This window comes from Camelus dromedarius, chromosome 21, assembly GCF_036321535.1.
Source record: "Camelus dromedarius isolate mCamDro1 chromosome 21, mCamDro1.pat, whole genome shotgun sequence".
Taxonomy (NCBI): domain Eukaryota; kingdom Metazoa; phylum Chordata; class Mammalia; order Artiodactyla; family Camelidae; genus Camelus; species Camelus dromedarius.
The window spans coordinates 8,283,538-8,427,716 of record NC_087456.1 but is presented as its reverse complement, the minus strand read 5'-3'; the positions used below and the strand labels follow the sequence as shown (position 1 = coordinate 8,427,716).

At 41.6% G+C, this 144,179-nt stretch overlaps 4 protein-coding genes, 1 non-coding gene and 1 pseudogene across 17 annotated transcripts; 1 reads left to right on the top strand and 5 right to left on the bottom strand.

Moving 5' to 3' along the window:
* Positions 1-28,581: 28,581 nt before the first annotated feature.
* On the bottom strand, positions 28,582-63,572 carry C4BPA (complement component 4 binding protein alpha). Of its 4 annotated transcripts, none has more exons than XM_064477137.1 (12): positions 63,446-63,572; positions 50,280-50,449; positions 49,168-49,353; positions 48,372-48,471; positions 44,301-44,386; positions 43,950-44,141; positions 37,402-37,584; positions 35,711-35,911; positions 33,538-33,726; positions 30,071-30,241; positions 29,415-29,590; positions 28,582-28,882 (listed from the first exon to the last, which is right to left on the bottom strand). In XM_064477137.1, the coding sequence occupies exons 2-12, from the start codon at positions 50,395-50,397 to the stop codon at positions 28,712-28,714; spliced, it is 1,773 nt and encodes a 590-aa protein (XP_064333207.1). In that variant the 5' UTR covers positions 50,398-50,449; positions 63,446-63,572; the 3' UTR covers positions 28,582-28,711. The 4 variants fall into 4 exon arrangements, with proteins under 4 accessions (XP_064333207.1, XP_064333206.1, XP_064333208.1 ...); XM_064477136.1 differs by having other exon boundaries at positions 50,280-50,446; XM_064477138.1 differs by having other exon boundaries at positions 50,280-50,458; positions 63,446-63,568.
* Positions 62,525-69,178, bottom strand: C4BPB (complement component 4 binding protein beta). 2 transcript variants are annotated; one of them, XM_010991323.3, is made up of 6 exons: positions 68,697-69,178; positions 67,978-68,148; positions 66,616-66,792; positions 64,499-64,592; positions 63,446-63,572; positions 62,525-62,743 (listed from the first exon to the last, which is right to left on the bottom strand). In XM_010991323.3, exons 1-6 carry the CDS (start codon positions 68,752-68,754, stop codon positions 62,591-62,593), a joined length of 780 nt encoding a protein of 259 aa, XP_010989625.1. In that variant the 5' UTR covers positions 68,755-69,178; the 3' UTR covers positions 62,525-62,590. The 2 variants fall into 2 exon arrangements, with proteins under 2 accessions (XP_010989625.1, XP_010989624.1); XM_010991322.3 differs by having other exon boundaries at positions 67,978-68,151; positions 68,697-69,177.
* A 5,740-nt stretch (positions 69,179-74,918) lies between these two features.
* On the bottom strand, positions 74,919-75,694 carry LOC105098658 (ubiquitin-conjugating enzyme E2 N-like; annotated as a pseudogene).
* A 22-nt stretch (positions 75,695-75,716) lies between these two features.
* Positions 75,717-102,234, bottom strand: PFKFB2 (6-phosphofructo-2-kinase/fructose-2,6-biphosphatase 2). Of its 8 annotated transcripts, XR_010377122.1 has the most exons (18): positions 101,671-102,234; positions 100,994-101,262; positions 100,512-100,646; positions 99,207-99,317; positions 93,504-93,629; positions 92,457-92,553; positions 91,963-92,029; positions 91,751-91,825; positions 91,329-91,385; positions 90,300-90,424; positions 88,346-88,553; positions 87,770-87,916; positions 86,943-87,047; positions 86,053-86,182; positions 85,137-85,199; positions 84,814-84,878; positions 83,267-84,201; positions 77,745-77,795 (listed from the first exon to the last, which is right to left on the bottom strand). XR_010377122.1 is itself a non-coding variant. In XM_064477132.1 (17 exons), exons 4-17 carry the CDS (start codon positions 99,292-99,294, stop codon positions 77,733-77,735), a joined length of 1,416 nt encoding a protein of 471 aa, XP_064333202.1. In that variant the 5' UTR covers positions 99,295-99,317; positions 100,512-100,646; positions 100,994-101,262; positions 101,671-102,233; the 3' UTR covers positions 75,717-77,732. The 8 variants fall into 8 exon arrangements, 7 of the variants coding, with proteins under 7 accessions (XP_064333202.1, XP_031294530.1, XP_064333201.1 ...); XM_064477132.1 differs by lacking the exon at positions 83,267-84,201 and having other exon boundaries at positions 75,717-77,795; positions 101,671-102,233; XM_031438670.2 differs by lacking the exon at positions 77,745-77,795 and having other exon boundaries at positions 78,924-84,201.
* Positions 102,235-102,332: 98 nt separating this feature from the next.
* Positions 102,333-138,966, top strand: C21H1orf116 (chromosome 21 C1orf116 homolog). Of its 2 annotated transcripts, none has more exons than XM_031438667.2 (4): positions 102,333-102,645; positions 132,717-132,902; positions 134,745-134,922; positions 136,166-138,966. In XM_031438667.2, exons 1-4 carry the CDS (start codon positions 102,466-102,468, stop codon positions 137,707-137,709), a joined length of 2,088 nt encoding a protein of 695 aa, XP_031294527.2. In that variant the 5' UTR covers positions 102,333-102,465; the 3' UTR covers positions 137,710-138,966. The 2 variants fall into 2 exon arrangements, with proteins under 2 accessions (XP_031294527.2, XP_031294528.1); XM_031438668.2 differs by lacking the exon at positions 102,333-102,645 and adding an exon at positions 127,258-127,434.
* Positions 119,155-119,227, bottom strand: TRNAS-AGA (transfer RNA serine (anticodon AGA)). The gene has a single exon. It is a non-coding gene; the product is annotated as a tRNA-Ser (tRNA).
* Positions 138,967-144,179: the final 5,213 nt, after the last annotated feature.

The window sequence follows — 144,179 nt, the reverse complement described above, 5'->3', positions numbered from 1 at the left end:
TCTACTGTGTTGTCCTCTTTGACATCTTTATGCTGCAATTCCTATTTCTCCAGCTCTGCTGATCTTCATCAGCTCTGCACTTCTCACTATGTCTACACTCTGACCCTAGTCATCCCAAAACTCCTGAACTCCATCTCCACACTCTCCCATTGAACCATTCCCTTGCTTTCTTCTATCTTTACCCACACATGTTCCATTTTCCTATATGCACTAAGCCAACTGTTCACTCTCACTAGAATCTCTCAATCAAAAATTTTTTCATTCAATCTATTATAATTATACAATTCCCAATTTTACCCTGAATCTAGATATTTCAATAGCTCCTGATAATCCACCCATTCATTCATTCTTCCTACAGATACATTTTAAACATTCACTATGTGATAAGTACTGAGATATGATTGAGGAAGAAAATACACATGACCTCTGCCTTCATGGAATTTGCAGTCTAACAGGAGAGTAAATGAACAAGTGCGTTAATTACAAAATAAGTTGAGATCTATGAAAGGTACTAGGAGAAAATAATGAGGGATTCACTTTAGATTGGGAGGGTCATGGAAGTACTGTCCGAGGAAATAGAAAATGAAGAGGAATAACATGAATGTAGGACCTGAGATAGGAAACTGTTGGGTGTATTTGGGGCAAGGCCAGCATGGCAGGAGCAAGCAAGAAAGTGGGTCCAAATGAAGTTGGAGGGTTAGATAGGAATCAAGTCATCCAAGATCTCGTAAACTGTGTTATGGTGTTTGAAATATGTTCTAGGTGCAGTGGAAAGTCATCAGGAGTTTTAAGCAGATTAACATAATAAGCTTTGCATTTTAAAAAGGTCTCGGGGTTTGTTCAATGCAAAATGAATTAAAGATGGCAAAAATAGAAGTAGGAAGAACAGTTAGGAGGCTATGATAGTTATTATAAATCAGAGATAATGATCCTTGGACTAGAGAAATGGCAGAAGAGATAGAAGGAAGAAATATTTAAAATAGATTTTGGAAGTCAAATCAACAGAATATGAAAACAGATTAAACTGAGAATCTGAAAGCAGGGAAGAAATCAAGGTGATCCCTAAGATTCTCACTTGGGACCTAGATGGCTAATGATACTAACGTGGTCATGAAGGAAAGAAAAGAGATTTGGTAGTGTTAAAAAACAAAATTCAACTGAGCAAATTTGAAGATCTGATAGACTTTATTGAACGATTCATGAATCAGGCAGCATCCCATCTAGAAAACAGAAAGAATCTCTAAGAAGATGGATGGGACCAGGACATAAATAAAGGATTACTTCAGGCAAGGTCACCTTCCTTTGGAGGAAGGTAGGGTTCTATGTAGCAGATTACCTCACTAGTACAGACCAGGAATTTCCAGACTAACTGGTTAAAAGTCACATTCCTGGGAGAAGCTGAAAACACATTTAGGTTAAGTATCAAGATATGATTTGCTGATGTGGGGCTTAGCACAAGTAACTCCATTTTGTGCCTACTGTTTCTTTTTAACAGTAGCTATGGGTCAGACATTGCAGACAGAGCAGGTAAAGAGCTCCTGTTGGTACACATTAAATTTGAGATGACTACAAGATTTCCAAGTAGAGATGTCAAGCAGGCGGTCCTGCCTGCCCGCATCATACCTCCCCTGCAATTTTTCAACTCGGGAATACATTTAGTATCATCTCTTACTCAGTACTTGAGCACAGGCTACAGTACTCCTGAGGAAATACCCAGACCAGGAAAATCTGACTCACTGGATGTGTGGCAGAGGTGGCTGACTGCCCACCAAAGAGCTGGAATCCCCTCCTTTCTTAGAAAACAGCTTTAGCTGTGAAGCATCTGCTCAGACAGCTTTAAAGACAAGGTGATACAAAAATAGGTGAAGGAGAGGTGGTTAATACACGGGTCCCCCTTCTTTATATTCTCTCTTTTGCCTCCTGACAGTCTGATGAAGATGAATAGGGTGACTTTGGAAGCCATCTGTTGAAGACAATGGAGACACAAGAGCAGGAGCCTGAGTCCCCAGGTCACTATCTGGAGGAAAACTGACCAGGGACAACCTTTTTGGACTTTGCAAAATGAAGAAAGAAGCTTCAGCTGCATTAAACCACTGAAATTAAAGAGCTTATGTGTCATAGCCTCTAGCATACCTTCACATATTTAGCTAACATCCATTTCCCACTGGACTTCAATTTTTGCTTAAACATCTTTTGTATCAGGAGTTACAGTGGGATCTGACTTATATATTTTTGTAGGAACTCTGGGACATTAAGACAGACCATTTAGTCCCTCAGGGTAAATGCCACAGCGATTGATGGAAACTGAGAGTAAGGTTCCTGGATGCCTAGGTTTAACACCTACATTAAAAATCATAATAATAATTCAGACTGCCCAAAAACAAGATCCTACTGTAGGGCAGAGGGAACTGTATCCAATACCTTATAATAGCCTATTATGAAAAATAATATGAAAAGGAATATATGTATGTATAACTGAATCACTATGCTCTACACCAGAAATTAACAGAGCATTACAAACAGACTACATTTCAATTAAAAAAAAAAAAAAAGCTGCCCAGAACATTGCCCACAGACAGAAAAAAAGTTCAAGTTCGGTCAGAGGCTGGATATAACACCAATATCCCTCACTCCAACTCAGTCTATAGGAGAATTTGATCATAGACAGAAGGACATAGATCTTTTTTAAAAAGCAAGGCTACCATTTAGTAATCAAAAGAAAATGATTGCTTAGAGGCTGGATTATCTGAATTAAATTAGACTAAAAGACGTGACACTTCCTGTGGACATATTCATCCACTTGGAGTGGATGGAGCAGATCTCAGTGGAGGGGTTATTGACGAGAAACTGCATGGAGCAGGTGCCCCTGGCAGGGTGGAACCCCGTATTATAGTAGAATCGACAGAGTGGTGACCACCCACGAGGGAAATCGGAACCAGCACTGGTGGGTAGTGGTCAGTGAGTAACAACAGGAAAGAAAAACAGCCAAGGAAAACAGTGACACAGGGAAAGTCACCCAGAACCCTCTGTGTGCATCCCCCGCTCTGTCCTGACGGCCATAGTACAGTTCCTGATAGGCCGTGGTTGGAAGCAACGCAAGAGGGAGAGAGAAGAGGTGGGAGGAAAGCAACTTTATGGAGCCAAAAGTTAAAAATATTTGGCCGAGTCTTTTCTAGGATCATACTTTCAATCCTCTGTCTCTTCATCTTTTTTTCCCCTGTAATTCATCTGTTTTTAGAGACAAAAGGTATGCATTTTTCTTGAATCATCTACTTGGTCTCTAAGGTACAGCCCCCAGCAGACACGCCGTGACTTCTTGCTGTAGAATGTGGATGCCACAGCTCCACGTCTCTCACTCAACCCGCCCTTGGACAGCCTCCCATCCCGCTTGACGGAGGTGGAATGCGTTCAGTGTAACCCCACTGAATTAATGCCTCCGATTATCCCTGTCTGTAACCATACTCCTGTACGTCAGTCTTAGCGCACATGAACGCATTTCTCTTATTTCCCTTCTCTGTCTTCCTTTTGGACCTTGTCCCTCCGTTATACCCTGTCATTAACTTTCTTAAGTTTAAAACACTCTATGGCCTGAAATCGATTTTTCTTCTTCCTTTTGATATAAAACTCTTCAAGTGTTGCTTTTATTTTTCTTTGTAGACCTAGAATGGAACTGCTTAATCCTAAAAATGGTGTCTATTTTCCTGATAATGATGCCATTTTCAGGTGATCTTGAAATTCTTTTTTTTTTTCTTTTCAGTCTCCCTTTCCCATTTCACTGCCTACAATTCACAATACAAAGTCACTAACCCCATACAGTGGTCACTGAGTTGGTTATTAATTCATGCTTATTTATATCTAGTTATTAGTCACATCAGTTGTCTCATGAACTGTTGAAATAACTTTGTAAGAAGTTTCCTTCCTCCCTTCTGTCTCAAGGAATCATCTTCTAGGCAGGAAGCTAAAGTAATCTTTCTATATTGCATATCCGATCATATTCTTTCTCCTTTTTAAATTAATGATTCTCTGTAACCTAGGGTAAATTCCAAACTTCACACTTATAAAAGAACTTTATTGTGGCATCTTTCCAATTTTATTTTCTGACATGTCCCGCCCGCAAGTTTCACGTTGCTCATTCTATCCTTGTCAGACCTCTTATACATCCATATGCACATCACAGCGCTCTGTGCTCGCTGCCTTCTCTTAATGGGACATCTGCTTTGCCCCACCGCCTGCCAGGGTAACTGACAAACCGCCACATATCCATGGGCACATCTGCGAAGCCTGCTTTTCACTTTTTAGAATGCATTAAGTGTTTTCTACTATATATGTCGTGTCACAATAGTTATTCAGTATAATCGTGGCAAGACCAGAGCACACCTGAGGAGGGTTCACCACCTTTCAACTGCACTAGGTACTGGATCTCACCAGGGTGGTGGCTGGACCGTTCTTAGAGCCATGAGTTTTCTGAGCATCCTGGACAGGAGTTTGACATGTTGTGCTTTAATAACTGATACCAGCTTATATTGGTTTTATTTTCATTTGAGTCCAATACTTACTTAGGAAAATGAGGTAAATAATAAGAAGAAGAAAATGCATACTTAAATTATGTTAAAATTTATAACACAGGATTCATGAATCATAATTAGCATTCTCATCATCACCATAGCTAACGTTTATTGTTTACAATATATTACACACTGTGATAAGTACCTTATATCCATTTCATTTCATCCTCAAACTATTTAATTCTACTCTCACTACCTTGTTTTAAGTTACCTCCCACCCACTCCTACCATTTCCAATCACCTTTACCCATTACACTTCCTCTTCTTTCCCAAAGTAACTTTCACCTTCTAACGTGCTGCACTGTTTTCTTGTTCACTGTGCTTACTGTTCATTCTCTGTCTTTTCTTTCCAAAATATAAATTCCACAAGGCAACAACCTTTGTCTATTTTTTATCACATAAAAGTACAGTATAGGTCTATAAATATTTGTTTGTTTAGTAGCCACAACTTTATGAGGTAAATAATAGTTTTTAAATCCTCATTTTATGAATAAGGAAATTGAGACACAAAGAGTTTAGGACACATAGAAGGTAGATGGAGGACCCACGATTTGAATCGACAGTAGATTCCAGATTCTGCATTCAGAACATCACACTGAATGTAGCATAACAATTTATTTGAAATTCCAGTATCGTTCATTTAAAAATTATCATCAGTCATGCTCACAAAGGCTAGTGGTCAATTTTGGGAACACAGTCATCAAATGGTATTTGAAATATTTTTAGGGTTTTTTTTATTTGTGGCTCTCATGTTCCGAAAGTGTTTTGTCTTTAACATTGTTCATATTCTTCCTTCAGTTTTATTTATTTATTTGCATTATTATTGTTGCTTTCCAAACCAGGGGGTTTCTTTGGAAGTATATATAGGATGCTTAAATTTATATAATAAATTAAATCACTTGTTCCAGGCAATGATAATGTTACATCATGTGTTCTATGGTTTCAATATTCTAACTGCCAAATACAAGGGATTTTCAGCCAGCTGGTTCTTTCTGATGGTTGGCGTCACTGCTTTGAGTTGCATGTATTCACATCTCACAAAAATCCCCGGAGACGTGACACAGCCAGCAAGGGCTGGGAACCTCATTTTTTCCTAGGTAATGTCAGTATATAGATGAGCAGGAATAAGATTAATTTGCATTTTCTTTACTAAAGAAAAACACATTTCTCCTATCTCGCCCCTACTCTCAATACTTCACTACAACACTCCTTCACTTCTGAAACTTCCACACGCCAAGCAATGCTGCAACACCGGCTGGATGTCCTACAATGCAACTCGATTCTGACTCTGTCCTCCTGGAGGTAGTATCAGGTCTCATAGTCCTACTAGACTCAGTCTTATTGGCTTCCCCCAACCCTTAGACACCAATCTTCAGACCAATTGGCCATAAATCTAGGGTTCCCTTGACTCCCTCCTCAGTTTCAATTAATTTGCTAGAGTGGCTCACAAAACTCAGGAAAACATTTTACTTACTAGATTACCAGTTTATTATAAAAGGACGTAACTCAGGAACAGCCAGATGGAAAAGATGCACAGGGCATGACATGGGGGAAGGGGCACAGGGCTTCCATGCCCTCTCCCTGCATCTCCATGTATTCACCAACACAGACACGCTCTGATCTCCAACATTTGGGGCTTTTTATGGTGGCTTCATTACATAGGCATGCTTGATTAAGTGACTGGCCATTGTGATGGAACTCAATCTCCAGCCTCCCCTCCCCCTTGGAAGTCAGGGAATGGAGCTAACATTTCAAACCACGTAATCACAAGTTTGGTTCCCCTGGCAACCAGGCCCCATTCTTAGAGAATTTCCAAAAGTCACCCCACTAACATAAACTCAGATGTGATTGAAAGAGGCTTTTTATAAATAACAAGACTGCCATTTCACCTTTATGGCTCTAAAACCATTTCAGGCACTGAAGGCAATTGAGCAAATATTGTAGCAAAAGATGCTCCCATTGCTCTTTCTTCGTTTTTAAGTTTTTATTTTTATTTTTATTTTTTGCAGGGGGAGGTAATTAGGTTTACTTATTAATTTTTTTCATGGAGGTTCCCTCTCTCATTGCTCTTATCATTAAGGAAATTCCAAGGGTTTGGGGAGCTGTGAGCCAAGAACTGTGGCTAAAGACCAAAATATGTATTTGTTATAAATCATAATATTGCAATGATGCCATATACTTGAGCAGGAACGAGATTGATTTGCATTTTTTTACAGAGATGTTCAACATGAGGTTTTATGCAATGATTTTTATTTTCAAAAACATTGTGCTAAAATATTATTTGATTATCAAGTTTTTGATGCCCCTTTAAATATTATGCCAAAGATGAGTGCCTCAGTGGCTTGACCGTGGTCCCAGCCTGTGGCTCTGGGTACTGCAAGATCAGAAGTAGTTGTGTCAACTATTTGGACTCACCACCGTGGCATTTTGCAAATGCACAAGGAGAAGAAATGAGTTTACTGACTTGGTTCCTCCCCTTCAGGTTCTGAGTGACTGAATGAGCATGTTTCATACTTCTCTTGGGCCTTGTGGAGAACATTCTGAAGGTCTTCCAGAAAGATCTTATCAGGTATTTATAAGAAGCTGAGGTTTTGGTGGTGTTCACTGGTTTGGTGAAGTGTCAATGATGAAAACAGTACTTTATATAAAATGGGTGCTTTCTGAGCGAGAGGATAAAGATGATGTAGAAAAAAAACACACACTGTGCTGGCAAATCGGTATCTAATTACTGCCTGCATTGTGGATAACTGTAAGGAATTATTTATTCCAGGATCAGTTAATATATTTTGTCTGATCCGGTTCAGTAAACACAAATGTGGAGAGCACTGAAAAGAGCTTTTGAAAAGTCAGTTTTGAGAGGTGAAAGGTGAAATTATGCAAATGGCAGGGTGGCCCCTGGGAGCTGGCTGAACTCTGCCTGGAAAAGCAGAAGTTTGGTTTTAAGTTAGAAGTCTACCACTTTGGAAAGTGCATCTCTAGGGGTACCTCAAAGTTGGCACAAATGCCAACGTCCAAGAATTAAAGTATAAAATGCAGACCAAAGCTTACTCTCAATATCATGGCATGCGTTTGGATGCTATAGGAAACAAAATTAGACATTATACCCCAAACAGTTTAATAGTTATTGCAAATATATTATGAATATTTAATTTTCCAAATTTTTCAAGTTTGGTATTCTCATGCAGAAACAAGAATTTGTCGGTGCTGCCAGCAGCTGCTTCCTGTGGTTACAAAATTGTTTCTTCGTGACACTTCGTAGATCCTCACCTTCAACTGTCATCAGAAGAAGCACAAGATATTTGGGAGCTGCTTCATTTTTCCTTAATTTCTCCTTTTCTGCATATATCTTATAATAAGTGATTATATTCAGCTTGATGATCATTTATCATGAATGTTACATATGATTTAGAAGGTTCCCCGTTTATCACGTTTGGAGTGGCCAGAGCTGACATTCTCCTGTCCACTCTGCTTTTCTGAGCCCCTTACAGTACTTGCTCTTAGAAATCTAGTGGCCTAAATGAAATGAAATAACTCGATACAGCTATTAAAAGTCATTTTGTTTAACACCATGAGTACCACTATATCAAGCAATTTTATAAAAATTATCACTTTGATGCAATCTAATCTATCATTCTGCCTTGTGTAATTATTAATAATATTAGATGTTTGTTGGATGAAAAATTATGTTTTCCCTAGAGTTATCTATATAATGACCTCTCAGTATTTATATCAATTGTCAAACTATTTCTCTACTTATTTGAATATTTAAAATAGTTTTTTGTATATACAATCAATAGCTTTAATAGTCATCATTAATCACAGGGCGTATTTATAATAATACATGGAATTTATATATATATATCTCCTTCAAATGGCTGACAGTCATTTGAATCAATAGAATCTTAATATAAAACACATAAGGAGACTTTTTCACCCGGAGGTACATCTAGAATACCTACCTATATTTAAATGTTCAGTAGTGACTATAAATCCAAACAACATAATTTTTACACATTACCATCACTGTTACTCTGATTAGATGTGATTAGATACGGCTTTCAGGGATGCCAGAAATTACAATAGACATTCAGCTATTTGGCCTTTCAAATGACAAAGTACTGAGGCTACTAGTTCCACCTCTGGTAGCTATACCACTAAAATGGTATGGCAGGGCTGGAGGGGGAGTTGTTCTATTATGAGATCTAGTGTGATGGTTTTCCACATGGGGGGATGCATCGGCAGGGACAGGCGCATGCATTCCTGGCCTAGGTGCGTGTGTCACAAGTGGTGGTGGACTGAAGGACGTCAATTGTACACACATCACCAGAGACCCATTTGCCCCACCCTGCCACCAACTCAGCATTTTGGAAGTGCACCCTTTTGCTTGGGTTATCCCTAGATAGGTTCTGGGTAAGCAGTCATCAAATATGGTTTACCATGATCCTCTTTACTTTGGTAGAAATTTTTTAAAAAATAGTGTTAGCTAAGACCCCCTTGATTGGAAATGCCCCCAGTATTATTCAGGACCATTCGGTGATGTTTAGGAGCAGATGTTAGGTTCCACGTGGATGACCATTAACTTCCTCCACCTTCTCCACCAGACTGAACACTGAAAACACCATCTCTTCTAATCGTCCCAAGAACCCACATTATTCATAAAAGATAGAAATTGCATCGTAAGCCTTAAAATGACTTTAGATGACTCTGTCATAGAAGTTCTGAAGTTTGGAATAAGAACAGTCCAGGGAAGGCAGGGAGGGCTGTAAAAAGCAGAGCCTGGGAGAAAGGGAAACATCTCCAGTAGAACCTCTACCAATTAGCCCTCAAGGGCTGCTGCCTCCCAGAGGGAGGAGGCCTGATCCTCTCTTGGTGCCCCATTGTGAATAGGCTGTGCCACAAACTAGACCTGGTAAATGGCATGAAAAAGGAAACGGATTCATAGCAAAACATCTGAGCCCTCTTCTTTGGAGGACCTGGAGCAGTGATCTAACAGGCCAGTGATGGAATTTCAGGTCTCAGGAGGCAAGAGCTAAGGCAGAGAACCCTGATCTCCAGAGATCAGGGATCTCATTATTAGAGACCCCGCAGGGATTTGGGTGGCAATAAATAGCATATGACCAAGGGACTCTGGAATGCCTGAATTATGCTTGCCAAATACGCCTCACCTTCCCTGTCATCACTCTATCCCCATCTCTACTCCCTTGGCCTGGCTTCCAAACTCAGAGATATAAGGTCAGGAAATGCCCACAGTGAGGACCTGGCCTCCTAGTTCCTTGAACTCTGTATCTCCTGTGATAATCTCCTCACTCTGTGACACACAGCATCCTCTCCAATGGCCACCCTAGACTTGGTCATTACTCACAACTGTTTTGCCTAAAGAATAGAAAATTCAGGTACGCCATGCTGTGATGACACTTTTGTCTTTCCAGTTTGTTCATTTTGAATAGTTTCCTGTTATTAAAATCCTCTTTTTTTCCCCCAACATCACCAGACCCTCTTCAGACCAAGAGTCAGTGGCGCACTTTCCAATCTTTTATCAGTATATTAAACTCTTTTCCCATGGTCCTTTCATCACATCCATTTAACAAAACCCAAAGCTTAAATGACTCAGACCTCAGTTCTACGCCAACAGAGCTCTGGGGGGAAGAAATATATAAAAATTAAACAGATTGGTACCACTATAAATTTATGACACCAACTTCACCTGGACCACAACTCAGATCCTCTGGAAATTGTAACTCCCTTCAGTAAGATTTCTACAACATTTTTAATCTTTCTCTAAGTTTCTTAAAATACAAACCTCCCTACTTCTTCCTGTTCTTTGAGGAGGTGCAGTTACTTTTTTTTTTTTTAGGTTTTTTTAGGGTTTTTAAAATTGTATATATAAGTTTTTATTGCTGTATAGTCAGTTTATAATGTTGCATCAATTTCTGGTGCACAGCACAATGCTTCAGCCACACATGAACAGACATGTATTCATTTTCATACTTCAGTGGGAAAACAGAAGCTGTAATAAAGGACGCTTTATATACAACCAGACAGCATCCCCACCCATTCTTTCCTTTTATCCGCAGTAAAATGGAGACGTCCATTCTCCAATCTGACGTTTCTTCATCTGAGCCCTGGCCCTCATCTTCTGTGGCTTTATCAGGAAACGCGGGCCACTTTCCCACCCCAGCCTCCTTTATGCCACCTCCATCTGTTGTAGCCAATTCATCTCTTAACCGGACGTCAGCTAACCTGCTTTAGCTACTGCCTTCTCTTTGTCTTTACTTTAGCAGCCAAATATAATTTTTGTTAGTCTTTGAAATTTTAATAACGTTTTAATTTAATAATAATAAAATATAAAATAATAAAAATAATAAATAAAAATAATAACAAAATTTAATAATAATCCGTTACTATTATTATTATAAGTATAAAAAATAGATTATTATGTTATATATAATCTACATATTATACATGCTCACATTATATGAATATAAAATGTCAAATAAATTCTTTCTCTTCCTAACCATCCCCCAAATACATACCCCAGAGATAATCACTATAAGAGTGTGTGTAAATGTATGTAATATAAATATATATATATATATATATATACACACACATCTGTATAAAAATTTCTTATGCAAATAGGAGCCTAGGATGCATGTTGTCCTACAACATGTTTTTTTCATTTTATACATTTTAGAAATCTTTCTACATGAGTGCATAAAAATACACCTATTCTTTTTAATAGATACATTTAATTTTAATGTTTTTTTAATATTCACTGCTCTATCTTTAGTGCCTAGGACATTGCCTGGCACATAGCAGGCACTCTGAATATTTGATGAATAAGTGAATGAGTAAATTACATTTTTATAAGCACAGTATATTTGAAACCAGTCCTTTATTGATAAACATTTGGATTATTTTCAGTTTATTGCTTTTACAAATAATCTTGACCTGAACAGCAGTTCATACCTTTCCTGTTGAGTTTTCTGGTCCATAAATCTTCCTGACTCCCTCTGCCTCTGCTTCTCTATCTGTTTTTGTGAAAATAGTCTCTGCTTCCTTTGTGATCAGCCAAGAAATTGCCCTTGATTGACATCCACAAAAAACCCCAAAAGAATAAGCCTATATACATTATAGAACTTGCTAGAAATTTCTATATTCCCAGTAAGGTCATTAGTGTAGTTCACCAACGTTTCTGATCTTCTCTTTCCAGATACATAGAAGGATTGTTCTTCCCTGGTGCCTTTAAAGGTCCCATAAAGTGACTTGCTTCCTCCTCCAGTAAAATGTGCATTCTTAAAGAGCCAGCATGATTGTTCCATTCCTTCCCTCTGCAGCAGATGCTTCTTTTGCATGGGCCCCCAGGCAAAGCCCACTGGGCCAACTCAAGATGGGTATGTGTGATAGCAAGAAATAAACCTTGTTTGTAAAGCCCTTGAGATTTGAGATTTATTTGTTACGTAAGCCAACCTACCTCCTCCCAACCTCCCAGTGGTCCAGAGAAGGACCACATCAAGTTCTTACAGCTTTGTTTCGTTTAAGAATGTTTAAATTAAGTAATAATTAAAATACAATATTATATTAGTTTCAGGTGTGCAACATAGTGATTTGATATTTGTATACATTATGAAATGATTAATAAAATCAGTTACATCTGTTAATACACAGATTTGTCAGAATGTTATTGATTGTATTCCCTAAGTGTACAGTTCAACCCTGTGACATATTTATCTTATAGAAGTTTGTACTTCTCAATTTTCTTTACCTATTTTGTCTAAGGCAAAGAAGGGGCAAATTTCTTTCATCAGCCAGCAAGTTAGCCTGGGCTTATTCACATGGTGGTGGATGGGGGGGATCCTAATGCACAAAGTGATTTGCAAGGCTCTGCTTGCATCATATTTGCTACTTTTTGACCCACTGGACAAAGCAAATGACAAAGCAGCCCACAAGGGATGAGTAAAGCTTCTACAATGGAAGGGATTATTAAAGATGTAGTTACAAGACCAGGAAGCATCTGTGGACATTTTTTGCCATCTGCCATAAGAGGGGAGTCTCCAACCCAGTCTCCTCTGAATAGCTTTCTGATTGGAGGTGGTGAATCCACTCAATTACTCATCCCACTCCCCCCAGGACCCTTCAGAAGCCTGAGCTCCTTCCTACACCATCTCTAGTTCCCCAAATCTGCACTGGTGTCTATAGTACAAAATGGCTGTTCTGTATGGCTTGAGATAAAAGTCTGTCACTTTTGTACACAATTGTAGAAATAGTTTCTAAATCAGAACTCAATATTTTAAGGTTTGGTAACTTACCATTACTATGTGAATCTTCAAGAGCTGGAGGAATTAGAGAATTGAGTTATTTTAATCTCGATTACTCCTTAACTTCCAGTACTAGCATTCCTGTAATATTTCATATCCTACCCATAGATTAAGATCCTCCTGTCTTGTATTTGGCATTGCATTCTCTGCATGTTTCTTCTTTACAGCTTCCCAATTCTCAGGTATACTTTAAAAGGTCAAATACATCCCCAGGATTATGAAAACATAAATATATATATTTTATTTTAATATTTGTTAACATCTGTATCGTGGAAAATCTAGAATTACATTATATAATATGGTAGCCATTAGCCATGTGTTGTTTTGAGCACTTCAAATAGGGCTAGTTCAAATTTAGATGTACTGTAAATAAAAATATGCATAACACACTTTGAAGATACGGTATGATGAAAAGAATGTTATCTATTACACTAATAACTTTTATATTGATTACATGTTGAAGTGAGAACATTTTGCAAATTTGGGTTTAATAAATGTATTATTAAAATTAATTTCATGTGTTTATTTTTAACTTTTTAAAATTTAACTATTGAAAAATGACAGATTAGCCACCAATTTTACCTAACTGACTTTTATAGGAAGTGTGACTCGGCAGCTAAGTACACAGTCTTTACCAGAACACATGGAACATTTAGCAAGTGCCACATTCTAAGCCATAAAGCATGTAACAATAAAATTGATAAATCTATGGCAGATTGGCCAGGAAGAAAAAAGAGAGAAGACACAAACTAACAATAGCCAGAGTGAGCATCACTACAGATTCTACAGCTATTCAAAGGAGAATAGGAAGTCACAACTGTAGAAATTAGTAAGGTAAAAAAATGCTGTATTTTGTGTCAGTGTGGCAGGAAAAGAACTCTCCCACACAGTGAAGTATATTGATACTGCAGCTTCTTTCTTGAGCATATATCCAAGTGAAAGCCTCAAGCAATTTTCTCCTTGTTTCTTTCCCGCTCCAGTTTTACAGTCTCCAGAAACAATTTACGTAACTCCCAGGGCGGCCACTTTTGAGTCCTGGGAGCTTGGGACACCCTATAAGAGATTTTGCCTTTCAAGACTATCTTGTAATCCTCAGTGTCTATCTGGAAGAGAAAATCAAAAGGGTGATTTCAGAAAGTGTCCCCATCCTGGTAAATGGTGTGCTCCTTTAGGAAGTCTTGTGGAAGAAGGAAGATTGGAAAATGAAGTATAACCAGGAATGACTGATGGGCAGGAAATCCCAGAAAAGTACTTACGATCTTAGCAAGATGTTTCCCTGAGATCTGAATCCATATCTGTTCTTAAGTAATAATCAGCGTCAGTTTAAGCAGAGAGGGGGTATAAGCAGCAAGGGTATCTCCCCAAATATCTGGAAGAGCAACTAGCATGTTAATTCTGCTGACCAACCAGAAATGGAGCAAAAGCGCATCGTGTATTGGAGAAAGTACCGAAGCCTCGAGTTCTGGTCAGTAAGATTCTCCTGTTCACATACCTGGGACGGCCTGTTCGAAAATAGATGCATTAAAGAAAACAGCACACAGCGAAGTGATCTATTGGAGAAAATGGGCTATTTGGGGTCAATGAAGGACCTTCAGTAATAACGCTTAGAGTCAGCAGGGAAGGAGTCTTTTTTTAAACTGAAGTTACTAAAGAAACATTTGTGATAAGGAGACATTGTTCTGTGAAAACTGGTAAGGATTGTGCAAATCCAAAATCCCCAAGCACCTCCTTACACACCAACCCCAAGAGTACTCTGCGTTTTTGAATCTTTTATAGGAAAGAATCTTAGAAAATGTTTTTTAATTACTTAGATAACAAAATAAGATTTAGTCTATATTAAAGTCATTGTATCAAATTTCATAAAACCTTATTGGAGAATTTAACTTAAAAATTTAATACATTGTTAACTACAGATAATTTTTAAAAAGAGATTTTAGGGAAGACATCTTACTGGGACAAGAAAAGTCTTCAGAATTTTGTGTCTTTTGTAAATAAAAGCTTAAAACTGTATAGCAACCCTAGGGTTTTCTCATTGAAACTTTCTTCTGGCTTTTCTCATTGAAAACTGCTGCTCAGAGAGCATTCTCCCATCTTGCCTTGTGTTCCCACATCTCTACTTATGCAGTTTTTCCCTACCATTCCCTTGATCCTCCTTCCCATCTAACGCAATTCCCAGCTTCCCTGTTCTTTTTGATGTTCTTGAACCCAATTTAAGTGGAGAAAGGGGATCCTCACACCTCCAACAAGCGATTCTTCAGACACAAGCTGGGTGTCCTACAATTCAATTCCATTCTGACACTGTCTAGCCAGAAATAGTGTCTGATCCCACAAGTTAAGCCTTACCAGACTGCTGCCCCGGATACCCACTTCAGATGTCAGTCACAAGCCCAGGTTATCACCTCTGCTTCTGACTGATCGACTATAGACTGGAAGTTCCAACAACCTCCTCCTTGAACTTCACGAAGCCACAAGTTCTAACCAACTGGCTTCAAAATAAAGATACTTTCGGATCCTTCGTAGAAATTAATGCAGATTAAAAATCATACAAGAAAAAGGGAGCTTTCTATAAATTAAAAGACACTTAAGAAACATATCAGCCAATTGCAGCATGTAGACCTTATTTGGATTCTATTCGGAACAAATAAACCCTTACAAAAAAAAAATTATAAGGCAATGAGGAAAATTGGAAGACTAACTAAAATATTTGATATTATAGAATTATTATTGAATTTTAGATATGATAAGGGTTTGTGGTTATGTTTTTTTAAAGGCTTATCTTTTAAAAGTAATACTGAAATATTTAGCAATGAAATAATGTGTCTAAGGTTGCCTTCTAAATAACTTTGAGTGGGCAATATGGGTGTGGATATGGATAAAACAAGAATGGCCAGGAGTTGATAATTGCTGAAGCTGGGTAATAATAAGTATATGGAGCTTTGTATATGTTTTAAATTATCTAAAGGGAAAAAGAAGAAGTCATACTGTCTAATAAAAATTCACCTTTAATGCATAGATATTCATTTATATAAAGCATAATAAAATGCTCAGGTCACATTTCCCATGGAGTCCTACAGGTACTGTCAAATCTTTTCATTCTTATTTCATTTATGAAAATTACCAACTGCAAAAAATAAAACTTTACATTTATGAAATACCTTACTGTTTACAGATAACTTTTGTACACATAACTTATGACTTTAGACTCTAGTTAATTTTCTCAGAATTAGTGATAACAATTACAGTGTCACTCCTGCTTAATAGATGGTAAATGTATGACAATCAGCCAAAAACAAAAATATCACTGAGGATAATAAACTAATGTAAAAATAAAGAAATCATAAGCACATGTGAGTTCCTATTCATATATAGGAAAGTTACTTGCAATTCATTCTTTTTTTTTCATTGAGGCATAATTGACCTACATTATGTTAGTTCCAGAGGTACAACATATTTGATGTTTTTTTACATTTCAAAATGATCACCATGATAAATCTAGCTACCATCTGTCACCGTGCAAAGTTATTACAGTATTATTGGCTATATTTTCCCTGTGTGTTTCATCCCCACAATTCATTATCCATTTACTAGAGCAAAGCCCCAGAAATTTATACCAGATAGCAGTTTTTTTTCTAGTAATGGTAATAGTATAAACCTTAAAGTATTAAAACCTTTGGAAAATATTTTAGAATTCAACTTTTCCATTTCTATAATGGAAATGAATAAATAATTTATTAAACCGTTGATGAAGCAATTTGTTCACTGTCCATAAAAATTAGTATTAATAAAACAAGTATGATACCTCCCACAACGTAGAGTAAATTATTTCAATCTGATCATACGTTTAAAATTTCTCATACAGAATGAATACATTTGCAATTGATTGGTCTAAACTACCTTCTGTGTTAATTGACACTTCTCTACTGCTTTCCCGGGGCCCTGAGAACCAGCAACTACTGTTCTCACCCCATAGGCTGGAGGGGCACAGGAGCAAGGCTGGAACCCCAAAGAGGTGAACTTCAAGGAGGAGGCACAGAACTTGGGACTTGCTCCCTGGCTTAAGGCTTATGGCAAATGTTGACAACCTTGCACGAACAAAAGCTCCAAGTTCTCAGATTTCACCAGAAAAATGTCTAGAAGAGAGTGCACCAGCAGAAACACTCCAAACTAGGGTTCAGCTGCACAACAGTCAGCAAAACCTTAGGGTAACATATAGATCAGTACTGAGCTTTGAGTCACGAAGAAGCTGAGCAGAAGAGGGCAGAATTAGGGCTTCCGGAATCAACTGAATCAAAGGCAACAAGAAACCTCAATTTTATCAAGATCGGATGCCAGGAGCAAGCAGCCTTGTGGAACTCTGAGAGTACCTAGCAGTGTAACCCTAATCTTTTTGTGGTGGGAGTGGGGAAATTGCCATCTAGGAATGTAAATAATTTCTGAGTAACATGATAAACAGGGTTTGTTTGTTTGTTTGTATTTTTGGTTTTTTTAAGCACTTTGGTTCGGAGTGGGAGGTTTCGACAAACCATCCTCAACGTAAAACCTGAGTTAGATCAGGATGAACATTAAGTCCAGGGGAGTTTGGAAATTAATGAGAGAGGAAGCCATTCCTGAGAAGCACTCCCTGTTGGAAGAGTTGCGACTTTCATTATGAGTTTGAACTGCCCACAGTTGGATGAAATTTTAAAACAAACAAAACAAAAACTGATGGAGGGGAGAGGGCATAGCTGATGGTAGAGTGCTTGCTTAGCATGCCCAAGGTCCTGGCTTCAATCTCCAGTCCCTTCGTTATAAATAAATAAATAAATAAATAAATAAATAAATAAATAAATAAATAAATAAATAACCTAATTACTACTCCCTCCCCCCAAAAAATATTAAAGAAAAAAAAAGCTGATGGAGAAAGTTAAATTTTCTTCCCAAAGTTCTAAAGCCTAGTGGGGAAAGTGAAGTTTGAAAAGATTCAGAAATACAAACAGGCCTGGAAAAAATGACTCAGACAATATCTGAAGGGGAGATTCCTTCTTGTTATTCCTGATTGAGGTAAGACACCTAATAGGTCACCCTCTGGTGCCGTTCTATCCGTCAGAAGAGGGGAAAGTGGTGCCTGGAGCGCTGAGACAGCATGCACCATGCACTGACATGGTCGGGAGTGGTGAAATATACAGAGGGGGAGGTTCTGGAAGACTTGAAGAATATTTGGAATATATTCTATACCAAGAGATACATCCAGTCCTGTGTCACATCTCTGACAAAAGCGGCAAAAGACAATTGTGTACAGGCATAATTTTTACCTTTCATGGGAAGTAATACTTGAAGTTACGTTGATGTTTATTAACAGAAGACAGTGAATTTGGGGGGATATCTGAAGTTGACCTTCCCGCCAAGTTCAGCTGCAGACTGTTATAAGAGTTCAAAATCTGAAGTGATGGCTCTCACTAACTGGGTAAATGATGGTGAAATACTGAGTATAGCACACTCAAATTGCAGCCTCCCAGAGAGGAAGGAAAGCAACTAAATGCACAGTAAATTTGCTTTAATTTAGAAGGAGAATCCAAGATAATACTGAATATTAGTTAGAAAAAAATTCACTAGAAGACAATTTTGAATTATCTATCCTATTAATCACCTACAATGTTCTAAGCACTTTACATAAATATTCTACTTAATCTTACGACAATCTTAAGATCTTTTTATCCTCTTCTCAAAAAATATTAAGTAACACTTGCCAAAAAATTTATAAACAGTAAGTGGCTGGGCCAGGATCTGAACCAGGTATGTGCTATGCACTATAACCTAGTACTTTTTAAATGATGTAAAATAGATAACTAGGTAGGCACAGTGAAGGTATGAAAATGGGGTTAAAGTCTAGAAAGCACTCTCTCCCTCCTCCAATCATGAAAGGGCGTAATCATGAGCTAATAAATAAATGAGTATGGACATTGATACAACCCACAGCCCTTATTCAAATGTTTATATTCATGAGTGAGTGAATTTCAATTCTATATAATTTTATCACATATGTAGGCTTGTGTATCCACCACCACAGTCAAGATACAGAACAGAACTGTAAGAATACAGAATAAGAATGCCCTCAGCTCCCAAGGAGCTGATCTAGTGGAATAATCTGGAGAACAATAAACATAAAATCTAATACCCTGGCTATTGTTTCCCGCCCTGGTGAAAATCAGTGAGCCGATAGAGGGAGCCAAAACAGCACAGATGAAACATCTGATCACTGAGACTTAGACGCTGTGTCCCGCAAAACTGGTGGCTTAGTAACCTTAGGGACATCAGGTGTAGCTGTAGGAAGGCCAAAAGTGGCAGGCAATAAAAGCATTGAAAAGATGAATTCTACACTGAGGAAAATTGCAGTTTCTCCAGTATCTGAATGCCTTATTGGAAAAATGTTCTAAGAAAATGGGAAAACCTGCCATTACCGCCCCAGATCACTAGGGTATGAAAGATCACCTCCTTTGCAATTTTTTATTTGATTTATATTAAAATATGTGATACATGAAAAGTACAATTAAGTACAGAGCTAGCTGACTTTTTATATATTGACTCACACGCATGTCACACCATCCAGATGAAGTAACCAAACGTTACCAGAGCCTTCATAGCCCTGCTCATGCCCCGTTCCCAAGAGGGATTGCTCTTCTGACTTTGAACACTGTGGATTACTTTTGCTTGTTTCTGTATATTGCATAAATGAAATAAAGCTGTATGTACTATTCTGTGCCTGGCATCTTTCATTAAATGTTTTATGTTTTGAAATTCATCCATATAATCATACATTCCATTGTTGTGGCATAGTTCATCATGTGATATATTGCAATTAATTTATTCCCTCTCCTGCACATAGCACTTTGGTAGTTTCCAGTTTGGGGCTATTGCAGACAGCACTGCTACCAACATTCTAATATGTGTCCATTGTTGGACAGATGTGTGCGTTTCTGAGGGTTAAAACCTAGGAGTGGGATTGCTAGATCACAGAGTATGCATGTGTTCAGCTTTGGGAGTTACTGCCAAAGAATTTTCCAAGGCAGTTGGACAAATTTACACTTTCACCAGCAATTTTTCAAAGTTATGGCTGCAACACATCCTTGTTAACACTTGGTATTTTGTCATTTTAGCAATTCTGGGTATGGGGCAAAATGACACTGTGGTTTTCACTTTAATTTCCCTGATGACTAAATTAAGTTGATCATCTTTTCATATGTCATCGGCCAGCTGAATATCCCTTTTCGTGAAGGCTCATAGGGTCCATTCTTGTAATGGGTTCATTATACTTTTCTGATTGATTTGTAAGAGTTTCTTACACATTTTGGGTATAAGTTCTTAACTGGACGTACATATGACAAATGTCACTTCCCAGCCTGTGTCCTGCCCTCTCACTCCCTTAACCGCGTCTGTGTTGCTGTGCGAGGGCCGCCGTAACGCAGCACCACAGACTGGGTGGCTTAAACAACAGAGAGTCATTTTCTCGCAGTTCTGGAGACTGAAAATCTGAGATCAAAATGATAGTAGGTTTGGTTTCTTACAAGACCTGGAAAGGAGAATCCGTCCCGGGTCTCCCCGTGGCCTGCAGATGGCCTCCTTCTGGCTGTGTCTCCCCCGGTCACCGCCCTACACTCACGTGTCTGATACCTCTCCGTGTGTCCAGATCGCCTCTTCTGATAAGGATACCAGTCATGTTGAATTAGGTGCTGCCCTAAAGGTCTCATTTTTTAAAACTGAAGTATATTTTATTTACAATATTGTGCTAGTTTCAGTTGAACAGCAAAGTAATTCAGTTATATATATTTTTTCAGAGTATTTTCTATGATATGTTATTACAAGATATTGAACACTGTTCCCTGTGTTATGCAATAAATCCCTTTCACTTATCTATTTTATGGAAAGTAGTTTGTATCTGTTAATTCCATACCCCTAATTTATCTCTCCCCCACTCACTTCCCCCTTTGGTAACTATAAGTTTGTTTTCTATGTCTGTGAGTCTGTTTCTGTTTTGTATAGAGATTAATTTGTACTTTTTTAAGATTCCATATATAAGTGATATAATATGATATTTGTATCTCTCTGTCTGACTTACTTTACTCGTATGAGAATCTCTGGGTCCATCCATGTTGCTGTAAAGGACAGTATTTCATTCTTTTTATGGCTGAGTAATATTCCATGATATACATGTGTGTATATATATATATATATATATATCACATCTTCTTAAACCAACTATCTGTTGATGGACATTTGGGTTATTTCCATGTCTTGGCTATTGTAAATAGTGCTGCTATGAACATTGGGGTTCGTGTATCTTTTTGAACTAGAATTTCATCTTAAAGACCTCACTTTAACTTAATCACCTTTTAAAAGACCTTATCTCCAAACACAGTTAAATTCTGAGGTACTAGAGTAATTCACACTTGAACATATGAATTTGGGGGGACACAATTCAGCTCAATTCAGTAGATTTTTTTGAGACATAATTGACATCTCACAAAATTCATCATTTTAAAGTCTACAGTTCATAAAGTTGTGCAACCATCATCATTGTGTAATTCCAGAATATTTTCATCACCCCGAAAAGAAACCCCATACCCTTTAGCCATCACTATTCACTCCCTGTCTCCCCTACTCCCTGACAACTACTAGCCTACTTTTTGTCTCTGTAGAGTTGCCTGTTCTGGACATTTCACATAAATTAAATCATGCAGTATGTAGTCTTTTGTGTCTGGCTTCTTTCCTTTAGTGTAATATTGCCAAGGTTCGTCCACGTTGGAGCATATGTCAGAGCTTCATTCCTTTTTATGGCTGAATAGTATGCCATGTATGGATAGACCACATTTTGTTTATCCATTCATCAGTTGCGTTGTTTCCACTTTGGGGCTCTTATGAATAACGCTGCTATGAATATTCACGTACACATGTTTTTGAAGATATGCTCTTGGGCACATAGCCGGAAGTGAACGTCCGCACCCTATAAGAGCTCTTACTTTTTGAGGAATTGCCAAACTTTACATTCCTACCAGCGGTGTATGAGTGTTCCAATTTCTCCACATCCTCCCCAACACTTGTAATTTTCCACTAAAAAAATTATAGTCATTCCAGTGGGTGGGAAGTGATTTGTGGGAAGACTAGTAACACTGAGAATCTTTTTATGTGCTGATTACCATTTCTACCTCATCTTTGGGGAAACTTAATGATGTCTTTAAATAAACAGAAATATTTGTTTTGATATTGGACAACATAACTTTTTTATAAAACTTTTTACTTTGCTGTGTATCAGAAGTTTGCCTACTTTAGGATCATAAAGATGTTCTTCCACACACATTACTTATTTATTTTTACCTTTCACATGCAGATCTGTAATCCACTTTGGATTTATTTTGGGTAAATGTAAGGTAGAAGCCAAGATACAATTTTTCCACATAGCCCTACAATTAACCTAGGCAATATGCATTGAAAAAAACATCTTTTCCCACCACACTGAAGAGTTAAATTTTTCCAGTTAAGGTAAATATAAATTATATATAGATTTCTGAATTGTCTATTCAGCTACATAGTTAGCTTGATTCTATTTCTACCAGTGCCACTGTCTTAATTTATATAGCTTTATAATCCCTCTTAAAATCTAGTAGTATTTGTCTTCCAGCTTTGTTCTGTTTCAAGATTATCTTGGCTATTCTTGACTTTTTTATGACTCTGGTGCTCTCCTAATAAACCCAGAAAATAAAGAGATTACAATTAATATTTTCAGAGACAGAAAAAATGATATTGAATCCATGATAAAAGAACAGGGTAATACTTAAAAGGAACATATAGGAAACAAGAACAAGTTATTGGAAATTAAAATTTTTTTTACTGAACTTTTGATCCACTGCTTTAGTATCAAAGAGCATCTCATTTAATTCTTTATTTGTGTTATAATATTCACCATGCACTGAGAACCCCTAAGGAAAATACAAATACGAACTTATAGTAGAGGAAGGAAAAACATTCCACATAAAACAGGGAGATGAATGCAATTGCTCTACTTTCTAGGGATAGGAGGATTATTTCAAAAAAGAAAGTAAATACTCAATGTTGACGCTGTAATCCCATTTTACATGGTAAAAATTCAAGTTAATAAAGAAGCAGACAGGAGACTGGAGGATCCTTCTTAGAAGAAATTGGACAGCAGCAGAGAAGACACCAGTAAACCCAGATATTTTGGGATTCCTCTGAATTTGTTAGCATAACATTAGCTGCTGAAACAAAGGCAGGAGTTTATATCTTTTCATGGAACAGTCCAGAGGCAGAGCATATTCAGGATGGTCAGGAGCTCTGTCCAAAGAGGTCATCCAGGGATCAGGTCCCTTCCTCTTTGTTGCTACAACATCTCCAAGGGTATTGTCCTCATCAGCATGGTGAAAGCCAGCTCACCAGCATCCTGTCAGCATTTCAGCCCTCATAGAGTGAAAGAGGAAATGGGAAAAGTGACTGGGAAGCTGCACCCATGAGGAGGTTGGTCAAGGGAGGCTCTTGCTGGGGAGCCATTCACCCTGTGAATACTTAAATGGGTGTAAAGTAGTTCTATTACTTAAAGTGGGTATGGGAAATACATACTAGGAAACAATTAATGGCCTCTTCTATGGCCCAGAACAAGAAAAAAAAAAATAGCTCACCTCCTAATCTCCTCCTGCACATAGAACTTAAATCAGCTTCTCTGGGCTTACCTTTGAAAATTAACATAAGACCTAGAATCATCATCAACAGAAATCTGCAGTGAATAGAATTTCCAAAGAAACTATTATTAATATCCTCTGGGGTATTTGAGTAGCCTGCACATCCATAAAGAACAGAATATTTTTTTTAATGATGGGAACATTTTATAAAATTAATAAAATCATTAAAGTACAAATATAAGGAAATATCCTCAGAGAACAGAGGGGAAGAGCAAGTCAGAGTTGATGGTATAAGAAATAGGAGGAAAATTTAGAAAATTATAGAATTGACAAAAAGTTCCTAAATCTGACCAGTAGGATATCCATAAATTAAAAAGGAAATAATAAAGAAGAGAAAATCACTGAAGAAACTACACCAACAAAATGTCTCTGGATAAAAGAATATGTGTTTCCTTGTGGAAGAATAGAGATAAGGAAAAATCCTGTACAATCAATAGTACAAGTGGCTTCTGACTTCTCCATTACCATATTGGAAACTATCATACAAAGAAGATATGCTTTACAAGTTTGAAAAGAAAATTATTTTTAACCCAGTTTTTAAAATTCAGCAGAAATACCAATCAAGTGTTCAGATAGACAGTTTCAAACTTGCAGGAGCTCAATATTTTACTTTCTATATATCATCTCCTAGGTAGCTCCAGTAAAATGAGAAAATAAATCAAGAAATAGGAGGATCTGAATCCAAGAAGCAAAGACAGGGCAGGAAAACTAGGATACAGATTTAAGAGCATCCACTTCTGTTGAAGTCTGTAACAGTCACTGTCAAATTCCAGTCAATATCACTAGGGCCCTACTATTTCAGCACACTCTGCGCAATTTCCAAAAACCAGTATCTACTCTGTTTTCCCCAAGCTTTCCCTGAGCCATTGAAGACTACTCTGACAGCTTGCACAGCAGGTCAAAAGTACCAAGTAATTTACACCTCCCAGAAGCAGACTTAATATCCATGAGTGGTGGAAGATGGTGTATCAGTACCCCAGCTCCCTTGCCCTCTGAAAGGGAAAACTCTCAGGTGTATGACATTCCCTCATAGTTTCCCTCATAATTTCCCTCATGGGTTTAGATTCCAGTCACCCATAGAGACAAGTGACCTGACAAAGCACCTCTTATTGGCTGCCTTCCCTTCTCTGTCTCACTCAATTTCTTAAATACCCATAAAAATATGTTGAGCTCATATATAACAATCCACCTACTATTTTGGAATATATAACACTCTTAAAACACCAGTTATCTAATTATCCAACACGGATATGACCTCACAAATGCAGAATGCAAAGGTATAAAACACAAAATATGACAGGTTTTCATTCTGCTCTCAAAAAAAATTTATTCTAATGTAAATGAACAGTGCTTAAGAAATAAAATTGATTCAAATAGCACTTAACAAAGTAAATAAGCAAGAAAGTAATGTTTAAAATTATTATTTAATTATTGAAGACTCTTCTTTTTTCTCTTTTTATTGAAATATAGTTTATTTACAATGTTGTATTAGTTTCTGCTGTACAGCATAGTGATTCATTTATATTCAGATTTTCATATTCTTTTTCATTATAGGTTATTACAAGATATTGAATACAGTTCCCTGTGCTATGAAGTAGGACAATGGTGTTTCTCTATTTTATATATAGTAGTTTGTATATGCTAATCTCAAACTCCTAATTTATCCCTCCCCCTACATTTTGCCATTGGTAACCATAAATTTGCTTTCTATGTCTGTGAGTCTGCTTCTATTTTGTAAATAAGTTCATTTGTATCATTCTTTAGATTCCACATATAAGTGATATCATGTGATACTTGGCTTTCTCTGTCTGAATTACTTTACTCAATATCATAATCTCTAGGTCCATCTGTATTGCTGCAAATGACATTATTTCATTCTTTTTTATAGTTAAGTAATATTCCATTGTATATATGCACCACATCTACTTTTTCAATCATCTGTCAGTGGACATTTAGGTTGCTTCCATGTTTTAGCTGTTGTAAATAGTGCTGCTATGAACATTGGGGTAAATAGTGCTGCTATGAATATTGGAGTGTATCTTTTCAAGTCAGAGATTTTCCAGATATATGCCCAAGGGTGGGATTACTGGGTCATATGGTAACTTTATTTTCAGTTTTTTAAGGAATATCCATACTGTTTTCCATAGTGGCGGCACCAAATTACATTCCCACTAACAGTGTAGGAGTGTTCCCTTTTCTCCCCACCCTCTCCAGCATTTATTGTTTGTGGACTTTTTAATGATGGCCATTCTGGCCAGTGTGAGTTGATACCTTGTTGTAATTTTGATTTTCATTTCTCCAATAACTAGCGATGTTGAGCATCTTTTCACATGCCTGTTGGCAATCTGTAGAACTTATTTGGAGAAATGCCTATTTAGGACTTTTGTCTATTTTTTTATTGGATTGTTTGGTTTTTTTTTTTTACATCAACTATATGAACTGTATGATCTATATATTCTGGAAACTAAGTCTTTGTCAGTTGCATCATTTGCAAATATTTCCTCCCAGTCCAATCTGTAGGTTACCTTTTTGTTTTGTTTATGGTTTCCTTTGCTGTGCAAAAGCTTGTAAGTTTGGTTGGGTCCCGTTTGTTTATTTCTGATTTTATTTCTATTGCCTTGGGAGACTGACCTAGGAAAACATTTCTATGATTTACATCAGAGAATGTTTGATTGAAGACTTTTCTGAGTGAGGGTTGGTAGCAAGTGGTGACAGTTGGTGGTGGGGGAGGCACAGTCACTCTTGCTGGTGGGAGAAGGTGAGTGAGAATTAGTGAGGGCCAGTGAGTGAAACAGTTAGTGCCTGATAGCTGTCCATACCTAACTCTAAGGAACTGGTCCACATCCTCTCCTCCGGGCAATGCAGACCTTGGAAGTGAATATAAGGAACCACTGCAGGAAGCCACAGACGTAAAATGGACATCTGTTGGGTTTCTTTTGCTTACAGTTATAGAGCTCCTGCTAACCTGACTATGTTGATAATTCATTTTCTGTTTCTGTTTTGTTTTTTCATGTGATAAATTTGCCCACCTCCTGATAAGGCAATGCCAATTATTTTTCTATATGTTCTAAAAGTTATTTTTAATATTTATCATAAAGTTACCCATGTTCATTTTCTTCCTCTTCCACCAACAGTCAATGAGCTTCAGGTAGAACCAGTTCCCCTCTTGTAAGTTCTTCTGATGAGGCTTCTCTAGGCTCCTTAGTCTCACCTACATTCTTGACGGTCTCTTCCACTTTCATTCCTTATGTTTTCATTGAATAAAATGGAGACGTGACACTGAAAGTGCACAAGACACTTAAACAATGAGAGCAGAAAGGTGATCCTATTGAGAAATGTCTGAAGCACCACAGGAGTTCATGCTACAGCCTCATGCCCTAAGCCAAAAAGGGAAACTCAAGATTTCCTATAATGGATTTTTTACGTATTTGTAAATTTCACATAAGTCATTTTGTAGGCAGGATTAGCAAATACTCAATTTGTGAAAATTCAGATAACAAGAGCTACCATCTTAGGTACAATGTCCAATGGGAGTGGAAAAGCTGAATAATTAACTCTAAGAAAGGAAAGGGAATCGTGCTAGAGCCAACTAAAAGCAAGTGATACAGGGATCTGATAAAGAGAAATGAGACACTTAAACAGAGATAGAAAGTAATAGACAAGAAAAGCATGTCCACGGAGCCATACAGGAAAGGCAACTGTAGAAGAAGACATCTGTGCTCCACCCATACTCCTACCCTGGAGGGTACTGGAGACAATCCCATGGTCCCACAGGCCCCCACCATCTCCGTCCTCAGGAATGTACTCTGCTGGCCCACAGTGTGGGTCAGAAGTCCTGGGAGACAATGCTGCTAGAAGCCTGCCCCAATGAGGGGAGGGGTTGGTGGATAAATATCTCAGGTGCTAATCCTCAAGAGTACATTCTGAGTTGTGTTCCACACACCTTCAGAGGGCAGTCAGCAGAGCTGATCTCCTGTTGGCAGCAATAATAGTCCCTTCAATCATGTTCCCTCTTGAGGCTGTCCTCTCGTCCCCATCTTATTACCCACTAGCTCCCAGTGAATTCCTGGGGTCACCTCCCAAGGAAACTATATCCTCATAAATCTTTGACTCAGGGACACTAAAATAAACATCAGCCAAAAGGAATTCCTAGTAGCAGGAGTGGATTATGGTTTTGAAGACCATGGATAGATACTTTCCATGTTAAGTAGGTTTCTCTAGCAGTTCAAGCCTCTCTTGTATCTAAGGTTTAGTGGAAGCCTGATACACACCATTGCCTCATGGGAGTCCTTTGGGGACATTAAACAAAAGAGGCCAATGTTCCCCATAGAGTTCTGTGTACAAAAGAGAGACAATGAAAGGATCTGAGATATGAGTGTGAGAGAGATTTCAGAGGATGCCAGAGCTGGAAAATGTGGTGAGTGGAAGGAATAGAAGCCTCCAGAATACCCCCAAGACAAACGTGATCAATATGGGGTTTCTCCTCCCTTGGGGGTAGCTGCTTGAGCCATTCTACTTTACTATTAAGGAAAATGACAACCAATCAGATCAAAGACTTGGGAGCTCACAGGGGGCTGCCGGCTGGGTTTCCACTCATCGGGCTTTCAGAGTTTGTTCCTAAAGATGGAAGGAGATCAGATGAGACATAGACCCACTTCCTGGGAGGCAAAAGTCAGGAGGTGAGGATTAGTGAGGCCAAGTGCATGCAGGTTAGAAAAGGGCACGACTGCTACAAATGGGGGCCAGTGGACAAGGTTATTTTAGTATGTTGATATTTAATCTAAATCCTGACCACTGAGTGATTTGTGTGTGTAGAACTGTGGAGTAAAGGCAATCCAGGGAAACGTACTGGTGTGAACCCAAGTCCGTATGCCCAAGGTCCCTACACTAAAAAAAAAAAATTCTGTCAACTTTATGTAATAAGTTTGACTAGGACCCTCACTTAATGAGGTTCTAAATGACCATGAAGACAAATTGCTGTGATATATGAAGATTTATTACAATGAATTTTAGTGCCAAAGAGATGGTAAAGTTGATACACTGAAGTGATTCATATTGGATTAAAGGCAGCAAGGCACATTTTTCCTCCCTCTTTTGGGAAGAATTATACTGATGACTCCTGAGTCTTCTTCTCCTTGTCTCTCTGAAGCTTCAGTATTTCAATCTCCAGGGAGAGTTTATACACCTCCAGGGCCAATTTCACCTCCTCTGGATTTGGGAGGCACTGCATGAGTTCCCTGGCTACAAGTACCTGCTCACAGCCTTCAGGGTACACCTATGGGAGAAACAGATGGTGAGGTGCTTGAAAGGCTTCTCTCCTAATCGTGAAGGGGGCAGAGGATTCATGCTGACAAAGGCAGGACTACAGGGTCAGGACCAAGACCCACCGCATGACTGGTGGGTGAGCAGTAAAACCTGAAAACACCGTGGGCCCCACCATCATCTTCCTCAGAGAGACACAGCTCTGCTCTGACACAGCGTCCCAGAAAGCCTCTGCGGGGACAGAGGCAATTTCTGCTGACCATCCAGAAATGGAACAACAGTGTATCATATAGTCTAGGAAAGTAAAGTTAGGAGTCAGTACCCCAGGTCTCTGAGACCCTCCACTCCCAGGGGGCTCTGTTTTCCCTGTTGTCAAGTGAGAGCAGAAGACTTGCCACTCTTATCTGACCAGAGGGCTTCAAGGCAAAAATGAGAGTTCCTTTGAAAGACTCAGAAATGAATCCTGGCAAGCAGGACATGCTTTGGGGGAGGCACCCTTTTTAGGGTTTGATAGCTCAGAAACTTCCTTGAATTGTACTGCTTACCCACTCACACTTGGGCACCTCCGGGTACCAGGTTCTGTTCTCTGAGCAAGTGATGCTTTCGGAACCAACCAAACCATAGCGGGGGTCACACTGGACCTTGACACTTTCAGGCTCAGTATATCGATCCTTATCCACAGATAACATTCCATGTTCTATCTCTGGTTTCCAACACAGAGCTAGAAAGGAAACATAATTTTAAGCAATCTGCAAATCTAAGAAAAAAGGATATGAGAGACTAAGGTATTAAGAATAAACTAGACTTAAGTGCTGCTGATTGCTTTGCCTTTTCTTTTGAGAATAAAAATAATATTCATTATTCCACATTTCCATGAAAATTTTGCTACAGATCAGTTACACTCAGATAAAATGGACCACTTCTAGAATATTTCTGGAAATATATAGGAAACTAGGAATAGGGGCTGCCTCAAAGAGGCTGAATTTTGCACCTGGGAGAAAAAAAGTAGGGAAGATTAATGTTTCTGTGTGCCCTCTGAACTTTTTGTTTCAGGTACCATCCGAATATAGTAAGTATTTTAAATAAATCAAGTCAAGTCAAATGTTTCTTTTCCCATCTCTGGCAGATAGAAACTGTGCTCTGAACCCTTTCATGAAGTTCCCCCTACTTAGCTGTGCGCTGCGGAGGGAGCTGGAGTTACCTTTACATTGAGGGACTGCAGGGGACCAGACTGCAGCACTGCAGGTGAGTTTGCTCGCTCCAACCAGAGTGTACCCTTCATCACATTCATATACAACATCATCTTTGAAACTGAAGTATGCACTGACTAATTTATAGCGTCCGTGGGCAATGACAGGAGGAGAATCACAACCTTGAGGTGAGACATAAAAGTGAGAGAGCGTGAGGGTGTAGAATGCATGTAATAACACTCCCCAGAATCTGTGTGGTTCACACGAGGCTCCCTTCTGTCCCCCTGTCTTCTCTGCCCACAGGATCCCTGAGCCAAACCCAAGACCTGTGCTGCCCTCCTGTAGCCCTGAAGCTGGGGAACCGTAGAAACGCCAACGAATGACAAGCACTTAGGATTTGCTTCATTTTATCTACAAGTTCAGTAAACTGCACTGTTCAGGAGCCATTTGGGCTGAAGTCCCAGGGTACTAGTGGTCCACTGCACTGATTTCAGGCTAAATGCAGACAGGTACATCTGGGAGAAATTGCAAGGATGCAAAATAAATCCAGTCTCTGACTCATTGCTCTCAATCAAATCTGTCCATCCATCCCCCCAAAAATATACTTACTGCATTTTAAAATATTTTTTAAAAGAGCTGATAGAATGATTAAAAATGATGACTTGCATGTTGAAATAATAGACTTGACACAGTGCTGAGCATCTCTCTGAAAGGGAACACTGACAGGATCCACAAACGGTGCATGAGAAATTTAAATAAATTAATTTAATTTAATTCGCAGGAATGTCAGGGAAAATATTATGCTGATGGGCCATAGTACCTCTAAGGACAATCCTAAGATGCCTCCTAGAGGCAGGGCAAACAGATGCCCACAGTAAGTGAGATTCAAACGCTGGAGTTGCCATGCCAAGTGGTAGAAGAAGGGGTTAAATGACTCAGAAAAGTGAGCATCTGGAGTGGATAGCCATACACATGTTAGAAACCCCACCAGATGATTCTGTTACCTGGGACAGCCTGAGGATACATTAACAAGGTCATAAGGAATTTCCCAATGAAAGGAGCACATATATCAAAGGCCAGGGCTGATGACAGGAAGGCCATTAAAGAACAACTTTCACACTTAGCAGTAGTAGTCTGAGAGGTGCTAATACTCTTTAAAGGTAAGTACTATAATCATCATGATGAGTGGCAAGTTAGAGAGACAGTTAGAGGTGCCTGAGAGTTTTGGAGGTGGTTCATGGAACGGGACACTCATCAGGGTAAAGAGACACCACCCCATCTGTACCATCAAAAGAAACTGAGGGTGGATGATCAGGAGACTGATGGCATTTGGTCCAATAAGAAGTTACAATCCCTTGCTCAGTGCCTGGACCTGTGCCAGTCGTCAGGTCTGGAGATCACTGACTGAAGAAAAAGACAGTTTCCAGGAGTAGATGCTACAACACCTTGGGAAGTACGCTCAGTACCGAGTGCCACAGTCCCAGAGGACCTATGTCTATTTTTGGAGGTAACTGTGCAGCAGTGAAAGCCACACAGTAATGCAAGTACTGTTGGACAGAGAGCTTGACTTGACACAGCTACCTGGAACCAGCATGGCCTCCCTATTACACCATCTGGTGGCCATGTCCATTACCTTTGAAAGTATAAACAGAGTAGACAAAATTGGTAGTTGGCACAACCCCCATTTTTGGTCCTTGGCCTGTGGGGTAAGAGCTGTCATATCCATGAAGGCCAAGAAGAAGCCATTGATATTACCTATACCCCTCCCCCTTGAGGCATAGGGGGTAAATTCCTTAAAATATCATGTACCAGGAGGTAGGAGAAAGGGAGAAATGAGTGCCACTCTTAAAGAACTAAAGGTGCAGGAGTGATCATCATACCCCCATGTGCTTACCAGTGTGTCTACGACAAAAATTGGGATTCTGGAGAATTACAGTGGACTGCTGAAAATCCAGCAGGTTTAGCTCCTATTGTAACCACTGTGCTAGATGTGATATCTTTGCTAGAGCAGATTAGTAAGTCTTCAGATAAATGAGGTTGTTGATTCAACAGAGGCCTTCTTTTCCATCCTTATCAGAAAAGATGGTCACAAATAGTTTGCACACTCATGAAAGGGTCAAAATCTTATATGTGCATGTGTAATGCACATTAATGTAATAACTTGGCTGTAATAACTTACCTGTCCCTGTCATAATAGAGTCTGAAGACATCATGACCATGTGGACATCCACAGAATATCACATTGATCCAGCATATCTATGGCATCATGTTAATTCCACTGAACAAGCAAAAAGTCACTAGCTTAATGATGTTTCAGAATATAAAAGGTAGAGAAGGATGAAAAGAAGCACGTTCAGAAAGGCAGGTTCAAACAGATTTGGACAGATCTGATACTGCAGTTTAAGGCATATGGACCAGAAGGAAGGGAAGAAAAGAGAATAAATGCCAAGAAACAAAAGGAAATAATTGGAAACTCTAGCTTCTCTATTAGATGTGGCCTGTTTTCACTGATTGAGAAAAAGAAAGGACACCAGGAGGGTCAAAAGAATGGGAACGAGCGTTTTTTCATTTTTCCAACTGAATGATGCTGCAGTAAAGGACTTTCACTGCAAATTGATTTGCTACATTCAAATTACACACACAATGTTAGGGGTAAAAAAGTAGAACACATAAAAAACACCAACATCAAACAAAGCATCAGCTTTACACATTTCCTAAACTCTAAATTCTAAAAGCAAATTATGAAAAAAGCATGGTAGAGAACAAACCATGGTATTTTTCTCTTTCTCAACAGAAGGCACGACAGTTAACAATACTTACCTCCCTGAGATGTTCATTGTTCTAACCCACCAGCCCAAGTCTCTTTGACCTAATTTGAAACTTTCCCTTAATAATGTCCATCATTTTGAATGTTCATAGTAGCATTATTTACAATAGCCAAGATATGGAAGGAACCATAAGTGTCAATCAACAGATGAATGCATAAAGAAGTTGTGATATATATGAAGTTTTGCCATTTGCAACAACCTGGATGGATCTGGAGAGTATTATGGTTAGTGAAAAAGTCAAACAGAAAGACAAATACTCTATGTTCTCTCTTATACGTAGGATCTAAAAAAATAAAACAAATTAATGAGTATAACAAAGCAGAAAAAGACTCACAGATACAGAGAACGAACTAGTGGTTACCAGTTGGGAAGCTGGGAGGAGCAAGATAAGAGTAGGGGATTAAGAGATACAACCGAGTATGTATAAAGGAAATAAGCTACAGGAATGTACAGTACAACACACAGAATATAGCCGATTGTATAACTGTGAATGGAGTATCACCTTATGGCCTCTAAAAATTATGAATCTCTAGCTTGTACATCTGAAACTGATATAATATTGCACATCAACTATACTTCAATTGAAAAATAATAATCATCATTTTGATGTGAAGAAACATCTAAAATAGCATGATTCCATAAGCTCTTACTTGGCTCACATGCTGGTGTCTTGGGATTCCATGTGCCCTCCCCTGTGCATCTAGCACTAAATGTACGTTTCCCATGACATGTATATGAAACCGAATCTCCAAAGAAATAGACACAGCCATTGTTGAAGCCACTTGGTCTGCGATGAGTGATTGTGATATCCTTCAGGTCTGGTATTGGGCAACATACCTCTAAAAAATATGAAAGAAGGCTAATGATTAGTAAAATCACCATGAGAAGGCTCCTATGGCTAAAAACCTAAATTCTACTTTTAGAAGATCTCACGAGACACTGAAGAGAGGCTGGGAAAACAGACACATTGAGTCTGCTCTCCCTGGCCCGGATTTGCTGCAAGTACTCCAACTCGGTCATTTCCTCCAACTAAATATTTTCATTAGGATCCTTCCAAAATAAGAAGTTGGATTAGCCTGAATGAGAATGTAAATCTTTCAAAATTGTTTTAGAGCAATGAGAAATAACATCCATCTGCTTATGGCTTCACTAGGGTTACCTCATTATTAAGCTCTCCAATAACTTACACTTCTTCAGTCACAGGAGGAAGAAGATGCACAAAAGTCTGTAGCTGCCTGACACCTAACGCATAAAAATAGATTTAAATTATTGCTTAAGGCCAGGATTTTTCTTTTTTGATGCCCAATTTAAGAGAACTAGCTATTCAAATTCTTTCATTTTTAATACAATAAGAGCTAATACAGGGATATAATTTTTATTCATTAGTAGAAATATTTTCAGATAGAACTTGATAGCATTGGATATAAGTGGAAACATCAGAACAGAATAAAATACTCTTCTCCATACCTGTATCTTGACCAGCATGACAACGGGGTCTTTCAGGCACACTCAAATATTCTCAGCACTCATTTGCTTATGAATTATAATAAAAATACCCAACATTCATGTGGTTTCCAAACAGTAACAATAATTTTTATGTAATGCTTTACATTATAGGAAATACTTTTAAATAGTTAAGTCATGATTCTAAATTCCTATTTAGTCAGATTTTATGATAACTTGGATAAATACTATTTTACTTCTGCCTTTGAAGTGGTTGAAAAGTTCCTTACTAAATAATTAAATCAATAAGACCATAGTGGGTAAAAATAAATATAATTTAAAAGTAGGTGTTTAAACATGTATAAACATTCATTTATATAGAAAAAAATTAAGGTATTAATTGCATGTCATTGTTTTTAGTCATTAAAGAGGATTCTCAAAGGTTTATACTAATCAATACTTTGTCATTTAAGTGGTGGCAATAATTTTTGTTAAACATATTTTTAATTCAGTCATATTGTTAAAACCTTTTATTCTATTTCCCCAAAATGAGTCTGAACAACTGCAATTAAACCTTAAGTCCTAATGTGAAATGAATATTCTCTCATTAGGTAGATCTAAACCACCATTTTTAATTATTTGTGCATTTCACATGTTTTTCAAATTCTAATCTAGGGGATAAAGTTCCCTGTATTCTGGGCCTCCGTGTCTTCACCTCTAAAATGGCAAGGTTCTGATAGATGCGTAGAAAAATGCATGTTGTCAATTCCACTGAGGCCCATAAAATGGCAACCACATGTCTCTCAACCCTTCACTTATTCTCTCAAGTGAGACTGGAGGAAAGGTCTCCTTTCCATCCTACTGGGGCAAGAATACCGGGGCAGGGGTGAGTCTGCCGTCCGGAGGCAGGTCAACAAGACCCAGCTCTTTCAGAGCAACAGTCCCACAGCTCAAGAGACATGAGACACAAGTCACCCTGCGGCTGGTTGAGTTCACGACTGTTTCATAGACTTTCCTGCTACCAAGCACCCCAAAGTCTACACTGGGAGGGAAAGGGCTGTGACGAAGGTCTGACTCTAGCAATAAGTGAGCTGCATTCGCCATTCTACCTTTATCAGTAATGAAGCTCATACTTAATCTGCATAATCTTTGACTTCCGTGCCTGTGTCTCATTTGATTCTGAACTGGAATAAGATCATAATTTCTCAGCACCTCAAACTCCCAAGACCTTTCTGGTCCATTCTGGAAAGTTCACTATTGTGTTCAATTAATATAATTTAAAATTTATCTTGAGGAAAAAACTATATTCATTTAAGGTGGAAAATCCTAACACATAGTGGAGATTTAATATACAAAAAGATTTTGAAAACAGAAACTCACCCTCACATCCTTTGCTCGGGGTCCACATCAAATCTTCCTGACAAGTCACCGTTGTAGGCTCATTTGCTGCGGGTTTATAACCAGGTTGGCAGGAATACCTCAACGTCGTCCCAACCTCATACACCTTCTCTTCTGCTCGCATATAGGAGATATATCCTTCCCAGGTGGAATGAGGGATGTCTGGTAAGCCAATGCAACTATCTGGTCATAACAGAAGAACAAGGGAAAAGGACACTTTTACTAGGGATGCACCAGTGATCAGTGAACCTTTCCTATCAAAGGGTGTCATGTGTTCAATCAGCCAGGAGCCAGCCTGCCGTGGCTGACGAGTCAGCCACACCAGGAAACACATGGACATGTGTACACACGTGCACTGCACCAGAGAGGTTCTCACTGACGGCACTAACAAGTGGCTCCTCTGCTGTGCCAACTGTTCAAGTGTTCATTCTTCTTCCTCTTCATTGATTTTAGAACGTTTAGTCTCTAAATCGAAGCATTGGGCTTGCAAGGTAGATATGGCTGGAGAACTGTTGCAGGCAAACAAATCTAACTGCCTTGTTTCTTGATTGATGGGAGAAAATAAACAAGTCACTCCCCTTATTCAGATAAAGTTCAGATTCAGGAACTGAATTTAAGGATTTGGCAAGAATAAACCAAAGACCAAGTGACTTTTGAGCTTAAATCTTGCGTCTTGTCCTCTTTACTCTTTCCTGATGCTACTGGTTCACACGATATGGAAATATAAAACATCTGCCAAGTGGGATGTTTACTACGTTTTCTCTTCAAACATTTAAGATGGCATATAGGGTAAGGTTCTTTTTTAACAGTTTTACTGAGATACAAGTCACATAACATACAATTCACCCATTTAAAATACATAATCCACTGGTTTTTAGTATATTCGCAGAGTTGTACAACCATCACCATTCTCCAATTTTAGGATATTTTTGTATCAACCTGAGAAGAAACTCTGTACTCATTAGCAGTCACTCCCTAGTCTCACCTTCTCCCAGGCCCTGGAAAGCACTAAAATACTTTCTCTCTATATAGATATGCCTATTCTGGGACATTTTAAATAACCTCTGTGAATAGATTTCTTATCGATAAAATGAGGGAAACAATAGGGCCCACAATTCTGGGGAGAATTCATTAAATTGATTCTTATTATGTACCTAGACTAGCACCAAGTTATCATTATTACTACTAAGATAATTTTTAATGATCCACATGAGTTTATAATGTTAGAATGTCAGAATCATAGTCTATACAATACTTCTGTGCAAGTTAGAAAAAAAGGCATTTTTCCCTCAGGACACTTTGCTATTTAGCTTTCAAAGCAATTATTGTAATATAATGATTTTGTTAGAACAAAACAATTTTCTGTCAACTGCAAGAAAAATGTTGAAATAAACATACGAATCCACAATGTCTACAATGCTAATTTCTCTCTTTAGGTTGGAGTATGCACAACCTTCACAACTGCACATGGCAGCCGTTTGCGGTGTCATATAACCTTGCACAGTGTAATGAAATCACTCTTCTTTCTAGCAAGAAAAAAATAAAGGGATTGATGTCAACTTAAATTTCTACTGTGATTTCAAGTGGCCTCGGGCACAGGAGCATGCTGCCACCAGCGTTTCTGGATATCGTTAAATGCCAAACATTGAAATTCCTTCATGGTCCACACTTACTGAGTTCACAGATGGGAGGAGGAGGATTCCAGTTGTTATCTTCTTCACAATAGATTAAACTGCTGCCTTTGAGGATGAAACCTTTATTGCAGCCAAATACAATAGACTGTTTATAAGTATAGGTGGGTCCAAATCCGGTGATTATTTTCCCATTTGTAACTGCTGGCCGAGAACAAGTGACTTCTAAAGACTCATAAGAAAAGACAAATGGAAATGTTAGCTATCTTGGTTGTGGTGGTGGTTTCACAGGTGTAGACATCTACCAAAACTCATCAAAGTGCACATCTGAAATAGGTGTCGTTTACTGTACAGGAACCAGACCACAATAAAGGTGTGAAAAAAACACAAATGGATTATATACATATGTATTTTTTTTAATTTCAACGTTCATTCTTTCTCTTTTTTTTTTTATTTCAACCTTTAAAAGTAAAATGAGATCCCATCATGTTGGTTCAATTGTGAGATGCTTATGAGTGGCTCTAACTTCCTTTCTCAAGAAAAATTCACTGTATATAATCCAGGGGAAAAAAATATCTCAAAGTCCTCAAATCCTCCCCTTATAATGACTGACTCTCCTGGATGATTTTGGTGGTGAGTCAGTGGCCAGTGGTCATGATGAAGAAGCAGCCAGGGCAAGAGATATCTGCACCATCACAAGCAAAAAACAAACTTCCTCTGCCTCCCATCCCCACATCAGTCAGTCATCAAACTCTGACAGTCCTGCCATGTTAGTTCTTCTTTGATTCCTCAACTACTCCCTGGGCCAACTGCCGTGGCTACAGTTGAAGCTACCTTCACTACTTGGCTGGATAGTTGCAACAGGTGACTACAAGTTAAGTTTTATCCCACTTTAAATTGTTGTCCATTCTGCAGCCAGAGTTATCTTTCTAAGATGCAGCACATTTGCTCCCCTAGTTAAACCCTTTCAAGGTCCCCACTTCACCTTCACTCTGAACTCCTGAGAGTTCTTCAGGCATTTGGAACTGTTTGCAGTATCATGCTCGTCTATCCCCTGGTTTGACTGTACCCTGTGAGGACTCAGAATAGTAAGTGATACTCTATAGGTGCTTAGTAGCAAAGGAAGATGCCTTAGATTAGCAAGCTAGCAAAGCCACAATATTTCTTCTGGCTCAATTATTTTTGCTTTGTCCTGTTGAACTTCTGGTGTCTAGTAGGTTTCACTTGCCCTGTAGGCATATGTGATTGACGTGAAAAGTGCTAATCAGTATTCCCAGTTCTGCTTCCTGCACAGACAAAAGATGATATTCCTCAGTTCCCTTAGGGTAGGGAGGGTCTACATGTTACTAGTTTTGGACAAAAGGCTGCAATGCAAAGTGGTATGTCATCACTTTCAGGCCAAAGCTCTTAAAGAAGGGAGATAATTTGCTTTTTCTCTCTTCCTCTTCTAAAGAGATTGTGAAAGCACATTTTGATATCAAGACACCACAAGATCAAGGCAACCTGGATTGCTGAGATGGTTGCTAAATTAACACTTAGACTATAGCTGCCCTAGAGAGTTTCCTGGGCATGCAGCAAACTCAATATAAAAGAGAATCAACTTTAAATTTGCCTGTGGGTTACCCCTCCACCCCAGCCCATGCCCACTCCAACTCCAGCCATCCCACCAGGGTGGCCCTGGTGCAGAGCACCCTCCCACCCACACCCACTCCAGCTTCAGCTGTACCACAAAGGCAGCCCCAATGCAGTGTGTGATAGGACCACCCTCTGCAGCCCGTGCTCATTCTGTTTTGCCTAATTCATAGACACAAACATGGTAAGTCAGACAAAATTAAGAGACAGAGGAATATGTTCCAAGCAAAGGAACAAGAAAAAGCCCTATTTTAAACAACCCTAATGACATGCAGATAAGTAATTTACCTGATAAAAAGTTAAAAATAATTATCATAAAGATGCTTACTAAACTCAGGAGAAGAATGAAGGAACACAGTGAAAACTTCAACAAAGAGTCAGAAAATACATGAAAGAACCAATTAGAGCTGAAGAATACAATAAATAAAATAAAATTAATAATACCCTAGAAGAAATCAATAGCAGATTAGGTGATACACAAGAATGGATAAGTAATCTGGAAGACAGAATAGTAAAAATCACCCAATCAGAATAGCAAAAAGAGGAAAAAATTAATTTTTAATGAGGCTTGTTTAAAAGCAACATCAAGCAAACTAATATTTTCATTCATGGAGCCCCAGAAGGAGAATAGAGAAAGAAAGGGGCAGAAAAATCATTTGAAGAAATAATGGCTGAAAATTTCTCTAACCTGGGAAAGGAAACAGATAGTCAGGTCCAGGGAGTATAGAGAACCCCAAACAAGATGAACCACACCAAGATATATCATAATTAAAATGGCAAAAGTTAAAGATAGAGAGTTTTAAAGGCAGCAAGAGAAAAACAACCAGTCACATACTGGTTGGGAACCCCCCAGTAAAGCTACCAGAAAATTTTTCAGCAGAAATTTTGCAGGCCAAAAGGGAGCAGCATGATAAATTTAAAATGCTGAAGGAGGAGGGAGGAACTTACAAGCAATAATACTCCTCAGAGTTGGAGAGAAAAAGAGTTTTACAGACAAGGAAAATCTAAAGGAGTTCATTACTAGTAAACCTGCCTTACAAGAAATGTTCAAGGGTCTTTTGTAAACAGAAAAGAAAAGGCCATACTAGAAATAAGAAAATATATGAAAGAAAAAATTTCACCGTTAAAGGCAAATATATAGCAAAGGCAGCGGATCAACCACTTAAAAAACTAGTATAGAAGCTAAAAGACAAAGGTAACAAAAATCAACCATAGCTATAATAAGTAGTTTAAGGGATACAAAAAATAAAAATATGTAAACTCTGATTCAAAAACATAGAATGGGGGGCATTAAAAATGTAATGCTTTTAGAATTCATTTGAACTTAAGTGGCTATCAGTTTAAAATAAACCGATACATATAACAAATGTTGATATATATAAAAATCATGGTAACTATAAATCAAAAACCTATAGTAAGTATGCAAACATTAAAGAGAAAGGAACCCAAACACATAACACTAGAGAAAATCATCAAATCACAAAGGAAAAGACTAAGAGAAGAAGAAAGGAATAAAAAAAGAACTAGAAAACAATGAACAAAATAGCAGTAAGTACATTCTTATCCATAACTACTTGAAATGTAAATGGACTAAATGTTCCAATAGGGAAGTTGAAAGGATTAAAAAAAAATTTTTTTTGTATACTGCCTAAAAGAGACTCACTTTACAGCTAAACACACACACAGACTGAAGGTGAAGAGATGGGAAAAGATATTCCAGGCAAATGAAAACAAAAGGAAAGCTGGGCTAGCAATACTCATATCAGACCAAACAGACTTTAAAACAAAGACTGTAACAAAATGCTCTAAAGAAGTGTATTACCTAATAATAAAGGGGTCAATCCAAGAAGAGAATATAACACTTATAAATATCTATGCACCCAACATAGAAGCACCTAAATATGTAAAACAAATGTTCACAAACACAAACGGAGAAATTGATACAACAGTGTAAACTCACTATACTTCAATAAAAATTTGTATATTAAAAAAGTACAAAGGGAGAAATTGACAGTAACACAATAATAGTAGGGGACTTTAACATCTCACTTACAGCAATGGATAGACCATCCAAATGGAACTTTAATCAGGAAATACTGATTTTAAATTACACATTAGATCAGATAGTTTTAATAGATATACACAAAACATTCTATCTAAAAACTGCAGAATGCATGTTCTTCTCAAGTGCACATGGAATATTCTCCAGAATACATCACATGTTAGACCACAAAACAGGTTTCAATAAATTTAACAAAACTGAAGTATTTTTCAACCACAACAATATGAAATTAGAAATTAATTATAACAAGAAAAAAATGGAAAAATATATAAACACATGGAGACTAAACAACATGCTAAACATGCTACATTGGATCAATGAAGAAATCAAAAAATACCTTGAGAGAAATAAAAATGGAAACACAACTTTTCAAAATCTACGGGTTGCAACAAAAGCAATTCTAAGAGGGCAGTTCACAGCAATATAGACCTACCTCAAGAAACAAGTAAAATCTCAAACAAATAATCAAACTTTACACCTAAAGAACCAAAAGAACTAGAACAAACAAATTATAAAGTTAGTAGGAGGAAGGAAATAATAAAAATCAGAGTGAAAATAAATAAAATAGAGACTATAAAAAACAATAGGAAAAAAATTAATGAAGCTAAGAGCTTGTTGTTTGAAATGATAAACAAAATTGATAAATGTTTAACCAAGTTCCTCAGGAAAAAAAGAGAGAGGGCCCAAATAAATAAAATCAGAAATGAAAGAGAAGTTACAGCTAGTATCACAGAAACACAACAATTTTAAGAGACTAATATGAATAATTATATACCAACAAATTGGACAACCTAGAAGAAATGAGTAAGTTCCTAAAAACACATAATCTTCCAAGACTGACTCAAGAAGAAATAGATAATATGAACAATCTAATTACTAGTAATGAAACTGAATCAGTAATAAAAAAAAAAATAAAAGTCCAAGACCAGATGTGAATTCTATCCTTCTCAAACTATTCCAAAAAGTTGAAAAGGAGGAAATGCTTCCAAATTCATTCTACGTGGCCAGCATTACCATGATACCAAAACCAGGCAAAGACACTTCCAAAAAAATACAGGTCAATATTCCTAATGAACATAGAGGCAAAAATCCTTAACAAAATATTAGCAAGTCAAATTCAACAATACAGTGAAAGAATCACACACCATGATCAAGTGGGACTTATTCCAGGGATGAAAGAATGGTTCAATATCCAAAAAATCAATCAACATGGTACACCACATTAAAAAATAAAGTATAAAAATCATATGATCATCTCAGTAGACCCAGAAAAAGTATTTGACAAAATTCAACATCTATTTATGATAAAAACTCTCAACAAAGTGGGCATAGGGGAAACATGCCTCAACATAATAAAGGCCATATATGACAAACCCACAGCTAATATTATATTCAATAATGAAAAGCTGAAACCTGTTCCTCTAAGACGCCCACTCTCATCATTTTTAATCTCCATGATGTTGGAAGTCCTAGCCCACAGCATTCATAGAACAAAAAGAAATAAAAGGCACCCCAGTTGGAAGAGAAGAAGTAAAACTGTCCTTATTTACAGACAGCATGATACTGTACATAGAAAACCCTAAAGACGCCACAAAGAAAACTATTAGAATTAACAAACGAATTCAGTCAAGTTGCAGAATACAAAATTAACATACAGAGACCTATTGCATTTCTATACACTAATTGTAGACTAACAGAAAGAGAAATTAAGAAAACGATCCCATTTATAACTGCACCAAAAAAGAATAAAATATATTGGAATAAATTTAGCCAAGGAGGTGAACAACCTGTACTCTGAAAACTACAAGACACTGATAAAAGAAATCAAAGATGATGCCAAAAAATGGAAACATATAATGTATTCATGGGTTGGAAAAATTATCATTGTTAAAATGTCCATACTACCCAAAGCAACCTACAGATTTAATGCAATCCCAATCAAAATACTTGTGGCACTTTTCACAAAACTAGAACAAATAATCCTAAAGTTTATATGGAACCACAAAAGACCTCAAATAGCCAAAGCAATCTTGAGAATAAAAGAACAAGGCAAAAGTCATCACAGTCCCTGATTTCAAACTATACTGCAAAACTTTAGTAATCAAAACAATATGGCACTGGCACAAAAACAGACACACAGATAATCGGAACAGAATTGAGAATCCAGAAATAAACCCTTATATGGTCAATTATTCTAGGATAAAAGAGGCAAGTGTATACAACGGGGAAAAGACATATAACGGAATATTACTCAGCCATAAAAAAGAACAAAATCTTGCCATTTGTGATAACATGGATGGACCTAGAGGGTATTATGCTAAGTGAAGTGTCAGCAGAGACAGTATCATATGATTTTAATTATGTGTGAAATCTAAAAAACAAAACAAGCAGAAAGACTCATAGATACAGAGAACAAATTGATAGTTGCCAAAAGGAAGGGAAGCAGGGGGTGGGCAAAACAGGTAAAGGAAATTAAGAGGTACAAACTTGCAGTTATAAAATAAATACATTTCGAGGATGTAATGTACAGCATAGAGAATATAGTCACATTGTAATAACTTTGTATGGTGACAGATGGTAACCAAACTTATGATGATCATTTTATACTGTATAAAGATATCAAATCACTATGTATAATACCTGAAACTAATATAATACTGTGAGTCAATTATATTTTAATTTAAAAAAAAGTTTTACTTCGCAAAGCCAGAGAGATGTCAGTGCTGTTTTTTACTAAATACTGGTAGAGCATTCATAAGTATCAGTTTGTCAAATAAATGACTGTGTCATTGCAATAGATATTTTGTCTTTGAATCATTTCATTTCCCCCAGTACATTTACCTTCCTTTGTCTTCCAAACAAAGATTTCAAACCAAAATTCCTCATCATGACTTACTTTTACAGGTAGGAGGGCTTGGACTCCAGACACCTATTGTTTCATTTTCCACTGAGCAAGAAATGGAGGCTTGGCCCAACACTGAGAAGTCGGGGTCACAGTGGTAGGTGACAGAAGAGCCGTATGCGTAATTTTCCTCTCCACCATTGTGCTTCCCATGGCTGATGTCTGGAGGAGGCTCACACTTGATAACTGAGAGGAGTGAGCAAAGAAGAAGAAATAATCAGGGAAGGCATCCTCACAAATCTAACATTCACGATGCAAATTCTAACGGCAGCCAAGACACATAGGAGTTTTATTACCTAACATGGTTTTGACTGATAGTCAAGTCAGAAAAAAATCTTTACTTACTTTCACATTTGGGGAGAGGATCACTCCAACCAACTCCTTTATCTTGGATCTCACAGTAACTAGTAGCTGAGCCAAGTAAGACATATCTGAATAAAATATGATCAAAGACTTTAATGGAATTCATGTACTATAAATTAAATTGAATAAAGGGGTCTGAACAAACGGACTTGTTATTCAGTATTAAAAATGAAGAAATAATGTTTTCTCAGATGACACTTCCCATTGAAAACTCCATTTGGTAAAATTCCATCACTGCAATGAGATGTGTATATTTGTTCGTTTGTTCTTTTATTCTGTAATCTATTATTGGACATCTACTAGATGTCAGGCATGAAGTTCATCCAGAGCTCAAGCAGGACAGTGTAGGGTAAAAGACTCATTTGAATGTGTTCTGTAGATTTTTGGGAGATGACAGTACCAGCTAGATTACTGGCCCCAAACTCTCTTGCCCTCTGGTTGGCCGCCCCCTTCTGATTTGTAGATGCTTGCTCTTTCCCATACACAATTAACTTCCTCTTCATGACCCCCATTTCTATAGCTCTTGACAAGTCCTAAGCTTTCTTCAATTTGTCTTACTGCTCCATATGAATTATGGTAACAGAAAAAAAGAAAGCATTGTTAGTATAATTTCAAATTGTGCTATTATCAAGCAATAAACCTACAAAGTGATTGAATACTAATGTAAATGTTACCTTCAGCAATCTAAGAGGCCCTGAAATTTATTGAATAATAACATAAAGAAAAATAAAATTTTAACAAGAAGAATTAAGCATCTCTTTATTTTGAAATTTCTTGAAAATGTAATTTTCTAACCTAGCCAGGAAACCAAGTGAAAAGTGTTGTTTCTGGTTATTCCAATAGGAACATTTTGGTGTTCCAACAGCATGTTAGTTCTGAATCTTCTCACTTTCCCTCTTGGGAGCCATACACAATAAGGGAAACAAGATAAACATGAGAAAATCAAACAAAATGAAACAATAATAAAAAAAATTTAGAGAAAAAAATGTTAGCTATAGATGAAAAGCCAAAGAGAATCCATATATACTTAGCTGGACAATCTGGAGAAGGAACAAAAAACACAACAAAATAAAACTGTTTTTAAATGTATTTCAGGTGAATGTTAGAAATAAAATAATACCTTAATTTGCATTTTAAAATTGCACATCACACAGCAACAAAAAATTGAACCAAATGGTCCATATCAAAACAACTAAGAGTAGGATTACTTGATTTCAAAGATTAAAGAATAGTGTCTTGGGACAGTCAAAGATTAAATCCCATAAAAGAGTCAGAAATCCTTATTGGCATCAGGTTTACTTTCCTGACTAGGGTGATTAATCCTGATTATCTGTAAGAAATTGGATCGCTCAAAAGCAACAATGGTGATAATATGCATGTCTGGGAGGCGAGAGGTTCCCTGGGGCATCTCTTTTTACTACTTTCATGCCCTCTAATTAAAGTCGACACAGTCTATACAGGCAGGACTGCAAACAGCCCAGACTCTGCAAGAATATCGGTTCAAGTGATCCCATTAGGCAAAGAACCACAATCAGATGAAGTGGTTGCTGAGGGCAAAGGGAACAGGCAATGAATGACTAATAGAAGCAGGTTGTTATAAATACCAACCACGACCATGTGACCAGTTGTAGAACTAAGGACCAGAATCGTTATAAATACTTCTACTTATTTTCATATGAATAGATTTGCTTTGAATTACATTATTTTCTCTTTACCTTTTTCATCCCTCTATCATCGAAATAAGATGTGTTAATAGTAGTTTACTTTATATCTCAGTGTTTAAATTGCAGGATATTAAAGGGGAAGTATGACTTAGCGCAAAGAGCATCGTCTTTTGGGGAGAGTTAGCATGCTTTCACATGTTGTGAGTTGTATGCTGCATTAGGTAAGCTGGAAGCATAATTTTGCTACTGGCTTTATCTGGAAGTTAAGCTAAGTATGGTTAAAACAACTGCATATAAATTGGGAGTTTGAGATTTACAGATAGTAACTACTACATATAAAATAGATAAACAACAATTTTTTTATGTATAGCATAGGAAATTATTTATATTCAATATCTTGTGGTAAATCTAATGAAAATGAATATGAAACAAATACATGTATGTACACATGTGACAGAAACATTATGCTGTACACCAGAAATTGACACTGTAAACAGACTATACTTTAATTTTTAAAAAGTGCATATGAACACCAAATTTGACAAGGGATGGACTATGATAGATTTGTGTTGTGTCAGCGTCACTAAGCTGAAAATGCTTTTCCTGGAATTTTCTCTTCCATTAATGCCAAGTTAGAATGGCCCAGAAGAGATGGCGGATGTGAATTAGTAGCCGAATTCTTTCTATGCTTGAAAGGTCAGAACAGAGCACAAGATGTGACCTTAGTTTACACATATTGCTGCCTCTCTGTTCTGTCACCTTGTTGGCAGAGGGCACAGCTGGAACTACAGCGAACGCAGCTCCTAGAGGACATGCCCTTCACATACTCCAGCTTCTGATCCAAGTTCATGAGCACTGTGGTCAAGGGCAACAACTTCTCCTACAACAAGTTCCCAACTTTTAGGTTGAAGGCTACGAGGCAGTGAAAGAACAATGTGAATTCCGGTCCAGACCTGTGGGTATACCCTAGTCTGTACTGTGACTTCCAATCTATGCTCCCCTCACCCATGCAGGTCTCATTTTGATTTTACATCACCCACCTCACACCCAACCTCCTTTTTTCACTGTCTGCCCTGCTGACCTCAGGCCAAGTAGGAAACAGAGAAGAAACAGCCTCCTATATATACTGTTTAACCAGCGGCCACCATTGTATCAAGTTAGGTCCTTGTAAATAAATCCCTGATTAAATAATTATATTTCTCTGGGTGAGTCCTGGAGTAATATAATGGACATAAGTAGACAGGAAAGATAATGGAAAGTAAGAGGTAAAACAATCACTATCTGCAATGCTATGATTGCAAACTGGGGAATCCCAAGAGAATTCACCTGAAAGATTATTATAAATAATAAAAGAATTCAGAAAGTTAGCTTAAATATAAATTTAACATGCAGAAATCAATAGTGTACACATATACATAATGTTAGAATATATAATGAAAAGATGATCCATTTAAAATAGCAAAAATAATATACCCAGGTTTAAATACTTCAAGAAATGCAAAAATCTGTGTGAGGAAAACTTTGAAACACTCCTGAAGAAACAATAGAAAACACTACAATGAATGGGGCAGAATATACCATCCCCAAAATATGCCACTTCCAGCATCAGGATTATTTTGAGCTAAAGGCACTTGAAAGGCAGCAGATGCAACTTTAAGGGCACTCTGACACACCCCTCCTCTTTCCTTCCTGAAAGCAGAGGAGCAAAATCCCATGCGAAAGATGCCTTTTCTACACCAGGAGGAAAGAATGTTTTTGTCACCAGAGATGAGGTGTTGAGGCCAAGAGAAATCTGTACCAAAAGGCCTTGTTAAAAATAATGCTTATCTTCCTTTAGCATCAAATTTTCAAGTACATGTACTCTTTGACCCAGGAATGTCACTCTGGGAATTTACCCTACAGATATAACTATGTGTACAAGATAAAGCATTAGAGCACGGTTCAGAACAGCGAAAGATTCATGGTTCCATCAAAGAGATTCTTAATCCATGATACATCACACCATAAAATCCTATGCAGTTGTAAAAGGGAATTAATGAGAGAGAACCTCTCTAAGCACAAACATAGAAATATCTCCTGGATATATTAGTAAGTAAAAAAATAAAGCAAGATTCAAAACTCCTTTTGTAATTGGAAAGGTACAAAATAAAAATATGTATTAATTTCTTAGCTTGTATTTGTATAAAAGGTACATGAATAGCCAGTAAAAGTGGATCCCTGCTTAAGGACAAAAAGGAACGGGGTAGATGGCAATAGAACGGAAATGAGAATTCTCAGTGTATACATTTTTTTTTTACATCATTTTTACTTTTGAACATATGAACACATAAGCTAGTTTTAAAAATTAATTTAAAAGGAAAGTGTTCCTTCTAGATTGGCTCACACTCACCCTTTTAAACAGCTGAATTCTATTTCTGATCCGTAAGAGTAATCTGTCTTAACTGTCACTAGCCCGTTAAGTAATTCTCCTGGGTTTCCGCATCGTCTCTCTGAGAGAAATATTAAAATGATGGTTAGTGATTTCACATATTCTTAGATATTCTTAGAAAAGAGGGCCGACTGATCACTGTAGTCATGGAATCTACGACCCAGGATTCAACACCAGGCAGCTAAACGCCATTCTACGTCTCCAGCATGTACTTTGAACTTAAGCCACTCAAAACTGCACGTGTCCTTGGTCACAAAAGGAACAACAACAAAAAGGTATAGATTGTACGTGTATACCTTTACTTCTAGAAAAATATCACAGAATTTATTCTCAACAAGAGTGAACCATAGCATCTTCTTTGAAACACAGCAGATATTTTGGGTGAGGTTTCTTTGAAAACCACATTGCTATTTTCTAGCAACATAATTTTTTATAATTTTGTAAAGAGTGAATCTAGTTTTCAATGCATTAAAATTCAATTTGTAGTTCACATCTGGAAAAAAGTACTTATCGAATAGATGTAAAGGATAGACTTATTACTCAATGCAACTAGGTAGCTCCCATTTTTTGTTTTATTCATTTTTTTGTTTATGTTTTTCAAAAAGTGGCACACATGTACACTGAAACCAGTAACTGACAAACTGGATTGTTTCTTAGTGATGAAAAACACCCATTTGCATTCATAAAGCTTAGTGCCTGAGATAACTTTGCAAAGAAGGAAAAAGCACAAATAAGAAAAATAAACGTTCATACTTACTGACACAGAAGACCTTGTAGTTCCAGTCACCTGATGAGGTACAGGTAAGACCATAAGATCTTGAAGAGGTCCTAGTGTAGCCAGGGCGGCAGTTGTATTTCAGAAAAGTTCCAGTTTCAAACTCTGTCTCATTCAACTGATTTATCAGAGAAGCAAACTGTAAATTGGGTGGAGTACCACACTTGCCTGGACACCAAAATGACAAAAGCGCCAAAAGTTATAGCCTGGGACACAGCATCTTAAAGTTTGAGTAGCATTATGTTAGGACAGGAACCATTCTTTTCTTCTCTAATCTAGAAAAATAGTAACTCCTATGATCCCCATTGTTCAATGAATCCAGTGAGTGATTAATAATACATGTTTGTTGATTACTGACAATGACAATAATAATGATAAATGATATGATAAAAGGCAGAAATTTTTTCTTAAAAGGATGGTAGATTTCATCAACCTATCAGATTCCCCATATCTGCTGACTCAGATGTATCTGTGCAAATCCAGAAGTGCTACAATTTTCCTGAACAGTAACGTATTATTTCATTTGAAGTAACATTATGTAACGTTGGTTGCCTCAGGGAACGGAAACTGGGTGGCTGAAAGATGGATAAGAATAACATTTCTAATTGGTACTGTTTTGTACCGTTTGGATGTTGGGTGATAGGAAGGAAGAGACATGGACCCCTAGAAGCATAAAAATATTAATCCTGCCTTGCTTGCAAGAATGAAATATCGGGCCGATCTCCTTTCAGGAGCCACAGTAGAAGTATATACGTCCCCTTTCATTCTGGATCAACCCACAGACAGTGAAGTTTGTTCAATCAAGCTGATAGATAATTTAGATTCGTTTCAAGTCATGGTTGGAGACAGGTTGTTTTGGAACTTCCTGGAGAATAAATTTTAGAGGGAAGAATCTACAGAGCTGCCACTTCTATAGGTAAAAAGCAATTTCCCCCTACATTCCAAATAATTCCAAATCCCAAATAAATTCCGATTTCCTGGTCAAAAAAAACCTCTTTGTTGCTGAAGCAGGGGTTTCTGTTAGTCTTGAAAGTGAACAAGAGGATGATTTTGAATATTTGCTGACAATCTGAACCTGTCTCCCCATTACTCACCGAGAACAGTGGCCAACAGAGCAGCAATCAACATCACCTGGAACAGAGCTGGGTCAGAGACCCCCCACAGCCTAGAGAAGCGCCAGGATGCCATGGCCCCCTTTCTGTGAAGGATCATAATCGGAGCTCTTCAGGGGTGTATGGCCTGATGCTTCTCCGACACGTTTCTGCTGAGAAAACTCAATTTAATAAACAATCATTGACTTCCTACTTGTCATAAAGCACTGGAATGAATGCTAGGAGCTCCATGTCTTCAAGAAATTATAGCCTAGAGTGGAAGAAAAGACATGCGCACAGGTCTCACCACACAAAGCAGTGAGTGTTAGCCTCTGCGGAAGCGCTCTGCTCTCAAGAGAAATCAATTCCATGGAGAGATGGGAGGTGGCAGAACCTGAGTTAGGTATGCTGTGAAAGTTAAGAAGCGGACACAGGGCCAACTGAGGGGGTGGTAGATAATACTCATACAGTTGGAAGGCAAGGTAATGGAGATGAGGAGATGGTTGTTAAGTAGCAGGGCAGCTCACAGATGTGTCTGAATGGGATGTAAGGGCCAAGTTGAGGAATTTATGGACATTACTGGTTGGGGAATAAAGAGCCATTGTGTTTTGTTTTGGATTCTAGTTTTGGCTGGTTTGTTTTTAACATGTCCTTAGGGTGACACATTATTGTGCTTTAAGGTCACCATAGCAGATGTATATCTGACAGATTGAAGTGAACAGAGAGAAGAAACAGGGAGACTGATTAAGAAGACTGTTGATGGGCAAGGTGAGCCACAGAAGTGATCTGACCAAGGAAACGGCAGATGAGTTAGGCAAGAGGCAACAAATGTAAAACAAAACAAAACAAAAAAGCAGGGAAATGATGAGACAGAGAAAGGGAGTTGGATCACTATGTACAACACTGGGGGTTCTTCATGACAACTATCCACAGAGGAAATAAACCATCAAGCAATTTAAAGCTCTGAGGGAAAAAAAAAAAACATGGTTTTATATAGAGATACAGATATATGTAGGTATATAGAGATATGTAAAGAAAAAGAAGGATTTATGTGACAAATGTCCTTTCATTATTTAATCAGACTATCTGAAGACTTGTTTAAAGCAAAATCATGAAGGACATTTATCTCTTCACCACACTCCTGTTCCCGTTGCAAAAAAAAAAAAAAAAAAAAAAAAAAAACCACACAAAAAACAATATATCTTAAATTTACATTAGAAACAGTCTTCGTCCTCAAAAGAATATATGAAATTAACTCCCAATAAAATTTTGAATTTCACCTTTTATTCCGATATTTCTGTTAGAGCCAGAGGATGCCACACTCCCCATGTGTCTGTAATTCATACTAATTGCATAGCCATTTAGATAAAGGCAGCCCCCTCAATATTTCCCTCTAAGATGTTCCTGTCGCACATTTAGGGGGAAGAAAGTTCATAACGGCCCTTCACACTACGTGGAGGGGCCTAACCTCTTCACTGAGTAATGACTATCTAATCTTCTCCTTCCGAACTCAGTTCTAATGTTCAGTCCTCCCCCTGCTGTCAGTTGTGGACAACTCCACCCCACACAGTCCTATCTTGTGAGCTCTCTACATGGCCACTAGGACAATTCTGCCAGAAAATAAATTCAACTTGTTGAACAATTTATCAAACGTCTTGGTTACTAAAACAATACGTTTGCGGAATTTGTACTGAATGAATTGAGGTGGCCTAAAGAGGGTGAGAGGAGCCAGGACCATCATTCTGAGCCCCTTTCTTTCTTGCTTCCTCCTCTCTGCCCCGCACCTCCCTCCTGATCCCTAGTCTCTACTCCTTCTGCCCTAGCAACTGGAAGAAACTGGAGACAGCTGGGGGTAGGGCAAGTTCCATATGATGAAAACAGCCCACTAAGTCTTCTGTGAAATTTATAAAATATGATAAATTTCTCCCATCCAGTAAAACCTGTTATAGACTATAAAAACCATAGGAGTCAGTTTCTTTCACTTTTGATATCAGTAGATGTTTTGTTTATTGAATTTCAGTGAAATTAAAGAAAGAGATTTAAAAAATACCACCATGTTGGCAAAATAGAATTCGACTATAAAAAAATCAAGAGGGTAATAGTACACGGGGAAGGTATAGCTCTGTGGCAGAGTGCATCCTTAGCATGCATGAGGTCATGGGTTCAGTCCCAGTACCTCCAGTTATAGTAAAAAAAATTATAATAGTAAATCAATAAATAAACCTAATTCCCTCCCTCCCAACAAGAGGGTAATAGTACAAAGTGAAAATTTCCCCTGTGAATTGTTGCAGTTGTCATGATATTCACAAGAAAAATACATACATTGAACAGGATCAGAAAAATATTCATGAGCATATTCATAAAAGCATAGCCTTAGATTAAATCCTTAGCTTCAGGAAATTGAGCAAAAATACTTAAAATGCTGCTACAAAGAACATGCTCCTTAGTTATGTTCAAAAAGAACTTTTATAACCATTGAATACATTCAAATTGAATTATTTCTTAGAACGATGTTAAGTAAATTGATAATTTGATAAATTCAGCAAATTGACTTCAGTGAACTGATCCTTCAGGAGCTGGCATTTACTAAACTGGCTTCGGATGACTAACTTTTTAGTATTTTGGTCTGATCCCTCATAATCCAGCCAGTCCAGATAACCTGGATCCCTGACAGCTCCAAACACTTTCTGACCCCCTGTACTTGCCCACATCATCTTCCCTCTCACCCTTTCCCCTTTAATTCCTGCTCATTCTAGCAGCCCCTTCTCCAATGCTCCCTCTTATCCTCCAGGACAGTCTCCAAGTTCCAGTTACACTTGAGTGTTTATAACGCTGATTCTCACTTGGTTTCACTGACATCTGAAGTCTGTCTTCGCCACTGGGCCACAAGGTCCTTGAAGTCAGAAGGCGGGTTTGTGTTCATCCCTGCCCTACGTAGTACCCAGCACTGTGCCTCACACAAAGTGCTCAGTTAAATATTTGTTGAATTCACATTCAAAAGCACCTAATGCTCTACTATGTTTTAAAGAAAAAATATGACTGTTCCATGTCCATATCTACTCTTACAGTGTTTTGTCAAGGCCAGATCTGGGCTGATTTTAAAAGCAAGGCACACCTGCTATCTTAACGAGACCAGACCCATGAGCTTTTACTCTAGGCTGTTCCTCTAGAACCTGAAGTCATCATAACCTCAACCATACAACATAGCACAATAAAGAGAGAAGGAATAAACGAAAATCACAGATTATCACAGGAGCTAATAGGCAGTTGCACATACAGACCCTACACTATTTTGAGAGATTTACATCACACAGGCTTGCACCAGGGCTGCAGACACAGTGTGGGGGACACAGCAGGACAGTATGCGGCCAGGCCCTGGGGTCAGACTCAACCCATGTGGGTCCATTCCTGGTTCCACCACATGGGAACTGTGTGTCCATGGGCAAGACGCTCAGCCCTCTAAGCGCCACTAAGCTTCAATTTCCTTTTTTACAAAATAAAAATAACTATTCACGTCTCCCAGAAGAGCTGAGAAGGGTTTTGGTCTGGTGCACGGTCAGCAAGTAGTAAATATTTATAAGAAATGTCAGCGAAGAGAGTGGCAGAATTGGTGTTGGAATGCGATTCTGACAGAACCAGAACTCCTAGAGCAAAAGCATCACCACAATAATGCTATAAAATTATAATGACTGTAACAACGGATGGCTGCGATACCAGGGGACTTTAAGCCCAGGTGCAGAGGAAAGCACGCTGGACTTGGGCCAGAAGCCAACGGTCTGGTCTTCACTGTGGCCCATGGTCATAGTGAGACCCAGTGCCACACACAGAGCAGTGACACTCTCTGTGACAAGCCACGGGGGGCCGGTCCTGGGCTTCTTCCTCCCTTACCTTCACTGTCTTCCTGGGGGAAACTCATCTACCCCAAGACTTTGACCATCACCCACAGACCTCTGGGCCCAACTGCCTCCTGTAGGTGCAAAAACTTACATGCTCTATAAAGTCAACTGTTAATAAGAAATCTAACTCTGCCCTATTACTTCCCATATGTCAGTTTTGAGCCGTTTAGGCTTGCCTTCTTTACTCTTCTTGCGAACTCGTAAAATCCCAGTGCTGAGCCTTAGGACTGCGGACCTTTCTGAAAGTCCATGAAAGCAATCCCAGCAAAATAAGGAGGAAATGCTTTCTCTTCCCCGACAGCTACAGAAAAGCAGGCAGATCCCTGCATCACGACATTGACTTGCAAACGTTCTGTCTAACAAAGGAGATTGTTTCTTTGCCACGTGAACAGAGCCTTTAACCTTGAAAAAGTCTGTAATTCTGGCTGGTTATCTCAGGGAATTACTTTTTGTTTTGGATACTATCTAAATTAACATTTCTGGTTTTGAAAGTTATAAGTACTTGTGAATTTTCTTTGCAAATCCAAAAAGAAAGTATTACACTTTTCCCTTGCAATCCTGGACTTAAACTGAAACTTTTGACTCTTGGATTTGTCTTTTTTTAATTTTAGCTTTATTGAGGTACAAGTGTGTATATGGTAAGACACTTAAAGTGTATATCATGGTGATTTGACAAACACACTCTAAGAAACGACTTCCATCCCCCATCTAAATAATTAACACATCTATCACCTCACATGTTTATCTTTTTTCCCCAGCTTCATTGAAAAATAATTGATATACATCATTGTATAAGTGTAAGGCATACAGCAGGGTGGCTTGATTTATATATATTGTGAAATGATTACCATAATGGGTCCAGTTAGCAACCATCTTCTCATGCAGATACAATAAAAAGAAAGAAAAAAAAAATTTCTTTGTAATGAGGACTCTCAGGATTAACTCTCAACAACTTTCCTGTATATCATGCAGCAGTGTCAGCAGTAGTCATTGTGTTGTAAATTAGAGCCCCAGCACTTACTTATCTCATAACTGGAAGTTTGTGCCTTTTGACCACCTTTCTCCAATTCCTCCTCCCTCCCCCTCCTCTGTAATCACAAATCTAATCTCTTTTTCTATGAGTTTCATTTTTTTGTTTTATTTTTAAGATTCCACATGTAAGTGTACGTTTTTTTCTGGAAATAACATTGAAGTTCTACTCTCTTAGCAAATCACAATTATCCAGTACAGTGTTATCAATTATAGTCACCATGTTTTACATTAAATCCTCAAATTTTCTTCATCTTACAGCTGAAAGCTTATACCCTTTTTATCAAACTCTCCTTATTTCTCCCGTGTTCCCAGGCCCTGGCAACCACTTCTTAGATTTCTGATTTAAACACACAAAAAATTTTTTTTAATTTTTTATAATAAATCCCAGGGTTCAGATCAGTATTTCCCACTGCTTCATTTGCATCTCCCAGGTACCTTGAATCCAACGTATCCCAAACTAGATGCACTGTCTTCCTTCCAAGGCTGCTTGACCTTTGCTTTCTGTCTCAGCCAAGGGAATAATCTCCACCCAGTCTCCTAGACTAGAAACCTGACTCATCCTAGCCTCCGCTTTCTCGCCACCTTCCATATGCAGAGTCACCAAGCCTTGTCACATTGTCCGCAGCAACACTAGACTCTGTCATTCTCTCCTACGCCCACTTCCATAGCCCAGGCTTAGGTTCTCATGGTTCCCTTCACTCCCACCCTACACCACTGCAAAAGCCGCCAAACAGCTGTAAGCCAGCTTCTACACGGATGCTGTTACAATTCCCAAAAAGCGATTTCCTTAAAAACTCCCCTGGTCCCCAGTTCTCTAAGTCCCAACACTCCCTCTACTTCTGCTCACTTAAAACACTGTGCTTCAACCTCGTGCAAGTGCTTACCTTTCCCAAAACACATCCTGGAACTTTCTAAACACCTGCAAGCATTTGTAGAAGATGACTTTTGGGCAAGAAAGCTGTTACCTCTAATTCCTCCCTGATCAAATCCAGATCAAAGGCCACCTCCTTGGTGAAGAATTGCCCAACCCCACCAAGAAATGTCAGTCCCTTCCATGGTCCCCGAGTACTTCACTGACATTTTCACTGTAACACCACATTGTATTGTAACTATTCACCTCTGCCTCCTGAAATAGATTGCCAGGCCCTTAAAGACAGAGACAAAGTTGTTTATTCAACTTTCCAGTTTCTAACATAATATTAACTGGTATATAATAGTTATCCAGTAAATGGGAAGTAAATGAAACTGAACTTAGTTTTATCTTCAGGATGAGAATGACTACATACCTACTGTGGACCAAATGAAATAATCTGAAGTGTTTCGTAAATTTTGAAGAGATGATTCAGTGATTTGACTTCCCTTACTGGTTCTTGGGACGTGTGGTGACTCAGTGGGCCATGTGTAGTATTTGCAGTTCATCCTCACGACTCACTGCGGTCCCTCAGCAGAACCTGCCTGGGACTCAGCTGACCACAGAATATGGAGGTGGAGGCTAGGACTTGTGAGCCGAGGAGCCCTGGATTTGAGCCCCAACAATCCTAGTCTATTTCTGTGATCTTGAAGCAGCTCCTTGGACCTCAGTTTCTCATCCCGAAAATGATGACATTAAACTTAAATCATCTTTCTAGTTCCTACAAAGTCTAGAATTCTGTAACTGCCCACTGAAAAGCTAAGACTTCCCTAGGGAATGCCTTCATATTTCAATAACATCAATTCCTGTAGAACTGAAACCAACTCAAGTCAACTATAGTCAACATGGAGAGTCTTTTGTGGAAAACAGCATCAGCATGTGCCAAGGCTGTACAGTTTGAGAGGCTCTGGGAAAATCCTCAGCCTCCCAATTTCTCCTCCTATTAGAGATTACTTTTTAAGTTAGCGTATTTATGTTGTCTAAACTCCCTTTTTAAAACTTCAGATACCTCTGGAAAGGATAATATTTTCCTCCAGCCTCAGGTGGAGTGTCTCCTGGCTTACACCTGCATTCTCAAGCACATCATTTTCAGACTCCAGAAAGAACTTGCTTCCAAGTTGTTCCCTTCCTTCCTAAAATCTCTTTGTCTCTGTATCAGCTGCTTCCTTCTGTGCCCATATTATATTCAACATAATATAACTTAATACAAACCTTCTTTGGTGCCTCTTCCTCTTCCAGGCACTCTACTTTGTATTTATCTTTACTACTACGTTTAGGGAGTCAGCAAACAGAAGAGTGGTTGAAAAACTGAAATGCAAACCAGAGTAGCAGTACTACATTCTGCCCAACCAAGGGAGAAGGGGATTTCAACAAATAAGGCTAATCAGTATTGCCAGATTCAAAAAGGGAGGGAGGGAAAAGAGGTGAGGATGAGTAAGGCTTCTTCTAGCGTCAGAGACTAACTGCAGGCTCATCCATGTTCTCCTTACTATCAGATTTAAAGGTCTTTGCTGTTGATGGTGGAGGAGATGTGGAGGGGATGTGGAGGGGTTAACAGCATCTCCAAAGAGAACTGCACCAATTTTCAGAATGTAGACTGTGAGAACCAGGTCCCTTGTCACTCCCTTTGGGATGTCTGGCTTACCTCCTGCCTCAACTCCCCTATGTAGAAAGATGGTGAAAAAAAATCAACAAACCAACACACCTGACTTTTAAATGCAATAACAAGAGTAACTTCTTCTTTTCTGCTTCAGTTTATTTTATTAGTATGCATTATTATTTCCCCATTTACATTTCCCCATTATATATAGAAAACTGAGGCTCAATAGGGGTTAAAAGTACTTTTCAAGGTACACTGCCCCCCCCCCCCAGTGCAGTACTCCGGCATAGATTTCTGCTGAAAACACTCCCAAGTTTTTGTCTCTGACTTATCCTTCTAATCTTGCACCCCTTAAAAGGCCAAACCACCAGCCTTTCCCCCAAGGTACCCCAAATAATCCACTGACCTGCAGGTAGCTGAGGAAGAAGACGACGACTCTATCACGGTGCCTTGGGTAGTTTCTTAAGGAAGAAATCTGCTTTGATCTGTCTTAGTTCCTCAGATAAGAGTTTACCAGAATACCCTGAAGGTGGCGAGTGATTGCTTCACCAAAAAGTCCTTGAGTTTCAGCCATGTGGTTGGTTGTTCAGGGATAGCCAAAGAGGAATGGATGGGCAGAGACTCTGCTGGCCCAGTGAATGATTAACAGCATAAATAAAACAGAATTGTTTATCTAATCTCCTTCGTGGTCACTAGCCCTCTTTCTTGATAACATGTCGCAATCTTTTTTCTCCTCTGCCAACCATTTCCCCTAAGTGGAAAGATAATATAAATTTGATGCCAGAATTCTTTTTTTTTTTTTCCCTTTTTACAAACAAAAGAGGGTTATACAAGATGCAATCCAGCTAACCCGGAAAACTTGGGTACTTCAGGGTTCAGACTAGGTCCACAAAACTGATGCTAGGTCCAGCAGGATTTCCTGGGGCTCAGGGACTGGTGACCTGGCCCCGTCCTGGTCTCCATCCCACCCCAAGAAAGCTCAGAAGGTGAGGAGTTTAACATATTTACTGTGTTCCAGATATGTGCTGAGTTGCTTGGAACATGATCAGTACTCAGTAAATGTTAACTACGACCACCACCACTACTACACACTAGACACCAAATGACCTCCAGAAGCTGGTCTACCATTGAGTGCTGCTCAGAAGGATGCAATGAAGGCGCAGACTGGTTATCACAAGAAGGACCACAAACCCTGACGTTATCCAGTTAAGCCGTTAGTCCTCAGGATTCAGGTTTGTGTGTTCATGGGATTGCTATTAAAGAGCAATTCTTCCTGATAACGTCACTTTTTTTCTGTAATAAACACCAGAAGTCTGATAAAATTTTCAGGAGAGAGGGAGTTGAACCACAGAAGAAGTTTTAACAGAATATATGAGATTTGACTGGGGCTTTGAATTATGAGCGGAAATTATTAGATGAAAATAAGTAAGATGTTAGAGGTAAAGAGAACATAGAGCAAGTCACAAAGGTGAGAGTGATTTGCTGATTTGACAAGAATGACCATAAAAGAGAATCCCAAATTACACAGTCTCGAGGACCAACTTGGAACAAATACAATATTTAAAGTTGCGTCTTCAAAATACCATTTCCTAATGTGTTGGAGTCCTTTTCTTTACTTTCCACAGTGAATGTTCCAAATTTTTCTCCCCAGGTCACCAAATTGTCTTACTCTCAGCAGATAATCTTGCCTCCTACTTTACTAAGAAATCATTCTGCATTAGCTTCTATTCGCCTCAAATTTTCTTCCCTATCCACTCCTGTTTCAGAAGAGTTTTGTTCATTTTTTTCCTTTATTTTCAATGTGACTTTCATCCTGAAATGTTCCCTCAATCTTGCCGAAACCTCAAATTCAACTTTCGTTCTGTCGTAAGATGCTGAACGGTTCAAAAGAATCTCCTCTGTCTCCTGCCTGCCCGTCCTCTATGGCCACTCCCCACCGCTCTGATTGTGGTCCTCGGTTTGGCTCCTTCCCACCCTTACTGACACACCTTGTTGAAGCATGCTGTCTCCTAAAAGTTCTTTAACTCATGTCTTGTGGTTTCTCAGCAGCCTCTAGTGCTGCTAATCATGTCCTTCCTGAAACTCTCTTCCCCTTTGACTTCCGTTACCCTAAACTTTCCTGATTTCTCTGTTCTGTAATTGCTTTCTTAGTGGTTGTTACCACAGCTTCCCCTTTTCACCCCTAAATATAGATACATCCTAGGTTCTTCCTTTTAAAAATGTTTATCTTCACATCTTTATGTTATCTGATCTCATGGCTTTAACTATTTCTTATAAGAAGACTACCCCATAACTACATCTTTGTCTCTCATTACTCTCCTAAACTCAGACTTGACATTTTTTATTGCCCATTGGACATCTTTTTTTTCTTTTCTTTTCTTTTTTTTTCCCATTGGACATCTTATAACACCTTTATACTTAGCAAAGGAGAACTTGTCATTTCTTCCCAGAAGCTTTACCTTCTGAGCCCAGAATTTATCCAGACTCCCAGAAATGGAATTTCAGACTCACTTTTAAACCCTTCCTCCCCCTCATCCTCCAACATTCAATCAGTTGACACGTTCTTTTGATTTTGCAATGTCTCTCATGTCTGCTGTTTCTTTTCTGTCTCTAATGTCATCATGGCCTCTCAGGGAGGCTATGGCTGTTGCCCTTCTGTTGGTTTCTCTGACTCATTTCTTTTCCTACTGCATCTATCACTACATACCTCTGTGAGAGAGATCTATGTTCTGTCCTCGTCACTTCCTTGTGTGAAAGTCTTCCGTCTCTACTCACTGCCTACCAAATAAAGTTTAAATTCTCTAATGTGCCTTTTTAAATCCTCCATAAACTGGCTCTAACATATCTTTCCAGCCTTCTCTCTCATCACTTCCCATGCGTTATCCAGGTAATCCAGGCTATGTGCTATTCCCTCAACATGCTCTCGATCCTTCCTGCCTCTTTGCAGCACCTTTTAAAAAAATTAATATTAAAATTTTAATTTGAAACGTTAAGGAAGTTGAAGAAAATAAACATCTGTAATTTCACCATCCTAAGACAGCTGCTTCCATCTGTGCCTACTATTGCCTGGTTCTTTTCTCTAAGAGGAAAGGTTTTACACAAATTCAATCGTAAGTACTTGTTCTGTATTCTATTTGTACTTAAGATAATATTTTTAAAACTTTCTGTTCGTAATTATCACTGTAAAAGACTGCATTATGTTTGATGTATCACAATTAATTAAAATTTTCATAAGCTTGAACATTTCAAATGCTCACAAGGTCTTGTTAGTATAGAAATATAGGCAATAATATAATGAACAGCTTAAAATTAAAAATCATTTTGGTCAAGTTAGATTAATCCCAGGAGTGGATTCAGTTGGTTAAATAGCCTGTGGCTCTCATTTGCAACAATGTGGATGGACCTAGAGGTATTATGCTTAGTGAAATAAGTCAGACAGAGAAAGACAAATACTCTGTTATCACTTATATGTGGAATCTAAAAAAAAAAATAAAACAAATGAATGTATATCACAAACTAGACCCACAGGTCTAGAGAACAAACTAGTGGTTTATCAGTGGGGTGAGGGGAGGAGCGAGAGGCAAGATAGGGGTCGGGGATTAAGAAACACAACTATTATGTATAAAATAAATAAGCAACAAGGATATATTGTACAGCATGGAGAAATATAGTCATTGTTTTGTTACAACTTTAAATGGTGTATAATTTGTTAAAAAATTGAATCACTATGTTGCACACCTGAAACTAATATAATATTGTAAGTCAATTATACTTCAATTTAAAAAAAACCTCATGACTTTCTACTACATTTCTCAAATCGTCTTTCCACTTAGAATGTCCTTCTCCTTCATCTTTGTCTCTACATCCTACTAACTTTCAAAGGCCCCAGTAACTGTGTCATCTTCCTTGACCATTGCCCTGCCTCCTCCTCCCAAGACAGAAGTCAGCCTCCTCCCACATGGGGTCTCGTAGCACACTTTTCCTGAAAGCTGTTTACTTCATTGCTGAGTTAATGATATCAGTATATGTGTCTTGGGTCTATTCATGGGCTACTTGAGAGGCCATTTCTTGCTCCCCCTTGTAACTCCACCTGGAGATATTCCACTATCTCAAGCTCTCTTGTGTGTTTTGTTTGCATTTTACCCAGAGTTCCTATGTGTTCTGAGTAAAGGTCAGCATGCAAGATGGGAGAAGCTCAGCATAAAATTTTGACAGGGAAACCTTACGATGGTTATTTCTTTCACCCTCTAAAAAAGAATAAGAAAATTTATTCACATGTGTTGCAGGGTCTCAAATTGACTATGCAGCGCTGAGTTTCATCCGAAAGGCGGTAAAGCAGTATTACTTGCAGAAGATTTGGAAACCTGGCTTTATAAACAGGATTGTGGGGGATACCCAGGAGACAGTTTGGGTTCTAATTATACTTTTGTCTCGATTGGTCATTTTAAGGATATAACTGTTCTGAGACTATTTTTCCAAAATGAGAGGTTAATTTTTGCCTCATAAGTTTTGGGTAATTTGGGGTTAATTTTTGCATCATTCACGTCTCATATCAAAATGTGAGGCACATACTTTAGCTGTGATCTGAGCTTCCCATCCTCCTTACAGACAGGAAATTAAACCTTCCTCTTCCCATTAATGTGTTGCTAATGCTGGTCTTAGACAACCCCCACACTTAGTCATTCCACATTCTGAGTGCAACACACACACACACACACACACACACACACACACACATCCCATGCATCGTACAATTGCAGTTGGTTACCATGAAGTTACATTTCAGCCCAAAGAGCGAAAAATCTAAAACTTCCAAACCAAGAGGAAATTTTATTTACAGGTGTCTTTCTATTACCCAGTCTGCTTAGCTATGATGTTAGGGCAACATTTTTGCCTTCAACATTTTTGCCTTAGCTTTCATTATTTCCAGAGAATATTTTATTTCCTCCATGGTTAAGTTATGTTTCTTAAACTTTTGCATAATGTTCTCTATAGTTTGGCGAAGATCCTCCGTCTCCTGAAAGGCAAGCTGAAGAAAGAACATTTTCTTAAGTTATAATTTAAGAACTGAGACCAAGCTCTACACTCTAAAGCTAATGAGTAGTGTTTAGGTCCCCAAGTAGGGGCTCAGAACCAGGCCGTCTTAAGTAGGGATCTGAGTCTTCAGCGTGATGAATCATTCAAATCTGCATGATGGCTTGGGGCTGCCTGGGGCGCCCTCCAGGATGCTGCCAAGTGTCCCTCTCCTCCCTCTGGGCACAGAGATACATTATATATATATTAAGCCTTGAAATTTGGTGTGTCTTTGAAGAGGACACTGTCCCTGGGGTCCTTTTTTATTTTCTGAAAACAAAATTTAGTGGCTTAAATTTACTTATTATCCTAGTAATAAATATAGACCAAAAGGTGAGTGTCAGTGAAAATGGACCTGTTCAGTAGTTTTGTTTCTTTTTTTTTTTTTTTTTTTGTCTCAAACATTTTGAGACTTTTTGCACCAAGTCTAAGACATGAGTTTGTGTGCCTTGTTCTCTAAATGGTGATGGTGGAGAATGGGAACTTGCATATATAAGAAACATGAGCGCATAATTTATGAGCCCCATTCCACAGTCAGGTCAAGACCAAACCATTCAAAACCATCCCAAATTGAGCAGCTATTTCCTGAGCATGTAGGAGCGACACCAGGCCATGGAGGTACAGCTGTGAGGCAGACAGACAAGCGCCCACTACTTACAAACTCCTTCTCAAACTGCTCCTGTGCAGTTAGCTTGGTGGCTTCTTGGATCACCTCACAGACCGGAAGTGCGCTGCTCCAGTCCCCGTCAATGCACTGTTGGCTCTGTGTGCCCACCAGGCAGTACCTGAACAGAAATTAGAATGGCAACATTTACCCTTTCCACCTCTGAATTGGGCAACTAAACCTGGTTTTGTGTAACTGTATTTCAGTATTTCCTGCTGTAATAGCATCTACTTCCCCACCCCAGAGCCTTAATGCATGCTTAAGTTATCTCAATATTACAAAGCAGTCACAAAATAAAACCACTCTTCTGGGAGTGGGGAGGACCCGAGTGATGAGTCAGCCCATAAGACTCGGAGGAGAAAACAATTCTAAACGTGTGTTTTCACACACACAGTTTAAGGGAGAATTGGGGGAGAGAGGAGTCTCTTCACCAATCAGTAACTAAAAAAGCATCTGTCATCCATGCTCTAAAAAGGAGGAGAAAGCTAGAGACAGCCTTCAAATAAATCTGGGTGAATTGGCTAAAAAAAAGAGCCTCAGCTTTTAATCAAAAAAAAGAACAGAGTAGAGAGCAAAACCCATTGGAGGTAAATAATGAGATTGAAATGCCAGTGAGGCCACAGGACTCCGAGTTAATAAGATTAGGCAAAGGAAGGAAGAGGCTAGGAGTTCTGTAAGGGGGTCACCAGGCAGTCTAAATTAAGGTTAGACTTTAATTAGGATGTCTTAAAGATCTTTACTCTAAATAATTCTATTTCTGCACTTCCAATATTCTGGGTGGGTTTCCTTTTTTTCCTGAGAAAAACATACATTTTAAATATTTTATCTTGTCTTAGCTAAGAGAAAAAAAGTAATACTTCAATTAGGATAAGTAAGAGGATCAGTCTGCCTTCTAGGGACTGAGGAGAGCTGGCAGTGGACTAAAGCAGGCCTCAAAATCAGAATGCACTAGGTAATTACGGGACTAGGTTAAGACAAACTTGGGTCATTCTCAAAACAATGCTATCAGTCAATGGGCGAGGTCTTGGATTTGAAAGGCTTACTTACCCTTCTTCACAGTAATAAGTAATAGTAGATCCTGAGGTGAAATCCACTCCTTCAAAATAGCCATGAGTTATATTCTCAGGAGAGTTACAGTTTCCTGAGAGACGGGAGTACAGAAATGACAGTTGTCAAGTCCAGTAATGTGCAATTAACAACCCAGCCCGCTAAGTGCAACTATTTATTCCAGCACTGCCAGAATCTGGGACATGTTCTCCATCCATTTCCTTATGATCAAAATCACATTTGTCGATGGGAAAGACTGTCTCCCCTGGCTCTTTCTCTGAGTCACTGGCAATTTGAGAGTACTTTCCGATTGGCAGGAGCTTGAGGAAAGAAACTTTAAGTTGTAGAGATGCTAATTGTCAGTGCACAAGAAAAGAAAAATTAGACTACAGGTGGAGGTGGAAGAAGTAACTCCCTGAGACAGTAGATAAATAGTGTGGACTCTAATGGAGGTTGACTACCCCTGCGGGAAAGTTGTACGATAGGAGAGCTTCTGGGGGAAAAAAAAAAACAAAGAAAGAAGAAGAACAGCACTTGGGGGAAAGATAATGAGTCTGTAAAATTGTGGAAAGAAACTTGGACAAAGTACTAGATGCGTGAGTTTGGGTTTCAGCCCTTCCACTAACCACACAGCACTAAGGAAGCCATTTCATCCTTCCCTGCTTCCTTCTTAATCTATAAAATGAGCAGGCTAAATAGTATTATCTCTAATGTCCCTCTCAGCCCTGAGATTGTATGTGTCTAAACGTACCGATGAAGATTAAAGGCTAAATTAAGAATAATTATGTAGGTGTATATACATTGAAACATTAAGGTGTTCAAAGCAAATAGGTCACTAAAAACAGCAAAACATAAAAGAGCATGTATAGCATAATAATACTTTTGTAAAACACAGTCATACAGTGACATAAATGCACAGGAAAAAAAAGTCTGAAAATTACAAATCAAAGTAGTATTATCCCTGGGTAGTAGGTTTGTAGGTAATAAAATGTTCTCTTCTTTTATTGTCTGTATTTTTCTACAACAAAGATGTGTTACTTGAGCTGTTAATAAACAAGTTTTAGAAGATCAAAACCTGAGTTCAAAAGTCATGGGGAAGAAAGGAAAAAGACTTTCAGTGAGTTGATTAAGAAATTTCAGTTGAGACAGGGTTCTCCTGGTGACTTTCAGGAGCACAGTTTTGAACTAAAGGAGATGATAATGGATCTTGGATTTAAACAGAAAAGAATCTGCTTTATTCAGGGACCTAGGAAGCTTCCCCTAGAACTGAGCAAATTTCTTCTGTATGTCACAGGGAACCATATTCAATACCTTGTAATAACCTTTAATGAAAAAGAATATGAAAATGAATATATGTATATACATACACATGACTGGGACATCATGCTGTACACCAGAAATGGACACATTGTAACTGACTATTCATCAATTTAAAAAATAAATTAAAATTAAAATAAATAAATAAATATAAATAAGTAAATAAATAAAGAGCAGGGGGAAGAGCCATACATACTGACCAGGAAAAGATCCCTATGTATGTTGTTATATGGGAAAAAAAGCTATTTTAAAAAATATAGCCAAGTCCCATTTTTGTAGGATATATGTGTGTTGGTATCTATGTATGTGCATTGATTTAAAATATCTGTGTAAACATAAGAAAACGTCATTAAATAAGCACATCCAGGTAACTACCTCTGAGAGGTATGAATTATAGTGATGAAAGGAGATAATTTCAACTCTTATTTCATATAATTTTGCAACGATGAGTTATGGTCTTTTTTCCTGTTTTTGTGTAACTTCCCCCTCCAAAAAAAAACTTTGTCATTTAATATTGAAATTTTTTTTTTTTTTTTTTAATTGTAGAATGTTCCAAACTACCCCAGGCTGGACCTAGCAGTCAGGAATTCTACTTGAGGAGACAGTAAAGGATTTGTTTATTGTTTGGATGCTGTTCATGTCATGAATTGAGGCTTGGCTCTTTCTTGGCTGCTTGCAAGATCCCAAACCCTTCCCAGATATAAAAAAAAGAGGACGGCATTGCAGGAATGTGGCAAATACCTAGGCTTTCCCTGAGGATCAGTACCTTAGCGGTTTACACCTTTTTCTTTTATACTTACTGCTTTTGCAGATAGGAAAGGGAGGCACCCAGGTGTGGTTCTCCAGGCACCGGCTCCAACTGCTGCCCTTGAGGATGTAATCCTCATTGCACTTAAATGTGACTGTGTCATTCACATCCACAGGCTGCAAGACACTGAACTTGCCATTCTCCAGGAAAGGGTCAGGACAGTGGCCCCCTGAAGAAGAAAGCAGGCAGAGATTTGAAAGAGCTAAGCTGAAGCTCACCACGACAAAGGCTAGACCTCTTCCAGCTTCACTGAGAAAACTAAAAATTAGAACTAAAACGGCATCTTTTACTATATACTGGTATGTGGTACCAAATCCTAGAAAAGAAGGATGAGAAAAAACTGGGTTGCCCTGAGTGTGGTAGAAAAAGTCTGTCACAAGAGTGACAACTGGCATTTGAATTTACTAAAATCAAGCACCTGTAACTGGAAATTACCAATAGCTTGTTCATCATTCTGTTATGTTAAGCACTGCTCAAAATTCTTGAACCTACATTTGAGACAAGTGTTTCCTTCCCTTTCATCCAGTCAAATATGTACATTACTCATCATTTTTTGCTTTGTTTTCTTTTGTTTTCCCCAGGGGGAAAAACAGGAGAATATAGAGGGATGTAAATTTGGTCATATGAAGAAAGGATACACATATAGGTGTTTACTCCAGGTATAAGAACTTCACACTCTAGGAAATAAAGGAGAACTAATCCAGCTATTCCAAAAAACAGTTATTAATAGAGAGATGGTGAACTAATTAGTCTCTGTTTCTACAGACACCACAAATAAGTGTTGTGAACTTGAACAAATCATTTAGACCTCAGTTACCACCTTTGTAAATTGAGAACATAAATTTTCTCCCAGTTCAAAAGTTACACAATGGATGAAATAAAATGATGTGATATATTTACTTCAAGATAATAATAATGTAAAGGAGAATTGTACATGAGAAGAGTCATATGTTAGTCATTATTGAAGCTGGGTGATGAGTATATATGCATTCATTTTACCCTCCTGTCTTTTGTATATGTTTAAAATTTTCCATAACATAAAAATTTTAAATCAGTATAATTTTAAACAAATTATAGCCCCCCCCCCCAAAAAAAGTAGTTTTAATATGTAGAAGAAATTCTTTCCTTCTTGCAGGGGTGATTGAGTCTATTAATTCAACTAAATAAATACTGACCCGGAGCTGATTATATACCTTCTGAGAAAAGTTCCACCACTACAGTGCTTTAAAAAGGATTCCTAGAAGTTGAAACTTTTTTTTCTTATTAAGTCTTAACATGGCCCACTTGGAGGTATGATGTGAGTGAATACAGGAGGGTGACAAGATGGACAAAGAAGCAGGAAGATCAAACTTACACTGGCACTGGGGAGAAGTGGCATTCCACCCTTTAGAGGCATTACAAAAAATGGTTTTCTCTCCTACCAGGTGATAACCCCTGATACACAAGTAAGTCCGCAGAATTTGTTCTCCGTCCTCCTTTGAAACAGATATGCTATTGTCCACTGCAGGAATTTCTGAACAGCTCTCTGCTGGAAGGAAAAAGAAAACAGATTCACTTGACATATGTGCTGTGAGGAAGCAATTATTGGATTTCCCCCATCCAAGTGTCCTGTTGCTGGATTACTAATTCTGACTCCTTGTGCTCTTCCATGTCTGGGTACATCCACATCTCTCCCGTCTCAAGGAGACCCAAAGTTTTGTTTTCAAAAGGATAACAGGAATTTTACTCAAATTCAGCCATAAATTATCCACTCCTAAAAAAAATCCTCTTTCCAAATAGTATTCCTGGATTTTATCATAGATAAGATGGCTCAAGATTTTGAAATTGGTACTTGTTTTGCACCCAGAACAGAAAGGGAAGGTAAACAGGTAAAAACCATAGAGCAAAATCATCATTAAATATTTACAAGCCCCTACTGAGTACAGAATGTTAAGTCAAGTAATTTGAGATTTTTAAAGAAAGTAAATATATTTCTTAAATTTAAATTTCACTAAAACCATAGGCAGAATGCCTCATAAACCACAAGCTGACATCAAGTGTCTTACAAACTGAGCTTAAGAAAAGCATACGTACCATCTGAGGCAGAAATCGTCCACACAGCCATGAGACAGCACATAAACCAAAAAAGCATTATGTGATCAGTTGTTTGACCCAGGTTGGAAATAATCCAGCCCAGGCACCTGGTTTGGATCAAAATAGGTCTTCTAACACCACTTTGTATCAGATCAACCAGTCCGTTCCTAGAGAAGGAGTTTGACTTCCCTTCCCTGAAAGGAAAAAAGAAAAAATTCTGCAACAAGAAGTTGGTATAAGGCCTGGATTTTGCAAAAACACAAAGGGGTAGTAAAAGTGTTGCCAGTTTTAAATCTCAGTTTCAGAAACTGCCCAGGCTCTGTTTATGCAAATCCAGTTGACCAGTGTCTCTGAACTGCAGGCTGGTCCTTAATCAACAGACGTGGGCCGAATGGTCTTGCCATGACCTTCACTTCTGTCAACATTTTCCCATGTTTACAGTCCACCTTCTGCAACCCTCTCCAGCATTGTGGGTGGAGGTGGTGGGGCAACTGGGGAAGGGGTGTATCCCTGGTGCTTTCCCAAGTGAAACCAACTCTGGGTGCTACCTCTTCCCCCTTTCTCAAATGCCAGATGCCTTAAGGCTGTAAGCAGCACTGAAGACTGAAACCTCAAGGAAGTCAACTTAGCTTCTCTGACCTTCCAGAGTAGATAGCTTCTCAGAAAGGAGCTGGTCCTGGTTGATTCCTAACCTGAGAAGGACTCCAAAGTCCTGCAGCAAAACAATGTCTTCATTTGCCAGGTCTGCACCAGGCTTCCCGTTCTGTGGGTCTTCTGGGCAGGATTTGACCGGAGTCGAGTCAACCAAATGAACTAAGAGAGAGAGATAAGGGGAATGCTTTGGTCTCGGGAACTGTAGCATGTAAAATTGCTCTTGGGTTCTCATAGCTTCTTGTTCATGATGATTACAGCAATTAGCCGGTTGTCTGTGCTCCAGTTATGAAATTGGGGTAAAATTCCTACAAAATGTTAGTTTTTAATAAAATAATAAAAACGAAGCATCATAATAAATATAAAGCGTAGGACGCAGCAAGATCTCAAACGTTATTCTCAACCCCATCCATCATCATTATTTTGCAACAGTTTGTTCACATCTGTCTCCCACATTAGACTGTGTTTAAAAACAGAATTCAAATTCATGACTTAGGCAGCATCCAGCTGGTAAATGGAAGGGCGCTCTGAGCAGCTGTACAAAATGGAGAATTTTCATAGGAGAGTGGGGCAAGGAAGTTATTAGCAAAAGGAAAAAGGAAGAATTGTTTCAGGGTAGTCACCTTCTTTGGGGGGAAGGAGGAGAGTTTAATCATACAGATTACCACATTAGTGCTGACCGGAAAATTCCAGACTAGCTGATTAAGATTATATATATGTATATTCCTGATTGAAGGTCGAAATTGTAATTAGGTCAAGTATTAAACTTCAATTGGTATCAGGGACTTTGGCACAAATGACATCATTTGGGACTTGTGGTTCTCTTTTTAAAAAATTTTTTTTTTGTTTTGCTTTTTTTGGGGGGGGGAGTAATTAGGTTTGTTTATCTATCTATTCATTTATTTATTTGATGGAAGCACTGGGGGATTGAACCCAGGACCTCATGCATGCCAAGTGTGCACTCTGCCACTGAGCTATATCCTACTCCTCGCTTATGGTTCTCTCTTTAACAATTGTTAACAAGTCTAGAACAGGAATTGTGCCTCTTCTGTGTTTTGCATCCCCTTCCTCTGCATTCCATAATGCAGAGCAGCAGCATCTGCTAAATGAACAGAAGCAATGCAGGGGGAATGAAAAGAACACAGTTACCCAGAAACTCTACCACAGCCCCTCACATCCATACTGATAATTTATCACTTATTACATACCGCCTTCATGGTTTTTCCATATCTTTGGTCAACTAATAGGTGAGCCCACTATAAGTGCAAGCATCTTTTAAAAGATAATTTTCTAAAAGTTAACAAAGTGACTTTCATATAAATATAAAATACATACATGTCAAAGTTTACTCAACTCATTAATTAAGGAGGGAACCATTAAGATGCTACAATGAATTTAAAGAAGAATTGAGGAACAGATTTATGTAGTCAGTCAGTCAAAGGCATTCTAAAATGACTTTTCTAATAGATGCGAAACTGGTTATTTACAGGGCAACAAACTAATATTTGGAATCAGCTTTTCCAATTGATGGAAATTAATGCAATCTCTACTGAACAAAATTCATTTGCTTTGCTATGATCAGGAATCATTTGCAATGTTCTCATAAAAGCATCGTTTGCATTCCTATCTATTTTCTACAAATTAACCTCTACCCTTATAGAGATGTAAAAAAGCCTAGTTAATAGAAAGTCAATCAAAATTACACACCCTTATGGAATCAATAATCCCTGGAGAATGTCTGTTAGACAATATTCATTAATCCATTAAGAAATTTCTCCAGTGATCTCTTTTTAGCTAGTTCCAAGTTTTGAGTAATTTTTCTTAACATACCACATATTCTATTTCTTCAGGAATAAGATGTTCCCCAGTATCCAATGTGTATAATGTTTATACAATAAATGATAAAGAAGTGAAAGAAAATTTTGTTTATTCTTATCTAAACATGGGCATAAAATAGAGCATTATTACAGGAAATAATTGTAAATAAGGCTTCATCTCAATGGCTTATTTCAGATTCAGAATTATTAGGACTTTAGAAAGGTACTATATTGCTTATAATATTGTCTTACTAATATTTCTCCATGAAATGTAAAAATATTTACACTAAGTAGGATGTATAAATACTATAAATGTCCTCACAAAGTTCAGGTCAGGTTTTGTGGTCAAATATTAAAAGAAAAATTTGTTTCCAAAGCGTATTGAATTTTGTACTTCCATATAAGGGATTACTTTTTATTACGAGAGTCCAAGTTTGAATAAATTAATAAATGAGAATTAACAGACTCTACTTGACCTTTGAACAATTTGATGTAATCCAGACCTTTTTCTGGAGAACTGGGGTAATAAAGCATGTGCAGACATCATACTCAGACAGGTTTGATTGCTTCTCAAAGGAATGGCAGCTAATAATTAGTGGAAGAGATCAGGAGGTGAGGGTGGAGTAGAAACACAAAAAGTCAGCAATGCTGAGGATGGGGGGAAGAGTTTGGGGGAGTTAGACAAGGGGAGTACACCCTGTATTGTGAGTGTGAGATTTTAAGACAATTGTGTAAAGGTGATTTTAAGAAGTTCCACAGTATGTTATGAATGGAGTCCCTTTGGTCTTTGTCAAGATAGTTCAGAAAAGATGAAAATTGCTTCTCCAATTAATTTTTCATCTCAAGTTGATGTTTCTTGAATGCCTCACGAAGAAAAACCTGGGCCAAAAAAGTAACCTTTATGCAGACTACCTGAGCATAGAACTAATATAAAATTTTTAAAGGTCAATCATGAAAGATTGTAGAATAAGCTTTGCTTGCGAGTCAAGACAGACGTGCATGACAGCAAGATCAGACTTGATGAATGACAAATAGTGTGTCATTAGGTGATGACAGCGTGACTCTACACTAACTGCTGCTCACCTTGTTATAGCCCCTCAGACTTGTTACAAAGACTCACCTACTGAAACAGATTGCTATTCACTCCCCAAATCCGTGTCATCCCTCTGCTTTAGTAATTAAACCCCAATTTTAGCTGAAACAAAGTTACTTTGAATTTTTTTTTTTTATTCATTTTCAGCCTGTCTTGCAACTACATATAGCCATTGGACTAAGGCTTGGCCAATGAACTAGAAGTATTGTGTGCAGCATCTGGAACATATCCTCAAAGGAAGTCGGTGTTCTGCTCCCTTTTGCTGACTGTGGAATGTGGGCATGACTCCAGTAGCTTGAGTAGCTCTATTGTACTATGAGGTAGAACCCAACACGTTTTGAGGATGCTGAATTAACATGACAGAAGGGGAGGGAGCATATAGCTCCAGTGGTAGAGCACATGCTTCGTGGGCATGAGGTCCTGGATTCAATCCCCAGCACCTCCACTAAAAATAAATAAACCTAATTACCTCCCCCTGCCCCCCAAAATAATAATAGCCCAATAATAAGTAAACTAAGTAAAAAAATTTTTAAAAAACATGACAGAAGGACTTGCGTCCTTGATGACTGAGGAAGCCCCATGCCAGTCCTTAACTGCTTATCCCCACACTTCATTGTATGTGAGAGTAACCTTCTGTCATATGTAAGATGCTGTTAGTTTGGGTTTGCTGACACCTTCAACTGAAACCAACTCTAATCTGAAACACTGGTGGATGAAAAAAAATAAGGGTCAACTGGTGCTTGAGTGAAATGACCCAGGAATTCAAATTTGGAAAAGAATGTTTTATAGGCCTTATTAAATTGGGCCCAGAGACTGTTTTCCATTCCATGCACAAATTCTGAAAAGGCAGTGGATGAGAGAGAAAACCTAGGAAGTGAAAACTGAATGTAAACAGAAAGGTAAGTGGATGACTGATGAAGAAAACCCAAAATGGATAAACAAGCTATTCTCTGAAAGTAGGCTGCACATTTGGTGATGGGACTTAATACTGTTTGAAGCAAGGCCACATTACATCTGGAATGCTCTTCCTCAAAGTTCCTATGCTTCTGAAATTATTTCATTTAATTGCAAGGAGAAACTCACCTCTAGAATCTGACCTAGTTTTCAAATTAAAGCATCAGATATACAATCAAAAAGGGTATTTAAGTGTTTGGGGGGAATTCAGAAGGGAGTTATTCTGCCTGCAATGACTGAAATAATGGACCTGGCACCGGCTTACTGATGATAGCAGAAGAAAGACTTTGTGCCTTGAAGTTTTTAAGAAAAAGAACATATTTCTCTCCATGATTAGTGATGTTATTTTATTACAATCCATTCAAATTCTTAAGTATTCCACAAGGACCAGTTAAAAAAAAAAGTGAACATTTCAGAATCTCATATAGTCCCCTCCTCTGCTTAAAAAAGTTAATATCAAATAGATATCTCTTGATCTGTTTCATGTTGAAGGAAAGAAAGGGAGAAGGGGTGGGTGAGTACATGTGGAGATTATCATCCACCTCCTGGTTTCCTATCCTGAGGGTCCAGGAATGGATTTCAGGAGGTCATGACCCCCTAAACTGTATGCACAACTTGTGTGTGTGTACCTTTTTCTGGGGATAGACTCCTTAGCTTTTGTTAAATTCTCAGATGAGTTCAAGACAATGCATGTGGGTTGGATGATACAGAATACTCTGAGACCATACAAAATGGGAACAGGTTACTGCCAAACTGCCACAGGAAGTGCCGGGGGGTGTCACCAATGAGGACAAGCTAGTGAATCCAAAGGCTGGCCCTCCCCGTGGTGAGTCCCCAGTAAAGACGCTGGAGAGGTTCAAGACATGATGTAACAATTACGGCTACAGAAATTAAGCAAACCATGACCATTACCCAACAGTCATTTTCTAATCCTGACCATCTTGAAGTTTCCAGCTACATGTAAAAGTAGTACGTTAGGTGTTTGTTGGGTCCTCACCATCACAGGTCTTATGCCTTGACAGAAACTCCATCAGTACTGAGGTGAGTTACTCAATAAGGGTGTTCATTCACCTATTTATTTGTAAAATAGGGAGAATGATCCCAGACACTCCCAGTCTTCTACAAGTGGCGGCCTGATTGCTGAATAAGATAACATTTTAAAAAGCGCTTGGAGATCTTTCCCAGGAAATTACACCCTTGACACCCTCGTCGTTGTAACTCGTCCAGATATATTGCTAAAGCTCAGTGTGTTTAGCACCACTTCTCACTTCAAAGCGGGAGAATTCACAAATCATTGCCATGCCATCAGAGCCCTTGGACTTACAGAACTGATAACTGCTTTACTGTTATGAACATTTCGTTTTATGTCTGTTGCTAATTACCCTAGAGAGTGTTCCAAGTTCCTTTACCATAAACACCTACATAACTATTATCTAATAGTGGTTTTGGTCAAGGTCATTCACAGGGGGAAGGCATTCCCAGCAGGGAAGGATGGGTTACAGGTGTGCTGTTAACTGTCTCCTTTCCAATAATAAATTCTAGAAAGAGGACAGAGTCTTTGTTTCAGTCATTACATGGCAACCAATAAGTCATCATTAAGTATTCATTAAATAAATTAATACAGCTCTAGAAGGTTGACAATGTACGGCAGTAATGATCCCACTGGTACCATTTGGAAATGCTGAGGGAACTTGATAAACGCAGGACTCACCAGTTTAAAACCACCAGTTGGAAATATACACACAATCTAATAATTTGAGAATAATTTTTCAGGGGTCTGGGTTTTTTTTTATTCTGTAATGTTTCCAAGACTGTGCCCATTAAATGCAAACAAAAAAGGAAGAAGTCTTGGCAGAACAGGAGAAGTGATGCACACTTGGTGATCGGATCGATTGAAATATTATCCATGGCATAGAGCCGCCCATGCTCTAGCTGTTTCTGTGGCTTGGGCTTCATTGGCCTTCCACTGCTCTGCTACGTCATCACTAATGGGTCATCTGGATTGGCAGCACTTAACGAAGCCTGGATCGACAGCAGAACCAACCGTGCGGATCTGCAGCGCTGGGGACGACTTACCTTTCGAAATATCTAAACATATTCTTCCCAACTTGTCTACGTTAGGATGAAACAATTTGGTCATGAAACATGCTTTAGGGGCTGCCATTGGTATTCTTCTGGAAGGAATAATTCAGGTTTAAAAGTCCCTCCCTAAAAGGGGAAATCCTGGAGGCCAGCAGTGACCACATGAAAATAACAGGCGTTGCTCTCATCTGGTTCTGCGTCAGCTTCGGGAACTGGTTCTGCCAGCAAATGCTGGGTCTCCTTGATAATCCTGCGGGGCAGCCCGGCCATCTTGTCAGATCCCGAGTTCGGCCTCTGGTCTTGTCTCCTGAGAATCATTTTAAAGAAGCTGGTTTCAAACACATTTTGCACGATGTTACTGTTTTGTGTATGTATAAAGTACCCCATATTATTTTGTGTGTGTGATTTTAAAAATTAGCCTCATTTCTTAATTAAAAATAACCTTTATTGTATTTATTACAAAAGCAATACATATTACTCACAAATTTTAGCATGACTTTATTTACCCAGGAGATAAACTTTTCTCTGGAGAATTGTATCTCTTGGTTTATACTTATAATAAAAATCAATGAAAAAAAAGGCCTTCAAAAGAAAGCCACTGTGCCCTAACATAGTTATTATCCTTTTACAGAAGATGGATGCCTACATTCTGGCAATTTAATTTAAGGTAATACTATGGGTGTTAAACTTAAATACTCAAACTACCTAAATTTCTACCAAAAAAAAAAAAACAAAAACAAAAAAAAACCTGACAACACAAATTACCTTACATTCTGATTAAATACATGCAGACACCAAAACGGGGACTTAAAAATACCTTACGTGGATGAATAAATAACTAAATAAAAACATTATTGGATCAACAAAAGACAGTGCATTCAGATGCAAAAAGAAATCCACGTCACAAGAACAAGATCCGTACAGTACAGCATGCTGTGAGCAGCCAGATGACAGCTACCTGCTACAGAGCAAAGTCAGGAGCCTTTCGAAGGCAGCTTTGTGCTGCGCGTTTGAAACAAGCTCCCGCGTGCCGGGCGCTGAACTGCCTGCAGCCCAGCGCATCACATCTCAGGTAACAGAGCCCTGTACTGGCCACAGTATAAGAGAACCATTTGGGAAGAGCTGCATTTCATTTACATTTCTGGCTGTTCATCCTCTTGCCCAGCAAGTGGGAGTCTGAATGAAAAGGGAAAAAACATATACAAAGCTAAAAAACTTATTCTTAAAAAAAAAAAAAAGGATTTTGCTTTGGGGCTTCCATGCCCTCCTTCTGGAGCAGTGACATGGGAAAATCACATCTCTTGCCTTTGACAATCATTGATCTAGGAAATAACTACCTGGCTTATCTTTAAGGGAAATCACATGACCAGTGCATTGAGGCCTTGGTTCCCCCACCTCCCCGCTCCCCTAAGGCTTTACATGAGAGCTCAGCAGACCTAGCTAAGTAAGAGGCAGGCATCAGACCGGCTGCTCTTGACATCACAGCCAGTTTTCTTAGAGACCGTAACACGGTAGCAGACCCCACAGAAGAGTATGTCTCCCTGCACCTGTTTGGAAGCCAAAAGAACTCCGATAGAGCTGATTCCCAAGGAACCTTCTTTAGTTCTTCATGGGACCCAAAGGGCACCCTACTTTCCTCTCCGGCCCTCATTCCCAACCACCAGAGAGGAAGACCTTAGCCCTCTTTAGCTATGAGAGGCACACAGAGTCAGACAGAAAATATAGCAGCTGCAAAAGAGAACTCAGAAGATGGGCACCCCTTTGGGGGAGCCCTGCAGTCAGATCCTGCCCTCAAGGGGCCTGAACAAGGAAAACTTCTCTAAATGAAAAGGTTGCTACTGACACTCCTCTTCCATCACTGCAGAAGAGACGTTCTGGGGACTGAATTCCTCAGATATCCTCCATTCACCTGGTGAATCTGTCTCTTGTTTCCAATGTGACAAGCCAGTGACTGCTAACATATGTACTCTGGACTCCAGCTGCTCACCTGGAGTGGAAGCAGAGCCCAGCTCTTACAGCACAGAAAAGGCTGGCTGGGGTTTAGCCCCCTCACTTTGAAACAATGAAACCTGAAGAGGTGCCTCTGCACGTGAGGCAAATGCTGGCCAGCGGGGACACAGTCACAGGCGGGATGTTAAATGCCGAAACGGAACAAGGCTGACCAACTTGGGCCGAGCCCAGCAAAGTGATTATAAAACCGAATCGGTTCAGGCTGCTAAACGTTTTGAGGCACAGGGAAGCTAAGTCTTTCAGGGTCACTGATATTCCCATTGGGCATGAGGGGGAGAACCATGGTGAAGCTTTTCCAGGCCTCCTTTCAGTAGCCCCGAATGTCCAGTCCCCACTTCACGTCCTGTTCAGGCCCCTGGAGGGCTGACGGGCCAGGTTCTGCAGCATTGCCCCGTCCCCCGGAGAGGTCTGGCCTCAGCCTCCATGTCATCAGGAGAGCAGCGTGAGGGATGCCGGGCGGGAGGGCCTGTGCACGGCCAGCGAGGTCTCTGCCTAGGAGCCAGGGAGGAAGAGAAACAGAGCCGTTACACCACCACCGAGTGACAGGTGAAGAAGTTGAGCAGGAACCACCCCCCCCCCCGCCCTTCCGCGGCACCCCCACGCCTCACGTCCCCAAATCCACACACATCCCTTTACTCTCGGGGGTCAGACAAACGCATGGCCGAGTCCTGGGCTTCTCTCCCTGAGAAACCGACCTTGTGGCCACGGGGGACCAGGCACTCCCTTCACACCTGGCGCGTAAGCTACACACCCAGGACAGCAGGCAGGGGCGGAAGGGAGCCCTGCGGCGAATAAAAGGAGAGTATGTGGGCTACACTGGCCAGAAGACTAGGCCAAAAAGAAGTGAGACTGCAGGCAGGGCTGTGTGGCTTCTGAGGAGGGTCCCCACCACCGTAGTTATCCCAGTCCAGCCTGCAGTCAGCGCTCAGAGCAGAAATCAACTCCTTCCCGTGAACTGGGATCCAACATTTAACCATGTGAGAAATTATTCCCCTTAGAACAGTGTTTTTCAGATGGTAAATGTGCAGATGATCGCCCGGTCATCCAGGGAAAGTGAAGACTCTGCTTCAGGAGGCCGGGGACGGGGCCCGAGGGTCTGCATGTCTAACGCCCGCCTGGTCCTTGTGGCGGGAACAAGGAATAAGGCGTGAAAGCGGTGGTGTGACCCCTCCGGCACTTCCTCTCCCAGAAGAAGTGAAACGCCATTTTACCCCATTGGCTGCAACCTCTTTAAAAACAGGCAGGTCATGTTTTTAGAAGGAAGAGCCCCCTAAATTCTAAGAGATCTCCAAAGGTCTTCTTTGCAATAAATAATGAATTCCACGTTGCGAGTGGGAGTCATAGCACAGTGTGGGCAAAGGTAATTTTTTCTCAGTTCTTGTCGAGGCGCCCAAAGTCACGCAACTAAGTTCCAGTGCCCTCCATGATGTCCTTCCCATCTTCCCCAGAAGGTGGTGGAAGAGAGCCATGCCCCGACCAAGGACTCCAGTCACTCTGCAGACTGGCTTTTGCCTGTCTGAGGCCCAGTCACCAAGCAGCCTGAGGCCAAGTTTTAGGGGTAGGGGAGAGGGTGGAGAACACAACCCAAAATACAAAACAAAAAACCCAGAAGCCTTCTGATAGGTTCAAGTTACTCAACAATTTTATTTACCCATTCTACACACACACACACAAAAACACAATTCAAATACAGTTATACACACCTTATGTGGATCTGAGTGGCATATTTTGATATTGATGTCACCAGATTAAATTAGGATGCTGCTGAGGACTTACATTCCTTCTGTCAACAGAGCTGTCTGTGCCTCAGAAACCTACAGGCTAGCTCTATTGCCTGGGTTCCCAATTCAGTTCATGCCATTTAACTCAGTGGTGCTCAGCCTACCCCCAGCCCCCTCAAAGGGCACAGCTGGTGACCAGCCATTTGCTTTTGCCACAGCAAAACTATCACCGTTATCAGAATGAGCGGACCCTGTTACTTCAACACAAGGACAAACTGTACACAAGCAATTCAGATACAAAAAAAAAAAAAATCAAGTAGGTAAATATTGGTCACAGATCCCCAGTGGAAGGCTTACTGAAAAGAATACGTTTGCTGACTCTTAAAATCAATTTTTGAATGCAAAATCTCCTTTGCATTTTTATTAGATTCTGAGTAGGAGCCAAATAGATGGCAGGCTAAGAGCAGCTGCGCGGCCCAACGGCATGCTGCAGGCCAGGAGGGGAAGCTGGGGCACAGAGGGCTCAGAAAGTGAGGTCCTGCCCAGAAGTGGGGCAGCGGATGGGATGCCTTCAAGCAGAGGGAACAATTTCAGGCTCCGAGCAGGCACTTCCTCAGCTGAGTTTACAAACGATCTCACAAGTGATGTTCAACCTTCATTTAACGATCAGAATTTGGCTGCTACTCTTAAAAAAATGTCTATTAAAAAGCATCGTATATAGTACTTCCCCCTAAAGAAAACAGGTGGAGTGGTTACCTCCTTTCTCTGTAGGACATGGGCAGTGGACAGAGAATTGTAACAACACGCACATACTATGAACTGGTAGAATGAGAGAACGGTCAGACTGTCCGCTGACAGGTCTTGGTAGAGTCTGGCAGTTAGTCAGCACAGGGACCTGCCAGAATCTGTCAGGCAGTGTGTGTCCCTGCTGGAGTCTGTTGGGCGGTCGGCATATAGGTATTTCTAGATACAGTCTTCCGGACACGATGAGTCTGCGCTACGTCCCTGGGCATACCTCTGGTCTCTGCATCACCTCTATGGGACGTCAGAGATCAAGCCTTCCAATGCTGCAACCCGATTTCGTTGTGACATAATTTTTAAATTAAAATATTTTAAAACACAAATAGAAATATGCAATGGAAAACCTGCATAAAATTATCACATTTCTGGAAAACACACAGCATGGCTTCCGGGCTTAGCACAGTCGATGGACTGTGCCTAAGACTGTCTAACCCAGGTACAGTTCTCTCAATTATGGACACTTTCCCCCTCGTCCTTTGGCTGCCCCAAGCATCAGTGAGCTTCTCTGGGTCTCAGATCTCCTACTCACAGAGACACCATAAGATGAATTTATTTCCAAACAGCTGCATCATGTTTCTTCAAAATGCCAGTGCCTCTGAAGATCAACTGCGGATTGCAACGAGGAACACCTAGGTCCTCATAGGAAACATTCAGCTGTTCAGTCTACGAATACACGTATCTTGTGCTTCCAACCCTGATTTCTGGAGGGGAGAAAACCCAAAACAACAGCAACAAAAAACACAACCAGAGGCAATAATACAGGGCAGACCCCTAGTACAATACATGTTTTTAAAAGATTTTCTCATCCTACTTTTCAATTGAATGCAAAACAATCCCCTTGCCAAAGCAAAGCCAAAGACAATACAGACAAGTAAGTAAGAGCTAAATTGCAACTTAAGGATTAAGAAACAGGAAGAGAAGCTAGTTCTCAAATCTGCTTTAGACTCTTCTTTCAAGTCTGTCGCAAAACTCCTCTTTCAACTTTAAGGCAAGAGAAAGATCATCAAATATACCATGACCTTCCTTTCCCTGTTTTAAGTCAATAGATTAAATGCTAGTCTTCACCGATTTCCCCTACAACAAAGCGGAAAGCATCAGGCAGAAAGTACTCTGGAATCCATCCCTTCTTGGTGGCGTCTGTGCTGTACACACAGACTTCTCTAAAATTTGGAGCAAGAGCTCTATTCCCTTCTATACTCTCCTGGCTTCTTCCTGCTGAACCCTCTCTGGAGGGATATCGTTCTAAAAACAAAAGGATGCTAAAGTCCTTGGTGCGGTCAAACTCCAACGTCCTGCGTCCTGTCTGAGAGCAACACTCCTTCAGGCTCCTCTTCTGGGGGACGCACATTAGCACGTGGGGAGAGCGAAGCCACACCAGCAGGCTGAGAGCCCGACCACACATCCCAGTGACTGTGCCTAACACTGGGGTTTCTGACAAGGTAACACAACACAGGTTTGTTGGAGATTTCTCCTCTAAGAGTACATGGAGCCCAAATCCAAAGTCGTGGATCAAATTGCTCGTTCTCATGTGTTAGCTCTGAACTGCACGGCAAGAGAAAAGACTGAACGCCCATTTGGGCTAAAGATGCCACCAGCCAAGCAAAGCCAGACAAGGCAACCTTGCAAAAGTGCCACACATACCTCCTCAACCACATCATCCTGGGGGGACATTCCCACCTCCCAACCCTTTTAGTCTCATAGGCAAAGGACAAGAGAAAAGTCTGAACTAATCCGTACTCCACCACGACATCCCCATTTATAGACTCAGTATGTTGCTCTTTTGCAAATGTTCATCTATTAAAAATTATATGCCCTTCCTCTAAAATAACCTTCTTGAGGGCAAGGACTTTTCTTCCGCTTTTGTGTCTCCCTCCTCCACCACACTCCACACCAGCCTGAAGCCCCACAGACAAGGGCACTAAGTACATATCATGTGAAGGCTAAACAGGAATAGGAAGTTACTTTACATCTTGGAGGCAATTTGGAGCAGAACCCAGGCAAGTTTGAAAGCTGGCTGTGATGTCCTGCTCAGGATGCAAAAATGGACTCAAGGTCACAAGCCACTCGCCCGTGATGATAACCTTCATCTTCCTGTAAGTTTTCTCTCAGTACCTCTCTCCAGGGTGCTTAAAATTCCCAGCTATTATCCAAGGACATTTATTTAACATAGTGATTGATTCCACATCACCTTGCAATGTTAAGCATTAAAGCTGGAACTAGAACCCAGAATAACCCTCTAAAACATAGCTGCTGCCTGAAGTAACTTTGCAGGGGTTACTTCATTCAATATTGAGATCTGCTCACATAGCTAACTCTGGGGAACTGTCCTTTCAGAACCATGAGGAATTCAGAATTCTGCGGTTGATGCTTTGTCCAAGGAACTACTATCCCAGTGTTTCTCCACCCAACTTCACAATATGAAGTTCTGGAGAATGGTTCAGAATCATCAGAGAAGCTATTTAAACACATGCATGTCCAGAGTCCAGTCCCACAGACTGAGTTAGAATTAATCCTAAAGTGGACCCAGGCATGCATATGTTTCAAACATTCTGTAAGGGATTCTACTGAGTACTTCCAGGTGAGAACCACAACCAAAGATCTCCTGTTAGCAAACAAAAACACCCCTGGCAAATAGTTAAATTGCTCTCACTGCTCACCTCCAAATGACAGGTTGGTAACTTTAAGGTGGGGAGTCCTCTCTTTTAAAAAATCTCATGAGAACTCTAGACCTGCCTCTCAGAAAAATGCTCATACACATACTCACACATTTTGCATACAAAATTAGGGGGCGGGTGGGAGGAGGATGCACCATGGGCCACCACGGGGCTAAGAACCCCTGCTCTACACATTTCCTGCTTAACCTGCAGGAAAAATGGAACGACACAAGTAAATGGATAAATGGTCTAGAGCTAGACCCTACGGGATCCCAAGACTCCCCTGGACGTCAAGGTGAGATAAAACAGTACCCCAGTGAGGGAGGTTAAATTTATCACCACGCTTTTCCACATTTGGGGGAAAAAAAGATGCTCATGCAAAAGACAGTTTTAACTTAAAGAGGAAAGTGGGCTGGAATCATTGGAAAATAAAACGCAGCTCTAGTGAGCTCTTCTCTGCCATTTCCCGTGAGCAACCCAGACATCAACAGCGACTCCTGAATCCAACTCTGTCCTTCTAAACCGTCCCAGAGCTCACTGGCTTTGGCAGGAGTTCCCATGGTCGGCAAAGAAGCTGGGACCCACCGGAGAAAAGACATGACTGCCCCCCAAGAGCCCTGCAAGACTCAGAGACCATTGTCCTCTCCTGAACCTCACTCCGTTGAGGCCCAAAGACTTATATCTGAAAAACACAAATCAAGGTACTTCCCACCTATTGAGACCCAGCCTCCCCCAGGGCACCGAAGACTCAGGATTGTTTCTCATGAAAGGAGGCGAGAACGCTCACCCTACGTCCACTTCCAGGCTCTAGAGCATCTGTGGATGTTCTGTAGCCCGGGCTGACCCTTGCAGGACCTGACTCCAGAGGAGGGGAGAAGGGAAAAGAAAGGCTCTCCTAAGTCCAGACCCATTTAGACCCACTGCAGAGAGCATCCACTGAGGCCAGATTTCTCTCTCGCCCACCGCCCCTTCCCTCCTAGACGGACACACAACGACAGTGCCATGCATCACATTGGGCAAGCCAAAGGGGACAGGGGAGAAGGGGAAGAAGCAGGCAGGGAAGGTCTGTGAGTAAAGCACACCTTGAAGAGGCAAGGTGGAGGTGGAGGGAGAATGGGCTGCCCTGTCCCCTCCACCCCACACCCCGCCACACCCTTTTACCAACACAAGGACATTAGTAAGTTTAGACGCAGTGGACGGACAAGAACCACAGCATGCTCAGCCTCAGCCCAGCTCTGCCAATCACCCCAGGAGAGCATGTCCCTTTTCATCCACCTCCAGACCTCCCCAACCGAGGACGTGTCTGTCCTAACACACCCAACTCGCCAGCCTGTCCCTGAGCGGGGAGATGTTTCACGCCGTGGACTAGCTAAGGTGGGTCTGCAAACACATGACCTCACGTTCTCTGTTAAGATTCGTGGTGGGGGGGCCAGGGGAGGGAAGGGTGGGGGTTGGAAGTTAAATGACTCCTTGGTGATTAGTGACAAGGGCAGGAGGCCAGGGCTGGAGGGAAACACACGGTTACACCACCGGAATGCTGACTTGGGTCTTCGGCTGGTCGGCCCCTTCTTGCGTGTCCAGGGCACGGAGAGGGCTGAGGGGCTTGAGGGGCCGGCTCCCAACACTGTAATTTCTTGGACGCCTTATTGTATTCGAACTGGACAGAGGCGTAAAGCTGTTCCTTCTCATCCTTACAGGGGTTTGGTTCTTGGGGAGGTTGTTCTGATTGGAAACGAGGGACACCACACAAATGAAAGGCAAGCCAAAAGCTCACTCGTAAAGGTTAAATAATGCTTGTAACCACAACAGCCTCCTCCACTCCTGCTCCTCTGCAGACAGGGTCTCTCAAAAGACAAGGGCTGTGGCCCGGTCCCCTAGCCCCAGGAAGCTAAGGGGTTGGAGAGCGAGACACTCCGTGAGCATCACACTTCAGAGCAGGCCAAGAGGCCCAAAGAAAGGAAGGGGCTGATTTACGATCACACAGATGACCAGGACAGACCTGGAACAAACTACACCTCCTGACCCCACATACAGGCACCTCTGGATCCTGCTTTTTCTAAAGGGAGCACTTTCTGGGAGAAAAAAATCTGCATTTCACTCCAGCCAAACACTTTCCATATTTCACTGGATTTCCAAGAGCCAATGGTTAAGATTCACAAAAGAGGTATTAATTTTAAAAAATAGCTGTTTCTAAATCTCTTCCTTTTGGAAGTAAAGACTACACAGGACAAAAATGTTTTTGTACATAAAAGAAACCCCAGTCTCCTGATGCCAATGGTTCAAAGACTCGAGGTGGCAGGGAGCCTGCGTGTTCATCTGTGGGAAGACACTTACAGTTGGCTTGTCACGGTGGGTGTTCACAGCCTCCACGTTGAGGTTAATTGTTTCGACTTTGCATCCTGAGAAAACAGAGTTAAGTGAAGAGGCTTTCAGGAAAAAAGCTCAGAGAAAAACTCCTTAGTTGCAATAGGGTAATAAAGGAACACATGTATCCCCAAATATATACATACATCCCTTTAAAAATGGAAGGCGCTGACGGAACTTCCCTGGTACACAGGGGTGAGGAAGTTGAACTTCTAGGCAAACTTCAGAGAAAACTCAAAGATCCTGACCTTCTGCCATCCCCACCGCCTGCCCGGTCCTAAGCGCATAGTTACCATAGGCCACAGGTGTCAGTTTGAAGATGGTATGGAGAGGACACCTCAGGTACGGGAGCTCATCTGAAAGTGGAAAGACCCAGGGAAGGAAGTCTCAGAATTACGGAGCAAGGTCAAGTTAGTGGAAGGGAGAGCCTAAGGAGCTTGTGAGACTCCTTTACCCCAACCTGGGGTCGTTCGACTCCTCTAAACCCCAGACAACGATCAACACAGCCTCCAAGGAAGCCACCCAAGCTACTGAGTGGCTAAGGAAGGAAGGAGGTCTCCTTTAGGTCCTTCCTTGCAGGCAAAACAGGAGTAAGTGTCGTGGCCAGGGCCCCACAGAAGGGAAGACTGAGGCACACCTGGGTACACGTAAGGTCAGTCTGCAGGTATCCCAGCAGCTCAGGGAGATGGTGGGGAGGGGAGGCGAGGGGGAGGGAGAGAGGAGGGGGAGGGGGGAAGGGGGAGGGGGAGGGGGAGGAGGAGGGGAGGAGGGGGAGGGGGAGGAGAGGAAAGGAAAGATCAGAAAAGGCAGCAACATTTCCTTACTTCTCTACCCAGATGCTGTCTACCCTGAATCCCAAGGGTGAAGAGGCTTCTGAGATACCTCCCTCCTTGTAGCCAGAGTAACAAGCAGGGAATGTTCAAGCACTTTTCCAATGCTGCCAGGAGTGTCAGCTTGATGCTGGCCCTTTAGCCAAGCAGGATCAAGGGCTCCAGCAGCAGCCGCTCTCCACTGGGGGCTTTTGTACCAGGAGAGTAAATTCAGCAAGATGTTGGCCCAGTGGCTGCTGGGAACCCCACACCGCTGCCTGAAGAATGTACTCCAATTTGAGTGGAAGAGGCAGAGGTCTGGTTGCCAGGGATCCTGGTGCCTCCCCAAGTCCAGCTCCCTCCCCGAGGATGTGTCCCAGGCCCTTCCCTAGCACGGCACCTGCACCCTTATCCAAGAAGTAGGCCAGGAGGCAGCGCATGACAGCCTGGTGGGAGATGACGAGGACGTTGCCCTGACGCTCCAGCTCCATGATGACAGGCTCCAGCCGCTGCACCAGGTCCTGGTACGACTGTGGGGGAAGTAGGGCAGGCTGGTAGGAGGCCAGGCGCAAGCTGGCAGCCAAGTCGGGGGCTGCGTCCAGAGTTTAACAGGCCACTTCTCCTTTCTCCCCAGCCGGCTTTCCTCCTGGAGGCTCAGCGACTTCGTGTTGTTCGCTAACTGCCCCCAGCCCTGGTATCTCTTGAGAATATTCAGACCTTTCAAGAGCAACATTCAGACTGAGAAAATTGCAGGCCAAGAAGAGAAAATCTGAATACAGCCTGTGTTTATGTCTTCTTCCCACAGAATAGGCATAGGGTATGACCACAAGGCTCCCGGGGATTCCCTAGACCCCTGCCATCCTGTTTAATTTACCTTTGCCTCACACATCCCTAGACCACTTAGACCAGGAAGCAACCTCAAACTCCGAAGATGATAGGAAAAGCATTCAACTCCCATACATTTACCTGGTACCTAGACCTGCTTGGGTCAGGGTGGGACTGAGGAAGTGGAATGGAAAAAAGAAGCAAGAAAGATCACGTTGATTCTACAACATAGCCAACAACAGAAGTATCCTGTCACCCTCTTCCCGGGAGATCTTGACAAATCAACGAGGCATTCGACTGCATGAGCTGAACTGAACACAGCAGGACCCAAAGGTAGGAGGAGAAACTAAAAGATGCCTTCAGTGCCCTTTCTAGGTCCCCAAAATCACTCAATCTTTACCCCAAATTAAAGCAAAACCCCCAGCAAAGGATAGGGCTGTCCCCGACCACGTAGGGGAATCTCACCTCCCCTCCAGGATATCGATACAGGTACTTCTCTTGATCTCGAAGCGCAAACTCATCTGGGTACTGTTTCTCAATCTCCGCGTACGTCATCTCCTCGCACACGCCCTGCAGGAGCCACACGGCCCGAAGAGGTGAACTGACCCACATGGCCCCCCAAGTGCTGAAGGCAACCCTGAGGAATACTAGCTCTCTACTAAGCGCCAGGCACTGGGCTGGCTCCTTTCATGGACTGTATCTTACTGGCGGGCAGGGCGAGGGCCACTGCGGGAGGCAGGGCATCTCTGCTGTGGGGAGCTTTCAGGTCAGGGAAAGTCAGCAGAGTAAAAGAAACAGGAAGCAGGGAAGGAGGGGAAACTGAAGGGCCTGGAGAATTCTTGCAGAAGGCATAAAAGGGTACGGAGGAAGGAAAGGGAAAGAAATGCCTGCTTCTGTGCTCAAGGACAGAGAAAGTTAAGAACAAATTTGGAAAGGACTTTTCCAGACCAAGTGACCTAAGCAGGAATTAACAAAGTGAGTTGCTGCTAGCTACTTCTTGTTCCCAGGAGTACAGATGGAGAAACCAAATGGAGCTCCCCTCTCCCCGGGCGCCAGAAGCTAGGTAGAAACTGGTTTGGGTCCCATCATTGGCACAGGGGTGTCAAGCATTTAGGAGGCCCTGCTTGGGGGCACAATTCCTCCCCAAACTGGCCATAGGTTCAGCTTCCTCAAAGTTTCTACTTGGTGGTTCCAGTTTTCCAGATAAAATGGCCCACATCGTGACTTCGGAGCATCCCTGTCTGAACAGGACACTCTTACTGGCTTTCTGGCCACTGGAGCCTCCTACTCACAGCATCAATCTCATTCAGAATCTTCCACTGCTCGTAGGTCACCCCCAGGGATTCAGCGGTCTGGATCGTCCTCTTCAACTGGCTCGTCCACACTTTGAGGTCTGCGATCTCCTGTTCCTCCAGAAACTTCCTTAGAGCCTGCGCAAACTGGGATGTGAAGTAAAACTTTTAAAAGAGGAGAAAACACACGCACACAGGACTACTAACTCAGCCTGTAAAGGGCAACGTGCCTGACGCTGATCAAACTCTGAAAGGTGATACATGGTTACAATAAACCCAAGAGGAAATGAACTTCACCCGGAGCACCCTGTACTGTGCTAGGCATACAAGCTGTGCCCAATAAACATCTGACGGCTGAATGATCACAGCAGAAACGGTTCCAAGTTATGTACACTTCACTGCAGGGCTGGAGTCGCCGAACAGGAAAACGTCTTTTCACTTGTTGGATGAGTCTCTGAAACCACAGCCTAAGCCCCAGAAGGATTCAGGAAGAAGTAAGGGGATAAAAGAGATGACCCCCACCATGCCCTTCTAACTCTAAGCCTAGGAAATCCAGCCTGCTGGCCAGCTACGCACCTGTTTTCCCCGCACCGAGAGGCCCGAGTCACCCCCAATCTTCCCCAAGAGATTGAACTCGCTCTCTCCGTGCCGGCAAAGGTAGATGGTGCGAGGCTGGACGTGGATGTTCATGAGGTAGTAGACGATCTTGCTCTGGATGTAGTCCTGGACTTTGTTCACTAGGAATCGCTGGCCCACATTTATCACCTTGATGAAAGAAAGATCCCTGGGACAGAGCAGGGGAAAAAAAAAAATCCTGCGGGTGTGAAAGTCTGAGGGTCACAGGAGGAAGGGAAAGGCTCTGCGTGTTACCTGCAGGCTCCCAGCAGCAGGTGTGCCTCCCCCGCCACACCCCACCCTCACTTAGGGAACCGGATGGTCAGAGATGGATGACTCCTCAGAACCAAGAGGAAGCAAAATTTCCAGACTTTCCCATCAGTCAGCACCACTTCCTCAGTGCCTACGCTGTGCCATGCGATGTGGATGGGTATGGTCAACAGAATCCAGGCTTCCCCCTGGGGGCTCAGCTGAATGACCCGAAGGCTTTGCTAACCCTGATGCTTGGCGAGAAGCACAGCACCATGTGCCGTGGTCAGAGTCAGACAGAGTCTGGCAGAGTCAGGGTACCGTGTCCACCAGCACGGAGGGGAGGGGAGGGAGGGGGTGCTAAACCTCAGACAGAGATCTCTGAGCATTCCCTGCGTCTACCTAAATGCAGCCTCTCCCAAGGGCACTGACATAGACTGCTTGCTTTCGGCCATCGGGGAAAATGTCCTAATTATAAAAACAGTAAGTGCTTATTCCAAAAAAAAAAAAAAATCTTTTTTACAAAAAGGTAGAATGATGCAAATAAATATCACCCACAATCCTACCAACCAGAGGTAACACCTATAAACACACACACGTTCTTCTAGAACGTTTTTCTATGTAGGACTTCGGGCTAACTGAGGAATATACTATTATGCCATATCTAAGGCAGTGGTTTTCAACTTCTGTGTTAAGAACACCTCCAAACACTAATATTCTGGGCACCACACTTGAAGGAACTGAAAGACTCAGAACATTAAGCAGACCACTGAAGCAATTTACCAGTGGGCTCGGCACACTATCTCGCCACTTGCTTGGCTGCAGCGCAGTACTCTTATCTGGACGGAGCTGTTAACAGCTCTGACAGCAGGCTTTTTCAAAGAACCCCCTCCCCCACAGGTATCCTTGCGCCCACGTTGTTCTTCAACATGGACTTGACACACACCAAGTTAACCTGTATTCTCTACCACGATGCCGACAGGCACTGCCATAGTAAATAATAGACACAAAAAATACACATATATATATATATTACATGCATAAGCACATATGCAAGATATTATGTTTTATAAAATATATAGTTACATATTACATGTTACTTAACATATGAAATATGTGTATAAATATATGTACTACTATATATCTTACTATATATACGTATATATACACACACAATAAACTTTAAAAATTGATCAAAAACTGATGGCACATCTCTAAGGGGTGTCCTACAACACCCTACTTCAAAACTACTGATCTAGAGCAGTGGTTCTCAGCCGGGGGCGATTTTGCCCTCCAGGGAAACAGCTTCAATTGTCACAGCTTGGCAGTGCTGCTGGGATCCAGTGGGCAGAGGCCAGGGAAGCTGCTGAACACCCTGTGGTGCACAAGACAGCCCCCACCACACAGAATTATCCAGCCAAAATGTCAACCATGCACAGGTTGAGAAGTTGTGCTCTAGAGGACAGACAGAAGAACTTATGGTAAGAAGCACTCCAGTGTTCAAGTATAAAATTCAATCCACGTAGAAGCCACAGATCGGTATCTGGTTTCCCTGTGAACAGAGGCCTGGATTGTCAGAAGGAAGTCTAGGGACAGAGGGAGAAAGACTCTTCCCTCGAACGAGAGCCCTGCCTCAGGCCCTTCAAACCTCGGCCTTCAACCTTACTTGTCATAGTTGTCTGGGTCAAGGGGTTGATAGGTGACTTTGTAGCACTCAATTCTCTTTAGGAAGTCCTCCATCACATTCTCCCTGTTCCTTTCAGGGTAGTCAGGGCTCGACACCTTTACCTCCTGGAATCAGAGGAAGAGCAGGGCCTAGTCAGAGGTCTGCCCTTACCAGCCCTCCTGCAAACAGCCACTGCTAAATAAAGACAAGGAAGGCCACAGAAGTGGCCTTTCTCTGGAGTGTTGGCAATCCCCGTTCATTGAGCACCTCCTCCCTATCCTGTGACCCTGGCAACCAAGAAGGGAAAGACAACTGGGGAGTCATGTGCCTGCCCTTGGCTGAAGGACAGAGGCAGTCACGCAGCCAAGGCTGCTCCCGGGCCCCAATCCCTTTATGGACCATCCTGGGAAAACAGAAAGGATATTCAATTTCTCTCCATGACCACTCAGAATAGGATGCTTGATCTGACACATGGCTGCCTTGGACCAGACACGTCTTCAGCAAGTTCCCACCAGGCTACAACGTGCGGGTGTCTACTCAGCACAGCACAACATGGGTGCTGGCTTCAGCTGTGACCACTCAGGGCCCGGGGCACTGGGCACATCGGAGGCTGACCTGAGTGTTAGACAACTGGTGGGCAGATGACCTTCCTATAAGGTGGCCCTGACGGATCTTGAAGAGTCTGATCTATTCTGAGAATACACCTAGGTCTCAGCACCCAGCTAGTACCTAGAGCACAGGGCCAGGACTCCTACAGTTTAAGTCTGGCCACTATTCAACAGCCAATTCTTCCTTCATTCCTCAAAGCCTGTTTCTTCTCCCAAGGGAAGAGTGTGGACGTACAAAACAGTGTTCTGGCAGATCAAAAAGATCACCCTGTATCGTTAAACGCATCTACTTCTTTCTTTCATTTCCCAGTTGGCGGACTCTCCCCCTCCCCCACCAACACACACACACACACACACACACACACACACACACACAGAGCACAAAGGATAATGAGGTGGTGGTGTGCAGGGGTGCACCTACCAGGATGTTGGCAGCAATGACATCGGGATCATCACAGACAGATTCCACAAAGAAGACCTGGCAGGGAGAGAAGGCAGTGAGCAACGACTCAGTCACGGCCAGGCTGCTCACTAAGAGCATGTGCTCATACCTGCCCCTCCCCGGCCACCACATCCCCTGGGATTTTCTTTCATGAAAGTGGCCTTCAAGGCCTTGTCATTTAAAAATAGCTCTTACCACATCCCCAGGGTCTCATACATACAGGCTAAGGGTCTGAGAAAGGACCTGAAAGAAAACACTCAAGGACTGGGAGTAACGCACCCAGAGGAGAGAATCATATATCCAGTCCTGCCCTCACCCACTGGAGTCACACAGGCCTGCCTGTCCCCCCTAACTGCCCACTCCGCTCACCCCGTACCCTCCCGCTTGGAGTCAGATCCTACCTTGAAGGAATTCTCCTCGGCAAAGTTCAAAATCATGTCCCTCCTCTCTCGAGTGGTATTGGTGGCATCGAACACCTGGGAAGAAAGCCCGCGAGGTTGATGAGCAGGGACCGAGACATGGAATCCCACCGAGGTGGACCCAGGGTGGGGCTGTGCAGCCAAGCTGCTGAAAGGGTGGAGACCAAGGCAGGGAAGAGGCAGGTAAGGCTCACCGCGATCTGCCCACTGTCCTCAGTGAGATACGCCTTAACGTCCTCCAGCGCCACCAGAGCACACTGTCTGCCAGGAGAGCAAGGACGTCAGCAAGGGGCCTGGGGCAAGGCCAGGCTCAGGCACAGCCAGAGACATCAACAGCTGGGTTGCCACAGGAGCCACATCACTTCCTGTTTGGTTTCCCCACTGGTCAAAAATTGTCCCCAACTAGACCCTTCACCTTCCCCACTGAGACCTCACCTTCCTGTATCTCTCCCCTTCCCCGGCCCCAGGTATGTATCTTATCCCCCTGGAGATGTAGCCTCCAAGCATATGTGCAACTTCCTAGCCCGGCTCTTCCACCCACCCGAGCCCAAGGTGACCTGCCCAGCAGATAACTTCCACTTAAAATCCCCACAGCATAGTTACTGCAAGGAAAACCAAGCCCCATCACATCTGGTCCCACGCCAGCCAAGAAAGAGCTGGCCTGGAGGCCAGGCCTAGGACCACTCACCGGCGGATCTTCATGGCCTCCTCGTTGTCATGTCGGAAGAAGTCGTAGGACTTATAGGACTTGACTGCTTGACGCCGATACACCCCCAGGTTAAACACTGCAGGAGACAGCCACAGCATTCGGCAGTGCAACAATACGATGTCCCAAAGGGGACTTCTTGGTCTAATGTCAGAGTGGCCAAGGGGGCAGAAAGCACTGGGGCACGTTGGGAACAACAGCAGACTAAGAACCAAGTTTAAGTTCGAGTTCTGACTTACTAGACTTTGGACAAGCCTTAAATTACCCGAGTTTTTGTTTGGTTGGCTTTTTTAAATCTTATAACAGCTTAATTATTTTTAAACACTTTTACCATGTTACGTATTTTTGAATACTGGGGTCTTAGGTTGACGAATGTCTTCCATTCTAGTGTGCATACAAAGCAGAATGCAGTCCACTCAGAATTTCATCATCTTTGAAAATTCTTATTCTGGGCACAGTATGTTACAGGACCTGTGACTTCCTCTCTAAATATTCTGAAGTGCTATTATTTATTTTCCAAATGTCTTCCACATTTGTATTACTGATTGTTTATTGTGAAAGTTTTGATATTCAGATGTTCGAGTGGTTACTAGTCAAAATGTGTGCCTGCACAGCCTCCTGGTTGGTCTACAAAGAAGGCTCATGGGCAACTCTTTCTTTCTTCTTGTTTCTATTCTGCCCACATCTCCATCCTTGCACGAGCTGTTAAGTGGCCTGAGTTTTCATTTCCTCAGCCACTTTGGCTATTCCACAGGGGTACTGCTAGGATTAGAAGAGATGCTGTAGATAAAGGGCTTTGGAAATGCAAAGCCCTATATTCATTTAATTCCTAATACGCTTATCAAAGGCCTTCCCTCAAAACTAGGCCAATCCAGCCAGGCCAAGAGGAACAAGTGTCCGGACAGGGAATAAATCCAGGAAATCAGGAAGCAACCACTATTGCTGCCAGGAGTACCCCGTAACCCTGATGCCAGGGAGAATAAAGGAGCGGACCACTTCCTTTCCCGGGGAACGAACGGCTGTACCTACCTTTGGTGGGCACCCCAATCCAGTTGAGGTAGCGTGTGAGTTTCTTGGACACGTAGGTTTTGCCCCGGGCTGGTAAACCAATCATAACGATGAGGGTCGGGGAGTTGGTCATGTAGGACGCCCATGCTAGAGAGAAAAGAAATGGAACAGAACTAAAGGACGAGGGGCCGGGTAAGGTTTGTGCACTGGGCTAGGAACCTCATGGTCTGAATCTGGTTTGACCCGCATGAACCTCAGTGAGGCCAGTGTCCAGGAAGGCAAACTGAGGAGATACTGGGTGAACCCTCCTCAAGGAGACTTAAAGAGTCATGTAGACTCCCAGAGAGTAACCAAACCAAGACACATCTCTCCTACTTTTCCAAAGTCTTCACAGAGGTACCCAAGATGGAAAGAGAAAAAAAAAGTGGCAAAGATTAGAAAGACAGTAACCATGAGACAAACAGTAACACAAAAGTGTGTAGCCTTGAAGAAGGGTCTTGTGCCTGGAGACCCCACCAGTGTGGACCTGAGCGGGCTCCTGTAACAGGTCCAACAGAGTTTCTACCCTGAGGATCCCATCTTTTCCTTCAGAGCCACACGCAAGAAGTATTTTCATTAAAAAGAGTCTGGCCTCAATCTGTTTTGACCGTTGCACTCAGACTACGAGTTTCAACCAGAATTCTGAAACCATTTGACTGTGGCAAAGCCTACCTGACACGAGCTGACTAGACCTCAGGGAGCTTCGTGGTAGCTGGCGCATGTGGGCATCATGGCCAGCCTGCCTCAAAGGCCCAAGTAAAAGCAAGTTTAGAAGCAGGAACAGCCGCTGGCCTGCCCTTCCTTAGGAAACTGACTTCAGGAATGCTCGTTTACAGAGACAGGGCTCACTAGACAGATGGGGTTGACTGGATGCTCAGGACAGGTGACCTCCCTAAGGATACACAATGAGTCATCGGTAGAGCTGGCTCTAGAATCCAGATCTTGTGCTTCCTAGGCAGCTTTTCTCCATAAAAAGGGCCTCTAGTTCCTCATCAGCTTGCTCCCAGGGGCTGGCTCCTCCCTGCCCAACCTGCCCCAGACAAGGGGTGGGACAATGAATGCCCTGCACTGCTGCCAGCCACGTTCCTGAGACCCAAATTGAGCTCATCTGGGAGGGTTCCCACTCTGCTGGCTGCTGTGTGGGAGGCCCTGCATGCCGATGGGATGGGAAAGAACTGCTTTCACCTATGTCTTCCCAGCACTGCCTTCCAGAAGACGCCCCATGAGTAGTCACTGCTTCTCTGCCCTGGCACAAGGTGACCCTGGAAGGCTAAGAAATAGTTCAGCCAAACTGGGGTCCCTGGATGGGAAAGTCATCTTTCATCTTTTGAGAAGGGAATGTGAAATGATCTCAAGGAGGAAGTGAGCAGAGGGATGTGGGTAGAGAACAGACCTCAGAAGGAAGAGAGTTTCCGAGGGGTTTTGGCAAGAAGTACCCAGAAGCCAAAGAGGGGCCCTGGCAGTGACAGAGGGGCGCATGCTCAGACTCGGGACAGAGGGCTTGGGTTTCAGTCCTCTCCCCACTGTGCACGTGGAAAATTCCCAGGCCTGAGCAGGAGCCTCTCCAAGGTAGGTAATGAGCAACAGAAGTGATTTACATCTCTGTCCAAACAGGGAGCACAAAGGCAGGCAAACGCCAGGCTGCAGGCTCAGCTGATGTTACTCCCCAGTCTCTGACCCCTAATATGCAGATCTGCTCTGCCCAGGATCAGCTGCCTCAGGTTTCAGGAGTGAAATCCTCCTGAGTCTTCACTTTCTCCAGCCCAGCACCCCTCTCTTCTCAATCCCCATGGCTTGGCTCATTACCTTCATGTCTAGTCCTGCTCTGTCCACACCTTCCAGCCCATTAGGCACTTCCCCTAGAGGTCCTGTTACCCTCCCTGGAGCTGAAAATGAGCCATCCTTGGGAGATGCTCTGAAGCCAAGCAGGGAACTAGCTGCCCCATGTTTACCAAACTAGACAGAGAGCGCTAAGAACAAAAGAGAACTCGGGGCACGAAGGACGCCCCAGGGTACCCCCCAGCAACACACCTCCCACCTCTGCCCAGAACACATCTGCACCACACCTGCTGCCACCAGGGCTTCTCCTTTTCTTGAGGACAAAACTAAACCATCTTCCTATCTCAAATTGCCACATCAGCAAAACCAGGAACATTCTGTTCTGCCTGTTATAAAACACCGTCACCACCTTAATCTGAACAGTAGGCACTTCACACTGATTAATTTCAGAGACAATGTAACATACCCCTCGACTTACAATGGAAAGCTGTTTCAATCCTGAAACTCTCTCCTACCTTCTTTAAACAAGGTGGAACTCGCTTTCTCAATCTTATTTTCCCTTCATGAACACACTTAGAGGTAATGAGAGTTTGGAAACTTCCCTCCTGCTAGACAGCAAACCTCAAGTCCAGAGAGAAGGGAAGAGCTTGGCCGACAGTTCCCTCAATAGAAAGTCAAGGTCAGGGCTTTGATCAGACTCCTGGTTTCGTGATTGCCCAATCAGTCCCAGTCACCAGCTCTTGTCAGCACCTAAGGAAGGGAGCCATGTGGCCAGCACGACTCTGCTCTCTAATCTAATCCTGAAGGTGGTCTAGAAGACCAGTGGTTCCCGGCTGTCTCCTGACCAAGGTCTTCTTCCACTTTTTGGTCTAAATAGCCCCAACATTTTGAAATGTGCTGCCCTTAAAAGTGTGCTTCAGTGGCAATATCTTCTTTTTATTCCTCAGAAGTCATAAAACTGCTGATTATCCCCTGCTATCTGACTGGTAGTCATAAAACAGCCACATTCTACAGCCAGACACTTCGAATGTTAACGTTTTATGTAACCCGCGCAGCAATAGCTGATAATGCACAATTTCTATCAAGCACTTTGAAATATGAAAACCAGTTAACAATACAGAACTTTTGAGGAATGCTGATCAACAATTCAAACGTGTCTATCTTTTCTCCTATTATTTCTGTAGGAAAACTTGCTAGCACAAACGTGCAAAGATGTATACGCAAGGATGCTCACTACAGCACTGTTTGTGATGGTGGAAAATTGTAAACAACATAAATGTCCATCAGGGAGAGGCTGGCACAGCCATATGACGCAATTCTATGCAGAATGAGGTAAATCTAAATTTACTGATGTGAAAAAAAATGTCCACAATATAGTATGTTAAAAAAAAAAAAAAAAAGGAAATGGCAGCAGAACAAAATATATACAGTGTGAACCTATTTTCATTAACAGGACACACCAGAATAATATTTGGAAGGAATCAAACTTAACAGGGACAAGAAAAATTGTAAGAGCTTTCTTGCTTTTTCCTTTCTTTCTGTATTATCTGAATTTTTCATGAACCTGTATTGCTTTTGTAATTAGAGAAAGATTCATACGGAAACTTGTCTGTTCCAGACCTATTCAAAATATCAAAGAATGAAAGAAACAAAGGAAGAAAAGCATGTAGACCTCTGCCCCACTCCCAATTCCTGAAACCGGTCATCTGAGCACCTTAAAGGCACCTCAGCCAGTACCACCCCCCTTCTTCCCATCCCTGGAGCAGCTGAAATTCCGGTAATGCTCCTTTGGAAGTTTTGGCTCCCTCAAGACATTCTTCAGCTGTCCAGCTCAGGCACTTCTCAGCCTTGAAGTCAGCCAACAACAGGTGTTAATTAGCAGCAATAGGATAACGAGTGAGCTATTAATAAAGCAACTGCTGGGTGTGAACACTACGCAGCCAGGAGAGCCTGTTTCAAGATACAGGCAGTAACAGAGACAAAGGAAATAAACTAAAACCTACTCTCATAACGCTGTTTCCCCTGTGACGATGGCCACCAGTCTCACAGTCCAACCATGAGGGGAGGAGAGAGTGGGGTAAATGAATGACAGCAGCTTCAGGACCACCCAGTGCCTCCAGGGAGTAGGGGAGAGGGTGGAACTTGGGAAGGAGAGATCAGAGCCTGTAGGAGGAATTAAGAGCCTAGAGGAAGCCAAGAGTCCTAGGATTACTGCTTCCTCGGTTAATCAAAAACCCTCATAGCAGAAAAACTTCAGAAGAGTTAGGAAGGCAGGTAGGAGATTCCCATGGAGGAGAAAGCTGAACTCAAAGGACTGACACTGGGCATTGCGCAGAGTCAGAGAGCCCCACAGTGATCAACCCCCCCACACCACCACCACCAGCTCTCTGTTCTCTTTTTGGCTCAAGTGTCCTAGTAATACGAGGGCACATCTCTTTAAGATGTGCATCCCATATCACCAAATCTGGGTGACAATGCTGCCAAACAAGAGGAGAAAACATTCTTTACTAAAAACACCATCTTTCACAGGGCTCTTTTAAATAGTGAGCTCCCAGATAAGCATTTAGAGTATAACTCAACGTATATATACTGTTTCAGGAATAAACACAACATGCAAACAGAGTCACCAATGAAACGTGACACATCAACACTCTTCCCAGTGCTGCCCTATAGATTTACTCACTCAATTCTCACATCACTCCAGGGGTGGGGCGGGGGTGGAGGTACTACTAGTATTCCCATTTTATGAACAAGTAAACTGAGGCGTGGAGAGGATAAGCAACTTGTTTAAAAGCATGTGGCTAGGAAGTAGTAAAACCAAGATTCAAACCCAGGCAGTCTGACTCCGGAGGCTGCACTCAATCGTCGGGCTATACTAGTTACCTTCCCCCGGGGTATTTGTGCTCAGTACCTGGCTTCCTGCCCTGGCAGAGAAAGAAGACCCTGATCATAAAGGTGCACCAACCCCAGTCCCCAGTATCACATCCAAACAAGCTGCCTCTGTTGCAGCCCAAACCCCAGCGAGCCTCATCAGTGCTAGGTGAAAAGAGACGATCATCGTTAATCATGAGACTGACAAGGGCATGACATCAAGGTTGAGACTCTAGGGTAAACTTTGAACATGAGATGATTCCAGGTCTCATGCTAGTTGGCTGTTTCCACCTGCTGATATATATAACCACTGAAGTGAGAAGAACTGACTGACAAGGTTCCAAAGGAACCTGGAAGCAGGGGAAAGAGTTAGCTTGCCTTGAGGTTCCCCCAAACATCTGAGGACCAGTTGCCCAGGACCTTTTGGACCAGGCTATGCAGTCTTGCAGTCCATAGGATGCTTAGGCATGCAGATGCATGGGGACAGGAAAGGGCACTTCATCTATCTGCAAACCCACCTGCTGCCTCTGTCTAAAAGATTGTCATGGAAATGTTCCCATGAAACCTGTGCCCAGAGAAATGAACCTCCAGGGAAAATAGTTTGCAAAGTGTAAAGGCTAAACCCATGAGCAGCATCCTCAAAAAACTTAACCCAAGAGATAAAGGGAAACTGTTAACAGTATCAGTCCTGAGTAATTTCTGCACCCTACCACTCTGCCTTTCCCACTGCGTGTACAATAATGCTTCCTCTAACTTTCTGCATCAATCCAGTGTGCAGATACCCCCAGGAGAGAGAGAGATTTGGTTAAAGAAAGCAGTAAGAAAATGCTGGGCTACACCATCTAGCCCCAAGGACAGACATTTCACTGAATCTACATGTTTCAGACAGGAAATTCTCCTGGTAGACTTTGTTTTAAATTCCCTTGTCAAAGAATTACTTCTCACTCCCACCAAGCTGCAAAGTCAAGTATTACAATTATATTCCTGAGATAAAATCCCAGCAGAGAGCAGCCCCTCCTCTTTCTCAGAACTCACAACATTTCTTCTCAGACATTCGGAGATTTGACTTGGTTTCATAGCTGTTGTTGTTCTGTTCTGAGGATAATGCAGAATTCCCAGACATGGCAGCTCTTGTTCAGGGGATGTCTGAAAAAGACAAAAGGGGTGTAAGGAAGGGAAGGAAGGAGACATCCCTCAAAACCCTAAAAAGAGGATCGGCAAGGTATAAGTGAAAGAACCCTAGGCCAAGAGTCAAGTCCAGACCTCTTTCTCCCAGCTAACAGCTACATGCCCTAGGATAAAGTTATGAGTGTCCCTGGCCCTCTGTTTCCCCATCTATAAAGACCTACACCAGAACCTTGCATGTATAATGCTGACATAGGAGTTTACATTCGCATAAATCATCTCCTTCAGTCCTTCCAATAATCCTGTAATAAAACACATTTGGCTACCATTATTACTTCTCCCCATTTCACAGACTGAAAAACTGAGGTTAATCAAATTAAGTTAGTTCCTGACCTCAGATTCCAATTTAAGAATCTGGGGAGAGTGGTGGCAGCAATTAGAGGCAGAGTGGCCTGTGAACAGATCAAGTCCATTATCATCAAGCAACTGCAGTCCAATGGTAGGATTCAGTCCTGACAAAAATGAGAAGTGGGAAAATCTCAAACATGTCTCCTGAAGGAAAAACTGTAACTGAACCGGGAGACAGCCCTATCACGTCATTATTTCTCCACTGGTGCTCTCATTCTCAAGCCCTTGTCCGCACCTTCTCCCCATCTATGCCCTAGGAAGCAGTCTATGGAAGAAACACTGGGGAGGAAAGAGGCGGTAAATAGCTTCCCCAAGGTCACCTGCAGAGTAAGGGATAAGTCCTGACCTGAACTGGGGCAGGAGAGCCCAGAGTCCACTCAGCAAATCCTGACAAGGGACTCGTGAGGAAGGAAGGTCCTACTGTTTCAAGGACCTTGCACGGTTCTTCCACAGACCACACAAATCCTCTAACCGAGACTTCAGCTGCGGCTCCGGGTCTCTAAACGTCCGCACTCTGGGCGATGCCCGGGGGCCCGCACTTCCCCTAAACAACGAGGCTTCATCATCCCCCACCTCATTAGGGTGCACGCAGCCTCCCTCCTCTCTCCCGCCTAGATCCTACAAGGCGCTGTACAGCTGTCGCTCGCCCCAGGATCCCTCCTAAGAGCCCTCCCGGCTGTGGCCCCAGCACCTACTCGATAAAGCGGCAGACGGGAGGCAACCGACTGCGGCCGGGGTCCAGCACACCAGTCCCCGGAGAATCACGTGCCCCTGCCTGGCTCCGCCCACTCCCGCGCTTGTCCTCACCTGGGGAGAATCGTCCACCAATCGAGCGCCCGCGGGCTCCAGGGGGCGGGGCTGAAATCGGAATCGCTGACGCTAGCGCCTAAAGGAGGATGGAGCTGTGGAGGTTGGTTGCGTCGTTGCTTGGCAACTAAAGGGCTGGGGGCGGGGTTTATAGAAAGCGTCACTTTCTCATACTCTCGCGAGAGAGAACAAGTAGCCGTCTTGAGAGGGTGTGACTTTTTGGTAACCGGAAAAAAACGTTGCGGAGATTAACGCTTTCCTCCCTGAATTCCAGCGGGACGTCGTTAGAGCCATAAATTGGAACGTTAAGCGTTAGAAGGTGCTTTGCTAGAGTAAACTATAACAGTACTTAAGCTGGTTACATCTTAGGGTGTTTGCATATTCTTCCCTTAGGTTAGGCACTGTAAACTAAGAAAAACAACTGCTCTCACCACTGAACCAGGAGCTTCCCTAGACCCACGCACATACTGCAGTGGACTTACCACCTTACTTATTCTCCCTCCTACCACCCGCGCTGTCCCGTCTGTTCTGGTCATCTTGAAGAACCAAAGAGGAAAACTGCGCCGGGAGAAAACTGGGTCATGAAAGGTGTGAAAAGACGCAGTTTCCATAGAACTTATTCAGAGGTAGAGGCTTTTACAGTGTAGACGAGTTTGGACGTTTCAAATGAACTGTTCACAGTTGCCCCCAGGCCCGTTTGATGCTTGATTCTGTTGAGGAACCTCCTCTACGCAGGGTAGGCCTTGCTGCTCTAGATACAGGATAGAAAAAGAACAATGAGTATGGATTTCTTGGAAGAAAGAGAAATTTAGAGATATTTTTACTCCTCTTTCACCAGGGGATTAAATTCATCCTTTATAACAACGCAAATAGTATTTCCTCTTTGAAGCTTTTTACAACTCCCAGTATGTTATGGTTGCCCTCTCTGTGCCTGTACAACTGCTTTATCCATTCAACAAGTATTTACTGAGAATTTATTCGCGAAGCACAGTCCTTCATTCTAGGGATACAGGGCTGAAATCAGTCACATAATCCAGCATTATTACGTTGCTGTGAACTTCAATGGTTATGTGTCCTTTCCACCCCACCCTCTCTCCCGACTACATAAGTACTTTGCCATACTAAAGGCAGGAATGTAGTCGTCTTGGTATTTGTATACCTAGAGCCTGAACTGGAATCTGGATGACATACGTTAGTCCTCTTCATTCCTCTTCAGTATACTGCCACCACCTCCTGAATGTAGCAGTTGCCCTTGGCCCAGATGCTGACATCATACTGCGCTTTCTGATGTGGCAAATGGAAGTTTTCAAGTTACAGTCTTATGGAGGTGGAAAGGCCAGTCGCCCGGCCCCCTTAACCTCAATGACTCAATGTTTGCTGCAGCGGTGAGTCTAGTCACGAGTATCTGCTTGTTTCTGACAGGTCCTTTGACTCACTGACCATTCTTGGCATTCGTTTGCGTTCCGAACTATGATTCTGTTTCTCCCGGTGTAATTTAGAAGCTTCAATTTAATAATTTCCGACCTAAATGCAAGGTTACATTCCAATGTACTCGATTCAGCAACTCCTTCCCCCGCCTTCTTCCCTTGAGCATATATGCTGCCGACGCAGAGGGCACCTCACTCGCTCTACAGGTAGCAAGACCAGTCGCACTACAGGAATACGAGTAAATCTTCATCCTTTGCCTCCGGAAGCCGAGCGGCTGGGAATTGGTTGTCACTTTAAGACCGTGTTAAGATAGAAACTGCACCAGACTATCGCGAGAACTGTGACAACCAGTGACTTCTCGCGATGTTTGGCCCGGCAAAGGGTGGCCATTTTGGAGTCCGTCCGGCGGCTGGTATCCCCGGCGGCGTATGCCAGCCTGCTGCCGGGACCAAAACTGGCTCCGCGGGTGTCTGGCCTGTGGGCGGCTGGACCGACACGATGTGGCGGCTCCGCTGCAAGGCCAAGGATGGCACCCATGTCTTGCAGGGGTTGTCCAGCCGGACCCGGGTGCGGGAACTCCAGGGCCAAATTGCCGCCATCACCGGGATTGCTCCCGGCTGTCAGCGAATCCTCGTCGGATACCCGCCTGAGTGCCTGGATCTCAACAACGAGGATACGGTTCTGGGGGATTTGCCCATCCAGTCAGGTAAGGGAGCCGAGGCTGGGGCCAGGCAGAGTCCTGGGAGGACGCAGAAGGGCGTGGGGAAGAACAGAGATAGTCGGCGCAAGGTGGCTGTGGGTCGGCTGGGGGCTTTGAGGACAAGGCAGGATAGGTTACAGAACAGAGAACTCTGACGGAGGCCGGGGCGAGTGTCTAGCAACTATTACTTGACTTTATCTATGGTTAGAAGAGACCGGGAGGGCCCAAGTTGTGTGAGAAGCCGAAGGCTTGGAGTCTCCTTTCCTCGGTCCGCTTTTTGGTCTGTTTGGAAAACATCTCATTCATTTTGTTTTCCCTCTGCGTCCACAAAACTATTTTAAAGGAGGGAGGGTCGCTTGTTTTTTCTGTCCTGATGGCTCTTTTCTCCTGTATCAGTGAAAAGAAAACAGCAGTTCTGAAGGATATAGGATACTTTTTTTTTTTTTTTTTTGCTTTCCTGGTTCATTTTTGCGATCACCCCCATTTATATTTTGACAGATGTTCTTGTTTTAGAGTTTGCTTTAAGACACCCACTAAGGCCCTTTGAAGTTCTAAACAACCGCAGTTATTTCTGTCCAGTATTAAAACTTGAACAGCAATACTGGTAATTAAAAGCTTTCTACTGTTGCATCATGGATCTTGTAGACACTAAATAGGGTAGATATGTTAAGTTTCCCAAGGACGAGAACCCCCTAGTGGCCTAGTCTATGATAAACACCTTTTGGAAGATGTGTGCTTTTAAACTGCAGAGAGCAAGCATAAGAAAATTTTGTTCTTGAAATGTATCTTTTTAAGTGTATAACCCAGGCCCCTTTACTGAATTAGGTGCAACCCGAAGCATTTTTCTCTTTGTTCTGTTTCCATCTTTATGAAAATTCAGATGAAAAGCTGTATTTTCCCTAGTAACTCCAGCTTATACTTTAACTCCTTTGGTTTGTATTTTACAGACTTGGTTAGTGAACACTCAGTTTCAACTATAATTTTTCTGCAGTTCTGGATTTGTTTTATTTTTGACAGGCGACATGCTGATCGTTGAAGAAGACCAAACCAGGCCCAAAACGTCACCTACATTTACAAAACTTGGTGCTCCTAGCTACATCAGGGAAACTTTGCCTGTGCTTACCAGAACGGCGGTCCCAGCAGACAACTCTTGCCTTTTTACCAGTGTGTACTATGTTGTTGAAGGAGGAGTTTTGAATCCAGCTTGTGCCCCTGAGATGAGACGCCTCATAGCACAGATTGTAGCAAGTGATCCAGTCTTGTACAGCGAGGCGATACTGGGAAAAACAAATCAAGAGTACTGTGACTGGATCAAAAGGGATGATACTTGGGGTGGAGCTATTGAGATATCAATTTTGTCTAAATTTTATCAATGCGAAATATGTGTGGTAGATACACAGACAGTAAGAATTGATCGTTTTGGGGAAGATGCAGGATATACCAAAAGGGTCCTGCTTATTTATGATGGAATCCACTATGATCCCCTTCAGCGTGTCTTCCCTGACCCAAACACCCCTCCTCTGACCATTTTCTCCTCTAATGATGATATTGTTCTTGTACAAGCACTGGAATTAGCAGATGAAGCTAGAAGCAGGAGACAGTTTACTGATGTCAACCGCTTCACCCTGAGATGCATGGTATGTCAGAGAGGATTAATTGGACAAGCAGAAGCAAGGGACCATGCCAAGGAGACAGGCCATACCAACTTTGGAGAAGTGTGATCCATGCATGATGAGGATTGAAGCCTACTACCTCACAGATCCAGAAGGCTCTGGGTTTTCCAATAAGCTATTTGTAACCCTAAAGAACAAAAGAACACGATGCTTGAACCATCCTTTTAACCTAAAACCACTAAGAAACTGAATTCCTTGTTAAGATTAAAATTAGTGTGCAAGTTTACAGATGTGTGTCTACAGTGGTGATACATGCCCTCTTTTTGCTGGGGTGACAGAATAGGTGGTCCTTGCTACCTACCTACTGACGCGAACCTGAAGATTGAGTTGTAGTATTATAAACTAGCACCCGGCAGCATTCACTTGGAGAAGAAGGCAGCTTCATATTTTGGGTAATGCAGAAGGCCTTGGGTGAGGCCACTGGACGTAAACCACGGTGTCTCCAGTAATTGAGTCCTTTTAAAAACTCTGAGTTAATAGTCTTTAAATTATGAATGGATTCCTCAAATGAAGATACTCAGAATTGTCAAAGCTGGTTTCATACTGCAGTTTGGTAGACTTTGTGAACGTGTACTTCACCAGCTACAAGTACAGAACAAGCAGTTTTCACAGGGGTGAGTCTAGCCCTTGAGAATGTTACCTAAAAGCAGGAGCTGGCAGCGCCCACATTAGGGCTTCTAGTGTATAAAAGTAGAATGTAAGAGGGGAAAGGTGCCTGAGCAGCTTACTGAAGCTTTAAAAGACCGTTGGCCTCTTGTTTTAATGCAGCTCATGTATTCATCTTTGTCACATTGTATAAAACTTTAAAATTAAGCAGGATATGTTTTTTTCGTTGAAGTTCTTCAAAATTTTAGTGCTCGATTTTTGCCTTTTTACCTAAAGATTCATCTGGAGGTATTTAATTTCCTCAAATTTGTTAAGAGCACTTCCTCCAACTCCCCAAAATTTTCATGTCAAGTGATAACACTATGCTTTGGTTTGGTTTTTGTGAGCTCCTTTGCTTCCCTAAACAGTGTGTGTTTTCATGAGAGCCTTATCCCACACTAATGCTCTTTTAAAAAATTTCATGTTTCTGCAAACTAGCACTTTGCTTATCCACAATCTTTTACTTTGACTTTTGCAGAGTTTTAAAGTAATGGGGATAATAATACTGAATGAATTTGTTTCACTTCCAAAAGATGATAATTTTTAAATCTTGCCTTATTCCGCTTTCTCAGAATTCTGCTTCTTCCTAATATTAGATTCATAGCCATTTGCTTGGTGGGCTAATCCACAAGGCACACCCTCTAAAACTTAGCTTCACTCTGAGATCTTCCAGATAAAAGTTTTCTACCTCTTTTCTTAATTCTTCTGAAGATCAGGGATGCTAAATTATAATGCGTTATGTATCATTTCACATAATGTGAAAAGGCTTAATGTTGTGAGGTTTTGTTATCTTGGTCTCATTTTTTAATTAAGTGTCCTCACTTAGAAAACCAGTGGTGTACTTTAAAGCTCTTAACGTCTCTCTTAGCGTACTTTCTTGGCAGGTGTTTTAAAGTTGAAATTCGCTTCTAGCGCTTTCACTTGGTGGAGGCGGCCATGTAAAACTAAGGAACGTGGAACAATTTAGGGGGAAGTATCTTTAAGGAGCAATTCACGAATTATGCTTGAAATCATTAGATAACATTTCCTGAGTACCTTTTGTATGGACAGCTCTTTGCGTTAAGGTGTTATGGTCAGTATAACTCAAAAGTGTTTAATTTTCTATTTTACTGAGCCTTAAAAATAGCATTTGTGAGCTTGTGATACTTAATGTTTGGCAATCATAATATGTACAGAGGAATATGATTGAAAATCTCGTTGTAGCTGTCATCTGGTCTAAAGGATTTTGTATCTCTTATTTCCCCCAGAAAATATTAAATTTAAAGCTGTAAGTTAAGAGTATACTACTGGGTAACACTCATCAATTTGAGCTTTATGCATCATTATTCATAAACCTTGCCTTCCTTTTTTAAGTATTTCAGGGGCCAAACTTGATATTTGCTTACTGGAATTTTAGTGATGTCTATTCATGCAACAAATATTTATTGAGTAATTTATAATGTACCAGGCATATATTGATGTGTTTCCCAACATAAATTTCTGTCACTTTAAAATTGAGAATACTTTATCTACATTTGATTTTAATTTAACAAATGGAAGGAAGTACAATCTGATATTTTATAAAATTAAAACTGTCATTTTAAGTGTTTTTGTTTGCATATTTAAGCTTATGCTGTGATAACAAGTGTCAGACATTTATTCAGGGGATCTTGTTTTATTTCTAATTTACCTATTAACTGGGTTGTGCATTCCTCAGTTAATCACTGATAGATCACTCTCAATAATGACTTTTTAACTTAATCATCTGCTGAAATTCAGCACTAGGATTTTAATGTTTTGATCATGGGAAATTCAAGATGAAGCACTATTCGCAGACCATTTAATTTAATTATTGGGGATTAAAAACCTAAACTTGTACTTACTGTGAACTCAAGCTTCTAAGCCTCAGAAGAACTTAAAGATTTTTTTAATTGCACTTATTATACTCTGGAAATTAATTCATTAGTGTGTGTAAATTCTAATCTTGAGAATTTTGAAAACCTTGCAGCAGGATTAAAATGAATTTTTTCTTAAATTTGCACTTGAGCAGAGTGAAACCCTTCTTCCTATTCATTCAGTTTTTGACTGCCATACAAGAGTTTGTTTTCTTTTTTTAATTAAAATAAGGATTATTTACATTAGTAGCAGAATGACTGAAGATTGTGCTTTCCGATCCCCTACACTTCCCTTCCCTTACTCTTCTTTCCCTTAGCCGTCTTTGGATTTGTAGATTAGATACAGGGCTATCAAGATACACTTCTGGATAGAGTGATTTCAGAAGTTCAAATGTATCTCTCTGGGAATTTTGTGATATGATAGCCCTGTGAAGACATCAGTGTGGTACATCTTCTGTGAATGGTTCATGGTTGATTTCTTAATTGATTCCCATGGATGGATAATGAGCACAGTCACGTGGTATCTTGGAAAGTTTGGGGGCTGGTCAACTTGACCCTGTTGACAAATCTAATATAGTCACGCCACTTAATTATTCCATGAAGTTCAATTCCCAGCAAAGTCATAATCAGGAATGAATTAACGCTATATTACTTACCTATACATGCCTCTAAATACCCAGACCTAACTTGCATATCTAGCTTATTCTTTCCATCTTGTGTAGGCATTAAAACATGAATGTTGCAAGTTATCCTAACTGAACAGTTTTCTATGTCCTTTTTGAAAAAGTTGAATGGGGAGTATACAGAATTAGCAGAGTGATGTTTTTTTCTTTATGAATCAGGTGGCCTTCCTAAATTTTCATATATTAAGATTTTTATGTTCTTTCGTGTGTTGAGAACATGCGTTTGTTATTGTTTGCAGCACTTTAAAAATATGAAATAAAAGTTTACATGTCAGCCCTCTCCAGGGATCTTATCCAAGATATTAAAATGTAACTCTTGAGTTGCTAACAGTCAGCTCTTCTAAATCAACAGTTACCATCAGTGTATAGTGTATCCAGTGATACAACATGCTGGTGTTTGGTAACAGTAGAACTCGATTTCAGTAACTTAGAAGCACGCTTTGTCCCTAGCTTTCAAAATGTTACTTATTTCTGTAATGTGATTGTTTATTATTCATTGTACAGTGCGGTATTCAGATTTGTCCTTGTAGCACAAAGATGACCACTACAATTTTGAAAAGATTAGATCCTTAAAACTCTTCATTGTTTCTAAGCAAACTTATTTTAATGGAGCTGATTTTTGAGTCAGAGGTTTTAAAAGTATCACATATACGCAACATCATTTTTAAGTGTAAAGTGAAACACTTGATTTGAATAAGCTAGTTTATTAACTAAAGATGTTTTCTTCTAAGAGTTGAGATATTTCAGCCAACTTAAAAATATTATTAAGACTTCCCTGACTGAAAGGGTGTTTTTTTTTTCCATCTTCTCCAAAACTTAGCTGACATTTTGTTTACAGTGCTATGAATATTTGACTTTGAAGAAATTATTACATTGACACAGAATTGTGGGGTGCTGATTTGGGTCTTGGTTGATAGAGTTTAGAGATTGATAACCCTCCTGTTTTAGAGTAAAGGGAGATAGGGGCCAGAAAATGAAGTACCACATAAACAAAAGAGATCCTCAAATGAGTGCATTCCTAATCCTGAATTATGCTTTTCAGAAAATTTTTTAAGCAATGCCTTTGTGTCACCTTAACCCCCCTCGCCCATTTCTTGGCATAGAATGTAGCAAGGCCACAACTGAAAAGCTTGTCAGTAAAATATAAAACCACAAATATAAGCATTTTGCTATGATGCCTTTTTATACTTGTTTTTAAAATTACAAACCTACATCTAGGAGTTTAGGGATAGTGAAGATATGATTTAGTTAAGCTATAAGTAAATAAATTAACTTAAGAAAGGTTTACAATTTCTACTAAGATTACATGAGCCTGACTTCGTAACTAGTATAGGATACGTGGTTAGCTGTAGCCTATAATTTGCTTAAAAGGACCAGGGCACCTGCTTCTTGTCAGTTTCCCAGTTCACCTTGGTGCCATCATGACATAAGCTGTTTACAGGAAATATAATTTCCTTAGCGAAGAGTAATTTTTTTTCCTTTAAAAGGGTGTTGAATTAAGCTTAAAATATAGCTTGTCAAAAGGAATAGGGGGTAACAATAGTCCTCTATTTCCTGTGTTAATGCAATAGAGGTTGAAATTCCTGGAGCAAAAAGAAACCCACCAAACCATCAAATTTAGAGCTTTAAAATATGACTTGAACAGTAGTAAGGAAGGACAAAACAGAACCAAGTTCTGTTTCTCTTGGCGTAAGAATCTATTTTTTCCTTAATGAAAATGGACAGTGCTTTCTTGTTTTAAAAATATTCCTTTGTTTATTTGCCATCATTTTTTCAAAGTTAGTGCACTGCTGCTACCTGAGAGATGTCTAATTTCATTTTGTACAACTCTTATGTGATTTTGCCTTTGTCATTAAGATGCATTGATTTTATTTATGAGGTGTATAATTTTAAATACCTAAATGCTATTGTATGAAGTGACTTGTTTTGAAGGAATAAATGAAGTGAAAATATTGTTGTCTGAGCATATTTGGGGAAGGGCAGAGGGCCAGTGAACAGCTGCTACACTTCAAGTTACATATTTATTATCAAAAGCTGATAGACAACCACTTTGACTTGTGTGCCAATTTCTGCCAAGTCTCACGCTGTAGGTGGAAACTTAGTGACTTAGAAAGAAGAAACATTTTAGTTTCTCATGTCAAACACCAGAGGGTATCTGAAATTTCCCTTCTTTGACTCTTAATTTTCTGGTATGCAATCCGCTCCTGAAAGTTGTAATTCAGCGTCTGTTGCTGACAAATTGTCAAAGTGGAAAGGCTGCAAGTTCCCTTTCATTTATAATAGGCTGAGATCTCTGTGAACTTAGATCTGTTTGGAAGCTGCAACATCTCTCTGGGAGAATTTACTTGATAATTAATTGTTGACAATGTCAGCATTTAAACATTTGTTTGAAACGACACTGGGATTGTTGGAATTGGCCAGGTTTCTGCTAACTAAATTGAACTACTTTTATTTCCTTCTCATTGAAAGCTTTAAAAGTATGGAAATGGAACCATAATGCAATCTAATCAATTTGTGCACCAGGACAAAATATGTGTTTGGGAATTGGCATAAATCCACTCAAGCCAAACCTCATATGAAAAGGTTTGTAAGGAGTCTCATGTGGTTGTAGCTTGTTCAACAATTAACTGCACCCATAAAGCAATGCTTCGCAAACTGTTCATCACATTACCTGGCCACTTTTAGAAATGCAGATCGAGAAAGAAATCAGAAATAAATGAGGCCAAAAATCTGTTACAACAAGCCCTCAAGGTAATGCTGATGCATGGTGGAAGTCAGAACCACAACTATGACCACAGTTACTTAAACGCATCAGTATCAACTTCCAGAGACCTCTGATGGCTTCTGTCAGCCCTACAGCCTTAGCCTCATGCAGTCTATCTTAACCCACTACTTAAGATAGTTATTAAAATTTACAGATAGTATAAATCCAGAGAGGGCTGATAGTACAATAAATGACAATTCAAAAACCTCAACAGGCTGAAAAACCCTAAAATCAAATACTCATAAATGTGAAGTCCTGCCCTCAAGTTCTAAACCCACTGTGTGAGTCCAGCAAGAATAAAACCTGGTTTCATAGTTGAGTTGACAAAGAAATAGCAATAGTACTTAACTATAATTCTGATCCCAACAGGGTGATGTGACTGGGGCTGAAGAAATAGTTGCATTTTAATTGTTAAATGAGCTTTAAAAAGAAGCAGCAGCAGCAGCAGCAATAGTGTTAATGCATCCTGCTTTAATCACATTGCATAGGAAATATGGATGAGGATTTTGCCTGTAAAACGATGGGAAAACGAAGGTTTGATAGCTGTCATGTTCAGCTGAAGGAACTGTAGAAAGTACCCAGAGAAAAGGGATAACAGATTGATGGTGATGGCCAACTTCACATTTGGAAAAGTGTTATTTGAAAGATGAATTAGATTTATTCTCTGAGGCTCTATAGGAAAGAACTCTGACCAATAAGGGGTGAATATTACAAAGTAAAATTTACCTTAAAAACCTAACATAAATAGAAAAGAGGGTGCTTTTGAGTATTGCAGTGTAACTTCTGCCTTATGAAAAATAGAGCTACAAGTTATTATGCCCCTGACATCTTGAAAATTTTGTTTCAAATGCTAGTTGTGAAATGAATAATTACAAAAAGAACTTCTTCCCCAGGAAAAAAAAAAAAGTGAGTTTTTTTATTTTTCTTTTTCTCTTCCATCCATTAGTGTTTGGAAAGAAGTGGCTTGCACTCTTATTTAGTAATATGGTGGAGGCTGCAAAGTAGGGCTTCTATATTTGGGAGTAGTATATACTATGCTTATTTTATTGTATTTCTAAAACTAAAATGAGAGGTTCAAGAATAGAAAAGCCAGCATCTCAAATACTTCCTGTACTTTAAAAGTTTGTTCTGACTTGTCTTTTTGTCTCTATTGTGTTCATAGATTTTTGAGGGCATTTATCAGATAAAATTAAGTGCCAGGGTATCATGAACATATCTTCCCAAACTCATAAAAACTTTAGTAAGTTCTACATGTGTGATTTAAAAAATAATCAAGAATTCATGAGGAAACAGCTCTGAGAATAAATAGTCCTTTCTCTTTGCTTTAGTACCTGCCTCCCTCTTAACTGTTTCACTGCCTGTCATAAAATTCTTTCCTTACACCAAAAAGAGTTTTCTGAACTTACTATTTCTGTGTATTCAGTTGAAGGCCTTTATTAGTTAAGCTATTAGAGTAGGTGCCACAGTGACTTGGCCTTGCTCTAAAACCCTAATGATGGCCCTCTTAAATAATTGCAGTAGGCTGAAAGCTGTTAATTTGAAGTTGAAGCTTACTCAAGTCAAGTTCAAAATCAATGCTGAGTTTAAATACAAAATATAGAAAAAAATATTCCTGATAAGATCTTAAGTAGCTAATAAAGTAGAATATATAGACATAACTATAACTTAGTAAGTCCGACACAGCTCGTCCCCTCCCCAGTGTCGAGAGGGTTCGTGCTCACTCCTGGGGTGCAGCTCCTTGAGATCCCAACCCACAGTGAGTGTGGTTCACTAGCTCCCAACCATTAGGGATCCTGGACTCCAGTCTCTGATCCCTTGCTTCTGTGGAGCTACCAGAAGCATCCCGTAGCATCTCAGGCAACCATTCTGGAAGAGAGTAATGTCTCCAGAGGAAAAGTGGCCCCAAATGTTGTTTACATCACACCCGACCTCTATCCTCATCCTGATACAGGCCTGGCAATTCTTCAAATTCTTCACCACATTTTCGGCTCCCCACTACTTCTGCAAGGAGGGTTTATCTGAATTACCTAGTCCAGCATTACTGGAAATGGGGGTCCTCAGCAACACCTTTTTTATGATAATCAAGAAACAACTACCAAAAAATTGTTTTTAAAAAAAAAGATATAATCTTGGAAGTGGAAATATGAAGCAAATGATTTAATAACAATTTTATCATCAGCAATGGAGAAGGGGGAATAGTAAGAATTTGTTAGTATTTATTTAAAACTGTCCAGAAGTAAGAAGTACTTTATCAAGTAACCATGAATGTCTAGCACAGTTCACTTCTATCCTGTTGGATATTTATATTGAATTAAATAGAAACTATGTCCTTTATCATTGAATGAGAATCATTTTTTAGAGTTTATTATGTGAGGTATTTCACAAAATTATCCATCCTAATTGTGTACAGAACTTTACAACTATAGAATTCCAAACTTCCATGATTTAACTACTTTGCATTGGGATTGATAATTAATTCTCTTATTAATTTTATTGGATTAAATTACTTCTCCCAGAGCTTGAATATTATGGAGTAAACCAACCTTTTTTTAAACCTACAAAACTAAGGAACAGACTTCGAATTATGTTGACTTTCTGCCAAAGTGACTCTTCCCATTAGACCCATCCTTTCACATCAAGCCTTATTTTTTTCACTCTTAATCTATAACAATGAAGACTGAGAAAATTATCTTGAATTTGGCTAGAACAGCTTAAGTCAGTTTATCTCAGATAAATTGTTAAGCAGTTTTTAAAAATTCTTGTACGATATGATATCAAATACCTCAGAATTACAAGGATAGTCATTCATTCAATACGCATTTGTGATTGTTAACGTTATTCTAGAAACTACCATGGATGCTGAGAATACATGGGATGGGTGAGGGGAAACAATGCTATAAAGGAACAGAAATAGAGATGCTATGAAGAGAATACTAGGGTTTGGAGAATCTAATCAAAAGTGATTAATCTGGGAAAGCCTTTTTGAGAAGGTGACATTTAAGCTGAAACCTGAAGCATTAATAGGAGTTAGTCCTAACTGATGAGTAAGAAGAACATTCCAAGTATAGGGTGTAACATTTGCAAACACTATGTTGCAGGAGGAAATGAAATATTTTCCAGGCGTTAGTGTGGAAATAGTGTGGTAAACAGGGAAAGAGGAACATGAAATGAAGTTTTTGAAGCAAGTATTCAGATTTACAACATCCATAAGCTATATTAAGCACTTACCCTAATTCATATGTACCACATTTTATTGGCTTTTTTATTTTGTATTTGTGTCCCCAAGTAGTTTGTCCATGAGGGCAGGGACTGGTTCTTTCTTATTACCATTGTATTCTCAGCACCTAATAAAGAATTGGACACATAGTAGGCATTCAATATTTATTTGAATGAATGAACATATAAATGAATGATGTTAATGTGTAATTTAGGAATATCCTAAGAGCATTGGGAGGACATTAAAGCATTTTAAAGAAGACATCAAATTTATGTTTCTCCACGTCATTTCAACTGCCCTGTAGGGAACGGGTTAAGGGGTCAAGAATGGAAATGGAGGACCAGTTAGGAGGAGGCTACTGCCTCATATATATATGACATATATAAATGATGATGTAATAATTATGATAGCATCTTTGAGTGCTTACACTGTACATAGCATTTTCATTATGTCATGTAACCCTCACAATAACTCTATGGGATATATATTATTATTATCTTATGTATTTTGTAGATATGGTTACTTGGGATTAGAGAGATTTGATAACTTCTTTAAGGATGAAAAGCTAATAAATGGATGATAGCTTGGACTAGATAAACATTAACAGAAGAGGATAGTTTTAAGATATACTTTGGAGATAGGCTCTCCAGGACTTGGTGACATGAGGAGTAAGAGAGAGGGAAGCATCTAGAATATTTCTCAGGGTTTTTACTCAAGCCCCTGGTGAATGAAAGTGACATTTACTGACCCATGGACAAGGGAGAGGGAGAATATTTGGAAAGAATACAGAAAACAAGACTTTAGACGTGTTAGGTTTAAGATGTTTCTGAATCATCTGAAAAGATATCATATAGACAACTATAGACTGGAAGTTCAAAAAATATGTCTAAATATTAAGATCTAAATTTTGGATTTCTTGAGCTATAAATAGTTAAAAGATAGAAGAGTGGAAGGGATCAACTAGAGAGAGTTTGTGAAGAGCAGAAGGCTCAGCACCAAACCACAGAGATAAAGGAAAAAGGACCAGCATTTAGAAGTCAGTTAAAGAAGAGCCACCAGAGATAACTGAGAATTATCAGAGGTGTGTGAGAATTTCATGTCATGAAATCCAAGAGAAAATAGTTATTTGAGAAACAGAACATGGTCAAACAATGTTGGATATTAGTCAGATGATATATGAAGATCAAGTTAGAGGAGGCTTAGAAGAGTCTGTAGAATTTGGCAACCTAGAGCTCACTGATGAACAAGAGCCATTTCAGGGAAATAGTGGAAAAGGAAGCCAGATGGATGTGGGTTGGGTTAAATGGGATGGCTCGTTAAAGATAACAAGTTCAACATACTCATATTCATATTATCATTCATATTCATTATTCATATTCATATTATCATTCCACTAAATGATAATAGAATTTTAAAAGGCATAAACTCCCAAAGATAGAGAGAAGCAAGATGGCGGAGTAGAAGGATGCTCGTAGCTCACCCTCTCCCACAAATACACCAACACTCACATCTACGGACCTACGCAGCCAACCAGAGCACCTGCTGAACTCTGACAGAACATCGCCCTTTTCTAAAGACAAAGATGCCAAAAATCTGGTAGGAAAAAAGGAAAAAAGAAAGAAGAAAAAGCAAAACAGTGTGGGACCGGTCCCACAGGGAGGGAGCAGCAAAGGAGGACTGGCACTCGTTCACTGGGCACCCTCCCCTCCAATGGAGAGGCCAGCAGGACGGAGGGGGAGCCTCGGAGGCTCAGATCTGTCCCAAGCACACCTTGACTGACAGAACTGAGGTAAACGGGCACAAAGGGTCCCCGCGACACCCAGCCTGAGACGCAAGCCCGCAGCTGGGGCCGAGACGGGCCACCCGAGCCGGGCGGAGAATGGGGGCGGCTGCACTGAGGCAGCCTCGGGGGACTGCAGGGGGCTGCGTGCCATGGCTGGGAGGGGATACAGAGCGGAACAACCTCGGTCCCCCATAAATTGCGAAAATAGCAAAGCAACATGGCTGGTGTGCCCTGAGGGGCGGGGCGCTGTACCCTTTGTCTCCTCAGACCTTCGCTGCCATTACTGGCGCTTCTCGCGAGAAGAGAGGCGGGGCGCAACCGCAGCCGCCACCTCCTCCTGTGCGAGCGCCCGGGCGGGGGCAGGACCGAGCCCTGAATCCACACCTGGGGCTCCGCAACCTCCTAGGCAGGACTGAGACTTGTCTACAGCCCAAGGAAGATAGGATCTTTCTGCCCTGGCACCTCAGAGAACTTGTGCCGCCAAGACAAACAAGGAGCTGAGATTTGGCAAGAAGCAGGAGCCAGGCCCTTCTGCGGTCTCCCCAAGCCCACCTTCAGAGCGCCAACCCTAGGCGGAGTGGGCAGCTGCACAGAGCAGCTGAGCAACCAGCACCGGGAAAGGGCGGGCGGCAACCCATCTTCCTGGCAGGAATGCAGCACCTGACCACGGTGCTGGGAGGGAGCACAATCCGCCCACCTGTCTCCCCCTGAGCACAGCATCCGACCGCAGCATTGGGAGGGGGAGAGACCCGCCCACCCACTGGGTAAGAGCTCAGCTCCTGACCCAGTGTTAGGAGGGGGCGCGATCTGCTAGCCGACAGCCACTGGGAGCAGCACAGATGAGGGCACCAACAGAGGGCCTCTGGAAACAGCAAGCTGAGTAGGTGAAACAGGATGAAGACACAAAGACCTCTCAATAAAATCATTAAGAGCACATCATCTCCAGGAGAACTAGATAACTGATACTCCTTAAGCCACAGTGCCAGAGAGATAAGAGCAATATGAAGAAGCAATTAAAAGATCAAGAGAAATCCCCTGAAAGCACGATCAAGGAAATACATATTGATGGCCTACTAGATCAAGATTTCAAAAAAGGAGTGATCAAAGTACTGAAGGAACTAAAAGAAATAGTGTTTAGAGATATAAAATATGTCAAAAATGAAATAGAAGCTGTAAAGAAGAACCAAGTAGAATTAGTAAACTCATTTGCTGAGATGAGAGCTGACCTAAAGGCTGTGCAAAGCAGACTAGATAATGCAGAGGAACGAATAAGTGACCAAGAAGACAGGACAACAGAAAGCACCCAATCAGAACAGCTGAGAGAAAAACAAATAAAAAACAATGAAAACAATATTAGGAACCTATGAGATAATATAAAGTGTGCCAATCTACACATAATAGGGATTCCATATGGGGAAGAAAGAACAAAGGGGATTGAAAAGGTTTTGAAGAAATCATGACTGAAAACTTCCCAAACCTAAAGGAATCAGATATCCAAGTAAAGGAAGCTCAGAGGGTTCCAAACAGGAAGAATCCAAACAGACCCACACCAAGACATATCATAATCAAGATGGCCAGAGTCAAGGATAAAGAAATGATCCTAAAGACAGCAAGAGAAAAACAAAGAGTGAGTTACAAGGGAACCCCCATAAGGCTCTCAGCTGATTTCTCTACACAAACACTACAGGCCAGAAGGGAGTGGCAAGATATATTCAAAGTCCTGAAAGGAAAAAAGATGCAGCCTAGGATACTCTATCCAGCAAGGCTATCCTTTAGAGTAGAAGGAGAGATAAAGAACTTCACAGACAAGCAAAAATTAAAAGAGTTTAGCAACACTAAACCCATGCTAAAAGAAATATTGACAGGTTTACTCTAAATAGAAAAGAAGCAGCATGCTACAAAAATGAGAAACTCATAACTGGAAAGGGGATAACTGCCATGAATTGCAAAAGAATAAACACAAAATTGTAAAATAAGACATCTAAATCAGTAAGAGTGGGAGAGGGAAGCAAGGAAAGCCACTGTGGAAAACAGTATGGAGATTCCTCAAAAGACTAGGAATAGACTTACCATGTGACCCAGTAATCCCACTCCTAGGCATATATCCAGAAGGAACCCTACTTCAAAATGGCACTGGCACCCCAATATTCATAGCAGCAATATTTACAATAGCCAAGATATGGAAGCAGCCTAGATGTCCATCAACAGATGACTGAATAAATAAGAAGTGGTATATTTATACGATGGAATACTATTCAGCCACAAAAACCGACAACAAAATGCCATTTGCAGCAACATGGATGTTCCTGGAGAATGTCATTCTAAGTGAAGTAAGCAAGAAAGAGAAAGAAAAATACCATATGAGATTGCTCATATGAGGAATCTAAAAAAAAAAAAAAAAAAAGGCATAAATACAAAACAGAAACATACTCATAGACATAGAATACAAACTTATGGTTGCCAAGGGGGTGGGAAGGGACAGACTAGGATTTTAAAATGCAGAATAGATAAACAAGATTATACTGTATAGCACAGGGAAATATAAACAAGATCTTGTGGTAGCTCACAGAGAAAAAAATGTGACAGTGAATATATGCATGTTCATGTATAACTGAAAAATTGTGCTCTACACTGGAATTTGACACAACATTGTGAAATTATTACAAATTAATAAAAAATGTTAAAATAAATAAATAAATAAATAAATAAATAAATAAATAAATAACTCCCTCCCAAGGATAATGAGATGGTAAGGGTAATAATAGCAACAAAATTTTGGAAGCTAGCCAGGAGTTGGATAAGTGATAACCGACCTAGCAGATTTGAAAAAGCTGAATCCTAAGCCAGCAACCCCTTTTCTGTGGAGCTCCCCCAAAATTCAAAAACTGGTGGTGTTAATACCTCTGGAAACAGGGATGGAAAAAAACATGAAAATGGAAAATCTGTAGATAAACAACAAATTTATACTGCAAAGCACATGGAACTATATTCAGTATCTTGTAGTAACTTATGGTGAAAAAGAATACGAAAACGAATATATGTATGTTCCTATATGACTGGAGCATTGTGTTGTACACCAGAAATTGACATAACTTGTAAACTGACCATACTTAAATAAAAAAAATTTTTAATGGAAAATCTGGTTAAGAAACAGACCTCTCAGATCTCCCCTCCCTCACTGAGCAACTTAGAGCTTGTTACAACCTCTTTCAGGTGAGGATAGAACAAAGGGTGTCTGTACTGAAACTAAGAGGATAAAGTGATGTTTCATTATTTTTTATGGCTGAGTAGTATTCGTGTGTGTGTGTGTGTGTGTGTGTGTGTGTGTGTGATATATATATATATATCACATCTTCTTTATCCATTTGTCTGTTGATGGACACTTGGGTTGCTTTCACATCTTGGATATTGTAAATGATTGGGGTTCATGTATATTTTCAAATTAGTGTTTTTATTTTTTACTGATATATACCCAGGAGTGGAATTGCTGAATCATATGCTCGTGCTATTTTTAGTTCTTTGAGGAACCTCCATACTGTTTTCCATAGTAGCTATACCAATTTGCATTCTCATCAACAGTGTGCAAGGGTTCCATTTTCTCCAAATCCTTGCCAACATTTGTTGTTTGTGGTCCTTTTGATGATAGCCATTCTGACAGGTATGAGATGACATCTCAGCTGTTTGGATTTGCATTCCTCTAATAAGTAGCAACGCTGAGCATCTTTTCACATGCCTATTAGCCATCTACCTGCATGTCTTCTTTGGAAAAAATGTCTATTCAGGTCTTCCACTCATTTTGTTTCTTTTTAAATTTATTTATTGTTTAACTCTCTTTGTGGAGGAGGTAATGAGGTTTAGTTATTTATTATTTTTCAGTGGAGGTGCTGGGAATTGAACCCAGGACCTCGTGCATTCTAGGCATGCACTCTGCCACTGAGCTATACCCTCCCCCCTTCTGGCCATTTTGTGATTGAGTTGTTTGTATTTATGATATCGAGCTGTATGGGCTGTTTATATGTTTTGGATATTAACTCCTTGCCTGTCATATCATTTGTGAATATTTTCTCCCATTCCCTAGGTTGTCTTTTTGTTTTGTTGATGGTTTCCTGTGCTGTGCAAAAGCTTTTAAGTTTAAAGGAAACAGACAGATACAGAAAACAAACTAGTGGTTATGAGTGGGGAAAGGGAACAGAAGATAGGCAAGATAGGGGTAGGGGATAAAGAGGTACAAACTATTACGTGAAAAATAAATAAACTATGAGGATATATTGTGCAACACAGGGAATATAGCCAGTATTTTATAATAATTATAAGTGGAATTTAACCTTAAAAATATCACAAATCACTATGTTGTACACCTGTAACTTATATAATATTGTACACCAACTATATTTCAATTTTCTAAAAAGCTTTTAAGTTTGAGTACTATTTGTTTATTTTTGCTTTTATTTCGTTTCCCTTAGGAGACAAATCCAAAAAAAAAAAAAATATTGCTACGTTTTATGCCAAGGAGTGTTCTGCCTATGTTCTCTTCTAGGAGTTTTATGGTTTCAGGTCTTACATTTAGGTCTTTAATCCATTTTGAGTTTACTTCTGTATATAGTGTGAGGTAATGTTCTAATCTCATTCTTTTATATGTAGCTGTCCAGTTTTCCCTGCACTACTTATTGGAGAGATCTTTTCTCCATTGTATATTCTGCCTACTTTGTCATAGATTACCTGACTATAGTTGTGTGGGTTTATTTCTGGACTCTCTATCCTGTTTCATTGATCTATGTGTCTCTTATTGTGCCAGTGCCCTGCTGTTTTTATTACTGTAGCTTAGTTGTATAGTCTGAAGTCAGGGAGGGTGATATCTCCAGCTTTGTTCTCTTTTTTCTCAAGATTGCTTTGGCAACTTGGCATCTTTCATGGTTCTATACGGATTTTAGGATTATTTATTCTAGTTCTGGGAAAATGTCATGGATATTTTGATAGGGATTGCATTAAATCTCTAGTTTAATGGGTACTGTGGACGTTTTAAGAATATCAATTCTTCCAACCCACAGAACACAGACTATCTTTCTATTTCTTTATATTCTCTTCAATTTCCTTCATCAGCGTTTTAGAGTTTTCAAAGTATGAGTCTTTTATCTTCTTGGTTAAGTTATTCCTGGGTATTTTATTCTTTTTGATGTAATTTTAAATGGGATTGGGTTTTTATTTTCTCTTTCTGATATTTCATTATTAGTGTATAGAATCAACAGATTTCTGTATATTAATATTAAATCCTGCAACATTACTGAATTCATTTGTTAGTTCTAATAGCTTTTTGGTGGAGACTTTAGGGTTTTTTATATCTTGTATCATTTCACCTGCAAATATTGACAGTTATACTTCTCTCAATTTGGATGCTTTTTTTTTTTTTTTTTTCTTGTTTGATTGCTGTGGCTAGGACTTCCATTGCTATGTTAAATAGAAGTGGTGTGAATGGGCATCCTTGTATTTTTCCTGAAATTAGAGGAAAGGCTTTCAGCTTTTCACTGTTGAGTATGATGTTAGCTGTGCTTTTGTCCTAAATGGCATTTATAATGTTGAAATATGTTCCCTCTATCTCAACTTTTGATGACAGTTTTTATCATAAATGGATGTTGCATTTTGTCAAATGATTTTCTGCATCTGTTGAGATGATCATGTGATTTTTATTCTTCCTTTTATTAATGTGGTGCATCTCATTGATTGATTTGTGAATACTGAACTATCCTTGTGACCCTGGAATAAATCCCACTTGATCATGGTGTATGACCATTTTTATATATTGTCAGATTTGGTTTGCTAATATTTTGTTGAGGATTTTTGCATCTGTATTCATCAGAGATATTGGTCTGTAATTTTCTTTTCTTGTAGTATCTTTGTCTGGTTTTGGTATCAGGCTAATGGTGGCCTTGTAGAATGACTTTGGGAATGTTCCATCCTCTTCAATTTTTTGGAATAGTTTGGAATAGAAGAATAGGTATTAGCTCTTCCTTATATGTTTGGTAGAATTTCCCATGAAGCCATCTGGTCCTGGACATTTGTTTGCTGGGAGTTTTTTTAAATTACAAATTCAGTTTCAGTACTAGTGCTTAGTCTGTTCAAATTGTCTGTTTCTCCTTGATTCAGTCTTGGCATATTGTATGTTTCTAGAAATTTGTCCATTTCTTCTAGGTTGTCCAATTTGTTGGCATATTTGTAGTATTCTCTTATGGTTTTTTATATCTCTGTAGTTGCTATTTTTCCACTTTCCTTTATTATTTAGGTCCTCTCTCTTTTCTTCTTGGTGAGCCTGGCTAGAGGGTTATCAACTTTATCTTTTTAAAAATTCAGCTTTTGGTTTTATTGATTTTTTTTTTTGGTCTCTATTTTATTTCCTCTCTGATTTTTATTATTTCCTACCTTCTCTTGAATTTAGGCTCTGCTTGTTCTTCTTGTTCTTCTATTTCTAATTCCTTTAGATAGTAAACTAGGTTGTTTATTTGAGATTTTTCTTGTTTCTTGAGGAAGGTCTGTACTGCTATGAACTTCCTTTTTAGAACAGATTTTGCTGCATCCCAGAGATTTTGGAAAGTTGTTCTTCCATTTTCATTTGTCTCAAGGTATTTTCTGACTCCTCTTTGATATCTCCATTGACCCACTGTTTTTTAGTAGCATGTTGTTTAGTTTCCACGCAATTATTTTTTTTCTCATTTCTCTTCCTGTAATTGATTTTTAGTTTCATACCAAAGTATGTTTATACTTTGTTTTAAAGTCTGTTTTGTCTGATATGAATATTGTCTGTCCCTGCTTTTTTGTCATTTCTGTTTGCATGAAATATTTTTTTCAATCCTCTTTCAGTTGGTGTTTGTCTTTATCTCTGAAATGAGTCTCTAGTAGGCAGCATACAGATGGGTCTTTTTTTTTTAAATCCAATCCACCACCCTATGTCTTTTGATTGAAGCATTTAGCCCACTAATATTTTATTAATAGCTATGTATCTCAACAAGAGATGTTAGTGGTCTGAAGGAATCCAATGATAACAAATCAAAAACAAGAGCAGGAAATGCTGACATGTGGAGCAGAAGGTAAAGTTGACATTTCTGGGAACTGAGACACTAGCAGACAGGAGGGAAATGGTTACAGTCTAATCCATTTGTCTTGCTTATAATTGTTGTCATAGTGTAAGTGTGTATTCCATGGACCTGCGTACTGCCACTAATGAATAAAATAAATATTAATATATTATACTCGTAATATCCTTAATGCAAATTCTATGAAGAGTGTTCCAAGAAATAACAAGTTTGAGAAGCAAAATAAATTCTTATATTAGCAATTTCACCAAAGGATTCTGTGTAGAGCTATTAGCTTGCTGGGAGATCCAAATATTATCCATTAATGTTACCTAGCATTTTCTAGTATTGAATATTTGCTATAAGTTACAGTTTTTTATGAGTACTATTAAGCCTGATATTTCTTATTTATTATATAATTTTGACATTGAAATCTATAATGATAAATAAAGAACACAAATGATGTTAGAAGCAGTTTAAGAAAGACAAGGAAATAAGTCAGCCCATTGCCAGATATGTTTTAAATTATTGCAATGTTAGTTTGGGGCCTTCACAGCATCTCAGATATAGATATATATTATATAGATATATATAAATATATTCACAACATCAAAAGGTCAAAAACTTCTGCAAAAACCCTGATGAGACAATGCCTCTTACTTCTAAGAGCAATACGTAGTTTAATAGTAATGTCAAAGGACAAGATTTAGGGGAAAATAAGCAAAACTGTAGCAGTAGATGGATTGTCTACCAACACTATCTCAAAAAAAAAATGAGTATTTTAAGACAAGTTTCTTAAGTAAAGGACTTCAGTTTCCCAAAAGTTTATCGTCAGTTTTGACATAAATATATAACTACTATAATACAATAGAAGAGTTATACACAGAAAAATCTGATGCCCTTCACAAATTCAAATTTTGTAGGGAGAGAAGGAGGACAGTTACATCCCAGTGGGTTAAATCTACAGATACGTACATTGTGTTGAGATTACAATGAAGCAACATCTAACATCCTGTTCCAAAAGAAGGTGATGCTGGGCTGAACCTTGAAGGAAGGCTAAGAATAAGCCAGGAGGACAGGGTGGGAGTGGGTCCAAGCAAAGGGTACAGCATGTGCAAAGGCCCAGGAGTATGAAAACATGACAATTTCAGAAAAAATTAGATGTGACCATAGTAAATAATATATGATGAATATGTGGCAGGAAAAGCATGCAGGATCAGCTCAGGAAGGTCTTATTATGTTATATTGGGACTTTGAATTTCATCCAGAATGCTATGAAAGTGCCTCAAAGTATTTTAAGAGGAATGACAATTCAGATTGGCATTTATAGAGTGAAAGATATGAAATGAGGAATTTCCGAAGTCTCTTCCATCTTTAATGGCTCATGATTCCACAAAGAGTGAAGACCTGATCCAGAGCAGAGAGGGTGAAGAGCTGGAAACAGGAGAGTGAGCTCACAGGAGACATGGGAGGATTGCTGTGAATTACTGAATCTGAGTGAGGATAGGTGTGATGGTGTAATTAGCTGGCATGGGATGAATCTGAGTGAGGGATGGGTGTGATGGTGTAATTAGCTGGCATGGGATACAGGAGAGAGGACAGGTTTGAGGGGTAGTGGTAAGACCAGTTCAATTTCCAACAGGTTAAGATTTGGCATTTCTTACAAAACTCACTAAGGCTACTAGGTGATCTCATCCCTCAAACTTTCTTTAGCACCAGGAGGGAAAAGACTGCTGAAATCCTCCAAATTCCCATGGAAAGTAGGCCAAAGAAACACTGCTCTCAAAACAGATAGGAAGGAAAATAAGAAGCTACTCCCAGCAACTACTGAACGATTAGGTAATTTCAGAACTCCTTCATCCAAACCCACTTAATTACACCCTTTAGTATCCAATTATTTTAGGCTTAACACTAATAACAGTTTGGTGAGAACTTGGTGATCTATTTGATGTCTTAATCCGGCCTATCAATTCCACGGTTTGTAGCCAAATTATAATCACCCTTATCTGCATTCTTTCCCTTTAAAGCAAGTTCTTGCTACTACTTGAGGAATAAAACCTTCCCTCTCCCCAGTACATTCGACATACACTCAGAGACCCAGCATCGAGTGTCATGCCCAATGCCACGAACACAGTGGGCACCCAGTGTGTCCTAGGGTTGCTGATAATACATGTTGGAAATAACTTCACTTCTCCCTTGGAGAGGAAAAGGAGAAAAAAGATGCTGCTAGAATGTGACCGTAATGTGGATAAACAAGTACCGGGAATGGTTAGAATGGAAGTCCACTCTGTTTTGCAGAGACTCCAACTTTGTAAGCAGCCCAAAGAGGACAGATTGACCAATGACTGTTTTGGTTTTAAGGTGGGGTGTGTGTATGTGTGTGTGTGTGTGTAGGGGAAATGTGATGCCTCAATGGGAAAACTGTACTGAGAAAGGAAATGTTTCTGATAGTCGAGGAGATGACCACACTGCACCAGCACGCAAGGATGGAGATGCAGTGAGGACACAGATGAGTCAGGTGAGCTGGACTGTAATTAGATTCCACAGTCAGATCATCGAATAGGAATTCATATACAAAGAGCAACACACATTCCTCCTCAAATGATGACCTGCATCAGCCAGGGAGGCTTAGTCTGTCAGGTGTTTCTGACTTTAGAAATTCTCTCTTTCCCCTGGTCCAGGTCCCTTTCCCAATTCTCTTGGAATCTTAGACACTTGGTATTTTCCCAAGCCCCAAAACAAAGAAAGCAAAGCAAAAACAAGCAAGATTCCAAGGAAAACATTTAAAGATATGGAGTATGAAAACCAGCAAATTCAGAATAGTGATTTATCTCAGCTGGGGTGTATGTCTGGCTTGAGGAGGCAGGGGGGACAGGGGAACAAAATTTGTAAGCAACTTCAACTGTAATGTTAAAGTCCTTTTTCTTGAACTGGGTGTTAGGTACAGTGATGTTTATTATGCCATGGTATCTGAAATATTTCATAATTTTTAAAAAATGTTAAAAAATGGAAAGAGAGGAACAGAAAGATCACTTTGTCTGTGTCCCTACTCCTACCGGGGAGAAGAGAGAGGCCCATTATTATTATCATTTTATTATAAACTGAAAAACCGTTCATAAAATGCACCTACTCTCATCTTTGAGGCTAATGCTCATAAGTCAATTCATTTTTTAGCAAACGTTCAAATCACACACCTATGAAGCTGGATCAGCTTCAGTGGCTCCATCCATGGGTGTAACTCTAGTTGCACTGAACTTCTGATTTGGAGATGCCCTTCCTGTTGTGTTGGTATTATGACATCATACATGTTTGAATGACACATCAGGAAGAGAGGTCATCATCCTTAGGTGCTCAGTCAGCTCTGTTACTCACTTGCTGCTGCCAGAGTACTGAGTTATCCCAGGCTTCCTTGAACCTCGTTTCTCCTCACTAGTCCTGCCCTACGTCTTCTGTACCTCAGCCCCATGATCGGTGCTCTTCTGCAATGATCATATTGCAGAGATCACAAGAGAAAAGATAAAAGCCATGCGTCATCTTGTTATATAAGACATGAATAGCTACAGGAAAGAAATGAGACAAGAAAGGATGAATCTAGATGTCATCAATAGACTTGCACATTATCTGTGTATTTCATCTTTCCTACTTGGGATTATGTCCAAAATAGAGGCTGACACATCTTACCAATACACGGCAAGCCTGAGGCTGTCCTGTCTGAGTTGAAATCCCTGCTCTGCCACATCCTAGCTACATGATCTTGAGCCAGTTATTTAACCACCTTGTAAATTTTGTGTATTAATAGTGCCCACCTTTTGAAGTTCAAATAAGGATTAAATGAAGTGATGCATGAAAATGCTTAGCACAGCACAATTTACCTAGTGCACAGCAAGGGCTTAATCAACTTTGACAGTTACTACGTGCATTGATTTTAATTTTTCCTCCTGCCCTTTTGGTATCGAGGTTAACTTATATCCAGGAAAAACCAGCTTCCAGGCAAAAGGCGTATCTGGTGAAAGTAGCTTCTGTGCCTGGAGGAAGACTTCTTCTGAAAGCAGTGGGTTCTTTCACATGCTCTTTTCTCCCCACTCTCTTCCAGTTGTTTTAACTACAGGTGCCAAAAATCCGCCCATGGAAGGAGACAGGAGTTGCTAAACTGGTTGGTAGCTTGTTTTGTTTTGATTTCTTAATATGCATTGTTACATTCTATGCACAGCTAAAAGAGACCAGAGACCCAAAGGACAGTGAGCGTGTTCCCTCCTTCCAGGCTGTCCTGTCACTTTTTTCATCAGAAAAGGAATCTCTTGGGGGGGGGGGGGGAATAATTTTATTTCCCCCAGAAATAAATGAGGCCAAGAAGGTCATTGGCAAACCGTGGCGCATGATGTCTGAGCTTTGGTACCCCTACCCTCAGACGCCTCCCTCCGCAGTCCTGAGTGCAGCTGCTGCTACGAAAAGGCCTGAGGATGAAAGCGCTTCTGGAAGACAAGCAAGTTAGTAGCAACACTGCCCACAAAGCATTTTAACTTGGAGAGTTCAGGGCAATACTTAGTTTCCAGAGGAAGAGAGCCGTTCTAGATAGAAAACCAAGTTTCAAACAGACACCCGGGAAAGCATACTGCCCAGCGGACTGTGTTTCTTCGTATCACGATTTTAAAATAATAATAACTTAAAAAATAATATGTTTTTGCCTACTCCCCCCCTCTCCCCTCTCCTTTCTCCCAGTCTCAGCCCTCCTCCTTCCAGCCCTCCTGTATTTTTAAGAACTCTTTAATGGCTCTCAAAGAGGGAAGGCGAGGGCAAGAGGAGATTGGCTAAGTGAGAGCAGCGCGGCCCTCCCCCGGCCCCTCCCACGCCCTCCCCGGGGAAACAGCTGGACTGAGAAGGAGAGGGTGGGAGGGAAGGCTGGGATTGGCCGAGAGTCTGTGGCAGGGTGGGGCAAGGCAGCACAGATGAAGCATTTACCTGTCTAGGTAAGTCAGGAAGAGGTCAAAAGAAGAAAACAGTAAGAGGCAGGTGAAGCGGTCTCTGCCTCTGTCTGTGCCCTTTGAAATATAAGGGTATTTCTTTCTTCTCTTCAGCCCCCCACGCAGTGAAGGTGAGTTAATTACTAACCAACTATTGCTTCTTCTACAGCAAGGGGTCGGGGGAGGCTTTGTGGGAAGTCTGGGTTAGAGTTGTGGGGAGCCCTTCATACCCCAGCTCGGAGGCTTTCCTCTCTGTTCCTCAACTCTCTGGAGTCCAGTATGTGATCAGAGTGGGTTGGTAGCTTCCTGAGATTGCAGTGTTTTTGTGGAGAACAGGGCCGAGACACATTTTTTTTTTCATCTGCCTATTTAGGTTGGATAAGCATATTGTGTAGGCAACGAGAAAAGAAAACAGGTGTGTTTTAGAAATTTCTGTCTCTGAACTATTGAAACTGAGTTGTGATTTTGGAGGAGAATCGTTGGAATAGAGGGATTCAAAACAGGGGATTGCCCAGAGGAGAAAAGTGCCTTGGTTTTCCATTGCATTTCTAACTGGAAATTTCCCCATGGCTTTATCAACTCAACGTCTATCTCTATTTAAATATAGGGTGCCGTGTGTGTGTGTGTGTGTGTGTGTGTGTGTGTGTGTGTTCAATAATGGTGATCATAATGGAGCTCTTTGTGGACAGGTGTATAAGGCATGAGCCAGGCTAAGTTGCTTGTAAGGGGGTGTGAGGTTTGGTTATATTGAGAAAACTCTAACTCAGGCTACCCGCTCATCTTTGGAAAACTCACAGATAATGTAGTTGCAAAGTTGAACCTATTTTAGTTGAACTCAATTAATTTTCCAACTTGTGCCTGTTAACAGACGCAGGGACTGGCAAGCAGAAAGCTACTCAGCTGTGCCGGGGCCTCACCCACATGACTATTTCACGGCAGCATGTTGAGTCTAGTAGGAATTCCGAGTGGGGCTCAGGTCAGGGCAGTGTGGCGGAGTCTGGAGAGGAGAACCAGAGCAGTGCAGTGGTTCTGCTCTCTGTTCCTTCAGGTGTCCCAGTTGGCAGTGTCCCTGCACAAGGCAGTTGGATGTAGAAGTCAAGTCAGAGCAGCAAGTCAGCTCTCCATCATCCAGCTTGTGAGGGTCAACATGCTGGTCCCTAACTTCACCCCTTTTCCTTCTGCTTCAGAAAAGAGGGAAGACTCACTGTCTGGCTCCCAGGACCTGGCACCCCAGCCCTAAGCGAATATATATTGGGTGTCCAGTCGTGGCAACTGGAGCTTTAGGCTTTAGCTCAGCCCCACACCACAAAACCAGCCCACCAAGCTCACTGACTGAGGGCTGCCGGAGGTGGTGACCTTGTCAGCAACAAAGATAACCTACAGCATCATGCAAAGCTCTTCTGCATAGGGACTATTTCTGCCCACCCTCTCCCTCAAACCCATCGGTAATAGAGGAGATTAGAACATTGCCTAGGCGGGGGGAGAGTATAACTCAGTCGTAGAATGCGTGCTTAGCATGCAAGAGGTCCTGGGTTCAATCCCCAGTACCTCCATTAAAATAAATAAATGTTTAAAAAATTAAAAAAAAAAAAAAAGAATGTTGCTTAAACACACATCAAAACTTGCCCATGTGCTCATGGAGAATGATCTGTGTTCCTGACATTTGTCTTAGGATGTCCTCCAGCTCAAGGCACATTTCTGGGTGGTCAGCAAAAAGCAGAGCCATCTGGCCTAAGAGAAACAGGAGACCTCTTTGACCACTGAGGGAGAGAGGCTGAACTCTTGGAAGTTACTGGGGTGGGCTCACGGAAGGAGGGCAACAAGGGAGTCGTGGGTCTGTTCAGAAGGTACAAAGGAGCCACAATGGAGTGGGGCTGGAGCCCTCTCCCCTCCCCACCCTCTCCAGATGCCAGAATGCCACATGTCATGTATTTACTCTCCTCCGAGGCTGGGCTGGTTTCAGTGAGTAGTTAATATTTAATGGGCCTTTGCCTGGGTGGCCTTGATGTAGGCTGCGCACACTTCTTAGCCCATTCCACCCCTCCTCAAGTCGCCTAAAGAGGTCAAAGGTTAAAAGATACCAGACTCTCACCTTGAGTGTTTTGCTCATTGCTCAGGCTTCTTATCAAGTAGAAATGCCTAGGGTTTCGATGGCCGTCCTGAGATAGTCCCCAAGTTTCAAGGTTGTAAAGTCGGTGGAAGGAAATGCAGCATCTATTTCGGGTCCAACGGATGAAGGAATTGGGGAGGGGCAGGTGGGAAGAAGAGAAGACGTTTTCAGGATTCAAACTTTTGAGGTCAGAACACTAGGTATGGAGGTGAGGCATGAGCACCTTAGGGCTCATCCAGCTTCAGTCTCAGATTCAGATTCGTCTCTGCAGCGCTAATGTCCTGCCGATGACACGAGCTTCAGTGGCGTTTGGTGGGATTTCTTTACTCTGTTGAGACAAAAATCTGGCCTGGAAACATAGAGCTGACAGAGAAGGGTGATCTTAGGGCTTTCAGTGTTTAATCAGGGATGGCCAGTGGTCCTTCTTTAGGGACATGGCTGTCTTGCATCCGGACAGTCTCTGAGATGCCCTCTAGAGGGGCCGCGATCCACAGGCTGCCCCGCTGATGCAGTTACAGAGCATTCCCTACTTCCCTTAGGAAGGGGAAGTAGAAAGAGCCCCAGCTTTCTCATCTGTCAAATGGGGAAAATGTCACATCTTGCCTAAGGCATCAGGTTATTTTAAAGACCTAATTAGCATCTCTAAAAGCACATTGTAATCTATACCCTGCTATGTTTTTTGAAGCAACGCTATTCATATTGTTTCTGTCTCTTCCAGCTGCTTTGGGCCATTCTTGGTTCCAAAGCGAGAGTGTGACAGGCTGCTCTGGGAGGAAGGAGAGGCTAGCAAACCATTATAAAGTCGAAGAGTGCTTGGAAAAACAGGGGTAGTCATTTTCTCTAAAAGGAAGAGGCAGAGTCTGCTCGCCCCTTCACAGAGAATGAATATTCTGTTAATTACAGTGAGTCACTTTGAGTATTTACTGCCCCAATTTTACACATAAGAAAACTAGAGCCCAAAAATTACACCCTTGGATCTACACTGATTTCTTGGAAACAATACTTTTGTCTTAATAAAGTTTTGCATTTCCTGTGCCTATTAACTGCTCATAAATGTAAGTGTAACTAACAGCATTGCCCAAACTCCATCAAGCCACATATTCTCCAGGAAATAAAATGTTTAAGAAAGAGCTTACAGGAATAGGGTAGAAGCCAAAAAAGAATACTTGCAACAGCTCAACTCAGTAGACACTAGGATGAATGACAAGTTTATTCATCCAGCATTTTCTGAGTGCCTTCTGTGTACCTGGACGTATGAGAGACGAATCCTCTTTGCTTTAATGGTCTCAACCCCACAGAATGTTAGGAATGAGTTCGTACTTAACAGTCATTAATGGAGAGGATAGCTGAGATAACAGCTTTATCCACTGGACTTTCCATGTTTCTGTTTCTTTGGGGTTCTGGGTAATGGGGAACCAACCTTATGAAGGGACCCCAGGAGCTAGCAACCCAATGTTGATTTATCACTGGGCTTCTTTTGGTACCACTGTCCCCTCTGGTTCCCTCTCTCTCTCCTGAGAGGCTCTGGACCCTTATGAGCTACACGTGTCTGGGTCATAAGGGATCTTCCCACTTCCTTCCCGGTTGTCCTGCCCCTCCCTACCTGCCTCACTTGAGGGCCACCTCCCAAGCAGCAGAGGAGCTCCAGGAGGCCTTGCGCTTGTCAACCCTATGTGGTTGGCATGCTGACTCACCCAGCACAGCCCAGACCTGACTTTGGCACTGGAAGCAGTTATTGACAGAGGCCCGGAGACAACCTGCTCTGGAATCCAAACCTCAAGTCTCAAGATCTCAAATGAAACACAGTTTTCCAGGACATTTTACCTAGTATCTGAAGGGTAGGGTAGATGGTAGAAAATAAAGCATGGCATTATAGGAGAAAATCAGACAAACTATATTCAAATTCTAGCTCTCCCCCAGCTCCCTACTTGACCTTGGAACTGTCTTTTAATCTTAATTCTTCTAGAATTTCATTTTAATGTAGAAGAGTCACCTCTGGCCTTTCCAATTCTGGTGGAGTTTTTCCTGAAAACAGGAGTATGAAAATGCCTGAGGTGGGGAGGGTTATAGCTCAGTGGTAGAGTGTGCGCTTAGCACGGCAAGGTCCTGGGTTCAATCCCCAGTACCTCCATTAAAATAAATAAACCTAATTACCTCCACCTAAAAAATAAATAAATAAGTAAAATTTAAAAAGAAAAGAAAATGCCTGGAATTTTTGGAAGAAAGATGGCACTGCCTTCCTTTGCTATTACAATGGGCACCATGAACTTAAAACTTTTCTTTCTCTATGCATTGGAGTTGGGAGAAAACGACCTAGGACATTGCTCTTGTCAGTCATCACAGGCAAGGGAGCCTCTTTGGGAGCAAGTGCAGCATCAGCAGGGGGAGATACACCAGGGGGCAGCTGGGTTTGTGCCCACCATTGGGGTCATGCACATACTTCCCAGCCTAGGGAAATGATGGAGGTGATGCTGGCCATGGTGGTAGCAGTCATTACAATGGTGATGGTGTGGCTAGGACAGCAGCTGGCAATTATAGGGCTGTGCACCACACAAAGTGTTCTACATGGAGTATTTCATTTTACGTTGACAACCCTATGAAGTAGGTACTATTACGCACTCTGTTTCTTCTCTCAAGCTCTAGTCTTCCATTTAAGCTGAACCCTTTTATTCTAAATTTTTGTTCCCCTTAAGTCAGTCTCATTTGATCCTAGATGGAACTTGTCTTTTTCTTATTACAAGAACAGTAGTGGTTACTGGTTTATTCCTTCCATGTTTGAGTTTTTACTGCCAACTAAACTGTACTAATTGTCCTCATTTACTCCTCATATTAACCCTCTTTAATGAGCAAGGACAGACTCCAAGAGTAATTTGCCCCCAAGTCACATCACTGTAAATGGTAGAGCTGGGATTTAAGCCCAGATCCAGCCACCTCCAGGACCCAAGCTATTCACCTTGTAATATTTACTGTCTGTAGTGATGAAAATGTAGCTTAAGCTCCCTGGTTCAGGGAGAAAAGTGACTAGGAGGAATGACAGCATCTCCTTTCTGACTCGGCTGCTTCTCCACTGCTAAGTCTGTCTTTCTGCATGTTGGTGAGCCAGCTTGTGTGTTGTTCTGCATCCGGCTTCTGTGTCCCTGTGCGGGCTAGGGTGGGTTGGGTTTGAGTCGTGGCTGTTGATGGCCCTCTCTCGCTCTCTGCTTCCTTGGTGTCCCTGCTGCCCTGCTGCTCCGGGGCCTGGACAGAGTCTCTCCGCCTGAGCCTGGCTCGGCTCACATGTGGCTTTGATTCTTCTCTTTTCAGGCCCAGCTGGGGACATTCTCCGCTTCCCTTGGCTTCCCCTCTGGAAGCCCCTTTCGCCGCCCCTGCACCTTGCTTCGGGCGATGCCCGAGAGGGAGCTGTGGCCAGCGGGGCCTGGCTCGGAACCTGTGACCCGCGTTGGCAGCTGCGACAGCATGATGAGCGTCACTTCCACCCGCTCGGGATCTGTACGTACCCTCTGTCTGCAGCCTGGCCCGCTCTCCGCACCCCTGCCCTGCCCTGCCGTGCCCTGCCCTGCCCACCATCGGCCTCGCTCACTGCTCCTTCTCTTTCATCCTCCTCACCCAGGAGTGAATCACACCAGTTGGTTTTCTGCCTCTGAGTCACCCCCGGTTCTGTGGAGAATAGGGTGGAACAACCCCAGAGAGTAACAGGACAATTGAGACTTTTCCCGGGTTTTTATTAGGTCGGGCAGTTGAGCTGAGGTGAGACACGGGGTCAGTGATCTGAGGTCATGGTGGAAACTAGAACATAAATCCTTATAGCACGTGGATTCCTGAAGTCCTCTGCAAGGAACAGCATTACTTCCGTCTTTTACAAAGATCAAAGAGCAGGGAGTATTTAAGAGTCTGGGTTCTCTACCTATAAGCTGTATGTCCTTGGACAAATTACTTAATTTCTCTAAGCTTCAGTCTCAGTTTTAAGATGGGGATAATATTAACATGGAATTCATAGGGTTCTTGAAGGGAGTAAATGAAATGCATGTTAAGCACTTAGCACATGCCTCCAGATACACAGGAAAGGGTGTTTCTGTAAGCAGACGTTGCAAATCTTCCAAAGTCACTGTGATTAACTATTTGTGAGTGGCATGTAATAAACTGTAATTTTCCTGGATATGAATTTGAATCTCAGTTATCATAAGGCTGGTCTTTCCTGGCCATCTGAGTGGGTCTGGAGAATATACACCTCTGAAGGGTCTCAAATATTAGAAAGAGGGGTGGAGATGCCAGGAAGAGACTTCAGCCAAATGTCCTATGTTTCCATTTGCCCTTTTGGTTTTCCCTTCAGCCTTCAACTTTGGAGAGCGACTATTCCCTGGATCTTCCTGGCCTTGAAGAACATGGACAGTAACCATCTAAAAAGGCCTTTCGGTATAGCTCAGTGGTAGAGTGTCTGCTTAGCTTGCATGAGGTCCTGGGTTCAATCCCCAGTACCTTCCTCAACAAAATAAATAAATAAACCTAATTACCTGTCCCCACAAAGAAAAGGGCTATAGCCTTTTCTCCCAAGGACTCATATGTGCTTTCTCATAGTGAAAATTATTTATTTTAATTTCTACCTAATACTAATGCTCAGTTGCTTTCTACTCAACCCCATACCAGTTTATCCACCTTCCTCCCTTAAGTTAATATTTGCTTAAGACATGAATACTTTTTTGAATGTTCGCCAGAGCCAAATGCCATCAAGAAAGTAAATATACAAGGGGAAAAACCCTGTATGGAATGCATTTCAAAGTCAAGTATAAATTATTTAGTAAATTTATCTGTAACTAGTCATGCCCCTGTTCCCACCCGCCTGGCAGCGAGTAGTTGGCTGTGTTTCCTGTTTGTCCTCTTGCTGTCCTTGGCATGCCAGGTCAAGTATGCAGAAGTACTTCAAAAGGTTAAAAGCAATACTATTCAAGTTAAAGGTCAAGTCATTATGTTGCCCACATAATTTAGAACTAAATGGGAGGCACACGGAGTGAAATACTTGACATATGTCAGACAGAAGAATTGGCACTGCTTTCCTCTGGGCCCCAAAGCATTCCACCCTGGATCCAGCAAACAAAAGAGCACTTGCCACCTGCCTGCCCAGCTCTCAGGTGCTGGTGGAACAACAGCCCAACAATCTCTGCTCTCCCTGGTGCCTGCGGTTTTAAGAAGCAGCTCCAGCAGGTTTGCGGCACAGCATGGTGGAGAGGTTTTCCAGCTCTTCAGCATTCCTTTCCCCATGCAGGGTGGTTCTCCAGCCCTGCCAGTTTCTGCAGAACTTCCTGTCACAGCATCCTCTCCCTCTCCTCCCTCCAGAGTGACAGCAGCTACGACTTCCTGTCCGCTGAAGAGAAAGAGTGTCTGCTCTTCCTGGAGGAAACCATTGGCTCCTTGGACACTGAGGCTGACAGCGGACTGTCCACTGACGAGTCTGAGCAAGCTACAAACCCCCGAGGTCCCCGAGCACTGCCCCTAACCCAGCCTGCCCCCCAGGGTAAGAGAGACTGTCTAGCGAAGCCCAGAAAAGCAGTATGTCATTTTGCCCCCTCTTTTCCATCTTGCTTGCCCTCTGCTCCCAGGGTTGCAGGCAGAAGGAAAAACTCTCCTCCCCACTCTCCTGGCTAAAAGAAAGCCTTGTCCCTGGAGGGAAGAAGGGATTGCTGGCACGCCAGCCTCTTGTGTCTTTCTATGAAGCATCAGAGGCCTGGGAGGGAAAAGGGTTTGACCGGCTCCCGTCTGCTTATGGAGAAATTCTAAAATGATATGACCACAGAGGTGGAGAGAGAATCAGGGAGGGGTGATTCTGGAGAGCCTGAGCCAGTCTGGGGAGCTAATCTGGGTGACCCAGGGGATGAAGCTGCAGGAGATAAGAAGAGGGAAGGGCTCCCTTAACTTTAGCGGGTGGCCCCTCTAGGGCCCCGAGAGTGTGGAGAGCCAGCAGTGTTGAGGCTCAGTAGACGGGGAACAAGGTGGCACTTGTGTGTGGCCATAAGGGTGGGACCACATGCCCCAGGGCGAGGGCGGCACTTTACTCCTGAGGACAGTCCCATCGGTATCAAGACTACAATGGTTTATTCATTCATTTAGCGAATATGTATTGACAATGTGTCAGACCCTCCATGGAAATGGAGCAGTAAATGGCGACGTGGGGCTTCCTTCCGCTGCTGCCTGGTGCCGATTCCCTGGCCCAGTGGGCCTGATGCATGTGCTTACTGACTGGAAGGAAAGAGCCCACGTCACTCTCTGGTGCAGGGATGGCTGTGGCCATTACAGAATCATCCAGGTGCTTCTAGAAAGTAAAGGTGAGAGAAGGCAGAAGGCTGGCCAAGCCAGAGCACATCACCTGTTGACGCTGCTCATGCTCAATGCTTCCACTGGACTCAGTTACCTGGGAGCCCCGGGACAGCTAGAGGGGCTGTCCCGAATCCCCGCCAACCCTGGTGCGTCTGTAGAGGGTTAGGAAGAGCCTGAGTCAGGGACCCAGAGCTATCTGGGGCTGCCCTTTCCCCAGCCATAAGGAAACACTAGTCCTTGGTTAAAGGGAACCTGCTAGCATTGATCTGTTACTCTAAATGCTATCCAGACAAGAGTGCTGCCCTGTAAGAGCAGAGAAACAACAAAAACCAAAACCCATCCATTGCTAACCAGAGATCAGAGTTTGGAAAGCAGTTTCTTTCCCCCTGGCAGCAGGGTTTTCACTGCCCACTCTTATCCGCCTGTTCTCCCGACCCTCCCAGGACACCCGGAAGAGACGACTGTTCCACAAGGCCCAGAGCCAAGGAGAGGGACTCCGTCCAGCTTGTCTCATCCACCCGCGCCCCAGAGCCTGGGCTCCAAGTCTGGCTCCTACAGCCTCCCCAGAAATATCCACATCGGCAGAAACCAGAACCTCTGGAAAAGCACCACCCAGACTAACAGCCACCTCCCTGGGGGACCCAAGGGGCTGGTCCTAGGGCCTGAGAAAGAGCAGGTCAGCCAGAGCAGTGAGCCCAGCCAGGCGCCCGCCGTCCCCCAGGACGCTGCCCTTGATCTGGACGTGGCGCTCATCCCCCCACCAGAGGCTTTCCGGGACACCCGGCCGGAGCAGCCTGGGCAAGGCAGCCTGCCCAAAGGGCCAGGGGAGCAGAGCCACACGCCCCAGCTCCACACCTCACTCAGCCCCCAGAAGAAAAGGGAGGCTGCTTCGGAGGCCATGTCCCAAAAGGCCAATGGTACAGGCCCGACAGGGGCACCGGGGCAGCCTCGGCCTCCCTGTGCTGGGTCGTCCCAGAATTCAAGAGCTGAAGATGCTCCCGTCCCATCACGGGGGGATCCAAATGCCCAGCTGGCTCCCCTCACAGCCCCTAAGCCCCGGAAGCTGCCGCCAAATATCATTCTGAAGAGCAGCCGAAGCAGTTTCCACAGTGATCCCCAGAACTGGCTGTCCCGCCACTCTGAGGCCGCCCCCGGAGACGCCAGCCTGGCCCCGTCTTCGCTGCAGGAGCAGAGGAAGGCACGCAGGGAAGCGCTGGAGAAGCTGGGGCTGCCCCAGGACCAGGATGAGCCCAGCCCCCACTTGAGCAGGCCCTCATTCAGACTGAAGGAGACTCGGGCTCAGGCCCCCTCCCCGGCCGGGCCCGCAGCTCCAGCTCCGGTCTCGGTCTCGGCAGCCGCACCTGCGGCGGGAAAGGCGCCTGCGCCTGCGCAGGGACCTTCTCCGCTGAAAGCTCCGGCTCCGGCTCAGCGGTCTTCTCCCGGCAAGGTTTCCGTTTCTGCCCAGGAACCCACTCCAGGGAAAGCCCCAGCAGTCCAATCCCTGCCAATTCCTATCCCTAAGGCCTCGAGGGCAAAGAGTCCCCCGACGCAGCCAAAGCCAGACTCAGGGCTGACCCTCCAGGGGAGCAGCACCCCTGGCCTGAGACAGACGAACTTCAAGTCCAACACGCTGGAGCGGTCGGGCGTGGGGCTGAGCAGCTACCTCTCGGCTGAGAAAGCGCCCAGCCCCCAGATCAGCACCTCTCTGGGAAAAGACTCCTTCTTGGACCAGATGTCACCCCACGTCTTGCGTAATTCGCGGCCCCGCCCTGCCTCCCTGGGCACCAGGAAGGACTTCGAGGGGATCCAGGTGGGCAAGCTGGCTGACCTGGAGCAGGAGCAGCACTCCAAACACCTGTCTTTCCAAGGACAGAGCCGGGACAAGCTGCCTCGGCCCCTCTGTGTCAGCGTCAAGATCTCGCCAAAAAGCGTATCCGATGAGCACAGAAGGGAGGCCCTGAAGAAGCTGGGCCTGTTGAAGGAGTAGGGCGCCGGCCATCAGCACCGCACCCACAGCCCCCTCCACGCACCCCGTTGTTCAAGAAGAGACCCGGGGCTCCACTTAGCCTTCCCGCCTCACAGCTCGGGGGCTGGGCAGGGGTTGTGTTCTCTCCAATGTCCTCTTCTTTCTGAGGGAGAGATTGGAGCATACGTTTATACTCAGTGGTTGTGCCGAGGAGTGCCTGCACGAATCATCCTGAAGATGGTTTCCACAGGAGGGTGTGTGTGTGTGTGTGTGTGTGAGACAGGCTGTATATATCACAGAAGCTATTTATAGGACACAGGGGGTCACTGCTCAGAAGTCCGCTCTTGTTGGAAACTTTCTTATATTGGGTAGAGTTCAGCCTAGCCAGAACCAAGTGTAGAGGAGCAGCTAAACCTGAGGAAAAGCAGTCAGATGAGACAGTGGAGGTGCCAGGGACATTAGGCAAATGCAGGTCACAGGGAATGTCTCCCAGAATCCCTGCCATGGGTGGAGATGGGCTCACACTTTGCAGGATTCCAGTCTCAGTTCTGGACAGGGGCCCGGGGCCAAGAGGAGTTTTTGTTTTGTTACCTCTTCCTCTGCTGTCTTCTCACTGTCCCTAGTCCCAAGAATCGGACACATCCCTATAATTAAGAACTTTCAATTGACAGATGCCAGAAGCACTCCTGTTGGTTTGAGAAGGCCAGATATGTGCCCACGCAGCACACCTTTACCAGGGAGGGCTTTGTCCATGGACTTGTTAAATTCTGTAAATAAACTACGATGGTCCCTGACTCTGATGTTCCCCTGCTTCCGATGGCGGTTTGCACAGGACTGACCCCAAGGCTGGGCCAACAGTGGGATGGGGGCCCAAGCCCAGAGGATTTGTAAATAAATACCAAAGAACTGTTGTAGGCTTTGTCCCCACGATTGCAAGTTGTTTTTTAATTTCCTCTGTTCCTATGGAAAATCAGCATAATACATTCTCTGCCAATTATTCATAGACTGTCAGAGCTGGGAGGGGCCTTAGTGACACCCCAGTGCACCCCGGCTAGGGAAGGGAAGTGACTCATTGTGGTCACTGTGCCGTTTAATAACAGAGTTGGGGTTCCTGATTCCCCTCCCATGCTGCACGCCCCTCCCCTCAAACAGTGCCTTTGCCCACCCACACAGCCCCCTAAGCTGCGGGAGTCATTAACCAGGATGCAGCCCTAAAGCTCTCCAAGACCCTAAAGTGTCTTCTGAAACATCAGAGATTAAATGTTTTTCAGGATCATATTTAATGTTGTGGTTTTTAAATTTAATTTGGGAACGTAGCAGCATAACAACTTATTATTACTCCAAAATTCCCTGACCAAATGGTGCAACTTGAGAACTTTCCAGAAGATGGTATTATGGGAAGGTGGTGTGGGCTTGTGAGTACAAGCTTGGAGGTCAGACATGGCTGGGCACGACCTCTGCTTCCCCTTAGGAAATATGTGTTACTCAGAGATGCGAGCTGGCTGGAGTCCAAGATGCCCAGATGTGAGGGGCAGATCAAAGAAACCATGCTGGAAAAGTGCCCTTTAGGTCTGTTGAATGTCTCTGGGCCGTGTCCTTAGGGACCCAGCATACGGAGGCTCTGTATTTCTGAAGATGATGAGAAGGTTAAGGTAAGGACACGGGATGGCTCCACCCTGTTGTGGCATGTGGGGCAGGGGTGTGACAGTTTCTAGGTACTCGCTCACACACACGCCCAAAAGCCTGGTGCCTCCTCCTTGGCCCTGGGCGAGGACCTGGCCTGTCGCAGCTGACAGGGTCTCCCACGACTGGCTGAAACCATGTCTTATCACAGACTCCCCCGGAGAGAGAAGGCCCTCCCAGAGGACTGGCCCCACAGGCTGTGTTTGGTTAAACTGCTTCTCGTATGCATCTCAAGAACCAACTTGAGGAATGATCACTTTATTTTTCATTAATTTCCCTGACAAATAGAGAAGCTTGGGGCCAGCTATGAAGTAAGATGTGGTAGGAATCTGGGGCCCTGACATTCACATAAAGCTGACTAACAGATTGGTCAGGAGTACCTCCTCTGAAATCACACTCCCTGGTAAAGGCAATTTCTCTCCCTGACAAAACAGAGGTATACACAGCCTGCCCTCCCACTGACTCCTCATCCTGCCCATTTCCCCAGTTCTCCCAATTCGAGATACTCCCTTCCCTTGTTATTTAAAGATGCCATGTTTCCCCATGTCCTCACCCTTCAAAGAGCATGTTTTGCTCTAACGATGGTCTTTGAGATTCAAGAATAGGATGATAAAGCTAAACCCAGTTGTCTTCATTGTAAAGAAGGTCAAGGGGACCCAGTGAGGGAGGACGTCCACCATCCTGAATTGTACCCATCCTCTTGCATCCAAACACAGTTGCTCTTTGTTCAACTTGAACTGACTAGGGGAGAGGTGAAGGTGGGGTCAGTGTGGTTCTTAGCCCTTTTGGAGGAATTTCAGGCAGAGGTTTGTAAAGGCCATTCATTTGACTTTAAAAAGCACAGTGACAGCCCTACTTCCATGTGGACTCATGTCCCTGCTATACCCTGCCTGCTGCAGTCTTGCTGCGGGGAAGAACAAACCATCTCCCAAATAGAGGAATGGCCCCTCCCCAGCCTGGCGCGGTGGGGTCTCTGCCCTCAGATGCATTGGCAGCCACTCCTCTGAATCACCACTCGTATGCCACCCTGGGAGTTCTACAGGCCTACACGCTACCTTACATGGAGGTTGGGGGATGGGCCCAGTCACCCCTTGGGGGCCCCCCTCCATAGTGGGAAGTGTGGTCTGGCAGATGCCACCCTACAGGCACATAGGTGTGCAAAAGTTAGTGCTTATTCCATGGAAGTCAGGGCAGGTGAAGGACTGGAGAGCAGGCAGGCCCTACGTGATGTTATGAGTTAAAGCTAGCGGTGGAGATTTAAATATGTGTAAATATATGAGATGAACCACATCGTCCTCTGATCCACGATTGGGTGTGTAAGAAGAAAAGGATCACACTGTCAGAATATGATGCTGTAGGTTCACAGACTAGAGGAGGAGGAGACCCGGGGATGGGCATGAGAAAGCACGTCCACCTCAATCAGAATCTAAGGAGGGATGCAGATATGGTGCCCCTGTGCCCTGTTCTTCCTGTGAGTGACTGTGGACCTTATAGATCTGGGCTTATTCCAACCTCCACTTACCAACCAGGGAACCCTGGGGATGTCAGCTTTAACTTTTGAACCTCAGAGTCCTCATCTGTAAAATGGGAATAATAATACCATCCTTTTGAGATTGTTGTGATGAACAAGTGATATATTTAAAGCTTGGTCCTGGACTTAACATAGATATTCGATCAATGAGAGCATTATTCCTTCTGGGTCTCAATTCGTCCTTCTCAAAGGGAGCCAGTGTAGACAGGGTTGGAAGCCAAGAGCTCACCCAGTTCAGCTCTGAGGGGAAATGGGAGAGACCTTGCTGCAGATGAAAGTCCAAAGTAAGAAGTAGGCTTTGGCATGCTCTCCGAGTGACTCAACTTCACCCACACCATGATTCCCAGAATCTGGAAACACAGGGATCTGAGGGAAGATGGCGTTTCTATCTCGATGAAGGCTGAGCCAGCTATTTCCAGCTTGTCTATCCCCAAACCCAGCTTCCCACTCATCATCAATTTCTTGTTGCCCATAACCAGATAGTTTACTTCTTTTTGCTTCATTTACCTTCCCTTTGCTGTGGTTCAAGGAACTATATGCTGCTCTATAGCTATTTGTTTTTAACATGGAGAAAAAGAATAAACTTACATAACAGGAAGGAACTTTGTCTAAAATCAGGAAGAGGCAGAGGCTAAAAAAGGTTTCAGGAATTCTAGGGCATTTTCTAAAATAAGGTAAGCATCTTTCAGGAATGAATCAAGCGTTAGTCAGCAGGAGCAAGAATGTATATTGGATGATCTTTCCGAATCCCTTCTGATATGAGAGCCCGTGAATTGCAGGAGTCACCACCACCACCGTCATCATCACTGACTCGGCATACAAGTGAGGCACAAACAGGTGATGTTCGAAATCCCAGCCGCCATTCTCTCTTGCTCATTGCCTTTCTAGAGTGTTGTCTTTATTCGCCATTTGCCATGTATCCAGATTATTTTGAAAAAGCTCTGGAGCAAGTGAGCTTTAGTGAGTCACTTCATCTCATTCATAAAATGAGGGACTTCAACTGGACTGTCCCCTAGATCCATGCCAGCTCTGAAACGTATGTTTAAATAAGTCCAAGCTACTGAATCAGGAAGACCAGCACCCTGCGAAAAACAATCACCCCATAGTCTAAGCTAAAACATGTGTCATAGTACCCGAGAGCTGGAAGGAAGGAAATGCTTAAGTTATGTAATCCAGCCTCCCACATAAAGAGGAATTGTGCCTATAAGTAGATATAAATAGAGAGGGATGGGTGGACGGGTGGATGCATGGAGGAGGGGAGGGGGTAAGAGAGGACATCCAGTGCCCAAGAGCACAGACTAGGAGTCAGGCTCTCTGCACCTCAACTTCCTTTTCAGTCTATTTCACTTTGATTCCTTTAACTTCCTTTGTTGTGCTGTTCAAGGAACTATATGCTGTCCTGCAGTTACTTAGTTTAAAAATGGAGTTTAAAAAAGTGAACTTACAACAGGAACGAACCCCACAGAAGCAATAACAATACTTCCCTGTTGCAGTTGTCACGAGAATAGAATCAAATGAGATAATACATATTAAAAAACACTTACATTCGATCAAAATGAAAACATAATTCTAAAAGATGCATGCACCCCAATGGGCACAGCAGCAGTATTTGCAGTTGCCAAGGCATGGTACCAACCTAACAGTCCATCAACAGAAGAATGGATAGAGAAGATGTGGTATATATAATGGAAAACCTCTCGGTCATAAAAATAAGAATGAAATTTTGCCATTTGCAACAACATGGATGGACTTGGAGGGCATTGTGCTAAGTGAAATAAGCCAGAGAAAGACAAGGACTGTATGAGATCACTTATTTTGTGGAATCTAAAAAGTACAACAAGCTAGTGAGTGTAACAAAAAAAGAAGCAGACACAGATACCCAGAACTAGTGGTTACCAGTGGGGAGGGAGGGAATGGAAACGGGGCAACACACAGGTAGGGGAAAAGGGTTATTAGGGGATTGTATGAGATCATGCACATGAAACTTTTAGAACTTGTAAAGCACTATAGAATTTAAAGAATCTTTCATTCAATTAAAAACAAAAACAAACCCACTTGACACATTGTTCAATAAATGCAATCTATTAATGTTACTATGTAATTACATATTATATAATGTAATTCAGATGCCAATGGGTCCCCCTTGAGGACTGGATTAATCCTAGCCTGCACCTAAATTCCTCAGCCTGAAACAGCCAAAAGCCCTCATCCAGTTTCCAGAACCTCCTGCAGCCAACCTCCCTCCTGTGTCCCCTCGCATCTATGGTGCCACTTCATGGTCCCCCATACCTGCCCGTCCCATGGCCCCCTCGCTGTCCCCACTCCTATCAGTCCAGGCTCAAAGCCCAGGCCTCTAACTGACCCCCACGGGAAATCAAGTTTAAGCATTTCATTGTTTTTTCAGTTTTTAACTGAAGATCAGGCATGTCCTGACAAAAGGCATGCAGCCTGCCACAACCTCCGTGTCACCCTCTCTCTCCTCTCTCTCTTCTCTCTCCCTCCTGGTGAGTCACAGCACACCCAGGAAATCCTCACCTCCACCCACACTCTGGGCCCCTCATGACCTGAGTATCTGCCCCAAGAGATTTTTAAAGAAAATTTCTTCTCTATGAACAAGGGTGTCTCACTGAGCTCTGGAGTGTTCTCTGCCTCCTTACCTTTGCGCCTGAAAGTGTGAGGGGAGTTGGGGGGGGGGGGGACAACAACACAAGATGGCTGTGACCACTACACGTCTGACTCACACCGACTCTTGCCAAGGGGTTGGGCAGGGCCTTCTTTGCATTGCTCCTGGCTCTGTGGATAAGGGGAGAAGCTTAGTCTCCTCTCCCAGTGACACCCCAACCTAATGCTTCAGGTGGGAGCTCCTCTGTTATCAATCAAGGCACCAAGTAAGTAGGTCTTGTGAACTGTGGGCATAGAGTTTAGTTGAAGTTAGTTCAAATACGACATTATTAGCATTTTAGGATGACCTGAAGTCAGACACAATGCTAGCCTCATCTTCTGCCACCCCACCTCACTACCCTGTACCTCTGACCTCATCCGCTGGGAAGGCGTATCCTCTGGGGACATCGTGCCTCCTGCAAAAAGAGGTTGGGGTAACTATCAAGGCTTTATGTTTTTGTTCTCCTGCATGGGACTCGAATATCTCCCTGTGACATATAATTAGAAATATATGTTTGGTCTTCATCCCTGTTTCTGGCACAGAACTCCTAAAACCCTTGAAATTTCATGTGATGAAAGCAATAAAGCTGTCCTTTGTTGCATTAATGGGGTGACT

Coding starts and splice junctions, on each gene's coding strand:
- C4BPA (XM_064477137.1), bottom strand. CDS start 50,397: ATGATCCTTCACAGAAAGGGGGCCATGGCATCCTGGCGCTTCTCTAGG. Junction 49,354..50,279: donor TCTGTTGGCCACTGTTCTCG/GTGAGTAATGGG, acceptor TTTGGTGTCCAG/GCAAGTGTGGTACTCCACCC. Junction 35,912..37,401: donor TCCTCCCATCTGTGAACTCA/GTAAGTGTGGAC, acceptor TGTTATGACCAG/ATAGTTGCATTGGCTTACCA.
- C4BPB (XM_010991322.3), bottom strand. CDS start 68,754: ATGCTTTTTTGGTTTATGTGCTGTCTCATGGCTGTGTGGACGATTTCT. Junction 68,152..68,696: donor GACGATTTCTGCCTCAGATG/GTACGTATGCTT, acceptor TTTTCCTTCCAG/CAGAGAGCTGTTCAGAAATT. Junction 63,573..64,498: donor ACTTATTACTGTGAAGAAGG/GTAAGTAAGCCT, acceptor ATTTCTGTTCAG/GTACTGCCTGGTGGGCACAC.
- PFKFB2 (XM_031438670.2), bottom strand. CDS start 99,294: ATGTCTGGGAATTCTGCATTATCCTCAGAACAGAACAACAACAGCTAT. Junction 92,030..92,456: donor GAGGCCATGAAGATCCGCCG/GTGAGTGGTCCT, acceptor CTCTCCTGGCAG/ACAGTGTGCTCTGGTGGCGC. Junction 84,202..84,813: donor CCCACCGTGACAAGCCAACT/GTAAGTGTCTTC, acceptor GTTTCCAATCAG/AACAACCTCCCCAAGAACCA.
- C21H1orf116 (XM_031438667.2), top strand. CDS start 102,466: ATGGCACCCATGTCTTGCAGGGGTTGTCCAGCCGGACCCGGGTGCGGG. Junction 102,646..132,716: donor GGATTTGCCCATCCAGTCAG/GTAAGGGAGCCG, acceptor TTCTCTTTTCAG/GCCCAGCTGGGGACATTCTC. Junction 134,923..136,165: donor AACCCAGCCTGCCCCCCAGG/GTAAGAGAGACT, acceptor CGACCCTCCCAG/GACACCCGGAAGAGACGACT.